A 144,179-nucleotide genomic window follows, 5' to 3' on the forward strand; every position below is an offset into this window, starting at 1 on the left:
TCCCACCCTATCTCCCTGACTGTAAAGCAGCACACGGCTCTCCTTCTTCCAATGCCCCCCCTTCATTGATCTATCTTCAGCTTTCCTGATAGGCGCTCCACCCTGCAGGTCAATTCTTCCTGTTTAACCATTGCTTGGTTTTCTTAAAAGAGCTGCCATCATAAGTTTTTTTTTTTCTTCAGATAGAGAGCCCGATGTAGAGATGTGAAAAAGGCACTTCCCTTTTCCCTCTTTCCCCTTGTTCTGTCCGGCGGGACAGGAGGAATGTAATATGTGCGTGTTAAAGAGCACAGAGTGTATGTGGCCTGGTTGAAGGGGTGACACTGTTCAGTAGGGCTGTTTACAGAAATATATCCAACATAGCCCGTATTATAACGCTTCCTAACCTTCCCTCGCTGAGACAGGTTCAGGTTAATAAAATAACGCATGTTTTACGCAAACAGAGAGTGCATGTTTTAAATCAGTATTTTACAAAGTAGATTGCTTCAAAAATTTTTGAAAATTTGTGTTTTAGTTAGTTTTTTTGTGTAGACTGCAATTCATCAACGTGTTTTTAACACTACAAGATGATCAGAGGATCCTTTAGTTATGTGAGTTAATAGTCGTTTTGTAGACTTTTTGTGTTGTAAATTTTGTCAAACTGGTTTCAATGCTAAGAGATCAGAGCGATCTGCTTACCAGAATGCAAATAAACAAAGTAGGAAAACTTTCCAACCATAAATGAATCCGACACAGTCGGTTTGCCTCGTATGACTATATTTACGACAATATAGTTTAAAAAAAAGTGAAAAAATGTTTTATGGTAAGTGTATATTTACTACTCTAGAATGCTGTCCTTAAAATTTGCCTCACTATTTTGACAAAAAAAAAATTGCGCAAAATCGCATTTGTGATCGTATTGCATGATCATGCCTTTCGGTTTTCATACATAGCGGAGAGTGATTGAGAACTTTACAAAAACTTCGCAAAATTGAGCGAAAATCTTTGTTCACGAGAGCACAAATATCAGGATTTGTGTCAGTAAGTGTAGACTGGATGCCCAGAAGATGATTAGTACTGTAGTAAAATGGCTGACTCAGTGAAGATGGAGGCTCTTATCGTACGGAGTGGCCCAGACGGTGGCCTTCCCACACTAACGTTTTTCATATTTGCTTCATGTTTAAACATTTAGTTGGTCTCTATCGCAAGGTGTGGCGCACAAACACCTGCTGTTTTTCTCTCAGGACTTGTGACGTGAAGTCGAAACCCACACCTAACTGCAGTGCAACACTGTCTAAAGACTTTCTATGGCGGTGCCATTTTTGGATACGAAATTTTAACAGTGATATTAGATTTTGTGAAAGGATTATCAGTTTAAGAATGAGGTTTAAGAACGACATGTGCAGGTGCAGAAGCACAGAGTGAATAATTTCCAGAAGGTTCACAAATCTGTCGGGTGGGTGTTGCCCTACGCTGCCTCCAACAATTGGCTCGCTGCACCTAAGACGACACGAACATCTTTGAATGGCTTTAAAACCCCAAAAAAATTGGTAAAAAGCCTACACAGAACATTTGGCGTAAAACAAATGGCATAAGCCTGAAAATAAAACAAGATATTTCAAGGAATATTTGTAACAATATTTGTTAGGTCTGCACATGGTGGTATGAGAGGCTTGTTTAGAGGGAAAGAGGCTTGCTCATAATATGAGGAAGAGGATGGTGTGAGGGGCGTATTGATTAGGTGTCGTTGGAGTCACGCTATGAGTGACCTTGGCCCTATCAGGGTTAAACTTATTACTCTTTGACTTCTTATGACCCTCCCTGACCTTTGGTGTGAAAGCAAATAACGCTGAAAGATGACCATCGGTCAGGCCTCAATGGCCTTTTATTTGCCAAATACACACACACACAAATACAGCGAGGGGGCCAAAAAGGGCTTACGTCCAGAGAGGCACACTCCACAAATAATGCCATTAACCAATCAATACAAGAGACAGAAGAGGGGGTGGACACACTGGTTTTAGAAATGTGCAGCCTGGAAATGCGTTCTCCATTTGAGAGGCCATGCATAAGTGTGCCATGCTGCTCTAAACAGATATCTGGCTATTAAAATCTGAACTTTGTTTGATAGAGGTAGTAAAAAAAATGCTCTGTTGAATCGTTTACGCTCTGTTGAAAGATAAATGCAGAAAATACATCTACATAACGCTCTTCCACTTATTTCATGCACGTTTCTACAGCTTTTTTTTTCTTGAAAACATAACAGGCAGAATAGTCCAAATAAATCAAACGATGAAAAAGTGTGATGAGAGAGAATATTTTGCACCACAGCACATGCTATTCACAGGGGGTTCAAAACATAAATGATTGTTTACTACTTTCCAACCCAGAGAGCAATGCGGTGCATAAATTATGCAAGGCAGAACTTAACCGATGAGAGCAACATAATGAATTTAGGATAATTAGTTCCACTGAAAGTTGCAATTTTCGCAATTAAATATTTCGTTATTTCCAACATTTACAGGTCCTGTTTCATTAGTAGGACAAAACAGAGTACGATGACAGCATCGGATTCACCAAAAAGTTATTTTGAACAATCTACGATAGCAACAAGCCAAAGAGAATGTACGTGAGATAGAGCCAAAGGAAGGGAGAAAGAAAAGCAGAAAGAGAGCGAGAGAGTACCTCGTGGATGCATTGCAGTGGTCAGCCAGGGTGGAGGAGAGAGGCGTGACGCCCAGGAGATGGAGGAAGAGTACTCCATGCCTAGAGTGTTAGGAAAAGAGAAGGCAAAAGAGGAGAGGAGAAGAGAGGACCACTAGCTTTAGCCCTGCTACTGTTTTTGCCCTGCTGCCACTGGCTGAGAGAGAAGGGAGCGTTTGATTGGAGGTTGTGGGCTGAGGCGCCTCCTTCTCGTCCTCCTCCTCTCTGCAGTCTGCGTTCCCGCCTGTCAGGGTGAGTTAGCTGAGGGAAAGAGAGATGCAGCTCCCCACTCTACTCTTCTTTCACCCCCTCCATCATGAACGGATGGCAGGTGGGACAAGAGCTGCTGGAATGACCACAGCCACAAATCTCATCCCGACGCCCTTCTTCTCTATCTTCTTTCCCTTCCCAGACTCTTTTAACTTGTTGAGAAAGTAATAAATAGTAACTATAACAATATGATACGATGAGGATTTGAGACAGAAATATGGATGTGAAACCGAAAAATAACGACTGTGGGAGAGGCAAAAAGAATTTCAGGGAGTTGGTGGGTCAGTGTCAGCAGGTTGTCAGGCAATAACAAAGCGAACTGAGGAACACGTTACAGTTCACAAGAAAAGAAAAAGGGAAAAACAAAGGGAAGAGGAAGGAGAGAGTGGGGGCCCGACTCTTTTCCCAACTCATTCCCTGTATTTTTTATTCTTGATTCATTCTTCTCTCTCTCTCTCTCTCTCTCTCTCTCTCTCTCTCTCTCTCTCTCTCTCTCTCTCTCTCTCTCTCTCTCTCTCTCTCTCTCTCTCTCTCTCTCTCTCTCTCTCTCTCTCTCTCTCTCTCCCCACACTGGCCAACTGATCTTCTTCTGTTGCCGCATTCGTCATCCGTATATGCCACTGGACACGCTAAATATTGATTTTTTTCCCCTGTCCACCTTCTGTTTGGCTCCTTGCTCTGTTGCCTACAATGTAAGGACCAAACCATTAAAAAAAGCCTGAAACTGAAGGAAAAGGGGCAGGGGCAAGGATGGAGCCAAAAAAGTTAAAGTTCAAGAATCATACACTATTCTTAATATTGAGCCATACGTGTCCTCCTCAAAGTCGAGGGTGGTTATGGCCTCGGAGAGGGGCATCTGTTCGAAAACCAGTGGCAGGCCGTATCTCGAATCTCTGCTAAAATCTCAGGGGGCAGCAGAATGCAACATAAGCAAAGATTCACCTACTTGGCACGAGATGTAGATCACAGATTTATTCAAGAAAGAAACTAAAGGGTGAAACAGGATTGTGAGTTAGCGGTCTATCAGATTAAATTTGGCGTGTGCCATCCGCTCCAAGGGTCATCATGGGTTTGACGGCCAAAAAGGACTTCTTTGACCGCAACTAATGCTATGGAGATGCAAGGCAGTTTCTGAGGCGACCTCGGCCCGTGTCACCGTAACCCTTTTCCAATTCGCTTTCAGTGTCCGTAGTGTCCAGTGACCTTTAACCCACACGTGTCCCCACCCCCAGGCCCCAGGGGTCTTGGCCTGCAGAAGGGTCGCGTGTGCCAAAGGCCCCAAGAGACTTGAACCCTGTTGTCATGGAGATGACCTCAGGGAAACAGAAGCCCCTTAGCAGTTACATAACACTCATGACCAAGCAGAATTTTGCTTGTATTTGCCTTTTTTTTTTTCAAGTGTTTGGTTGCAAAAAGGGCTTTATAAGAACAAACCCTGGCAAATAAATGACACTGGACGAAGCCTGAAATAAAGCACTAGAGAGTATAATTTTTTAACTTGTGACTTTGATCAAGGTTTTTCCATCTCAATGCTCTTGATCAAGCAGAATATTTACCTTCTGAACTGGGTATATACATTGGGTACAATGTACATTGGCTGCACCTTCATTGGGTATTTAGTTGGTTGCAGCGAAGAACTACGAAGGAACCAAACCAAAAAAGCTTGAATTGATGCACTGGCAAGTAGAAGACGGTAACTTATCAATTTGTGCAACCATATGCTCAACACTTAAGCAAACAAGTCAGTACTAAGTTATTGAAAACATTCGGTTCTGCGACAAACTGCAACAGGCCTTTAGAATATTCTTGAGATTCTCCCGATGGTTCAGGATCAAACCCGGTCAATTGTGTCAGGAAAGTACTACGAACTCCATTGGCCCTAACGCGCCACCGCTGGGATTAAAACGATTTTTTGGGCTCTGACAACCCTGTTAGGGCACCTGATCGCAGCGCCATGCATGAAGCCAGAACGCCATTTACAATAGGGCCAGGGCGGGAGGAAGCAGTGGGGAGGGCTGTTGTTGTCGCAGCCCCCTAACACTGCACGCACAGGGGCACAAAAGCTGCTGAGGGTGGGGGTGGAATGGAGGTTCAGAGGGAGGGTGAACTACGCCATCTGCCATAAAGCTGGTGCATGTGGGTAGGGGTTGTAAGGGAGGGGCCGTGCTGGTAGGGGTGTGTTAGCCCTAGATGTGTTCGTGCAAGAGATGGACCGGGTCTTCCCTCAAATTAGACACGACCCCCTGAAGTGTAAGCCGCAGGAGACAGCCAATTCCTGCCTGCTTGCCTCTGTTTGCTTAGCAGCTTGATAATTAGAGAAATTAGGGACTGTCTGGAGATTAAACAGCCGAAGAAGCACACTCCTATTATTTTTCGCTTCCCTTCCTCTGTCCTTGTCCTTTACTGTCGTTTCCCTGTGGCAACAGACAAAACATGCATCAGGAAACATATATGATGTCATGCATTCAAGTCATTCATTCACATCATTGACTTGGACATTTTTCATGCGCACATCATGAAATATAATGATTTTTTTCAAATTTATTAAAAAAAAAACACTCCCTCCCTCACCCCCCTACACACACAAACACAATAGGCAGTGGTTCACGCTCTGTGGAAATTGGGGTGACACTTTTTCTTTAGAACGTATAACTCTGCTTTGCACCCCTGATAAAACTGGTTATAAAATAAATGCATTTACGTCTACAGATTTCGTAGAAATTATGAAACATGTAAATGATGAAGTAGATATGCCTACTGTGTTTTAAAGCATGTACGTACCACAGTAGTGTACTAAGATCCTTGGTCTTCACATACTCAAGCAATTATGACAAGCAGCCTCAAACATAGTAAATACAAATTTGTGTGGAAGATAATGGCGCATTACAGTTTCATAGTAGCAGTGAGTTACTGCACATGGCATGCAAACCATGGCCACAGGTTCACTGAGTCTGCATCATATGAATAGAAGCGCTGTCCCGTTCTATTCCACGGTTTTAAATGCTTCTTCGTAGCGCCATCTAGTGAAAAAAAATGTACATTACAACATCTTGATCTAATCAACCACAATAACGTTTGTACTTAAATAATAGTTGAACAGTTAAACACCTCAAAGAATACACTTCAATGTAGTGGACTGTAATATAGTAATTTCCTCAGTTTTATCTACACCTAAAGAAAAGATTAGTTACATATTTGTCAATATTATGTTAGTATATTATATGCATATATGCAAAATACTGAAAATGATATAGTATAACAAAACCTACCTGAAGTAGCCACACTTTGTCTGGATTACACCTTTGCAAGCTTGATGCTTTAGAACAGTATTAAAGAGAACGCTGCTACATTTTTCATTAAAAACCATTTTAATTAAAATGCATTTATATACAAATATTTAGTTTCATTTAGTCATTTTAATTTATTATAATAAATCATTGATTTTCATACTACCTTAAGTTGATAAATTTTGCATGTCTACAAAACTAATGTTGACCAGTTGAGCATCAAGTAATTACTGCATAAATACATGTTGATCCTTTGTAAACTATAAAAAAATGTGAAACAAACTGATTGAGTAATGATACTGACATAATATGCAATATTTAAAATGACTTATAAATGGCTCTTAGAGGTCATTTGACTGTTTTTTTGGGACATTCAGAGACGAGTGTCATCTGGCAGTAGTCAACAACATCCCTCCACCTGCCTCAGCCCACCCCAGACCAGACCATCCGTCACAACATACACCGCCCTGTCTGAAACTCAATAAGGTCTGATGTCATGCCCCCTGGTGGCTGTGAATCTATAACAGCAGTTTTTGGCTGAGTTTTATATTTTAAGGTAAAGAAACAAAAGACAGGTCCAACCTAATCCTAGATCAGCAATATTTGTCTGAGATGTGTTGTCTGTGAACATTGACTAACAGGATGGGACCTTTCTTTGGGGAGTAGTTAGACATCTGTCATAACTGCTCTTGTCCAGTAGAGGACAGAATGAACACAAAAAAGAATAGGGGAAAAAATAAGAAAATCAGCTGTATATTGAAAAGAAACAGATTCAGTATGTCCTATATCCTAAACAACCTTTTGACAGCTTTTACTTTGAAAATTGCACTAAAATCTATGATGTCCATACAACAGAGGCAGTTTTACAGCCAAATACCAGTAAATCTGAGCCAAACATCATTAATCTAGAACGTCCAGAACCTGTCATAACATTGTCCCCAACCCATCAATCACGGGTGCTCCGCAAGGTCAAGAAAGACAGAGAGAGGAAGAGAGATACGAAAGGACAAGAGAAACAGGAAGCAAAGAGAAAAAGTAGAGACACTGCATTAAGCACTAAAATTGGAAAATATGAAATGACCCATTGAACTTAAAAGTATTTATGACATCTCTCCTTAGAACCTTTTTGGCATAAAGTGTTCTTTAAAATCGAGTCAAGAACCCTACAGTATATGGTAGATATAGAACCGCATTGAACCTTTTTTTCAAAGTGTGACTTTAGCTTATCTGCATATAGGTTTTACATTTTCCAAAGGGTGCTTCACCACTCAGAAGCTGCATCCGCGTTGCTAGGGTGTTCTGGGAGGTTGTAGGGCATTGAAAAATGGTTGCTAGGGGGTTTTTAGGCGGTATCTTGGTGGATTCTTATGATATATATGATCAAGACTCCTTTAAGACAAGTGATTTTTCATTAGCCAGATCAAAATCTTGATCACATTGCTAAGAAACTTCATAGTTCTTCTCAACAAGTTGCAAACTTTGTGTTTAATTCATGTTTTTAGCAAAAATTAGCTCTTGTTCAAATCCCCAAGGTTTGGATACAACTGTAGTTACATAAGTACTATTTTGTTCCTTTGACTGTTACAAGACATGACTGTGTGATTGTATTTGTTATTAATTCGTTGTCTTCTTAGCTTTATGCATTGTATGCCCAAACTTCCCTCAGCAGGACAAATGAGGTATCACCATCATCTAAGTGCTTGGAAAAGTGTCAAATTGGATCAGACAGTATTAAAGTACATTTGATTATTTCTGTTCTCCAAACGCAGTTCTTCCCTGTAGATTTTCTCCCGATTTCATGATTTCTCTCTCATGAGAGTTAAACCGTGATTATAGCAGCTTTTCCTCAAGAGGTTTCTTGTCTTTATGGTAATGGTTTGCACCACATACTGTAACACCATTTAACTGCATTCTCAGACCATGCTTTCATGCAAACCACCACCTGGCTCTCATCTCAAGCGCAGTGCTGAAAAGACATTTGACTTATAGTTAAGATAACAGTCAGAGGTATTTCCATACTTGAGTTATCTCCTCCAGTCCTGCCATTACAGACTTCCCAGACAGCAAACTGACATTGAATCAACGTCGAAACGACGTTTCTCATGACATTGAAACAACGTTGATTTAATCGAATTAACGTTGAACCAACGTCAGACGTGGCATTCTTCAAAGCTAAATGAAATCGAAAATTGGTTTGCTTTCATAACGTTGAAACAACGCATTGATTTCAAGTTGATTTTCGGTTAGTTTTGAAAGAATGACGCATCTGATGTTGGTTCAACGCTAATTCGATGAGCAAAACAATGTCAGATCAACGTTGTTTCGATGTCATATTTCCACGTTGATTCAATGTCAGTTTGCTATCTGGGTTCCCACTGGTGTACTACCACAAAAGCCCTTACACGAGTATATCAAGGCTGTTTTCAAAAGCATCATAGCTTAAGCCATAAGTTTAAGACATTTTGGCAAGTGAGCCATAAAATGACATACCCAAACTTATTAGTTCAAGATGCTTTTGAGAAACACAGCCCAGGTCAATGGACTCAATATATTCTTGTCAAATATCTGATATAAATGCTTATGTGCATTTATTTTTGTATAATTGCTTGGCCCTGATCAAACCTGTAGTGGCAATAAACTTGGTGTCATAGGCCTATTTTGACATGCATGTCAATGACTGAATGATTGTCATCTTCATGCATATAATGTCCAATGAACATGTTATTTCAGGAAATGGAAACCATAACATAACCATAACACATTTCCATAACTTCAACTTCTTGGTTGGTCAGGTCATTTGGTGAGTGTTTGGTGACCTTTTTTTTTTGTGTCATTTCTAATCTAATAGGCTACCTATTTATGAGTATTTCTTCACGTTTTCATTGCATTGTATAAGTATTTATTATATAGCTAGTGTAGAATTGTAGCCTAGGCTACTGTATAATGAAACTTGATGAAATGTTTTGTAACGGCAGCAATGGTATTGACTCCTATATACCATACGTTTGTTTCTTCAACATTACTAAAAGGTCATTCACATTTTTATTCGAAAAGGCGTCTATAGTGTGGGGCACATTAGACAAATAAAATCCACAAACCGTGTCTTAGTTGGCGCCGAACGGCTCCTGAGGAGATGATTATGATGAAGTGGGCGGGAAGCGCGCGGGTGGCGCGAGGCGGAGTTTGTCATGCACGCGCCGGGGATATTCGGAATCTCGCGCAGCGTCATCTTGGGTTGGGTTGCGTTTGTTGATCCAGCGAAAAAACTCGCTCGCCCGGATATAATGTGGACCTGCAATCAGCTTAGCGGACAGTAGATGATAGCTACAAGACGTTCGCGGAATACCGTTATGTTTTATATCGCTTAAATCGTACAGCGGCAGTGAATCGCTGCGTACACAAATGGTTCGGTGTGATCAGCGGTCTGCGATTCCCTAAGTCTGAGCGATTCGTGCAAGAAACTTTACTGTATTTACCGAGTTCATCTCGGGTTCATTCTGCAACAGGTTTCTATAATAAATCAGCACTGCAATATTGTCGGACAACATCCGAGGAGACTATCTAAAAGAATGATACGTAAAAGAAGAGGATAATACGTGCTCACTCCACATATAAAACAGCAACAATAAGAACACTTATTTGGAGACTAATTTACACAATATAAGGATATACAATATCTGGAGGTCATTTTCAATATGATGCCGGTAAGTCGAGATCAAGCTATGTAATGTAATGATTTTCATCTCCATGCATCAACATCACTTCTTTGTCATTGAGCAACTCAATTTCATTAGGTAAATGTATGTTTTTTCATCCAAGTTGCATTGATCAGATTCAGATAGATGATAACAAATAAACATTCCCAGGCAGCAGTGGTATAATGGTGATAAATTGGATTCTATTAAATAAATAGGAAGCAGAGGTTGAATTGTCTGTTTGTCTTGGTTAGATTTCATATCCTGTTTGTTATCTGATAATAAACACAGACTGACCCACAATATGTGTATATTTTATTTAATTTCAGTAGTTAAGTGTTGAAACAGTTAAAAAAAAAACTGGTCATCAACAAATATAAGGAAGGGTAAATTGCAAACATTTTTGCATGTAGACCTCTTTCTTCTAGAATAGCATCTCTTTGGAATGTTCATATGCAAATATATTATATAAACAAATAATAATCAAGATCGTTCAGAGAAGGTAATTTTTATGATGTGTGGCACAATTTCATTTACCTGACAGACCCTTTAGGTTAGACAATGTATTTGTTAATGCTAATGTAGTGTTTATATGTTTTGAGATTATAATATATAGCATGCTAAAACAACTGCCATATCTTTGCTGTCACTACTGTAATGGATGAGTCACTAATGGTGTGTGTTGGTGAGTCACACATTCATACAGCAACCATCCACAGTAAAAACATATGATCGTGTCACCTCTGTCCACAACGATCACACGGGCTATTTGTCATTTTGATCTTTCCATTACAGTACATTTCTAATGAAGATGCAGTTCTGGGTAAAAGATTGCTCTATGGGTTAATTTTCAAGAAAGTCCTTAATCTCCACTGGCTTTGTCACCGGATGTTTGCCTTCAATCTGGATGAACCGTCAATATCCATGGATTTATACCGTCAATGTGAATTATAATCCCTGTGCGCAATGAAATGGGACATTATGAGTTTTAATTTCATGGATTTTCAAATGCAAATAATGAAATTAATGACCTGCGGACACAACCTCTTTAGGCGTTTAGATTTTTTTGGAATTGTTTCAATGGAAATCCACTGTTCTGGGACATAGGTTTTAAGCTACAACAATACATTAAGTACTATTTCTACACTTTTACTGATCAGTAGCATTGTTGTGTGTTTGAGGTGGATACAACAGCATGGTATATTTATAGCTTGTAAAGATCATTTCAGTTTGAGTCATGGTCAGTTTTATATCCTAGATAATCTGACCTTAAGTAAAGCAGCTATTTTGAAGTCGTACACTGTGTTTGAGATAACCGCAGTGTATTTGAGCTTGTTACAAAGCATATTCTTTCAGCAGTCTGAATTATCTGAATTGTGACTGTGTTCTTTGTTCACCCCATAAATCTTTCCGTACCTCAGACGCTGAGTTCATTGTTTTTGCTGTGAATTACTAGCTGCCTTAAGTCTCAAAGGAACAACAATTGTGATTTTAAAAAAAAGTAGAAGTGGGATATTCCTCTTATTGTGACATTTTACTGAAGTAACCTGCATTGTCCTCCTCAGTGCGTTTTGAACTAAAACTGCATTGAGAATATCAAGGCATTGTTTATACTTCCCCTAGAGGAAGTTGATTTGGGTTGCATAGCTTCCCTCTGTTGAAAGGCATTGAAGGGTCCTTGTGTGGTCATGCATTTTGTGTCGATTAGAAAAGTACCCAGAGCAGCTATTTTCAAGACTCTAAATTGATTTGACAGGTGAATTATGTTTCGGGCCGGGAGCACTTGTGGAATAAGATTAGCTTGTAGTAATTTAATTCCGTATCCCACTTCAGTTCAAAGGCTGTGCATTAGGAGTTATAAATATTGCTGATTGTTGTCGGGCCCTTTCAGCCACCTGAGGCCTCGGTGGGAAACAATGACCAGAATTGCGGCGGCCGGTTGCCACGGCAACTGTTGCCAAGATCACATTCCACACAACAACATTGCTGCTATGCAGAGAAGTGTGTTTGGGAAAACTCGGCTCCCAAGGACTAACCGGTAATCAGGCACTCAAAATGTTTTAACTTTGACCTTTAAGATGTTTCTAGCTACAATAAATAGGGTCTGTACTGCTGAACAGAGCATGTATGAAGTCAGCTCACCTGTACTTTAGACTAGCAGAGGTTAAATTAAACCAGGTCCTCGAGCGAGTTGACTATATTTTTGAAGCTTCAGCATTTTTATTAAATCACCTTTATTCTCCTGGTGGCCAAAGGGTTTTGGAGGGTTAGTGTGTGTGGGTTGGAGTTGTAGTGTATGAACTCAAGTCAAGACTAATCCTCATATTAGTCGTGCTTTGTGTCAATCCACTGCAGGGGCCATATGGCTGATTCTGGGCCTGTATTCTCACACACACTGCGGGCTGACAGCCTGCTGAATCTGCGGGTTCTGTCCTGTGACTTACAGAAGCAAAGAGAAGCTACTTCCTAACAAAGCACGAGAGCCTAAATTAAAGGCACAGTATCGTGTAAACCGTGTCCGATCAGAGTATTGATGGATGTTCTTGTAGTGATCAGACTGAATCATTGATGCTCTCTGCGTTAGTTGGATTACCTCTTTGTGTTGGCATATTGGCTTTTCTTCAACTTTGTGGCTGACCGCTTTTCATTCATCCTGTCCAATGTGATTACTGCCCACCTTTGCACAAGCTCCAATAGTCAAGGCAATGAACCTTTACGGTTAATGAAAACCATGCAATACGGGCTGGGAATGTACATTGCATGTTGTGGAACAGACAATCTCATTTATCCAGTTGAACAATGCATCTACTGTTTTCAGCATTTGACAACTGGAAAAATAACGAAGAATGGTTCCTATTATGGATATATGTTGTAAATGCCATTTAATTCATGAGGCTTTGTGGGTTGGTTGGTTAGTTTTAAGATACTTTAGGGTTAATGAGTACAGGCGTTAACCCGAATGTCATTGCGTCAAAGCTACGCACTCAATTGCAAATGCACTGTTGACAAAGATATGGTTCTGTCATCAAAACCTTTTGTTTAATGTTTATTCTTTTGCTGCACAAAATGTAATGTTGCCCAGGGCTACGCCTTTGACTTTGAATTGCAAGAGAATGACGTCCTTTTTCTTGTCCACTTAAAATGGCCCAATGAACTGGCCTACATACTGTTTGCCTTTTGAAATGTGTAGGGAACACATAAAAGGCGATGCATAAATAAAATCAGGTCAGTTAGAGAAGTTATGTCAGTTTTAACTGGAGATAAGAAAGTATAGAGTGAAAAATCTGCTCAGAAAACTGATAATTGGGTAACTAGCTTAATTAGCTCAACCAACATCCAGCTTAACCTGGCTTAGACCAGCTATACCAAAACTAACCAGCATAAAAATCCCTATTGAAACCCTATTGAGTTGTTTTCGACCACATTCACAAACGCTCTTCAAAAAGTCTTTTTTGTGGGTTTTTGTATTGAAAAAAGTAAAAAAAAATAGAGAAATATCATTTTAGGTTTAACTTTTGAGTTAGACCTTTAATTTAAATTAAGTTTATTCCTTAAATGAATCTGTATGGAAAGTCTCCAGGACATTTGCTGAATATTCAATGGGAGTTTAATGCTTGTCAGCTGATGGTAAATGCCAGTATATTTGATTATTCAAATCCATTACATCACCTGTGGTTACCTCTGGCAACATAAACAGTGTCTTATTGCATAATACTGTATTCCTAAATCTCTGTACCATGCCCTAGGACAGCACCATGTCATTTAAGATTTCTCAGAAATATTACTCTAGGGATCAAGTTTGGGATCATCGCCTCGGGCTGGCCTTAGGAACAAGGGCTTTTCTCTAACAGCATTGATCTCTCTAGAATTTAATGCCCAGTGGAAGCAAACGCTGATTCAAAAGTAGTTTTCGTAATACAGCCAGACATTTAGACAGATGTCCTACTTTGACAGGAGGACGCAAAGACGGATCACTAGCTGCGTCTCCATTACCCTTCAAATTGTACAAATTTAAAAATACGCCCAAAGGAAACGCGCCAATTTCGCAGAAATGCGATCTGTGGGAGTTTTTGCGCTCGCATGAGGTGGTTATTCAGGCTATTCGAAAAAGGAATATTTCGCCAAACTGGTTTTTCACAGGTCACCTGGCGTATGTTTTTTAAAGATGACACGGTGTGTTTGGATGGAAGACGACTCAGACGACACGAGTTCTTTATTAAAAAAAGGACAAAAGAACTACGGGAATACTGGATTCTAAACGACAAATTAATGGCACAATTTATCAAGACCTTGAAGCAGACATGGGGGAGAAACACCTAAACACCTCATATGTGGTTGCTCACAAGTATAAGGGATTTTCCTAGCCATTAATGCTTGGATAACAGACCTACGTCTCTGTCGATTAAAAATAATGGCTAGTGCGTTGGCAACGATACGTAAGCCTACAAACATTCCTTGCCATGATTTTTGTAATGACTTATCGCGAGAGGAAAAATATGTTTTAGTCGCTTAACATCGGTTAATGGAAACGCCATAATTTCGCAATAGTTTTTTATCGACATTTAGAAAATATCGTAAAAGTTTTGTGCAAATCTGTAAATGAAACCAGGGTGTCTTTGAAATTTGGAAAATAGTCACGTCAACTATTGGTTTGTCTTGGAAATGGATAAATGTGTTTAATTGATTCTAACATAATTTTACCATTTTTAGCTATGGCTTCCAGGACTAAATTTACACCACCATTCGATAAAGAATTTCCCTCAGAAAAGGGAAATAAAATGTTAGAGGTCTCAGTTTGCAAGTCCGTATGCAATATGCTCCTTTCATAATTCAATTAGGGTCTTTTAAGAGCTCGTCTTATAAACCATAACCCAGAGACAAATTAGGTTAGTGTTTAGCGTGACTTAGACGTATGCAATTTACAACATAAGTGCATTAGAGGAAGATATACATTAAAGATTTAATGAAATTCCATTCCCAGCAAGCGTTCATCTAATAAAAGCTTTCATTGGTCATCCCAAGAGAAAATACAGAATGGTCTGACAGAAATATACTCATTCATCTAACTTAACAGTGGGACTACGACCTACACTCTTAAAAATAAGGGGTTACAAGAGGAGGTTTTTGATGCCATACAAAAAAACACCTTCCTTTTTTGCTCCAGATTTTCAGTTTGATCCGAATTTAAAATTACAGGTGTGAAACCTTCGCGGGACCACGGTAATTTAGTCCGACGAAAAGAAGTTGTCTTTGTCTGGATCAAACTGAACAAAGGTTTGGTTCGTTTCTAGTGTGAAAGCATTTTCTGTATTGGTCGGACTTTCGGACTATTTACAGGAAGTTCCGGTGGTTCTCGTGGGATTGCTTGCAGTCTTCTCCTCCTTTCCTACCGGCATCGATAAAATGTTCGCACAACGAGGACATTCATTTGGTGAATTTGAACTAGCCTTAAGTATAGTTAGTGCTACAGTTAGTAATCCCATAGTAATAACAATATAGTATTAGTGGCAACAATATGCGTCTGTTCATTCATTTCAAGTTTTTTTTTTTAAAAATTAATTTTTGTCAAAATTACCTGCCGAATTAACAACACGCTGACGTACTGTACGTCTGTTTACGAATCAATCAATGTCAAGATGCAGCCCACACAGATAATGACGACAGGACGCAAGTATGTCACGTAAAGTTCTTTAGTGCGCTTGCATAATATCAATTTGAAACCAAACCAAAACTTACTGAATGTGTAAAATGTATCAAAACATGAACTTTGGTTTAGACCTTGGTGCGGACTTTCAGGTGTAAAACGCCCTTTAACTTCTCTGGAGCCTGTACATTGCACAGAAGATTCTCTTTACATTATTAAAATATTCTTTACATCTGTAGAGAAATTAGTTCTTTTAAGAACTGTTCACTGAAAAATTCTTTATGGAACCAAAAAATGGTTCTTCCATCTACTGTATGGCATCGCTGTGAAAAAGAAAGGAAAAAAAAAATAAACGGCATTTTTTTTCAAGTGCATCCATTTTAAATTCTCCAAATAACCTTAAAGTACTTTTTTTTTAAATAATCTAAAGAACCTTTATTCAATGTAAAGAACCTTTTGTTTAATGGAAAGTTTCCATGAATGTTAAAGGTTTTTCACGGATGCCAATGAAAAACCTTTATTTCTAAGAGTAGCAACCGTTTCTTAATCTTTATCTGTAATTTAGTTGCCAAATTCCATATTTGCTTTATATAGACTGTAATCTTAATTCCGGCACTAAGATAATCTTATTTCACTTATTTCACTACTAATCTTATTTCACTACTTTTTGAAGCCATTATTGTAATTCGTGGCCATTTCTGTGGAGGTCCACAGCCTTTAACAGGCCTCATTTTTACTGGCTCTTTTTGATCAACTGGGCAGTTTTTAAAAGACTACTGGATTACAAGACTAACCACAGATATTCCTTACTGAATCTTGTCAAACATTTATTTATACATGCTTGCAGCATGACAACAGGCACAGATACAAGTGCTTTAGCAGTCGTGTGCGCATCCAAAGCCAGATTAGACTTGATGTGTGGGAGTGTGTGTGCATTGAAGGAGAGAAAGCCTCTTAAATCCTATTCACACACAGTGTGTGACGGCAGATGAATGTCACAATGCTGATGTTGCACTGATCAGGAATACTGATAACTGTTATACTGATATACTGATAACAAGTCTGGCTATTTTAAAAACTTTCTTAGTGCCTGCTGTTTGCGCTGGTCTGCGACTCGCAATCGAGAATTGCGTTCAGGAAATTACTAGTGGGGAATTGCAGTGCTGTTTTTATTATCTTAACTAAAACTACTTTCTGTTAAGTGCAATAAAGCTGAAATCAAATACAAATACGAAAAACTTAAGTATAAATACAAATGTGAAAATAATATCAGCATTCATTAAAATTTTTGTTTCATTTTATTTTGTCATTTGTATTATAGTTAAGTTTAGCTTTAATTCGTTTGTATTTCAGTTTGTTAAAGTAATTTTAGTACTTCAATTTAAAGGGGTGGTAAAATCCCATTTTCGCAAGATGTAAAACAAATCTCTGATGTCCCCAGAGTGTGTGAAGTTTTAGCACAAAACACCCCACAGATATTTTTATATAGCATGTTAAAGTCGTCACTTTTTCAGGGTTTGCAAAAACGCACCGTTTTGTGCCTGACCCTTTAAATGCAAATGAGCTGCTGCAGAGGGCGGAGCTTCAAGAGCAAGATTACCTCACACAGACTCCGAAATGACAGAAACTGTTTTCCCTTTAATGTTAAAATGGAGTCAGTCAAAGATGGAGAGGCTCAAGAAGAAGTTACAACATGTAGAATGCAATAGGACGTCTCTGAATGGTTGGTTGATGAATTTATGTTGCTGATGTGGAGTTATATCTTCAATTAGGATATTCTGTCATGTAATCTATAAATCGCTCGTTGTGAGATGCACATGGAGTGACTTCTATTGCATGTGAAAAGATGGATGCTAAAGTATTAATAATTTATAATAATTTTATTATGGAAGTAAGAGACATGTAAAGTGATATAAATTACATAAATCTAGCACATTGGAAGAAATTGGTTGCGGTAAAAAAGGTTGTGGCCATTATACTACAACACTTGACTGCAGAAAGCCGCAATTGACCAATCAGAATCAAGTATCCCAGAGAAGCGTGTAATAACATATGTGTGTTCAGGAATTCTCATGCAGGACCGTTTCCTTTCCCGGTGTTAAGGTTGAAAGAGACGCTTCTACCCATCTGGTGTGACAGTAGTACCTCAGCTTCGCTTGCCAAATCATGTAGACACACACACACACACACACATAGTAACAGAGAACTGCTGAGTGTTTTTGCAGTGATAATAACTCTGCTACCGATAGTCTGAAAATAAACACACACTAGCAGAATTGTCCTTCAAAAATATGCTTAATCTTTATTGGTAAAGATGTTGAGTTTGCCTTCGTTATTCATTCGGTATTTTACGTTTTAATTTAATAATAAATCACATTAATTTTGTCATGAATTTATATTAAGATATAGTATTTTTTTTTATTAATGCTGTTACCCACATTGGCTATCCTTGTCTTTTTTCTTTGGAATTACAAATCAATTACCTCCTTGCTTTCTGACTAATTATGACCCCACGCTTGTGTTTTATTTCTGGATAAGAACCCTCTTGATGTGACAGCCATCTGTGCTGGCTGCAATTAAAGTGCCAAGACAGAAATACAGCATTTCTTTTGCTGTCAACCATCCATCTTGGCATTTTCACCCACACGCATGCTGCATTATAACATTACGTGAGCATCTGGCATTCAGTGCAACACGTTCTCACTCCTAATATGACGCCAAGGGTTTCTCAAGCAATGGAGTCCCCTGCACGTCGAAAGATGAAGCTAAAGGGCTACCCTTTAAAAGTGACGTCGAGGGGTCCTGGCCAAGCGTCCATATTAAACGAGTTGTGAGAGTGTGTTGCATAGTCACATATCTATAATAGGTCTGGGTGGTTGAGAGCATTCATATTAAAGCGTTCGCCGTTCATGTATGTAAGTGATGAACCTCTTCAAGAAACTTTATTCTGCTATTTATGGATTTTGAGTCTGTCTGTATGGATAAGAAAGTCACAAAGTTTGTTACATTCAGTTTTTTAGATTATTATTAAATAAAACTAACACTAAAACGATTTATATATATATATAGAAATGTTGCCTTGGTACCTAACTGAAATAAAACAATTTACATATATATATATATATATATATATATATATATATTCATATTTCATATCATATATATATATATATATATATATATATATTATAGAAACAAAATTACTAAAACTTAAGCTGAACTAAATATAAATATTAAATAAAACACTTAAAAAACTTAAATGAAAATTAGAAATGTAGCTTTGGGAGCTAACTGAAATAAAATAAGTTTGAGTTGAAATACTAAAATAACTGAAATTAAAATAAATTAAAGGCTAAATTTAATTAAACAAATCAAATTAACTTAAACAAAAACTAATTTAAAATTACAATAAACAATGAAAATATAAAATTAAAGTCTAATTTAAAATATAGATGAATTCTTTAATAGTATGTAAATAATATTAAAAACTCTGGTGCGCCTCCTTTTTGCTTCAATGAAATGAATGTAGTGTATATTAGTTCGATAATGTTTTTTTATTTAATATATTTAGTATTTTTATGGAATTCTGTGGTACTAAATGATATTTATGCAATATTTCTAATCCATTTATTCACTTTTTGAGTTTGTCCTAACACTGTCCTAAATCTTTTTTGAGTTTGTCTTTTTAAAGAAACACTTGGCAGATTATTGCTGAAGTGAGTAAAAAAAGTGAACTTAATAAGTTATAGAAAAAGTACTATTTTCCACTTTTAAATGAAACGTATACTTTTCAAAACACGTTTTACTCTGAAACTGCAGGAAAATCAAAACCATAAATCTAAACAGGTTGTGTTCCAAATTTGAGGTTGATATCTCAAAAAAAATGAGCTTTCAGTAAGATTTAGTTTTGGGCGAATAGATGAAATTCATTTCCAATGTGGCCAATTTTGAGTCTGCTCTTTTTTCAGGACCATCTAACCCTTTGTTAGAACCGTGTACATGATTTTTTTTTTTTCTTGCGTTCACACAGCAAATAGCAAAAACCATTCTGATGAAGTAAAAAAAGAAGAAAATGAGGTCAAAAATGAGCAAAGAGCGCCAGAGGGTTAAAAAAACACTGCTTCAGTTGAGAGTATTGAAATCTGTTCAGGGATCTTTAAAACTCAAGCTACACAAGTGTGTACACAGATGGCTTTATAAAGAACTAGAGAATTGAAGAATCGAATTCTGTAGAATGTTTTTCTGTCCTCTGTTGTAACGTCCCATGTTGTGTCTTTTTTTTTACCGACTCAGATGTTCCTAACGGTGTACCTCAGCAACAGCGACAAGCACTTCACGGAGCTCCCCATCACGCCGGAGACGCTGTGTCGAGATGTGGTGGACATGTGTAAAGAGCCGGGGGAGGTGGACTGCTATCTGGCCGAGATGTGGAGAGGATCTGGTGTGTGCTGACTTGCATTTAATCTTATTGAGCAACTTCATTCCAATAAATGTTATTATGTCATTATCTATCAAGTTTGAAACTTACAGTTAATAGAGCAGCGTGAACATTTATCAAAATATCTCCTTATGTGTTTCACGGAAGTAGGAACGTCATGCAGGATTGAAATGACTTAGATAAATGGCAGAATGTTAATTTCAGTCATTTCAGTCAAAGTCATTACGGAAATAAAAGCGATAGAAATCCTCTTTCTGCGCCTGTCCATGTGACTGTGGTTTAAATGTGCAGTGATGCATCACTCTAGAACCTAATTTGCATCACTTCTCACCTATTGGTCGGTTGCTCTCTCAGAGCGTGTGATTGGTGACAGCGAGCGAATGATCGAAGTGCTGCAGCGCTGGGGTCAGCAGAGGGCGGAGGTGCGATTCTTCCTGCGCCATGACCGAGCACCTGGCCACGATACAGGTGAGAAAGAGAAAGGTCAATGCTTTCAAAAGACACCCAAAATCTTTCGGAAAAGTCATTTTACAAAACTGGTGCTACTTTTGTTCCTCATTTGTATACGTGAAATGTACACATTTTTACTTTTGCCTTTTATATAATGAGCATGCATTTTTGGCGCCTGTGTATTTCCTAGTGTATATGATTATTAATTTTTTTTACGTATTGTTGCATTTTTGTATATATTGTTACACCCCTAAAAAGCAGCGCTCATCACTGTCACTCTTTACCCAGCCGCCCAATCACAGTGGAGGAGGGGCGGGACTAATACCACACCGACCAACCGACACATTCTACTTGTACAACGTCAACAGATAAAAACAAGCATAATAGCAGAACAAAATAATTTAAAGCAAGAGCCAGAGAAAATACGTTACATTGTATCGACATTTTAATATAGAATCAACACAGAAACTAAATTCGTGTGAAAGTGGACACCCGGCCTGTCAACCCTGTAACCATAATTTCTGTTACCTTTCTGTAAGCATGCCTTACATTTAAAAATGGAAAAATTGTTAATTTAGCATGAAAAAGTGCAGTGCATTTTATACACATTATTATTAGAATTTAGAAATCTAATTTAAAATTACAATAAACAATGAAAATATAAAATTAAAGTCTAATTTAAAATATAGATGAATTCTTTAATAGTATGTAAATAATATTAAAAACTCTGGTGCGCCTCCTTTTTGCTTCAATGAAATGAATGTAGTGTATATTAGTTCGATAATGTTTTTTTATTTAATATATTTAGTATTTTTATGGAATTCTGTGGTACTAAATGATATTTATGCAATATTTCTAACTTTTGAAAATCTGGATTACCCAATTACCTACTTTTAGTTTCTATGTCTGATTTTGAATACTGAAGACATAGCGATGTAAAAGAGGTGGAGAATGTTTGATAGTGTGTATTATTTACTGTATGGTTGGATTATTATCTGTTGGATGGCCATTTGAATATAGACCGGCTCTTTTTCCATACCAAATCACGGGCATGTTCGATTACATCCTCTCCCGGTCGGCGGGCGGTCTGCTGTCAGTGTGGACATGCTGTTGTTGCAGATAGGCGTGAATGTCATTTCCTTTTATAGGAGTCTGTGAATAGAGGGGTTGTAAATTTGACATGGTTATGGCTGTGTTGGGGCATGAATAATTTACTGCAGAACAGCTTGTTTTGTGGGCACTGCCTAAGGGTGGGGGCTTTGGAATAGATCAGAATGGATCTTTTTCTTCTGTCCTTTAAACATGCACACACAATGGACGACATGTTCTGAAACACCAGAGGAGGCATATGTGAGAAAACAAACAAACCAAAAAACAACCTCTCAGAATCTGATTTATCCATTTAATCACAGAAATAATTCAGATAATATTAACATAGCTCATACTGCAGAGTGCAGTTGGTGAAGGAACTCCTGTGTGAAAGTAATCAACCGGTGTAGTTCAAACACTAAAATTCATTGTGTGTGTGTGTGTGTGTGTGTGTGAGTCATCACTTTCCATCCAAATGCATCCAAGACTTTAGTCACTAACACATATGCCCACACGCATTCACACATGCACACATCCAATACACATGTCCTGCACACACACAATTTCAATTTTGCCACTCCCACATTATTGAACACATAAATAGCACATAATTAATGTGACAAGTGCCACAAACTATTAATAAATTGTTTTTATTTGGTATTTTTATGTAAGTTAAGTTCCCTATTTGTCATCTATTTATTTATTATATTTTTTAATTATATATTAATATTTTTTTATAATTTTTATTTGGTATTTATATTTAAGTTTTGGGACCACTACATTTTTCTTGTTATTATTATATTATATTAAATTTTTGTTATTAGAAGTATGTATTTATAATATATAAAATCTCTCTATTTTTTCAGTTATTTTGCATGTTTGTTTTTTTTTTTACTCAAAACACCCTTCATCTATATATATATATATATATATATATATATATATATATATATATATATATATATATATATACTATACACACACATATAAAACACATTTTTTGGTCAGTTGTTTTGCATGTTATTTTTAACTCATAAATTCCTTTTAGCGCAATTTCTAGTAGTTTGTTTACACGGCGTGTTTGAAGTGAATCCTCCCTGTTCCCCTGAGAAGTTTAAGCATCCCAGTCATGTGAAACCATGTGTGAGGTTTCAGATTTCTCTGAGTGACTTTGGCCTTCTTCGCCGGACAAAGACCGGCTGTTACACAACAGTGCGAGTGATATGGGCTCTGTACGCCTGGCTTTACCTCACAAAGAGTTCCTTATTTTTCTGTCGAGAACAATTATGTCAATTACACACAGTTTGACTCGTATCTGTGATGTTTGTGGTTTGTTTTCACACAGAATTGAGGTAAAACCCTATGCTTGTGTAATCAGTGAGCCCTGATTAGGACCCCTGTGGTGTCAGACTGTGACCAAGAGCATTATTTGGGCTTTGTTTCACTCCTAGACGGGTTTATCCAGTAACCCACATAAGCGGTGCTAGCAGTGCCAGTGTTGATGTTATGTAAGTGGGACCCTGGCACAGGCAGTCATATGCAGGATAATTGAGCTCTAGTTGTTTTCCTCTGTTAAACAGTCATTATGTAATGAGGTTCACCCAAGCACAGCCACTCTTTCAGGCTAAATCCATTATTCCTGACCTTTATTGTTAGTGTGTTCAAATGCTAGTTTGCTAAATGCTAACTGTTGGGCTTTGTGTCAAAGTCTTAATATACTATTCTCCTCAACAAGCTGCATGATTTGAGGTGTTGTTCATGTTTGTTCGAAAACGGTTCTTGACTATTTATCCATTAAAGCTTAATATACATCCTTAACCCTAAGTATGAGCAGTAACTGCTAACACTGCTAACTCTCTCTGACTACAGGAGGTCACCGAGCTCAAGAGTCTCTTGCCAAGAGAAACGCAGTGAAGGGGACAATGGACAGACACATGGAAAATGGAGTGAGTATGAGTTCCCTTAAAGATTTACTAATCTGCTAAGCTCCGCCCCCTTGGGTTATGGTTGCAGAAACTTTCAGTAATACATATACTTGTAAAGATAGATATTATTCTTACATGGGCTGGAATGAATTATGACATTGCAAAGCATTTTTATAATTTAGAGAATTCGTTTAATTAAGCCTTAAATGTGAATGTAAATCAGACTTTGGGAATGAGGGACCACTCATAGTTTAATCCACCGCACTCAAGATGTATTAAAGATTTTTAAAAGCAAACCACATATAACATGTCTAATTGCATATACCATGTATAAATGCGTATACTGTATATGTGACCTGACAACAAAGATTTACCATGTTAAAAACCTTTAAATTTGGGATGCACCATATATTGGCCACCATATCGGTATCAAGAGATATATGTTCATTTTTTATGTTATCGTTATCAACCCAATAGGAACATTTGGCCGGTATATTAAAACGATAAATAATCAATTTCCTTCAGCTGAGGCACTTAAAAAAATAAATACAGTAAAATCTTGCACAGCGCAAGTCTGTCATATAGGCTGCATAAAACATAAAATATTATTATAATTGTGTGCTTAGGACATGGATTTTAATGGTGAGGCTTTTGTTTTTGTAATCAGGCTCTCAGAAATTATTAAAAAAAAAATTGGATTCAGATTTATTGGCCAATGTCGGCTTTCAAGATTTGTCGTATCGGCCAAAATTTTCATGTTGGTGCATCCCTATTGAAAATGTTTCAAATATAGCTGTCCTACATAAAATAGCAAAATCTGATATTGTTTTAGATGGCGGCCCCTCATATGGACATCACCCTCAGCGAGTTGCAAGAGATGGCGTCACGACAACAACAACAGATCAACGCACAACAACAGCTCCTGGCCACAAAGGTAGCCCACTGCGCCATTGCCAAAAATTACTAGTCAGTGTTTAGCTTTTTACAACTTAAAGGGACACTTTGTGGAAAAACGTAAGTAATTTACTAATTCCAAACATGTATGACATTCTATCTTCCATCAAACACAAAAGGAGATATTTAGCAGAATGTCCAAGCTGCCCTTTTCTATACATTGTAAATGAATGGAGACCAAGATTGTATGGAAATGAACACCATCTCCTGACCAAGTCTGACAAGTTGAGCATTTGAATAAAGCGACTGCATAGCATGATACAGTGAACGCAGTTATCATCATATTTGTCATGTTCTCTATATCAGAACTGTTTTGTCCATTATCAGCATGATTGAAAACAGTAGGCACATAGTTCTGAAACTTAATGATGTCTGAAAATGAGTTTCGCTGCGATTGTGACCTGACGCCTCCTCACAGGAACAGCGGCTGCGATTCCTGAAGCTGCAGGACCAGCGGCAGCAGCAACAGCAGGCGTCCGAGCAGGAGAAACTGCGGATGCTGCGGGAGAACGCAGAGAACCAGGAGGCCAAACTGCGCAGGGTTCGAGCTCTGAAAGGACAAGTGGAACAGAAACGCATCAGCAATAGTAAACTAGGTCAGAAGCAGTAAACCCGTTAGAGAAAGTAGGTTAGAAACTGCATGTACTGTAACATTGACCTTCTTTGAAAGATATTGGTTCAAGGTGAAATTAGAGCAAGAGTGTTTGGGATCGCAGTTTAAAATTAGTCTTTATTTATTTTATTTTTTTTTGACTGTTTTCTTTTTTTCTTTTCTAAAACAAAGCAATTCATTTTACTAAAATGATTATCACTAAAGAAGATTATAGATTTTTACTAGTGCTGTCAAATCGATTAATCACTTCTAACATAAGTCTGCATAAGCGTGTGTATATGTATCGTGATTTGGAGAATAATTTCATACTGTGATTTTGAATCAATGCTTTCTGAAAAAGATCAATACAGATTTATTTTTACAGCCATCTTTGATCATATTTACCAGGGGTTTCAATAATTCTGGCCACACTGTGTCTGTGTGTGTATTATATATATATATATATATATATATATATATATATATATACAGTGTGTGTATATATATAAATATATATAATACACACAGAGACACAATCACATTATATATTTACAAACTTTTATGTATTAAATTTTTTGAAATAAATTATTCAAAGTAGTCAAATCCAAGCCAATTGGTTTGATTAGGTTTTCTTGTGAATAATTCAGATTTACTTTAATTATAATCTACATTGAGGTGTCTAATTTGAAAGCTAGACAAATTTTATCCATATTTATCATTTAAAAAGTTTTTTTTTTAAACTTTTTCCAAAACCATTTCACGAAGATGTAATTTGTTGTGGATCATTTGCCCACTAATGGAAAAGTTAATTTAGCTGTTTCTGTTATATAAAACTGCCATTGGCGGCTAAATTAATCAACAGAGATAACAACAAATGTTCTTACGTATGGGAATGAGAAGTTAATTAAAGCTGCACTTTTTTGGGTTACAAATTATCCATTACAAATGATAAATTATTAAAAATAATTTATTTAGCAAGTACATTCAGAACCAGCCAGTGTACAATGCTATCTGCTTGCCTAAGCTGGATTTAAAGCGGTAAGCTTGTAATAATATTTTTAATTCCAGTGGTACTGGAGGATTTCCGCAGGAGATTCGAGCATATCTTTGCGTCATTGAGTCACATCTGCACACACACATCTGTACACATAAAGGAGGAGTCTTGGCTAGTAGGCTATATTGCGTGTGAGGATGCTGGAGTTGATTTATAGCCTTTTTTAACAGCACTTGATTTAATTTTATTTATCAATTTGATGGCGGATCCAGGAAGGTTCAAACGACAACCACCAGCGACAACAGATTCACCCGCTGTAAAATGCAAAAGACTTCGGAGTGGCTTCAGAAAAAAATGAGACTGCAACCGGGCCCATGCAAAAACAAAGGATGAATATCTGAAGGGCATTAAATGTAGACACCCAATGCTAATGTTGTTAACATTAACAATTTGAGAACTTAGTATAATTTGCACGGTTTTACGTGATATGATAAGCAATCGTTAGATTTAATCAGTGCGATTTACTGCAATACTTTTTTTCCTTAGTTGGTCCAAACAAAAGTGGATGCTACTTCCTTGTTCAGATGACATTTTCCGGTGTAAATTCTTAAATTTTCCAAAAAGTAGAAACTGTGATTATGAATGCGGTGACTGACAGCCGCACACTCTCCTAAAAGCATTGTGTTCATCCACGCTGTGCCATGGCGAGGCACAACCCACGTAAAGTTGATAATTCCGCGAATAACCGCAGTTGCACATTTCGAACAGAGATGGCGACAAAGAGGAAAAACTACAGACTGCAGCTTTAACACGTGAATTATAAACCTCCTTTTTCTCCCTCTGCAGTGGAGGAAATTGAGCAGATGAACGGCCTGTTCCAGCAGAAGCAGCGGGAGCTGGTGGTGGCCGTCAGCAGGGTGGAGGAGTTGAGTCGACAACTGGACATGCTACGTGGCGGCAAAATGGACGTCCCACACGAGGCTGGATCGAGCTCCAGTGGGGAACTAGAGCGACTGTACAAAGAACTTCAGGTAGCGTTTTTTTCCTCTTGGCCTACAGCTTGCTATAACACAATCTTGCTATTCACACATGCAGTGACATTTGGACACACTTAAAATATAACTTTTTAACAATATATCAAACCAAGTGGTTTTCATTTGAAAGAAATATAGCAGGGATACACTTTTCAGGCTTTAAATTTGGTTTTTAAATTAAAAAAAAGTGCTCGCACACAAAATTCAACAGTCCCTCTTTTGTTCTGGGATTTTCTCCTTTCAACAGCTGAGGAATAAATTGAATCAGGAGCAAAGTGCCAAACTCCAGCAGCAGAGAGAGAATCTAAACAAGAAGAACGGAGAAATGGCCACCATGGACAAAAGAGTGGCTGAACTGAGAGAGAGGCTCTGGAAGAAAAAGGCTGCTCTCCAACAGAAAGAGAACTTGCCTGTGAGCACCTCCATAACTTTCACATCTCTTCTTCTTTTTGGACAGAGATTTAGTTTGTGACGCAGAGAAATACTTCCCCTCATTCTCTGTCTCTTCCTCTTCCAGCAGCCACCTGAAGGGCAGAGCTCTCAGCCCATCGGCCCGGCCAGGGTTGCTGCAGTTGGGCCGTACATCCAGACCTCTCCAGCTCCTCCAGTTCCTCCCAGGCAGGAGATTTTGGTGAAGCCTGCTTATCCCGACGGCACAGCTACTCTTCCCAAACCCCTCCCCAAACCGACCACAGGTACGTGTATATATCTGTATATACCATCATACCTCTCCCTATTGGACTAATAACCCCTGATTCATCTTTTCCTAATTTTATTTCCAGGTATTGGTTTCTTGACGAGTAAGATCTCCAAGGTGTCAGATTTGTTTTCCAACACAGAAACCAACAGCAGCACCCATGGCCATTCCTCCACCCTTCCCCGTATGACAAGCCACGGATCCCAGGAAAAAGGTGCAGTAGACCTCTCTCTCCAACCTTTCAAAACTTGCATTCAGACTCAAGCCATTGGTTGAGCCAGAAGTTGACATGTCAGACCAATGTTTTGATAGCGCCACAGTGTTTACACACTTCCGAAAGTCAACCACTAATGGCTTACTTGAAGTTGTCTCTCCATTAAATTGGGATAAGCAAAAGTATTTAACATCCACTACACACCTTATATAGTACAAACCCACAGGCAATGTGTTACTCCAGTGAGAAATCCTAATGTTTATATTTCAAGAGATGATTAAGCTTTCTTAAATGTCTGTTCGTAGATCCTGAGGCAGATTTGAGACCGCCGTCATTGCCCTTACGCAAGAACCAGAGTAGTGAGGACCTCTTGAGGGATGCCCAGGTATTGCATGAATTTAACAGGTTTCAGATATTTCCAATAAATGAATGCCAATGTACGTATAGCCATTATGTAGTAAATAAACACTAATGCCTATTCAATCCTAGTCTGCAGGCAGAATGTTTGGGAAGGTTCCACCTCCTGTTCCCAGCAAGCCCAAACCTGCTCTACCAGGCCAGTCCACCTTCAGTAAACCTCCTTACAGCACGGGCACCTTCCCTGGCAAAGCCAGATCAGCCAATCAGAAACCCCCGATGCCCCTTCCATCCCACAACAACACCTTACCTCTACCTCTGCCCCCTAAACCGGACACCTTACCTGCTGCCACAGTACGTCCTTTCACAACAGATACTTCAGCTGGGAAAGAGACGTCCACCCCCACCACACTCCACAAGCCCCAGACGGTGGCAGCAAGCTCCATCTACTCCATGTACACCCAGCAGAACACTCTTGGGAAGGGTTACCAAGGGCAAAGTACACTGACCCGTTCACAGCCTCGATGTGAGTACCGTCACCACACAAGACATCCAAACGAATTTAGAGGTATCTTATGATTGAATTTGATTAGTATCTATTTCAGAAGATGTTACACTGAATTACACTGAATGTCACACAGAATTAACTTTGAAGAAGACATTGAGTAACTTAATCTAGTATTAAAGGAGTGATTCTGCCATAATTTACTCATCATCATAAACAGTCGTTTAGTTGTCAAACTGTTGTCTGAGATTTGAGATCATGTAGTTGTGTAAATGACTGAAAGTCTAAGAACATAATTTTTGAGCTTAAAATAAGCATATTTATTAGTCGTTATGCAAACATTGCGTCTGAGCATTTTGGTCTTCATTCATTCATTCTTTATTTACCAGGTTAAAAACTCATTGAAATTAAAGTCTCTTTTACAAGAGTGACCTGGCCAAGCAATAACATAGACATACAAATACACATCAAAACACAATCAAAGATCACAACAGCAATTTACCAAAAGATAAAACCCATAATAATCAGTTAAAAGTAACTTAAACTCATTTAGTTATGGAAGCATAGTCAGCTTTAAGATGTTTAGTATATTATTACAAGCAGATAAAGCATTATATTTAAAGCCTTTTTTCCCTAGCTCTGTTCGAACCTGAGGAACTTTAAGATATAACAAATAATTTGAACAAAGATTGTTGCAAATATTTGATTTATGAACGCAGAGAGACAAATAAGATGGAATTAGACCACAAATAGAATTATAAATAAAACAATACCAGTTGCATGAAAAGCTTTCTTTAGTTAAGTTTAAAGTTCTTCAAGGCAGACACAAATGAAGAAAAGATGGATTTATTACAGCCTCTTAGATTTAAACCAAGCTGCTTAATTATTACAACAGGAAGTCAGCTGGACTTGTTTTTGACCAAATTTCACTTAGTTTTCACTTTTCACTTCATTTTGTGCCCTTAAATGACACTGTAGCAAGTTGACACTACATTGTTCTGCTACACTTTATTCCTTATATATTTATATATGTATAAGTGTTGATGTTTATTCACTTTTTAGCAGACACCAGATGGAGAGACAGTACGCAAGTTGGAATAAATTTGAATTAAAGACACTGCTTAAACATTAGCAAGGTTATGTGTGTACAGTGATGTGTGCTTTTAGGGTGTACCAAAATTGTACATATGGGAATGTAAGTAAGTCTGTATCCTGAGTAAGTAGGGCTCATAGTTATGCTCACTTTTCACAAAGAGATGGAAAGTACTCATTCCTTTTGTTGCATAACTTTGTAGTCATTTGGTTCCAACGTTGGTTTGCATATCTTTAAAAACTAGGCAAATTGCTCTGTATGCAAAGGTACACTTTGTGGCTCAGGCACGGAAACAAATGTTAAATGAGGATATAGTCTGAAAATATAATGCATTATCCTTAGTATTTACTAAACATATACTAAATATACAGTACTCAGTACCCTTTGATTGGTTAGATTCAAGCTAAGTAATGTACCTCATGTTCTTATTTTAGTGGTCGCTCAGGAATCTAAATGGCAATTAGTACCTGACCCTCACTTCTTTCCTCTCCCAGTATACGGTAAACCAGTCATCCCATCCAGTGGGGGGCAGCAGTCCCTTATTCAGGACAGCAATCATCTTGAGAAAACTGGAGGTCTAGATGGTGACCAAGTGGACCAGGGCAACAACATGGTCCCTGTATCCTCCTCTGGGGACGGCCAGGAGGTAGAACGTGCTCCCCGGCCTCTCAGCCCAACCAAACTTCTCCCGTTCCTATCAAATTCCCATCGGCTCCAGAGCGACGTTGACTTGGAGGCCCTAAGGAAGAGACTGCACCATGCGCCCAGGCCTCTTAAAAAGCGTGGCTCTATAACAGAATCTGAGGGGCCCGGCGGACCCAACATCCAGAAGCTCCTCTACCAGAAGACCACGTTGGCAGCCATGGAAACCATGATCACCCCAGCTGGCTTCTTTCAGGCTGAAGGCGAGGATGGATGCAGGTCGGTAGCTGACGAGGGCACTAGACCCAAGGAGGGACACCATGATACTACGATACCTGAGTGTGAAAGAGAGGAGGAGGAGCTGACGCCTCCACCGCTTCCATCTCGATCGCCTATCCTGGACGACAGCACCATTTCTAGTACTGGACCGAAGGAACCCCAGCTGAAGGAAGAACAGGAAGTCTATGGCCCGGCTGCCCCAGAGCCTTATGTTGAGGAGTATCCACCTTACCCTCCACCTCCATATCCCAGCATGACAGAGCAGGAGGGGCCGGGGGAGGACAGTGTTAATATGAAGGCTCCAGAGGTCACAGGACAGGTCACGCTACCACCGGTAGGTACTACTATATTGCCAAAAGGCACAACCTTGTCTTTTGAGGATTGAAGGGATGTTCACACTGACAGCGAATTGGAGTGACCTAAGTATCACTGTTTTTTTTTTTTGGGGGGGGGGGGGGGGGGGGGTTGCTGTCAGTGTGAACCTTAACAGGCATGGTTTTACCAATCAGGAAGCTTAATTGCTTCAGACGTTATAACAAAGTCCCATTAAGACAAGTCATTTCACTCGGCGGCCATCTTTGAAACGCCTCTTGGGCATTCAAGTGCAGCGCCTATCTCTTTGAATGGGAAAACATGAAAAAATTCTTCAAAACTGTTTGTCAAGCTTTCGATTTAATTTCAGATTTGAAATCACCAATGAAATCTGACAATGACTGTCTCATAAATTTTGTTTTTAAACGCTCGAATCATTACAGAAAGCGACGTTTTTCAGGCTGGATCACGCTCATGCACAGTGGAAGCTCATGTCCGACTGTTTCTACAGGAACCAGATCTTCTAATGGCAGCTGCTTTACCAATCGTTTGATGATTGGCTCTTATTTAGAAGGCTGGACTTATTCCGCCATATTGAGCAATGCACTTTTCCCCAATTGAAAAAATACGAGTGACGATTAAGACATCAATGTCTTGAACAGTGTTTTCCAGCTCTGATCCTGGAGTTTGCCCAACACTGCACATTTTGTTTGTCTTTATAATCAAACGCACTTAATTCAACTCATCATTTCAATAGTAAAGACTCCAAGACCTCAAATGGGTGTGTCAGAGAAGGTAGACATCTAAAATGTGTACTGTTGGGACTACCCCAGCAGCAGGGTTGGTCTTGATGGATGGCTCAAAATTGAATATCTTTTTTTGCTGTGCTAAGGTGTGAAAGCATTTTAGCATAGTCAGGTACTGACTCAACACTGAGCAGCCCATTACAGTCGAATGCAAAAGAGCCCAGAGCGTGTAGGTAGTCTTAGATGACAAAAAGCTCCTTAGGTGTATCATGGCTACAAAATGGGACGTGTGCTGTTTCATAATATTACAATTAGGACATCCTATGGTCTCTTGGCCTTTATTTATATGTGTCCATGAAGTGCACAAGACCATAAGGTGCCCAATTTGTCAGTTTATGAATCAATAAGCTGTTACGTCTCCAAAGTGTAGACTCGGGCGGGAGAAAAAAAACCTTAAAGGATGCGGACGATATTTGGGATGGGTTCCTCGTCTTTATCAAAAAACTCTCTAGCCGTTTAGCCTACAGATTTGAGTATGGCCACAGATAGGAAAAGGGGGAGAGACAGAAAGTGTGAAGACAAGTCAGGTCATTAGATTCCATTCAAACCATCCATTCTGTGCTGTTGCTTAGCAACTAGCCACACTAAGATTCTGAGCACTCCACCGCAGATCTCATTAAACATTTAAATGGAGCAGAAGTGGCAACCAGTGACCCTCAATTGGCTTTTAATATGCGGAATGAAAGAGTGGTTCATGTCTGGGTAACACCTTGTAGTATTACTTCATGTCCAAGAACTTGACCATTTAATTTATGTAGAAATGCATAAATTATACAATATATACAGAATTTCCTTTTAGGATAGACTTTATGCATCGGAAAAACAAGGGCGTAGCCATCTTTTGAATATTGTCTTTCAACTTCGTTATTGCGGTAGCTCAGTATTTTTCTATGGCATCACTGTCGAAAAGTAATTAGCTGGGCATAAAGTTGATATAGGCTACCTAATGCTCTTGATAACTTCACGTTTACTCTACAAAAGTGGAACAATGTCAAAAGACTGGAACGAGCGGTTCATTCTTAAATCCGTAAGATCTTACCTTCATGCTGTGGAATTACAAACCGGAAGACAACATAAGCGCATCGCTGAAAGGGGCGGGTCTAAAGAAGGTCTATGTAACCAAATATCTATCCATCCATCCATCCATCCCCTCTTGTGTTTCTCAGGGCAAAAGAACAAATCTGCGCAAGACCGGCTCGGAGCGCATCAACCACGGGATGCGTGTACGCTTTAACCCCTTGGCCCTCCTGCTGGACTCCTCTTTAGAGGGCGAGTACGACCTCGTCCAGAGGATCATATATGAGGTGAGGAATAGGTCATGATCAATTGCATACTTGGTCCACTAGCAAGTAATATAAAAACTAGATATGTATTGCAGGTTAGCATTTCAAGGTTATGTCTGTATGTCATATCCAGGTGGACGACCCCAGTTTGCCCAATGACGAGGGCATCACTGCTCTGCACAATTCGGTGTGCGCTGGACACACAGAAATCGTAAAGTTCCTGGTGCAGTTTGGCGTGAACGCGAATGCCGCGGACAGCGATGGATGGTGAGTGGAAAACATTTATAAGCACAGGATAATTCTGCCCAGGCTTTAAATGCAACTGATCGAAACATTTTTCTTTCCGTTAGGACTCCGCTGCACTGCGCTGCTTCTTGCAATAACGTGCAAGTGTGTAAGTTCCTGGTGGAATCGGGAGCTGCCGTATACGCCACGACCTACAGCGACATGCAGACAGCGGCGGACAAGTGCGAGGAGATGGAAGAAGGATATGCCCAATGCTCTCAGTTTCTCTATGGTGAGAAGCCAGTCCTCCCATTATGAAACAGAACTTAAAATAGGACTTTTTGTAGCTTAGCTGGTGGAGTATCGCAATAATCTGTAGCATTGAGGTGTTTACCACAGGTGTGCAGGAGAAGATGGGCATCATGAACAGGGGTGTAGTTTATGCCCTGTGGGACTATGATGCTGAGGGCCCAGATGAGTTGTCCTTTAAGGAAGGAGACTGCCTGACTGTCCTACGAAGAGAGGACAGTGAAGAAACAGAGTGGTGGTGGGCAAGATGTGCCGACAATGAGGGCTACATACCTCGCAATCTTCTCGGGGTAAGGAAATGCCGGTTGCACTTAATTTTTTGCAGTAGGTGCACTTGCGTGTACTTACCTAAGAAAGTACTGGGTAATATAAGAGAACTCCAGGGGTTAAGGCTAGGTTTAAACGTCTCCCTATGGTGAAAATCAAGCTTTTAATGTTGTTTATATGTCTATGTGGTGTGTGTTTTAAGACAAACCATGTAAACATTTTTTCTTATATAGCTGTACCCCAGAATCAAGCCCAGACAGAGGAGCCTTGCGTGAAAATGTCCAAACCAGCACTGACGTGCCTGACGTTTCCAGAGGAGCATCATTTCAACAATCGCTTAGTTCTGCAGAGCAAGTTTCGAAGATGAACGCATCACATTTACATTGTGAAAAGATATGAATAGTGTCATGTTGGTATGTTATACATGTTTGTAAGGTTAAAAGCTTTGGTAGAACAGGTAGACTTAGATGCACATTACAAGCATGTGTAGTTAAGTGAAGGAAGAGTATCAAGTGAAGGACGAATGTATGAATGGTACAGATGCATTAATAAGTTATCTGAGTATTATATCACATATGAAGGATGTCAGATTTAGTGGTAATTTTCCATCTGAAATTTTCTGTATTCACAAATGCTGATTTGTTTCACAAAGTGCAAAACAAAAAGCATTCATCTTTTGAAGGTAAAACAAATATTTTATATAATATTTCTTTTTTATTTTGTTCATAACGCCATGTTACACATAAACCTCTTTTGGTGCTTGCTGCTACGCTACAACAGTGTGTTCTGTGAACAATTAACAAAATATTGCGCAAAGACAGCTCTCATTTATCATAATAAAACTTGTCAAAACTTTTGACTTGCTGTTTTTTTTTCTTGGTTTCTATGGGAATGTTTTGTTCACAATTCACAATTGATTCAAATTCCTCTATATTGGTATGCTGATAAGAGCTTTACTAGTTTTGAAGCTGTAATTTCCATGACAAACTATTCCATTTATTTAGTCAAATTAAATAAAAACAAACAATAAAGGGTTTCCACAATAAAACATGAATTCTTTATTACATAGAAACTAATAGCAAAGCATTAGATATCGGGTTTGAAGGCTTTTTTTATTCAGAAGTACGTGAAATGAAGATACATCCCAAACATAATAAAGCCAACCAGCTGCACATCAGACAATATTAATTATTATTTGTGTAAGCACAACATGCACTGTTGACCAAGCTGAATTTGTGAAAGAAATTGGGCCTCATTTATGAAACACAAGCAGAAGAAATTTCTTTGTAAATTGTCTGTAAATTATTAATATCATTTGTGTGAAAATCTATGCAAGAATGTTTTTTACGGGTAAATTACATTTGCATTCTGCTTTTGTCATGAATGTTGCCTAATATCCACTATTGTTCAATGAAATGTGCTTTTATTTTAGTTTAGTAACTTTAAATGGTCACTCATATCTATGATAAATACATTCAATGTTTTAATAATTGCACTGTATATCAAACAGGACTGCACAGGTGAACGAGACGCAAAACACAATTGTTATCTGGGTTCCTGTACATGCTCATGACGAATGCGATCACACAAGATTTCAGTTAACTGGTTCAGATTACACGATTTTTGTGTGTACACAAAAATGTGTATGTACACACAAAAATACACACGTGTCTGTTACGATATTCACTGTGTCAGATTACGCGATTTTGGCTCCTAAAATCTTGTCGTGTTGTGGACAAGACTACACGTTATTTCCTGACCAGTCATCGCATGCCGGGTTTCACGGCGCGCGTGATGTCATCGAGAAGGCGAAACTCGTAGCGAGTGACTTCCTGGATTGATCGGCGCGCCTTTTCAGCGTGAGAAATACACGGTGTGGCGAGTGTGAACTGGTTGCGTGTGTTTCACGGTAATTGCGTGAGACTTGAGAACCCTGCTTGAAGAGGACAGTATGGGCTGTCAATCCTCCAAAGAGAACTTGAGGTAAAATATTGTTTCCTTATTTTTTACTTTTAGTTTTAAGCTAGCACCATCGTCTCTCTTTCGTTTTGTCTTTTTTGAAAGTTGTATTGAGAATGAGGAGTTGACGTCATTTTACAGTGCCCCTCCCCTTTCCGCCATGTTGGTAGGATTCCCACGGCAAAACAGTATTGATTACGTGTGTTTTTCTCGGTAGTAGAGGAGTTTCTCGCAATACCGCACTGGAAGTAACTGCTGCGTTAAAAACTCCTCCAGTAACTCACACGATACATTTGGAAAATATAGAAACAATGGAATTAAGTTTTTGGGGTTACCGAAATGGACACAGCAGGGAGAGTCTAACCTGACGAGAAGACGCTGGATTGCTGGGTTTGCTGATGCCTTTAGTATACGATTGTCACTGTTTGCTGTGCCTTAACGAACATGCAAAAGTGTTGTTTGAGTGCCTTGTTCATTACTTTTTTATTTCATTGAAATAAATGTTTGAAACAACTTGATATGGCTTAACAATATTTGAGAACTTTTGAGAATATTTGAGAATTGAGAATTGAAATACATAGGCTATTTGGACAACATAAGTTTCATGGACAACATAAGTCATAATAATAAAATAATAATACTGTTATTAGTGCAAAAGAATAAATATATTGATGCTGCTTCTCCAAATACAGCTGTTTTGCACTTTGTGTGAGTTTGTTCCTGTAAGGTCCCTTTTCTTTCGCCTTATCTTTTAGCATTGCTTTACTTTCTTCCTTTTTTCTCGTATTCTTAGATCCGTCTCTATCCTGCCAAAATAATAAATGCGCGAAAAGAGCTCTGGAACGTTTAGTCGTGTCTATGTGTTCTAAAGGCATCGCCCCTGGTAACCGATAGCGTCTCCTACCATCATGGACGACCGGCTCAGACCCCGCCCAAATAGGCACGTGACTCCTCATTCTCAATACGGAAAAGCTTGTGCTCCTATTGGTCAACCTCATACATGTGATGGAACCGTCGTGGACGACCTTTAAAAAAATTAAACATGCTAGTCTTTTTGTCGTGACTTCGTGAAGCATCGCAGACGCGACGTAGGTTGTTGCCCACAATGACACATTATGAGATGATAAGATCGAATCTTGCGTCCCGACGCCCGTTGTCGTTTACGAATCCCCATGACACCCTACGTCAAACGGATCATGCCAAAATCGGGCTAAAATCGTGTAATCTGAACCAGGACCGTCCCAAGCATGGTTGCGCTGGATGGCCCTGCCTATAAGCCATCTGAAATTACCTAAACCTCGCTTATATGCAATATGCACAAATTAGTTTTTGGAGTCATATCAGTGAAGATAAATATATAATTAGGCACAATGTCCTCAGGATTATAAAATCATAGTCATGGCTCACTGGTCTTACAACACTAGAGCTCCAAAAATTCCCTTTCAGTTAACTCTTCTGTCCTGAATGGCGAAATCCCATCGCACCAACAAACACACTGAAAAGAAACTGAATGACGTGAACAGTAACTGTGGTCATTTATTTATGAAACGCAAACAAAATCGATGTGAATGAAACCGTAAATTGTTGGATTCATTAAATTGGCTTTTTTTTTAATCAGTCCATTTTATTTCGTTATCACATTAAGTTTGTTTCAACACATCAAATGGACTGTACTTTTGTCCTGTTACAACCTTGTTTTCATTGCGACTACTTCTGGTCCGACAAGCTACGCTGCTTGTTCTCATGCAGTGAAAAATACAACACGCTGACTGACGCAGGTTACTTTTCGGTTACTTTTGATATTAAACATATTAAACAATGTCTCACCTTTCAAATTTGGTATCTTTTAAAAGAAATTTAAACAATAAATACCGTTTTGTGGCTCTTTAATGTGTCGTGACAGATCAACTTTAATGTGTCGTGACAGCTGCTCATGATCCGATCATCTCTTCCTTTTAGTTCATTTATAGCATCAAATAAACATTAGAATGAATGTTGCTTTAACCGCAGAAAGGCATCAGTACATTCCATTTTTCAAGTTTAAATCCCATGTTAATCTACTAATGGTGCGTTCTATTTTTTATCCGTCTCAGGGATCCGAATTGGACGACAGACGTTGCCTAACAACACTCCCCCTTTCTTCGGATTTCTCCTCTAGGACATCGGACAACCGTGAGAACACACCGAGCAAGAATTCCGTTTCGGAATTCAAGATGGCTGCGCCCTGTGTGACTTGTAAGTATGAATTGTTTTTATTGTTTTTTAATCGCTTTGGTATTTTAAATGACGTATTACTGCGTCCCCTGTAGGTATGGGAATTGGTTGTGAGTGCAATTACTAACGTTGTAAGCGTTGCTAACAGAAGATTAACATGAAAAAGAAAGAAAGTGAACATTTTCAAGTTCGAAGGGCTGCGTTTTGATAAGGTGTAGTCATAATTTTTTTTTTTAATGTAAGTGCTAAATCACATTTTCGTCCATTTGGCGTCCATTTTTTTCTCCGACTCGGACGAACAAAACATAATAGAATGCTTTAAGTGTGGACGTGACGTCATATCCGAGGTCCGAGTCGGTTCGTTGGCTATAATAGAAACGCACCATGACTCTCCTGACTGCTTTGTCGGACAAAATGGCGGATGGCAAAGTATGATTGGTCAGATCACCTGTCACTCAAGCTGCCTGTAAAGGGTCAATTCAAGACAATTTTGGGGAATCATTCCTAGCTGCCTCCGACAAAGTTCTGGCACATCATCACAACTGCTCCTACTAGCAGGAAACAGGACAACCAAACTCATTGCTACAGAATTGTACAGTTTGACAAGCAACAACCATAAAGGACCATAAAGATCATACAGTGAGAGCTCAAAATCGCTCTGGCCACTCTGAAGGACTTGTATCTGTCATCCCTAAGACCAATCGATGCTCTGTTTGCCCCCAAAAGCAGGGCCAACACCATACCAATAAATGATTGTGGTCTAAAACCGGGTGTTTCAGTTTCAATGTCCAACTGTAACAACAAATCAATAGACACCTGTGCTGATGAGCACTTGTGTGAAGGGGTTAAGAGATACCTGACAACTTTTTTTATTGGTCAAAACGTCTGAAGAGAAATAGCATACACACTGCCCGTGGTTTCACGTCAAAACTGAAGTATACTTTGGGCTTAAGGCCTACACTAAAGGGGCTTTCGCACGTTTGCTGCGGTCGTGTTCCCGATGCCTCCCACAGCGCTGGTCTGGTTTCACACTCGACTCGATTCTATCGAACACTGGTGCATTTGCGTTCACCTTACATCATTACAAACATGCACACCGCATGATAGAAAATATATTGTTTTTTATTAATTTGATGCTATTATGCGCAGCAGAGTAAACGACAATTGGGTTTACTGTATGTAAGTCGCATGAAAGTTGTCTTTCTGCTGCTTGCAAACTGAATCAATCTAGGAGACAGTGCTTTTCCATTTATTTGCCGCTTGCTATGCACGATTACACTGTAGGCTTACTTGTATCCAAGTTATATCTTCAACACTAACATCCTTACATGTGTTTTATTGAACTAAATATATCGTCGAAAGTGCTGACTCGTAGGAAGGCTGCGAGTGTTAGGTGCCATTTGGGACGGGGCCTTGGGTTTGGTACCCTGTTGTGGACCCAGGTTTGGTTTGCACAACAGTTATCTCATTAGCAATTAGCACATTAGCATTAGCAACTGCCAGTGTGAACGCACCCTTATAATCTTGCTTTCAGCCTTCCTGTGTGAATCTTTGTAAAAAGAAAAGGTCCAAGGTGTGTGCGCCAAATTTACTGTACATGTTTAATACTAAGGATCGGGAGAAGTATTACTACTGCTGACAAAAAATACAAATTTCTAAATCTACTATGATCGTTTTCTTATCTATAATGCAGTCTGCAGTCAGGAGTTTTTCCTGCAGAAATCTGCTCCAACTTAGCGACTGGAAATCCTACATGCTTTCCTTAAGGTCAGCCAGCTTTTAAGCTAAGATGTGGAACGCATGAGATGTTTCCAAACACCATTAGACATAAAACCTAATCGTTAAATCGCTGTCCCACAACCCTCCAAATGTCACAGGAATGAAGAGCATTTACACACAGGCAAATCTGCTTGAAAATGAAAGGTGTGTGATAAAACTAGGGGAAGCGAACTCAAGGCAAGTACAGAAAGTGTCCTGTTTTGACATATGGTCTCACTCCCGCCATGTCTAACTGTGGTTCTGGTTGCGGTTTTGATCAGGCAAGTGGTTCTGGGTGGAAGGAAGGAGGTGCGTCACGTGTCCTATGCCTTTGGTCACCCCCTCTCTGAAGAGCAGTTTGGCTCCCACGCGCAAGTACTCGGGGTGCTTCAAGAATCTGAAACACACTACGGCTCTCTCGCCTGTCCGCAGCTCCTCCTAGAAGACAAACACATATAACGATAAGCAAACAGAGCAACACTCTTCTAAACACGGTTTGTGTTCCACAGAAGAACCGAATGAGAATTTGTGTGGAAGGAAAGCATTTTTTATGTGGATTAATGCAGACAGCCTTTAACGCAAAAATGGGCAATATTGGTCCTGGAGTGGCGATGTCTTGCAGAGATTGGCTCCAACCCTAATCAAACACACCGGAACAAGCTAATTAATGTTTCAGGATTACTATGCCTGCAAGGTTTGCACAAAAAAAGCCTACTAACGCTGCAATACACAGGGAAGGTGTCCAGAGGCAGCATTTTTTTTAATGGAGGCTTCACTACTCTGAATAAGTTGCTTTTGTGGGAAAACAGCTTATAAATGAATGAATCAACAACCCATCTGCTAATCTTCAACATGTTCGTTCTTAAACATTTGTTATGGATTTATTTATTTGTAGACTAAAAAAAAAATTCTGTTTTATAAGAGAAGTCACGGAAAATTGTGTGGTATAGGTAATAGGTATGATTCAGTTTAAGGCACTTCTCCGTCATTTTAAAAGATAATTGCCAGTTTTAAGTCATAATTGTGAGATATAAATTCGCAATTGTGAGAAATAAACTTGCAATTCTGCATGTTTTACAGAAAATTTCTCACAATTGCGTGTTATAGTCAGAATTGCGAGAAATACACTCGCAATTCAAACTTTTTTATAGCTTACATATCTCTCGCGTACTTTATACCACGCAGTTGGGAGATACAAAGTTAGAATTGCGTGATATAAAGTTGCAACGGCGTGTTCCGAATGCAATTCTGAATCGTGAGTTTATTTCTCGCAATTGCGACTTTATGTCACGCAATTCTAAGTTGTGAGATAAAGTCGCAATAACCTTTTTTATTTTTTATTCTGTGGCGGAAACAAGCTTCCATGGCAAACAGTGATTGACTGTCGCTCAACTCTCAACGAAATTCAATGACGTCAAGGCTGTAATGTGATTAGGCACACGTGTTACAAGTTAGCCATTCCGCTTTCTCCAATGGCAGAGCCAAGGACCCTCCTATCTCTCGATAATAAGACCATCTCTGGTAAGGCTACATCCAGGTAGTTTTATTTTAATCAGGGTTGGCGCTAAACTCTGTAGGACAGCGGCACTCCAGGACGGACGTTACCCATCACTGCTTTAATGTCAAGAAGCAAACAATCCACACCTTCCCAAGGAGGCACTCCACCGTGGCGGTCTGCCTCACGTTCCCCACATGCACTGTGACCTGGAAACCACGGCGGAAAGTCTTGGCGTGGAACAGGAGGACAATGGCGGCCTCAAACTGCCAGCAAATTGTAGGGTTCATTTTAGGACTCACCATAACCATGCCCTAAAAACATAAACACTCTTTAAAAGAGATCATCGTAGTAAAAGACATCATAAAGATATGACTATGTAACCTCTTTTTGAGATCAGACCTTTCGTAGTAAAGAGCGATCGAAGTTGCCAAGCGCAAGCGTGGCAGCCTGTCCGGCTCTCAGCACGCGGCAGCCGGAGCGATTCCTGTGAATACTGCACACCTTCAACCTCAGGAACCTCCCATCATCCGTGGGACCAACAACCAGCCGGTCTCCTTCACGACACACACCACTGTGTGTGAATGGAAAGTCAATTAACTAGAAGAGGAAGTTTGTCAAGACAAATTGAATATTGATTGGCTTGAAAAAGCCTTGAAGTGTGAAGGTTATATAGGCCGTAAGTTGCGGTCAAATTGTCAGATTTTTGCTAATTTGCATTTCAATAGGAATCCATGAGATCTGAGATTTTGCATGAGGGAGAAAGATTTCCTCATGTAACAGGTTCAAGTTGGCCACAAGGATTTGCTGTGTCAACCAACAGAAAGCTACTTGGTTTGAAAGTGACTTATCTGTGTTTAGCTGTGCTTCACACTTCGCTACACTATTGACAATAGACAACGGACCTTTTTTGCTGGAAAATTTAGTTTAAATAATATTGGAAGAGATATTTTATGTGTACAGATTCCGTTTTGTGGTTCAGAGTGGTTGCTAAGGTGTTGCTAAGCAGTTTGAGTTTTCTGGGTGGTAGTGAGAAAGTTATAAGACTGTTGCTAGGGTGTTGCAAATGTGTTGTAGTGATAGGGCAATGAAATGTAGGTGCAAAGCACATGCTAAAATGGTAAAACATTGTTAGGCAGTAGAAAGTTGTTCTGAGTGGTTGCTAGGGCGTCCTTAAGCAGCTGTTAAGAGGGTTCTGGGTAGTGTTTTGACCTTGCTAAGCTGTTGCTGGGGCATTGCCAATGTGTTTTGGTGCTTGGGCATTGAAATGAAGGTACAAAGCAGTTGCTACAATGCTAAAACATTGTTAGCCAGTAGATGAGGTTATTAATGGCTGCTAGGGTGTTGCTAAGCAGTTGCGATGGTGTTCTGGGTGGTTGTGAGAGAGTTAAATGACAGTTACAAGAGTGTTATGAGTCGTTTCAAATGTGATTAGAGTAATGTGTTGTTCTAAAGTAGTTGCAAATATGTTACTATGTGGAGAGTGTTCTAATGGGTTGCAAAGATGTTGCTAGGGTGCTAGGGGATTACTATAGTGTCCAGAATGGCTACTAGGTCATTGATATGTGGGTATTTCTACAATGCTAAAACAATGCTAGTCAGCAGATAACCTGTCCTTAGTGGTTCCAATGGTGTTGCCATGTGGTTGCTAGGGTTTAAGAAGTCATTCAGAGTTGTTGCTAGAGCATCGTTAATTAATTACTAGGGTGTTCTGGGTGATTGTAAGACCGGTATAAGATGGTTGCAAGAGTGTTCTGGGTCGTTGCTAAGGTGTTGCTAAGGCTAAACTGTTGCTACAGATCTAAGGCGTTGCTAAAGTGTTATGAGAGTTTGAAAGGACATTGATAAGTGGTTGCAAGTGTGTTCTAGATGGTTGCTAAGGCATTGATATGTGGGTGCCAACTAAGCAGTTGCTACAATGCTAAAACATTGCTATTTTGTACATATGTTGTTATAAGTGGTTGCTAGGGTGTTCTTAAGTGGTTGCTAAGGTGTTGCTATGGTTTCCTAAAGTGAACACTTGCTAGTGCATTGCTAGGTGGTTATTACACAGTAATTAAAACATCAGATAGACAAGTTTGATGTGGACTGACCTGTACAGTGTTCCACCAACCACTGTCCCTACGTCAGGAACACTGTAAATCTCATCCACCTGTAAGAACACATCAATTTGACATGAAAGTGCATCTAGAGTTCAGACAACATGTGTGTGTTGGTTAGAGCGTGAGTGTACCTGGAACTCCGTGAGCTGCTGCATGAGCTCCTCTTGATCTTTGCTGTTGCTCAGAGGAGGAAGTATATTGAAAAAGACCTTCAAAAGGTCCAGATTCTCACCAGATACACTGGAGAGGGTGAAGATGGGTGTCACACTGTGGAGAGAGAGATACGTCATTACACACACAGATACACAAACTAGTGTTGAACAACTGTGGTAGGGTAGACCTACTCATTTTTACATATTTAAATCTTAAAGGTACAGTACTAAAAACAGCCTTACAATGGTATGGCTCAGAGAGAAGGTGGAAAGTGGTCAGGAATATATTTATAAGTGGACTTCAGCAATAAACATATAACATATTATACGAGAACCTCAGTCTTCTCACACACGCATGTACCTGGAGGATTGTGCGAACTGCTGTGCCGCAGTGACGGCATCGTCAGGGTTGGCCACCACCATGGGGACCTTGTTGCAGCCGGGCTGTTTGAGCACTCGCTCCAGCTGACGGACCGTTTTCTCCACTGTGCTTTTCCCACAGAGGTCCACTTTACTCACCACAATAAATATGGGCACCTTCAGCGCCATCGCCAAACCCAGGTGCTCCCTAGTTGTGCCAGCTGAGAGAATTTTACAGCGTGAGAATAATAAATAACTATATTTTATCGAATTTGTTGTAATAGTTTGGTTCTACGTATTATTACTTATTCATCAAACATATCCTTAAACCTCTTTCAAAACTTCTAAATCAATATAAATATATGCATAAATACTAACCAATGCCAGTATTGGCTCCCACCACCAGCATGGCAAAATCTGGACAGTAGCTTGTCAAGCCAAATATGGTGGTCTTCAAGTACTTATAATGACCAGCCAGATCAATAAACGTGATCATCTTAGAAGAGCTCTCACAGATCTCCTCCGCTGTACGGGAGTCACTGTAGTTTACAACCTAAAAAGATTAAAGTTATTTCACAAAACAACATGCATATGCCGGCAGGTAGGAAGTAGTTGAAGAAATGAAAGTGAACTTGTGGGTTTTAAAAAATTTGTCTCACCTCTCCTTTGCTGTTGAAGCCAAGGATCTCAAAACTGATGCTGGACGTGCGTCCAGTCTGGATCTCGTGCAAGTGTCTAAATAGGTTGAGTCTCGCCCTGCCGCGTCCATTATCCAGCTCGCCTTGAGTCAACACTCCCAGCAGAGTAGACTTCCCTGAGTCCACGTTACCCAGAACCGCCACACGAAGATCCAGGAACTACACACACCGATTTGACAATGCATAATACATTAGGGAACACCATTTTCAACTAAAAGCTGAAAAATTTTGGAAAAAGGCGTTGGCCACTCTAAAATTCAATATGGCGGCCATCTTGAAAATTGCCAACTATTACTATTCCATTTTTTAGTCTGTCAAAAGTTTGTCGATTGTATTGTAATTACTATAATAAGTACATAGTATGTACATGGGTAACAGGACTGTAAAAGGAAGCGTTACCGTGTTTCTTTACAAAGTGACATCGCCATCTACTGGCCTGGCATGAATAATACAGCGTTTTAGTCGTCTTTACAGATACATGTGAACGGGGATAGTTTTGACAATGCTGTCTCATAAACGTGAAAAATGCAAAATGGAAAACTTTTCTTGTTTTAGTAAATGACAAAAAATGTATTTATTAAAAAAATGTTTATTATAACACGGGTGTATTCGGGAAATCAAGATCATCGTATGTGCGAGCTACATTTTTGATATGTGTGACTAAAATTACACCAACCACAATTCACAATGAAAATTAAATGAGGAGCATCACAAGCTAACCTGCTGGTCATCTGGAACTTTCCTCACAAGAACTTCTGCGATTTTCCGTCGAGCTCTGTCGCAGTCCACCTCCCTTTCTCTCAGAAGTGTGATATCAGCTCCAACCCTGCGCAGAGTCACAGAGTCTTACCAAGACATCACAACACACTTTTTGTGTAAGCCATTTCTAACACGTTGACAATAATATATTAAAGAGGCCATGTTATGCCCTTTTTCAAAGTCTTGGTTTTGTTTTTGGGCTCTACTAGAATGATTGAATGATAAAAAACAAATTTTTTGCATATTTAACATTGTTGCGGCACCTCTCTTCCCAGTCTGTCAGTAACACTCTGTTTAGTTCCTGTCTTTATGAAGCCCCTCCTTCAGAAAGTGCAGTGTGCTCTCATTGGTCGGCTGGCCCAGTGTGTTGTGATTGGTCAAGTGCTTCAAGCGTGTTTGGGAAATGTCACGCATCTTACCATAACTACGAGTTTCAACAAACTACTTATAAATTCAACCAGGCAACCATTTTATTTTCCGTATGACTTGGGCGGGGATTATTTAAATGACGAATATTGTGACATGTTTGCAAGTGCTGGGTAGATTACTTAAATTGTAGTTGGTTACTCACTCCAAATTACATGACAAAATTGTAGTTAGTAATGTAATCCATTACATTACACATTTAAGGTAATATAATCGGACTACTTTAGGATTACTTTTAGATTACTTTTGACCTAACTCATTTACCACATTGATTTGAATAGGATAATATCGTACCATATTGATATAAAAATACAAAGAGTAAGAAAATATGTTACATTCTTTGTTTTCAACAACATGACATTCATTAATTATTACATTACATCAGGGTTTCCCAGACTGAAGTTTGTGATTAAATAGCAGGGGGTTCGTGAGTAATTAAATCATAAAAAAAAAATTCAAATAAAAAATAAATATTCTTAAAATAAAACATACTTTTCGGCCATTCTGCGAAGAGTCTTAAGTGATGCTTTCATATCTTCTTCTGTAAGTCCAACCAGCAGACCATTATCCTCCACCCCAATCTGATACACCGCCTCCCCCCGGCCCTCCTGCAGTCGCCATTTCAACTGCGTGGCCAAGTGCTCAAAGCGATACTGCGTGGGGTTTACCAGCTTCAACTGGGTGAAAGATTACATGATTGGATGGACTGAGATGATAAAAATCAGAATGAACTTTAATTTCACTTAATCAGATTGTGATTGATTGTAGGCTTTGCATACCTTATATTCAATGTTCCCCTCTTCAGCCTAAAAACATGAAGATATTTTGGGGGGAAACAATCAATTAAATAAATCAGTGCTTGCACATACTGCCTTAAAAAATACCACAAAATAAATAATAACCGCATAAAATGTATTTATTTGAAACTGCATTAACATAAACAAAGCTTTTTATTGTTTACAAACTATTATTAGTTTGATAAAATAGATTTGATAAACTATTATCTAACATTATTATTAATATATCTGTTTTTGCCTAAAAACATTTTGGCCAGTTAATTCTGTTAGATGCCTTAGGCCTGTGGTAAACTACTACTCACTAGCAAACCTGTCATCACATAGCAAACAAAACGTAACAAAACAAAACTTTTTACACTTTAAATTTCTATAAGAATAATGTATTATAATTGTACAGTAGCAATAACGTAACTGTACGATATTTCACCGAGAGTTACAAATTTTGTGCATTTAAAATATCAATACTTCTCCAGCATCTGCACATTTGCAGTTATAAATATATGCCGATTCCCTATAATGTAGAGCAGGCCTGTGTTATACACCAGTAATTGTGTAATGCACGTACAGTAGGATCATCTCCGCTGGCTAATGTTAGCATGATCCGACATCTAACGTTACATTACCTCCGGTGGGAGAAACGGCGGAGGCTCGTTGGCCTTCTTGCCCCTCCGTCTCTTCCCTCTTCTGCCTCTTCTCGTCCGAGATTTCTTCTTTGGAGCGTTTTCTATCCCGCATTCAGCTGCACTCTGCGGTTTCGCCGCAGACTTGGCGCTGCAGTGGTTTGCAACCTGCACATCCATAGCTCGCTCGCATATAAGGGAGATTAAAAAAGCTACGGTGTTAAACTAAAAAAATTAATATTTTTAAAAATGCACTTCTCTGCTATAAACAGAGTCAATGATTTTCCTTTCATTGAAGTTATTTAGTATTGCATTGGGATACGCGGTCTGGGAGCCATGAGCGCAGCAACATCCTCCTCTAGAAGCCCCGCCTCCAACACTCGTCATCATAATATTGAACATTCGTCATCCAACCTGTCAAGCACAAACTCTCTGTGTGTCCATTTGTTGGCACTAATTTTAGCTAGATTGAAAACTGTTTTTGGATTGTGTAATTGATAAATCAGAACCTGGATTCATGAAAAGTTGGCATAAGAAAATAATATAGTTGTGGATGTTCTGGACTACTGTGATAAAGGTTTTATATTATTCTTAGATTTGTATTGCATTTGACTCGGTAGAGCATAAATTCAGTTTCGACACGCTAGAAATTTGAAAAATAAAAATGAGAAATAAAAAAATAACCCAATAAGCTGATGATGACACTCTCCATTCTAAACGAAAACCAAATTTCTCTGGCTACTGAATTAATTTGCGAAGTTTTTGGCACATTATAAGATTCCTGTAACACCAGGGGACTAGATGCAAAAGTTTTTGATGAAATATCTCCTGAAATCTGTATTCTGTTTAGACATCAGGAAATACTTAAAGGTGCTATATGTATTTTTTTAGAGACCTCTATCGGTGATGTTTCAGATTGCAACCTATTTTTACAAGAGCGCTCGTGGTCTTACGCGTGCTCAAACACAAGAGTGAGCACTCACGGTACGCGGCCACACTGATACTTTCAACACACCGGAGAAAGCATCACACAACATGCTGGAAACTCATGTAAACTCCCACTGCAATGTTAAAGTAATAGGCTACTTTTGTCAGCTTGACGTTGAACTAATGCTCCATGCTCATACCATGATAACGTTACATTTGTGGTGTTATCTAGCATAAGGCATTTCACTAACTATTTGTCTATCTTTCACAATCCGCGATGTCAACATAGGTGAATGTATAATATGATAACGAAAACGGTCAGTGAACTAGACTGAACAACTTCAGTGTGACAGTAAGATCATTGGAAGTAACATTACTGTACTGAACGTGTCTGGAAATGTGTATTATAAACAGTATGATAGTAGTGGGATGAGTGGCGTTAGACAGATCTAGTAGCTACATAAAATAAAAGTTACATCCTAAAGCACCTACTTTTTGTTATCCTGGAACAGTCTTTTGTTTTCATTTAATGTCTCATATACTTATAATTAATACTGGCCTTCAGAGGTAATAGCAAAACCATTACATCATTGTAATGTGTGATTACAACCCCTTCACACACAGGCAATAAAAAAAGGTTTATTTTAGAAGAAAAGTTACATATAGCACCTTATTCAACAACTTCTCATGAAACAGATCCTTAAGAGTGTTATTTCAAAGAAGCAATGTGTCTTTGCATTATCATACTGGAATCAAATGACAGAGGATATTGTGTGGAAAAAGGTTTGGCTTACCTAGTCAATATTTACTTACAAAGTTAAGAAGGTATCATTTAAAATTATACATACAATTTACCCAGCTAAACATTATTTTGTGAAATTTAAAAGCGATATTGATTTTAATTGCACTTTTTGTGACAGTTGCCCTGAAACTCTGGTTCATTTATTTTGCCACTGCCCATTTAAGACCATTTTGGCAAAATGTTTATGATTTTATCACAAGGAACATTGATGACCAATTTGTGTTGATTTTGGAGAATTATAGAGACAACCACAGTCAGGTTTATATTATTGTATTCTTTTATGGGCAAAAATCCATGTTCACAATGTTTTCAATAATTTAAGGGAAAAAAAATGGAGCTTTACATTTAAGTCGTTTTTCTATTAAGCAAAAGGCAGTTAAAAGCATAAATGTTTCATTGTCTTCATATAGATCTGTATTGATGTGCAACTCTGTTACTTCTAGTGTAGCCTTTTTTTTTAAATACGGTACCATTTGTAACACGCTCTTCTTTTTGATAATAATAATAAAAAATATGTCTGTCTGTTTATAGTATCTGGGATGATGACTGACTGATTCTATCGATCTATAGACATTCTATATTGTTATGTCTGTCTATCTATAGGCATATATATATATATAGGCTTTATACAGTTTATTTCGTTATCTAGGCCTATATTGTTTATAACATTACTATGCATCTATTACGGCATATATAGACAGCTTATATATTTATGTCTGTCTATCAAATACATACACAGTTTATATCGTTCATATCTATGTATAGTAGTTATATATCCAGGTCCTGCAGGAGGCGCAAGGATGTCGTTTTTCATGCCTCTCTAAAATGATGATTAATTTTAGAGTTTCAGTAGACATTCAGAAATCGAAATGTATGCTCCCATTAAGAATCATATGATTATGGCATTTATACAGCCAGAAATAAAAGCAAAGTCCAGAAACTTCTCAGCTATAGCATGTGGTTCTTCTGAGTGAAACCCACAAGAGGGCAGACATAGACTTTATAGACTTCATAGACTTTAGCTTTGTGATGAAGAACAAAACAATTCCTAACTGAGACCCACTTAATTGTGAATTGTTTTGTTTAAAGAGTGTCTCAAGCAGAGTGTCTTTAAAGTAAATTTATTAAAAGCCTCTTTCAAGAAACACACAAAGCAACAACAACAGTATGACATTTAAATGACCTGTACAATTAGGGTTCTCAAATCATGCATCCGTTACATTACAATGTCATAACAACAAGTTCATTATCATAATCAGCTTCATCAATGGCATTAGCCTTACACATTACCAAAGAGATGACTCATATAAATCACACTTAATTCTGTTTTTGGGTTCTATACTCTCTTCAAACCCAAATTAGACTAGTAAAATTGAACAATGGCTATAAAATAAAGGCAGCACATATCATCCACTTCTACGGCACGGAAAAAAATTATAATTAATAATAAGAAAAAATCTTAAAACAAACAAAAAAACACACCAGACACTGATATTTGAGGATGTAACCTCCAGTATACCTTCATCCTTACCTTTTTAAACATAATCTCTTGTCTGTGCCGTGATGGTCCCTGGTGGCTACATCCCAGAAAACACAAGCCCTATTGCATGAAATGTAGGCCACATATTATCATAGTGCTACGCTACCTCTTTAGGAGAAACCATCTTGCATTGTTTCACACCATAGCAACATCTATTTTCTAACATTAAGGATATAAAGGTAAACAAAGACTTGGCTGTTCGTGGATCACCTTGTAGGTAAAGGGAACAACATGATGGAGTCGAACAGAGCAGCTAAATGCAACACATGCTTCGATATTAGATATATTACTGTACATATGAACCAAACGTGGCGCCCATCGTGGGGTAGCACCAGGGATAAGTTAACAACATGAATTATTTCAGACCTGGGATAAATGTTTGATGACTCCGATAAACAAAAAACAAAGAGTAAAATTAGAGTTGTTTGGAAGCCGGTAAACCAAAGCACTTTAAAGTTTTTTTTTTAAAAAAGTTCATATATAAACACACTCGCATTCTAAAAATAATAAAAATTGTCAATATTTGTAAATCATTTTGGGAAAAACTATTAAAAAAAAGCCATACGGTTCATTTCTCCCTAAAGGCACAGTGATGGAGTAAAAGTGCTCCATTAGAGAATGGCTATATGACTACAAGTGGAACTTAATTGTGTTCTATAATTAAAGCGTGTAATGAGGTTTGCCTTTGTCCTCCAGAAGAGTGGCAATTTATCATCCTTCAGTACAACCAAGTTAGCTGCCATTAACTGTGTGTTAACCTGTTTCTTTAGGCCTGATCCTAATATTGCTTGCTGGATTGCCCCCCACCCCCAAAAAAGCCTGTGAAAAGCTTCTCACAATTTTAAAATTAATTCTAAAATAAAGTTATAACGCAACTAAACCATTTAGCTTTCATTAAAGTTTCAAATACTAAATTAATTCTTCGGAAAACTGTTCATCATGTATTTTCAAACCTTTCTCCAGTGAAACAGAAAAGAAGCAGCATTATGTTATTTTTGAAATTGTGCTCTTGGGGTCCCCCTACAGTTGGCAAACAGTATTGTCTTCTACTACTGTCGTAAAATCTGTAATGGTTACACCAGCGAATACACGCGTGCATTTGTTGACAAGCAATACCCCCGAACTCTGCAGAAGGAAGGAGTTCTCACATCGTGGGCAGACTCCAGTGTTGCGTGTGAAATGTCTTCATCGCATATATTTCAGCATGTCTTATGAATATAGTGTCATGGGCTTTATTTATTCTAAACGTCAAAAGATCGCGTAGCTAACGTTTACAAGCCAGTGTCTTTATAGTAACATTGTCCTGTTTTACATAATGGATATGCTAATTCAATTCAATGTTTGTTGGTAGATAATAGCCATATCGTCAATATTATAATATCAAGCTACCATAGACGAACCTGCAAATTTGACAAATCGATTTGCGTTATAGCCTGAGGCTATAACGTTCACCAGAAAAATAAGTAACAAACATGACTATCAGCCTGCAGACATGGGATAGTTATCCTAACCAATTATTTAGTCCATCTAATCATGTTTTATTTACTTGCATGAATGTAGCCCCTACCAAACTCAGTAATCAGTATACCTTCACGTCTTGAGCTGGCGCGAGCTGCCCACCCCGGCTCTACGGGGATGCTTGAGTGTGTTAAGCACCCTCAAAAGAAAGCAATGCAGGATGCAGCGAGGGGCGAAGCTACACAACACATTGCCAACAGTAAACTGATCGCGCGCGCTCTGTTTCTGACGCACTTCACATTTGCTTCAGCCATGACAACATACAGAGGTAAAAAAAACAAAAAAAAACACTCGTTGGGCTCTTGCGTCGGAATTTGAGGAAGTGATGTATGCCGCAAAGCACCCGAATTTTGTAGTTTTTTTTTTTTTTGTGCTCGGGTTCCTACCCGCTCCCGGAAGTTACAGAGTGCAAGTGAAAGCGATACAGACATCGTCAGGCTATGGCAGACCTGTCATTCAACCTATTGTAAGTTCATGTACCATCTCAAGGGTTTTGGAAAAATATTATAAAGTTTGAAAAAAAAAACTACATAGTGCTGCTTTAAGCAAAACCATCGGCTTGCAGTTAACATGCTCTCAAATGTTCACGGACCGGCTTTGACCGTTTCAATATGGCGGATGGCTTAAGTATAGCGACCCATAGAAACAGCCTCTAATGGGGAGCCTATGTATATATATATATATATATATATATATATATATATGTGTGTGTGTGTATCTGCTACCGATGCACAGACAAGATCGATATCTAGATTGATATGATTGGACCAATACCAATATCGACACATCACAAGCACCAACTAACTAAACAAGCTAGCTTTATCCCAGGTCTGTATTGGCAATTCTAGCACCTGGTCGGACCTGCAGTCAAGCTCGCCAGCATAACACTCGCCATAAACATGGTCCCGGACTTTATCGTTCGAGAGTGCGAAAGAGGGTTTCATCAACCAAGGCAATCTGTTATATTTGGTAGGTTTGAGACCCTCTTACTCAAAGTCTCTAAAATGGTATTTGAACTCCTTCAATCAAGCTCTGAGAGAAGTTACCTCTGGTTACCAACCCCCCAAAAATACAGCAACTATTACATGAAACACAAACTATTGTAGTCAGAAGGCAAATATGAGAAGGAACTTCTCCAATAAGGAAAGCGGGTTGTTGAGTGTGTGGAAGATTTAACGTACAGTACCACACATTATATGCAGTCCTCAGCATTCACACTTGAGTCAGTTTAGAGTCTCGGCAGACATCTGGACCAAAGCGTTTAAATGGAAGGAAATAACTTAACTGTCCTCAGGATTTTGCAGCTTGGTGCATATAAATACAGTCACGTCTACGCCCAGGAGATCTAGAGAGCGCAATGATGACACGGGTTCTTCATGAGAAATGGTTCTTCGTTAGCAAAGGAGACAGTTGATGAGATCAAAATGTATGGGTTGGATGCCTAAATGGGCATATTGCCACAATAAGTGTTATCTAACAAGTGCGTGTGCGGATACACGATCTTCACCCACTCTGGCTGAACTTCCAAAGCATGAGTGAAGCATCTTTTGGTTGGTATCCTAATAACAATGCACCTCAAAAGATTAAAAAAAAACGTCACGAGTCCAAGAAAGCTGTTGAGATCAACATTTCTTGGGTGGATTCTGAACTTTAGGTCTGGAGATATGGGAATGGCGGTCTCTACAGCACTGGTGGTGACAAGACAAGGTGCAATTACTGGGCAAAAAGGCTGTGGAAAGACAGGATCACTGGGGAAAAAAAGAGGGGGAAGAAAGGCATGAAGCACTACAAAACCATCATAACATGCTGTTTAAAAAGTATAGGTCAAGGGAAGCAACCCTGCCTTTAAGTATTACTTCAATAATTCTTAATTTCACCAAAAATACATTTTAATTTCAATTCCGGCAACTATTTTAGGGTGCGTTAATATCATTATGGCAAGTTCTCATGGGGTTAAGTGGGCAGATATTTTGGCTGGGGGCATTTAGGGGGGACTTTCAAGAGGCAGCTGTGGTGGGAGTGGGTGGGTTGTCAGCCTGGCAAGGGGAGGAGGGTTCAGAACCCGCTCCAGAATGGCAGAATTCCTTGATGGTGACAGTGAGAAGGTTTGTGGTGACGTCAGTCACCACTACATTGGCACAGCTGGGTGCCATTTCAGGGTGCCAATCGGGGTCCCCCTCTTTTGGCACCCTGTTTTCCTCGTGAAGTGTAGCAATATTGCGGTCACTAACCTGGCTGACCGAGGCTTGACCCGGCTGGGTTCGATGTCGAAATTTCCGTTTTCGGCCCCGAGAAGTGGTGAGATTCGGAGAGCCCTGGTCTTCATCTTCAGGAGAGGATGATGGGGAGGACGAATAAGAGGGTGAGGAAGGGAGGAATTGCGTCAGGCTGGACTTTGGGTGAGGTTTGGAGGCATCTCGGGAATGTGATGAGGCTGGGGAGCCCAATTTAGTTGAAGTAGGAGCTTCAGGTTGGGTCAGTTGTTTCTGAGATGAAGGGGAGCTGCCGTTTGACCCACTGGAGCTGGATGGAGAAGGTGGAGGTTGGTACTGAAACTTCTGCGCAGTTGCAGAGGAATGGCAACCACAGGAGCTTCCACCTCTTTGATTGGCTCCAGTATTGGACCCTTCATTGGGCATGGAGGACATTGGCCCACAGGGGTGAAGCCCGAATGGCTGGCCATACATTGGGAAGCCCAACATCTTCATAGGATGCTGGAATGGCCTATAAGGCATGTCCCCATGCTTTTTCCCAATGATGCGATTCCTGGATGGGACTTTCGCCCGCCCCGTATACGACTGCACTGACCTTCTATTGGCTACTCCACCATTTTCCGCTTTGTCAATGCCCTTCAGGTTCAAGATTATGCGTCCCCGCTTAACCTCCCGAGGTTTGACCCTACGGTTGAGTATGCGGACAGTTTCAGAGAATGGAGAGATGGGAGGACGGGGTGAAGATGTGGATCCTGTTGGATCGGCCAGAGGGTCGGGTCGCGGCAAAGGTCGTCGAGACATTCTATGACAACGATGGATGTCTTTCTTCAGTTTATGAGCAGCAGCGAGAGAGTGCACTCTGGGGGTTGGAGCGGTAGAGTAGGAAGAGGATGGTGAAGACTGAGGAGCAGCTGAACTTGTAGAAGAGGAAGAGGTGGGAGGCTTTGCAGTGGTGCAAGGTGGAGTGCGTCTGGGATTTGAGCTTCGAGGTCTATCACCCGCCTGTGCCCGTGCCTAGACAGGCAAAAAGCAAATATGACCGAGAAGTACGAAAGTATCAAACAGGAAGTTGTACGTTTTGAAACACCAAAGGCATAAATTTGTATTAAAAATTTAAAATGAAAAAGCATATATTTCTATGAACATTTTTTAAAAAACTCAAACCTTTAGTACAAAGTTTTTTGGTTTAGGTCCACGTTTCTTTGGGCCGTGAAGTTCCAGCTCCCGCTCCCTATGAAATGTGGGACAGCACCATTTAAGCCAAGGAAAATATGACATCACTTTAGTGTCAAGCCTAAACCATAACGATCTAAATGAAAGCCTTTGAAGTGTATTACAAATCTTCTTTGTTTAAAAATTCATCATAGAGGCTAGTTTCCAGACTTACTGGCAGCAAAAAAAACGGCAAAAATAAAGCAAGAAAAGATAAAGAATGAATGTAAACAATCTTTACATGGCTCTTACATTGAAAATAAGAACTGATGAGACATATACGTACACACTTTATATAGAATTAATATTTTAGTTCTTTACATTTTTATAACTTAATTTTAGAATTTAGGTTTTAAGAGGTAAAGACAAGTCTTTAAGTGACACTCACTTTTGCTCAAAGGCTGCGATGAGACGATCATCCAGGATGTTCTCCTCTGGTTCCCATGTGCTGTGTCTATATTGCAAAACATTTGAATCTTTAAAATGGCAATGGTTACAAGGTTTCTCCATCAAGATTTCAGAAAATAAAAAATACAAAAACGTATGTATTTATTAGAGATGCACAATTCTACATTTCTCTGTCGAAACCAATAGCCGATTATTCAGAATGGTCTCTACCGATAGTTTGATTTTCCTAAGGAAAAAGGAAAAATCTCTCCAAAATAATGCTGCAAAATATAAATGGAAGCCTCTCATTTGGTACATTACTATACTATTAGAGGTGAAAATTAACAACAGAGCTTTTATATTTAACCGGTATTTATTTCCATATATAATAATCACACTCAAAATAAAAACTGAAATGTTTTTATGCCTCTCGGTTGCACATACAAGCCTATGAACAGTGTAGGAAAACTAATACTAGCTTTTGGGTGATAGATAAATATTATTTGATTATGAATCGACTCAATTTTGAAAAATGATTAATCGAAAATTCTATTTTTTTTTTGTCCAGCTCTACTAAGTGTAGCCCTGTGATAATTCTCATGTTAACTTTCTTTAAATTAAAATCGAGATTTTCTTCCCACACACGGTATGGGTTGCAGTCTGAACACGTATTTTTTTCACCCCCTTTTGATTGACATGACATAATCCTGATTGGCCTGTATTGTACAGATTATTGGCCGATACATTGTTGCATCTCCTATATTTATAGTTTTTTTTCTTGCTACAGATTCTTTAAATAGTGCTGTAGTAACAAATTACAAATTATTTTTTTTTATAAATACATTTGTATAGCTCTTAATTTATATCAGTTCATTAATAATGCATGCATTATAATAAGCATGCATTATAATCTAAAACTTAAAAATAGTTTTACATGTAGTACATAATGTCAAAACACTACTTGACCTTTTTAAGCTACCCAAATGACATGCATGCAAAAGTGTCATGTAGTAACAGGCACACAAACCCTTTCTTTTCATTACATCAGAATTAATTCACAAACTGTTTGCAGATTGGGTCAATTTGTTGTACTTTACTTACCATTAAAATGTAACTGTAATGTTCCTCATTGTAAATTAGATTTGGCACTTACGTTTAAAATGATTACCATAACCATTTATTATATTTATTATATTATATTATACCAGTTGTTAAATACATTATAACACAATAATCCCTTTATTTTCTTTATAGAGCTGCAGCTGTTACACAGTACTTGTGCAGAAAATGCAAAAAAGCCTCATAGCCTCATAGTGAAACCAAAAAAAAGAAAGTCCCTTTCCATCCAATACAACAGAAAAGGTTAAAATACAGTTTGCATTGCAACTATGTGAAAGTATAAGCCTATCCATTTAAATATTTATATATTTTACACACTTACTTTAGAGCCCAACCTTTCCATTTCACCAGGTACTCGATTCGACCCTGCAAAGAGCAAGACAACAGAAAATCCTCTTTATTTAACTATAACTAAAGAATGCATGAGCAATGCATGCCCTATTTCAACCTCATGCCCATGTATTTGATTTTTGGGGGTCAGTAAAGTATTTTTATCTAAATATAACCTAATACAAGCACAACCAACACTTTAAACCATGTGGCATGACACTGTGCAGTATTTAAACTACTCGATCCTGCTGCATTGTTGAGATCTTTGAATCTTGGGTCAGCCAGCATGCATTGATTTTGTCATGGACTTATGCCAGACACTTTGTCCCTTTTTAGCCTCCCCCTGCTGCTCTTTAGCGGGCTGTTCTCAGTTCCCAGCACAGCACAACCCAATTTTACAACATAAACTCAATTTGTATATCCAAATGACCCACATTTGACTTGTTATTTCCAACCTGACAATGTAAATAAACGCACTGGGTCGGTAAACGGGGAAACATCTGCAAGTAGGCCTGCCCCCTCTTGTCATTGCAGGCGCCTTGAAGCTCCGCATCGCGGAACAAACGAAAGATGACTCCCCCCTCTGTGTACTTTACGTTGTAAAAAACACCCCCAGTCACCCTAAACCTATTTTTTTCTTACTTACTTTCCTAACGCGGCTTTTTAGGATGGATTCCGCGGCGAAAACCCGATCTCCAGTCGCCGACAGCTCCTGCTCCATCTTTTAGTGCGCGCGCTCCAGACGGCTCTGTCTCGCGGCTCTTCACTTTACAAATCTGTGACAGCAACAAAACCCCGCGCTGTCACGTGATCCGGGTCAACTAGCCATGGTAGTCCTGGAAACGGCCAGAAACGGCCCGAAAATATTATGACATTTCCTCATAATATATTTCTTGATAATATATAGGATGAAATATTAAACTCACAATTTTTAAAGATGTAAATCACAATCGTTGGTTTCCTATCACAATAACAGAGTGTTGAATCATCAAAGTCACCATAAATTAAAAATAAACAATTCTTGTTTTGAATGAAATATGATAGTATTTTATATCTTTAATTATCTTCAATTCACCTCCAACTTGCACGTACGTCCCTTTTCTTCGAGAAGCCGTTTCACTCGGATTATACACATCACAATAGGGAAGACTATCGCAAATTCTGTTCAATGCCTTGCTGCAAAATAAATAAATAAATAAATAAATTGTATTTGTGAAATATTAGCCCAGGCTCAGACCCCATCATAGCGCAGAAACTGTGGTTGTTAAAATTACAGATTCAAGACATACTTCTAGCTGTTCAGGCCATGGATGTATCTACTAGTTTTACTTGAGCTCAGTGCTGCGATCGACACAGATCATGAGTTCATGACTTTGATCTACAACAAAATTACACTGGTTTTCAGGGACAGGCATTAAGGTGGTTTAGATCATATCTTTCATACCATTATTTTGTTAATCTAAATTATCCAAGTTAAAGTCCATAAATTATGGAGTGCCACAAGGGTCTGTGTTAGGTCCTCATCTATTTTCAATATGCTGCCACTTGGTAATATTTTTGACCATGGAAACATGGAATTAGTTTCCACTGTTATAACGATGATATGACCAGAAGAAGAGTGAGTAGACTGAGGTGAGGACAAAAAACCTGTACACAGAATCTCTTAAAATACAATTTGCATTTTGAAGGATACAGTTACTTCATCTTAGTTCCAGACCTGGGAGTTATAGACAACTACTTGTCTTTCGAAAATCATATTTCATATGTTACAAAAACAGCCTTTTTCCAGCTCAGAAACATCGCTAGATTCGCTAAGCTCCGGAACATGCTTTCTGTTTCTGATCCAGAAAAGTTAGTTCATGCATTCATGACCAGGTAGCTATGCACAGCAATTTTATCATATCTACACTGGCTACAAGTTCTATCAATTATAAAGTATTACTACTGACCTATAAGGCCCTAATTGATTTAGCTCCTGTGTATTTAACTGATCTTTATAATGACTTAGGCTACAATCCATCATGCTCTTCAAGGTCACAAAACTAGGGTATCACTTTCCCAGTTTAAATCTATAGATTAAAGACACATCTCTTTAGACAAGGGTTCATATAATGCATCTCCTTATACAGTTGGCCTATATCAGATCAAATGCACATGATTATCTTTTGCTGGAAATGTTATGAAATGTCATTTTCCATTTGCCTTTCTGTTTTATTTTGGGATGCCCATTCTGAGGTAACTGTATGTCAGCTTCAGTTTGGATCCAGCCTCTTATGAAGACTTCTAGATGCTGTAAAGAGATGGTGCCAACTCTGACTCAACATACACAACTGCCACATTTTCTATAATCATTATTGTCACAACTCACTGCTTTAATGAATCTTTCTAAATTAATACATGTTAGCTAACTGCATGATTATCTTAAAACTGTACATTTCTGCTAAATGGACATTAGCCTACTTGGACATAAAAACAATAATGATAATAAACAAATTACTCTAAATTGTAATGTAGAAACATGCATTTTCTGTAACGCTGCTTTTAAACTATGTATTGTTTAAAGAGCTACACAAGTAAATGTTAACGTTAATTGAATTTAATCATTTTGCTACTTTGGTTTGAGCAGACAAAAAACTAACCTCTCCAAAACTTGCAGGGAGTTTTTTTTGTGACAACTTTCAACCTCTCCAGAACCTTCCCTACAGGTTATTTTTTAGGTCTTATTTTTCCAACAATGATATGTGTTACTCCAAATACAGCATAGCACAATTAAATAAAGGGCTGTTTGATTATTTAAAAAGTCTTGCTCGTATATCCCTTTTAAAATATTTAATATGTGCGAATCCTAAAGGGAGTGCTTTTTGTCGGAAAAAAAAGCCCCCTCGCCCTCATTGGCTGGAATCACGGTTGCGCGCTGGAAACTCGGATGCTTATTGGCTCTTGCTTCTGTCAGACAATCTTACACAAGGTTGGTTGTCATGTAGTGATTGTTGATGTCCTATCAAAAGTCAACTATCTGCTGCGTCTCAGTACATCAATAACCGTACGGAATAATGAAATAACGCAAAGGTAAGGCGTTAAGCGTGGGTAACGATTTAGGAAATGACTAAGAGCTTTTATATTTGAGTGAGGATTAATGCACACTTGTGGCGTTTAGGATAAAATAGTGCTGACTGTTGGTGTGGCTCCTGATGATCAAAGTCTCGTGCACGGATGACAGTCATCTACATTGTTACGTTTGACTGTTAAACTGGTTTGTGGCATATAGTTTTGACAAGCAAGTTTTGAGGGTTTTTTTTTTTTTTTTGTCAGTTGCTACTTGCTAGTGATTGTGAAAAGCCAATGATTAAACTGCGAGCGCCAAATGCTAACAGTTGAGAGTAATAGTTTCGGTTGCGAAATGAATGAATTGACTGCACGCACATAAACCATGAACGTAATTTTGTGTTCTCTTTATCAAACAAGTCAATCGATGTTTTAGGTGTGGCTGTGTTTGCATTTTTACTCATAACTAATGTTTCATCTTGCTTTAGCCACAACACACATACATACATACGTGTGTTTATATGTAGCTATCTATGTACGTGTGTGTGTGTGCATTATGTATGCATATGTATTTTTTTTTTTCAAAAACTACATAAACCAGATAAATATAAAAAAGGATATGAAGAGTTCAGATGCAAAAGCCTCTAAGTGCCATTTGAAAATTTCTTCTAGAATGATCGTTTTTATCAAGCTTGTATATTTAAGTTCAGTAATTTCAGTTAAATTGCAATGAGGATTACCTATTAATTGTCATTTAAGTGAAATTACTGAACTTGAATATATAAGCTTGATAAAAATGATCATTTTAAAAGAAAATTTCAAATGGCATTTAGAGGCTTTTGCATCTAAACTCTTCATATATATATAATGTATATAAATGAGGGAAATATAAAATGAAAAAAGCCCAATAATTTAAAAATTAAAAAAAAAAAAAATATATATATATATATATATATATATATATAAACAAGTTATAAACAAGAAAAATATGAAAAAGAGTCTGAAATATATATAAAAACAAGAAAAAATATGAAAAAGGGAAAAAAATCCTATAATATAATTACCTTTATATATTCAAATATAAAGTAAACATAATAATGTAATATATATATATAATATGTTTGTGTCCAAATGTGTGTATCCTCTGAATCTAAATTGTGCAAATTCTGTTCATAAACCAGAGAAATATAAAAAAGTAAAATTACATTTATTTATTTATAAATTCTATGATATAATTACCTTTCTATCTTCAAGTAAACATAATATTGTAAACACACACACACACACACACACACACACACACACACACACACACACACACACACACACACACACACACACACAGGTTCAGGTAGTCCTTAAACAGTAATCTCAAATTATCAGTGAAAAGCATGTGAAAAAATGCACAATATTTTCAGATATATGAAGGTTATAGATTTCACAATATATTCAGCATTACCACGACATGCACAAGATAAAAACCTGAGCATTTTTAAACCAACCTCCTGTAAGAAATCGAATCTATTATAAGAGCTAGATAAGATATAGCCTATCTAATATAATATAGTCTGTCTGATAATAAACATTAAAGGTGCCATATAACATCATAAATCAAATCCTACTCCATATTCCATAACAGATGGGGGCAGTATACCTCCAAAAAATGACTTGTGCCTCCTACCATCGCGCATGTTACTCAAATCATTTGACGTGATAGTAAAAGGTTGGAAGACCGCAGTTTCACGTGGAACATTTGGAGATTTTTAGAGATCAGAGACTCAATGAACTAAACACTAGAGTGAACTAAACTAAACACTATGAATCTCAACACTAAATGATGAAGACCGCCTCATAGATCTCAAAAACAAGCTGGTGCATTTCGACGGCATGGGAAAATAAAATTTTGGGCAATTATTTGAAGTTTATGGTATTCGTTTTGTTCATATTACACTTTTATTGTTAGTGAATTAATTTGACAGACAGCATTCGCTGATGTTGATCAAGCTAGCGCCGTGAATTCACCGTGAGACACACGCAATTGACACTTAGCAAGCAGGTTAGTTAAGCTCTCAGATTCTGTCAATTATATTACGCAATTCAAAGAATAAATACCGTTTTGGCGCTTGTACATGTTACACTACAGATCCCTAGCGCACGTGAACCGATCATCTCTAGCTAATGGAAAAGAACACGAACACTGTTGAAAGATACAGTATGCTACAACTTACCAAAATGTATTCCTCATGCATAATGTCGACCAATCATTTTTTGAACTCTTCCCTGAACTGAAATGTAGTAGTGGGCTGTATTTCCACACGACTGACATCAGGTTCAAGTACACACAAGCCGGCCGGCGCGAGCGCGACTCACTCGCGTATTGCAGTTTGGCTGGTGCTAACGTTGCCCGTCCGCATACCGCCTCCCATGGCCGGAACTGGTATTACGATACCTGCCGGGCCGGGGCTAGTAATTTAGCATGCTAATTCAGGTTAATATCTCGGCAGCACTATAACTTGTCAGTTTTTTAATGACATCTTTGCACTTATTTCTTCTCATTCTTTTGATGCGTGTAGCTCATTTTTCGTATATTGTTACCTCAATTATTACATATGCCACCTTTAAATCAACCCATGAAAATTCGTTGGTCAGATAAAATGAGAACACTTGTCAGAGCATCCTCAACCTACTTCCCTCTCTTCCCCCTCTTCCCCCAGCTCACCATGCAGTTCCTGGGCCGTATATTGGACACGGTGAGCTCCGTGTCGAACCTGTTCTCCAACCCGTACCGTGTGAGGGATGTGCAGCTGGCGGAATATAATGGGAAAGTGCTATTGAGACAGGAGGGGCGGCTGGTCCTGTACAGGAACCAACAGAGCCAGTCGTGGGACTGCCTGCTTCTCTGCCCTGAGTCTTCCTCTGTGGCCCTCAGGTGAGACCCTTTACTCAAGATATTCACAATCGCATGACACCTCTTGAGTCAATAAATTGATTTCCTATAAAAGTCTTGTGGTTTCATAGTGATCTTGCAACAACTCCTGTATTGCTTCAGACTCCCTGATTTGCATTCCCATCAGCACATGACAGTAACCAGCGGTGGGAAGCCTTAGCCACAAAGAACCATTGTGGATCCAGGCTCTTGTTAAATAACGGCACCCCCTGAATCTAGCGTTTCATTGTCATCAACCACAATTTCATTAGCTCGTCATATGTGGGTTTCAAGAACGAAAGCAATTGGGATTTTGTTGTCTTTGTGCTCAGGTTGTTCCAGGTGTCTTCTGAGGCAGATGCCATGAATTGGTTTCCTCAGTACAGCCTCAAACTCCGCCCGTTTTATGAGATGCTCCGCCCACCTTTGAAACCCGAGATGCTCCAGCCAATCGTGGACTGTGTGCGGAATCACCCCGACTACAGCTCAGCTCACGTCGCTGTGGATATCGGACTGAGAGAGTGTCTCAAGCACAATTACATTTTGAGGTATCATACTTCCTGTATGTGACAAACATAAGTGTGTTCGAATTCATGTTACTCATAAAACAGCGGATGACCTACTGTTGTTATCACAACACGCACAAGTGAGATAAAACCTTAAACCAACCTCATGTTAAGAAAATCGCATCGCTTTTCAGTCCGATAATAAACATTAAATCCAGAGGTTCTGAAATGTAGATTGCTGTGTTCCCTCACAGCCAGATGAACGCCCGTGACGCTCAGGGTCAGACGCCGCTTCACCTGGCCTGCGAGAGAGGAGACGTGGGCTGCGTGCGCGAGCTCCTGGAGGAGTGTCAGGCTCGCACGGACATCAAGGACAAGAACGGGGAGACGCCCATGCACTGCGCCGCTAAACAAGACTCCGCCCTTATTATAGAGGTGAGAGGTCAACTAAGGGCTCGCTTGCTGAATGACTGACTCCTATATTCGATGATTGTGTCATTCTGTTTCCGCTAGGTGTTGTGTGCACAACTGTGCGCGGGTGTGAACGAGCTGAACGCCTCCGGGGAAACGCCGATGCACATCGCGTGCCGCCTCGGGAGGGTGGAGGTGGTCAAGGGTCTGCTTGGGGGCGGAGCCCGCTGTGACATCATGGGAAGTAGTGGCTATCCAATCCACGCTGCCATGAAGTTTAGCGAGAAGAGGTGCGGACCAGGAATCTTTATTGTTTCGTTGATATTTCAGTTTCAATGAATCGATCTTATTCTTCTCGTTTCCTCTTCTTTAGTTGTGCCGAAGCAATTTTATCGTCTAATCCCAATCAACTTCTAGCAGAGGATCCGGTTTATGGTGGAACGCCTCTCCACTGGGTGAAGACTGCCGAGGTCAGGAATACTTACTTTGCTTTTTTAGGGTGTGTTCAGGCTTGATTGGATAAAAACTAACGTTAGTGGAGTTCATTTGAATAAGTGTGAACGCTGCCATCTGAACCACGGTGCCACCAAACAACCGGACCGAGACACTGAAAAGATGGGTCTCGCTCCGCTTCCTAACAAACGCTGGTTCGATTTGACTGAAATATAAGCGCATCACGGACCAAAGACATGTGAACGAACCAAAAACAGGAAGATGAGAGCCTAAAAAGGACAGAATGATCAAGCGTATCGTTTTTCTCTTCATAGTCGTGATGTTGCCCATCACAGATCGGTACAAGCATCATAACCGTGTTTCCTCACAGCAGATCTGTGTGTGTGTGTGTGTGTGTGACGGAGGGATTATATGTTGCTACGCACATAGCGAACGCATTTATCCCAGAACACAAAAAATAAAAGCCGTTTTTTGTTGTTGTTTTGTATCTTTAGACTCCGTTTTAAAAATGACTGTGAACGCTAAGCGAACCAAGATTAAATTGATCATTTTCTGTATTGTTCTGGACCAAAAGAACCAAGAGAACCGAACTACAAGTGTGAATGCACCCATACTTGAGGAATTATCTGCGTTCTAGGCTTGCTTACGACCGCAGAAGGTCTGGACACCGTCGCAGCTTTCATTGGCCAAAGACGTCCGAGAGGTCTGTTTTGTTCTCTGTTTAAAGGCGTGAAACTTGTAAAGCCAACGTCCCTACAATAACAGACAAGCGCCGCGACCTTCACATACTTTTGTAAACCCAGTGTTAAGTTGATCCTGATAAGCGCTCATTGTCAGTTGTAATCACAATTCTTCTTCCATGAGGGGGTTTGGCATCACGATGGCCTTTTTTCCGGGTGGCCCGTTAAAGAACACGACACGCACGTCTCCCGGATGACGGATCAGATGACGGCTTCGAAACTCCCGAAGTGTTTCCCATTTTGTGTGCCTTATGCATCAGATGTTCAGCCGACGGTCTGAGGCCGATACTATCGTCTTCTCTCTCTCTAGATGAGCCGTGTACTGCTGGACCGAGGATGTAACGTCAACTACCTGAGTAAGACCGGAGAGAGTCCGTTACACATCCTGACCAAGAGGGGGCGCTTTGAGGCCGCAATGACTCTGCTGACACATGGAGCCGACCCCAACATTAAGGGCCAGGACGGAAACACAGCACTGCACCTCGCCATGAAGGTATGAGAGAGAACTCATTAGGCCTGTCAAGAACATGGCTGGCTCATATTTCACACCAATATGTGTAATAAAATAAAATACATTAAAATAAATGAATTCAAAAATTTCGATTAAATATTTATGCATAATAATAGTACTTGTTTTACTGCCTTAAACTTGTACAGTTTTTAATAAAAGAGTTATTATAAGTATTGATAACTAATAAATAATATTTATTTATTATTAAATTATAACAATTAAAAATGTAATTGATTTCTTGAAAATACCAAAATGAGTTTGTCATAAAAAATATTTTGTAAAATAATCTCGTAAAAACAGCGTTATTTTAAGACTATTTATTTACTATCATGATATTTATTCATATTTTGAATGAGCTTTTTTTATATATTCAGTCTTTGTTATGCTCTTTATTTTTTAGTTTTAACTCCAGTAAATTTAGTACTTCAGTTACTAATGTTCATTTAAGTTACAATCTTACATTTGTCATCTAAAATTTCTATTTTATTTTAGCTTTTTCAATTAACGGAAATTATTATTTTTTTTTACATTTTGTTAACAAAAACAACTGTTCAAGAATAAGCAAAATAAGTGTTTAGCAAAATATGCATTTCATGCAAACAATTTCAAAGCTCACATTTCAAATAATTAATAATTTTCCTTCTGAAACAATTTTACAGAAAATGTGGGTACAGGTTTCCTACGCAGTCTGATAAAGTATGAAATTTGATTGAAGTAATTTTCAATTTTGGAAAAGTATGGAAAATATCAGTGTTTACAGATTTCAGACTATTGCCTGTGATCATTTTTCTAAAATATAATAACATTAAGATTTTCTAATATGAAATGTATCCTACAGCAAATATTGTTTGATTGTTGAACATTTTGAACTTCAGACTGTACTTTGTGGCTGTTGCACAATTATAAATTCCAGTGTCAAACTGATTTTTGAGCGTGAATATATAGTGAATATATGCAGGTTATAAAGCCTTTTAGGTTTTTCTCATCATGCAAGAGCCTGATCACTTTAAGAAAACCAAAAATATATATTTACAGATAACTACTATATAACAAATATAGTGCTGTATGAGACATTCATGTTAAATATGCTCTGAATAATAGTTTGGAAGGAGGTCTAGATATTTGAGTCTGGATTTTGAAATGGAAAATGTGTAGGAACCCTGTAGGTAAAGCGGACACCTTCTCTATTTTTTTTTTCCTTACATGCTGTGTCCTCTGGACCTACAGTTGGACCACATGGACTTGATCAAAGCTCTCATGGTGTTTGGAGCAGATGTGGAGGTTCACAATGACGTGGGAGAGACGCCAGGACTCATCGCAGCGCGTACCAGCAAGGGTGAGAGAGAGATGCTGTCAGAGATGTGAGATTGAAGGCTAGAAGAACAGTCTCCAATGTGTTCAAGCTCTTTTAATTTCTTGTTGCACAGTTTTCCAGGGTCTTTTGCATAACATCATTTGGGGCGTTTGCATGCAAGCATAATATTATCTAACTGTTATATGATCTAACTGCTATATAAATACAACTGTGCAACATGTCACAATTCAAGTTTATGTAAAGTCCATTTGTTGACGCACTAATGATTTGCGTTTGTTTTTGCCTTAAAGGTGCATTGTTCAACATTTCATGTTAAAAATACCTGTTTTTGTAACCCATACATGCTTAAACAATTGCCTGATGGGCTGAATGAGCCCTTCTCTGATCACTGCGATTGCCTGTACAGTAAAATAAATAAGAGGGATTCGGGACGGAATTTGAGACTGGGTGAGACGTCATGCGCGTTCATGCTCACCTGGCTATGTCTGGCAGGTTTGTGTAATCACCACCGTTCTCCATATCAGTGAAGACAACTCGAGCGATAAAACTTTAGTCAACTTTCGACAAAAGTAGAAGATGGAGATTGAGAGAGATTGGCTTGTAACGCAAACTCCACATAAGACAAAGAAAATAAAGCTTGTCTAGTGCCAGGCGTCGGAATAAGACGAGAGTCAACATCTTGAAGGCTTTAAACAAATGGAGAGATCTCCGGTCTGCTCTAGGGCTCCTATAGAAAGTATTAACTTATATTGTTCATGAATGTGTTTCCAGAATAATATAATCATAAGTGGATACAGTAAAACAGTTCAACATGGAGATAGATGGAAACAAAAACTGAAGTTTTCTACCACCCCTGTTTTTCCCTTACACAAGTGTGTGATTCACTCAAATGCCTATCCTTTAATATATTTTAAATGACTTGCATATTTGTAACTTTATTACCTCTGAAGACATTATGACTAGTCTGTAACAAAAGATTTGTGCGGCTGATGCTCCTTTGGTTATGAACAGCTCGTGCAAGCCTGCGTGTGGTCCATGAGCGTGCGCACCTCTGGTTGCAGTTTCGCTTGTCGCCAGAGAGGGCATAGTTCTGCAAAAACTCAGAGACTTGCGCAATGCACCTTTAAAAGGTGATCCGTTTTGTTTTCTCAGCCAATCGTTCCACGTTTCATGTTGCTAAAGCCGCAAGGACTGTATTTGTTTTGAGTTATTTATTTATTTTAAATTTAAAAAGTAGGGGTGTAACTATATATCGTGTCACAATATATCACAATACAAAATACAACAGTGTGTATTATGGATATTGACATTATATATTGTGTATAGTATTAAAATGTGTTCATCATCATAAGTCAACAGTAGCTATTCTCTGGAAAAACCGGCAGAAGCTGTCCGATGGGTCCTGATGTTTTGATTGGCTATTGTAATTGTTGTGAGATTATCGCCGCAAACCATGTGACGCTTGCGTGTCATGATGTTTTGTGTTTAACTACAGGAATGACTCATGCTCTTGTTTTCTCATTCATGCATTCAGTCAATATGTACTCTTTCTTTCGTGTGCATGGTGTGGGTGTGGACGTGTGCATGTGTCTAATCCTGCGCTTGTACTAAAGGGCCCAACCGTAAGGTGCTCTTGAACATGCTGTGTAGTGTAGGGGCCGAACGGTGTCACCCCCCATCCCTCGACAGCCCTATCCCCAGCATCAACAAAGCTCCGCCTCCTGGCATAGGTAAAGCCCCGCCTCCAAACTTCAGATATCCTGGGAGACATCTCTCTCCCTCAGCCTTCTTCTGTAGTTTTTATGTTTTTCCTTAAATGGAACCTGATAAGTGGCCCATTTTTGAACATAGGTAAATTGTAACTGTGTTCCTTATATAAAGAGCAGTGAAGACTCGATTTACAATTGATTTCAATAGTTTGGCCATGGCATGTTGCTAAGCTAACAATGTGATAGTTTAATAAGTTCTAACACTAATTTTCTGTAAAATAATCAGTAAATAAATATAATTTTTTTTAAGTAAATCGACATTTCTCTTGATTTCATCCACCATCTTGGATGCGTATCTTCTAGTCATATAAACTAGAATATCTAAATGCACCTTTTCATTAATCCGTATTTGTGCAGCAGTCGTCATCTTGGAAAGGTCAACATTTTGGATTGAACTCAAGCAATCACTTAACAACCTAATATAATTACACCAACAAAATTGTGCAGCCTACTGTACAAACCTGTGAGACAAAAGAGTCTAGTCTTTTACAGTTGAGAATGCCGGCGAAGCATGATCTTGTTGCATCATCACTTTAATTTGTTTGCTGGTAGAACTTGACCTTTCCAAAGTGACAGACATGCTTGCATATCACACTTATCAACAGCGGCATTTAGGTATTGCATATCTATAATAGAGTCAACCTGCCTATAATTTGGTTCGCTGCTCTCACATCTGCCTCTTAATTGGTCCACAGGGTTTGATGACATCATGTATGTGGCCACAGCTGTCACGGCCATGACTCGTGGATTTGTAGAGGTTGATGGGCTCAAAACAGGAGGCAAGAAGTATGTTACATTAAATTAACATTAATAAAAAAACAAGCCTACAAAGAGTTAATCACTCATTTATTCTTATTTTTCGCAAGAATGGACAGATTGTTGTGTCTTGATGGTGGAGGAATTAAAGGCCTGGTTCTGATCCAGATGTTAATCTCTCTGGAGAAAGAGGCAGGACGTCCCATTAGGGAACTCTTTGACTGGGTGTCTGGGACTAGCACCGGTGGCATACTGGCTCTAGCTATTGTACACGGTATTTGATTTATTATATTATATTTAAGTAGATTTATAAAACTGTATTGACCTTTCAGCATCTAGGAACAGAATGATCCATTTTATAATTGTAAAAATATATTCTTGGTTAGTGTAAGCGTGTACATGCATTAGCATAATTATGTTTATTGTGTACTTGAGCAGGTAAATCGATGGAGTATCTTCGCTGTCTGTACTTCAGGATGAAGGAACAGGTGTTTAAAGGTTCTCGACCGTATGAGTCTGGTCCTCTGGAGGAATTTCTGAAGAACGAGTTTGGAGAAAATACCAAGATGACGGACGTCACACACCCCAGGTACTTACTTATACTTAAGGTTTGGGATTTTAATTAAACCAAACAACAACTTCCCCAATAGAACACCATAGCAACTATTCAGAAATTGTAAGCTATTGTCTAGCAAAAACCCAGAACATCCTGTCCACTGCCCATATGCCCTATCAACCACCAGAACACCCAAGCAATGGCCTATAAGCCACCAGAACAACCAAGCAATGAAAACCCAAGCAATGCCCTATCGGCCACCCGAACACCCAGCAATGCCCTATCGGCCACCCGAACACCCAGCAATGCCCTATCGGCCACCAGAACACCCAAGCAATGCCCTATCGGCCACCAGGACACCCAAGCAATGCCCTATCGGCCTCCAGAACACCCAAGCAATGCCATATCGGCCACCAGAACAACCAACCAGAACACCCAAGCAATGCCATATCAGCCACCAGAACACCCAAGCAATGCCATATCGGCCACCAGAACAACCAACCAGAACACCCAAGCAATGCCATATCAGCCACCAGAACACCCAAGCAATGTCATATCAGCCACCAGAACACCCAAACAATGCCCTATCAACCACCCGAACACCCAAGCAATGCCCTATCGGCCACCAAGCAATGCCCTATTGGTCACCAGAACACCCAAGCAATGCCCCATCAGCCAGAAGAACACCCAAGCAATGCCCCATCAGCCACCAGAACACCCAATCAATGCCCTATCAGCCTCCAGAAACACCCAAGCAATGCACTATCGGCCACCAGGACACCCAAGCAATGCCCTATCGGCCACCAGGACACCCAAGCAATGCCCTATCGGCCACCAGAACACCCAAGCAATGCCATATCAGCCACCAGAACACCCAACCAGAACACCCAAGCAATGCCATATCGGCCACCAGAACAACCAACCAGAACACCCAAGCAATGCCATATCAGCCACCAGAACACCCAACCAGAACACCCAAGCAATGCCATATCGGCCACCAGAACACCCAACCAGAACACCCAAGCAATGCCATATCAGCCACCAGAACACCCAAGCAATGCCATATCAGCCACCAGAACACCCAAGCAATGCCCTATCGGCCACCAGAACACCCAAGCAATGCCCTATCAACCACCAGAACACCCAAGCAATGCCCTATCAACCACCAGAACACCCAAGCAATGTCATATCAGCCACCAGAACACCCAAACAATGCCCTATCAACCACCAGAACACCCAAGCAATGCCCTATCGGCCACCAGAACACCCAAGCAATGCCATATCAGCCACCAGAACACCCAACCAGAACACCCAAGCAATGCCATATCGGCCACCAGAACACCCAACCAGAACACCCAAGCAATGCCATATCAGCCACCAGAACACCCAAGCAATGCCATATCAGCCACCAGAACACCCAAGCAATGCCCTATCGGCCACCAGAACACCCAAGCAATGCCCTATCAACCACCAGAACACCCAAGCAATGCCCTATCAACCACCAGAACACCCAAGCAATGTCATATCAGCCACCAGAACACCCAAACAATGCCCTATCAACCACCAGAACACCCAAGCAATGCCCTATCGGCCACCAGAACACCCAAGCAATGCCCTATCAACCACCAGAACACCCAAGCATTGTCATATCAGCCACCAGAACACCCAAACAATGCCCTATCAACCACCCGAACCCCCAAGCAATGCCCTATCGGCCACCAAGCAATGCCCTATCGGCCACCAAGCAATGCCCTATTGGTCACCAGAACACCCAAGCAAGGCCCCATCAGCCACCAGAACACCCAATCAATGCCCTATCAGCCTCCAGAAACACCAAGAAATGCCCTATCGGCCACCAGAACACCCAAGCAATGCCCTATCAGCCTCCAGAAACACCCAAGCAATGCCCTATCAGCCACCAGAACACACAAGCAATGCCTTATTGACTATCAGAACACCCAAGCAATACCATATCGGCCACCAGAACACCCAAGCAATGCCCTATAAACCACCAGAACACCCAAGCAATGCCATATCAGCCACCAGAACACCCAAGCAATGCCATATCGGCCACCAGAACACCCAACCAGAACACCCAAGCAATGCCCCATCGGTCACCAGAACACCCAAGCAATGCCCCATCGGTCACCAGAACACCCAAGCAATGCCCTATCAACCACCAGAACACCCAAGCAATACCCTATCGGCCACCACAACACCCTAGCAATGCCCTATCGGCCACCAGAACACCCGAGCAGTGCCCTATCGGCCACCACAACACCCAAGCAATGCCCCATCAACCACCCTGGCAATGCCCTACTGTAGCAACCACCCACAACACCTTAAAAGTCTTATTGAAGACCCTGAACATCCCAACAACCGCCTAGCAACAACCAAGTACCCCCTTGTAGTGCTCTACCAACCATCAAGAACTTCTTCATAATTCCTTAGCAACGACTCTGAACACCCCAGCAACTGCATAGCAAGACCTGACTATTCTTTTTTAATACACTGGCAAACATCCAAAATAGATTAGCAATACCTCAAACTCCCCGCTTTGCAACACCGCTGAACACAAAATGAGCTCACATATTTCTCAGAAAATGCTTGTTTTTAATCCATCTCCTGTCTGTTTCTCTCAGAGTAATGGTAACTAGCGTTCTTGCAGACAGACACCCTGGAGAACTGCATCTGTTTCGTAATTACGACCCACCGGTCCTTCAAAGAGACCCTCCGTACACATCTACTGCCACATTTCAACCCCTCACTGTGCCACAGGGTAAATCTCTTCTGTTCTTTCATTTTAGGGATGCCGTTACGCTAATTATCTTTGTGCCGGTGAAAACACTCATGTTCTCCTCGTGCTCTTTATGAGCATGTTGACAGGCTCTGGGTTTTTCAGTTATCCTCAATATCAAATGATGCGTGAAGCTTCACTGTCGATGTTTCAGGGTGGGAGAACGAAGATCTTTTGGTTGTAGGATATACTCGACCTCCTAGAAAGCGTAGGAAGGTGACGGATGAAGGTGTGTGTGAGAAAGAGTGCGAGTGGAATGGAAAGGTCACCGTATGCAAGGTTTTTGGTGTTTATATTGCGCAATCGTACCTCACGTTGGAAGTAATCGGTCATTAGTTTGTTTGTGGGAGGCTAATCATCTTTTGCACGCTTGGTTCTCTATTACGCTCTCTCGCTCATTCACATTCTCTTTCTCTCAGAGCAATTAGTTTGGCGCGCTGCCCGCTCCAGTGGAGCAGCTCCCACTTATTTTCGACCAATGGGGCGTTTTCTGGATGGAGGGCTGCTGGCCAACAACCCAACGCTAGATGCCATGACAGAAATACACCAATACAACAAAGCCCTGAAGGCACAGGTCTGATACTCAAACATTGCCTTAAAGGAATAGTTCATCCAAAACTGAAAATTATTCTATAATGTACTCCCCCCTCAAACCATCCTAGGTCTATATGACTTTCTTTTCTCACCCCAACACAATAAAAATTATATTAAATAAAATCCCGGCCCTTTCCACCTTTGAAATGGCATTGAATAGTGCTTTTGAAGCTCCAAAAAAGTGCATCCATCCATCATAAAAGTAATACATATGACTCCAGTGGGTTAAAGGGATAGTTAACTTTGAAATTAATTTTTGGTATGTTTAGCTTACCTCAAGGGCATCCAAGATGTAGGTGTCTTTGTTTCCACAGTTTTTTCAATTTTGATATTTTTAGGTCAAACCGTGATGGAGGTCTATGGTCACCACCTCAAAGAGCATGTACAAAGAAGTCCAAATTAAACTTGATTTAATGACTCGTAAATGTAAGTACACAGTGATGGCCTAAGACACGAAACGAGCAGTTTGTGTGAGAAAACGAACAGTATTTATATCGTTTTTACCTCTTGTAACCACAGCCAAGTGATCTGAGGCCACGGGCACTTCGGTCTATGCAAGCGCCGGAAGTGATCTGTCGCGTGTTTGCGGAAAAAAAATAAATAAATTCAACGTTGTCTGTTGATATATCGAAATCGTCTTCCATTGCAATTTCCTGAATATCTAAATATGTTTAGATCTTCACAGTGAAAAGTAACACTTCCGAACTCTCTGTGTAAACAATGAGTGACGTACACCTTGCGTAGACCGAAGCGCCCTTGCCTTCAGATCACTTGGATGTGGCTGTGGTTACAAGAGGTAAAAACGATATAAATACTGCTCGTTTTCTCACACAAACCGCTCGTTTCGTGTCTTAGGCCATCAATGTGTACTTACATTTACGAGTCATTAAATCATGTTTAATTTGGACTTCTCTGTGGATGCTCTTTGAGGTGGTGACCATAGACCTCCATTATATGACTGACAGACAAGAACGGTTTGACCTAAAAATATCAAAATTGAAACTACTGCGTAAACAAAGACGCCTACATCTTGGATACCCTTGAGGTAAGCTATAACATATTTAACCCTTTATGAACTGTAATCACTGGCGACTCTACTTTCGATTGTGTTTGGCTGAAAGAAGAAAGTCATGTACACCTAGGATGGCTTGAGGGTGAGTACATCATGGGATAATTTTCTTTTGTTTGAACTATCCCTTAAAGACTCACTTTTAGCTAAAAATGTAATTGACTGCAATATAATTGTTTGTAATACCAACACCATTTCCTACAACGGGTGCACATTATGGTTGGAGCAGTATGCTGTACTTCCTGACTAAGATCCATTGGACATTGGTGAAATGTTGTAAGAGTGTTAAGCAGCCGTCTGTGTGTCTCTGTCAGGGGTGCGAGGAAGACGTGAGCAGGTTAGGGGTGGTCCTGTCGTTGGGGACGGGTAAACCTCCTCAGGTGGCGGTCAACTCTGTGGACGTGTTTAGGCCTTCAAACCCGCTGGAACTGGCCAAGACCTTCGTTGGCGCCAAAGAACTGGGCAAGATGCTCGTGGACTGCGTGAGTTCACACACACACATCTTCGTTGTAGACTCTTGTTGTGATGTTGGAATGACTAGTGGTGTTATGTTTGTGTTTGTACGTCAGTGTACGGACTCAGACGGCTGTGCAGTGGACCGAGCTCGAGCGTGGTGTGAGATGGCCGATATTAACTACCACAGGTCAGCTGACTCGCACTCATGTCTGCTCTCTTCCTGTTCTGTTCTTTTCCTTCTGTCTCTGCTTTCACTCTCTTCTTTTCTACATTGTTTTGTCCTATCATTTCTTTCTTTGTGTGACTCAACTCCACTGTCCCACCAGTTCTTGATTTTTGGGTGTTCTGGTGGTTTCCTTTCTTCCACCCCTTTCTTCACTTAATTTCTTCCCCTTTTCTTTAATTTCCTTCAATCCTTAATGTAATGAATTTTCTTCCTTTCTTTCTTCCATTCAATTCCTTGCTTTCTTCCTTTCTTCCTACCTTTCATTTAAGTCTTACCTTCCCTCCTTCTATAATGTCTGAATCTTCTTATGTAATTGTATTTCCTTCCTTTCATTTCCTTCCATTTCCCCCCTAAATGTTCCTTATTTCGTTTCTTTCTTTCATTTAATTTTTCATTTACTCTAATTTCTATTTCCTCTTTTATTTTTCTCACCCTCCTTTAATTTCTCTTCATTTATCATTTAATTTCCTTCTAATACCTTTTTATTTCCTTCCTCCCTGCCTGTCTTCTTTCCATTTATTTCTCCTTCATTCGTTCCTTCGCATTTAATTTAATTTCCTTTCCACCTTTAATTTACCTACATGTTCCCCCTTTATCATTTAATTTCATTCTTAATCACTTTTAATACTTCCTTCCTTCCATTTTTTTTTCTTTAAATCATTTCATTGTTCTTTCTTTCCTTTTTCAATTTCCTTTTCTCATTTTATTTCCTTCCTTCCTTCCTTCCTTCCTTCCTTCCTTCCTTCCTTCCTTCCTTCCTTCCTTCCTTCCTTCCTTCCTTCCTTCCTTCCTTCCTTCCTTCCTTCCTTCCTTCCTTCCTTCCTTCCTTCCATGAATTTATCTTTTTTTCATTTATTTCTCTTCGTTAATTATTTTATTTCCTTCCTTTCTTCCTCCCTTCTCATTTAATTTAATTCCTTTCCTCCTTTAATTTACTTAAATTGTCCCATCTTTTATCATTTGATTTCCTTCTTAATATCTTTTTTTAATTTTTCCTTCCCTCCTTCTTTCCTTCCTTTCATTTTATTTTTCCCTTCAAATAGTTGAATTGTTCCTTTTTCCCTTTTCTCTAATTGTATTTTCTTATTTCATTTTCCTTTCTCCCCTATTAAAATTTTTATTCTCGAATTGAATTTCTAATTTCTATTTCTTTTTTCTTTCTTACTTTTATTAATTTACCCATTTTTCATTTCACTTAATTTTTTGCTTCCTATCATTACTTCCTTCCTGTATGTTCTTTCTGTCCTATATGCGTTTAATTTCTCTTCATTTATTCTGTCACCATTTCGTTTTCTTCTCATTTGTACCTTTCGTTCAATTTCTTCTCTCCCTCTTTCATCTGCTAACCTGCATCTGTCGTTCCCCTGGTGTGTGCCTCAGGCTGAGTCCTCAGCTGTCTCAGGAGGTGATGCTGGACGAGGTCAGTGACGCTGTGTTGGTCGACATGCTGTGGGAGACTCAGATGTACCTGTATGAGCACAGAGAGGTCATACGAACACTCTGCCAGCAACTCCTGCAGCTCTGACACTCATTCTTCCTATACGGAGAAGGATTCTGCTTCCATTAGCGTGTGTATGTTGTTGTGACATGTTCAATTAACTTAAAGGAAGAATATTTATAAAGATAAATAATTATAACATACTTTCCCCATATGTTTTGTATGTGTCATAAATACCAAATTGGACCAAGGTTAATATAACAAAATACATGAAGGTTACCACTTCAGTCCAATATTTGAACTATAGATATTTATGAACGAGATATTTTTATATTGCATTATATTTTATGTATGCTAAATCTACATGTGACATTTGCATTGATCAAAATGACCTATACAGGAAGTGAGTAGTTGCTTCTTTTAAAACTATAATTAGGGCCCGAGCACTAATAGTGCGAGGACCCTCTTGAAACTGTGAAGGTTTTCATTTTTCATTTTTCTGCAAAGTAAGCGCCATTTTCGGGGCCTCAACATGCTCAAAAACTTACCAAATTTGGCACGCATGTCAGGACTGGTGAAAAATTTCGTATTTTGTGGGTTTCGCGGATGGGCGTGGCAAAATGGCTCCCTAGCGCCACCTAGAAAATTGGAAAAAATTAGCCCCTCGTCCACGTTCAACCTACAAACACGAAATTTGGTGGGGACGTGTATCATATCAAGACGCACAAAAAAGCCTCAAGAACCCATACCCTAAACTCAACAGGAAGTCGGCCATTTTGAATTTGGCGCCCATTTTGGGACGATTTACACACTCAGGACTTTAACGAACTCCTCCAAGGGATTTAGTCGGATCGACTTCAAATTTCTGCTGTGCCTTCTAAAGGCATTGACAATGTAAAGTTGTGCCATCTGCGCATTTTTGTCGATGGGCGTGTCCGTGGCGTCGATGATTCGCCATGAAACAGGAAGTTGTAGTAACTTGGCTGTAACTGCCCAGATCTGCACGAAATTTTACACATTTGACAAGAGTCCCGCCCTGAACAAATCTACATGCTGACATTCACCCACAGTAATAGCGCCACCTGCTGGCAACAGGAAGTGACCTTTAACGAAGCAGCCCCCGTCGTATGTTTGACCGACATACACGAAATTTCTGTGGCACATCTACCATGTCCAGACGCACTGAAAAGTCTCTTGGAGCGATGCCCTAAACTCAACAGGAAGTCGACCATTTCGAATTTTACCGCCATTTTTGGATGATTTACTCATTACGTACTTTAACTAACTCCTCCTAGTAGGGATGGGGAAATGAAGCTTCATGAAGCAATGAGGCTTTCCCCTGACTGTTCCGGGAAAAGATTCAAAGCTTCGAGAGTGTCGAGAACAGCGCCATCTGGTGCTTATTTAAAATAAAGCAGCCAGAAGCTCTGGCAGATGAAGCAACCACAACACACTACAGAGTTTCAATGTTATGTCTACAAATAAAAACCTTACATGTTTGTGTTTGATTTGTTCATTTGATAAATTCATTTTCCCATTAAAGTGTATATAATATAAGCTTAAGTGCAAAGATATAAGCTTAAGTGCAAAGATTTTACAAAAACAAAAAGAAGACTAAGTAGTGAAAAATAAATGTTGGTTATTTAATGAATTATTTTTATTAACTTTCAAAGTACAGCACTCTCCTCAAACACCCATCAACCAGACTGAGGCAACATTGACTCGTTAAAGACTCGCTGACATTCACCCACAGTAATAGCGCCACCTGCTGGCAACAGGAAGTGACCTTTAACGAAGCAGCCCCCGTCGCATGTTTGACCGACATGTACGAAATTTCTGTGGTACATCTACCATGTCCAGACACACAGAAAAGTCTCTTGGAGCGTTGCCCTAAACTCAACAGGAAGTCAGCCATTTCTAATTTTACTGCCATTTTGGGATGATTTACTCATTACGTACTTTAACAAACTCCACCTAGGGATTTAGTTGGATCGACTTCAAATTTCTGCTGTGCCTTCTAAAGGCATTGACGATGTAAAGTTGTGCTATCTGCGCGTTTTCGTCGATGGGCATGTCCGTGGCGTCGAAGATTCGCCATGAAACAGGAAGTTGTAGTAACTTGGCTGTAAATGCCCAGATCTGCACAAAATTTTACACATTTGACAAGAGTCCCGCCCTGAACAAATCTACATGCCGACATTCACCCACAGTCATAGCGCCACCTGCTGGCAATAGGAAGTGACCTTTAATGAAGCAGCGTAGCAAATTCACAGCCGCACCGGCTGAGCTGCAAAATATGCAACGCGGCCGCCTCACACCCCACCGCGCTACAGGTGCGAGGGCCCGCCCATCGCTGCTTGCAGCTTTAATTTGACTTATTATTTGTCATTCTATACATCCTTTGTGTGCATTTTTATTTTTACATTTTTGTTTGTTTCCCTGGAAATGTCTTGCACTTGTGATGTGACCAATAGTGAAGGGTCAAACTGTAACCACTGCATTTCCTTGCATTTACCATTTATTATGCATTTATCCATTCATTTGGAGCTGATCTTAATTGAGTTTCTGTATGTTTTCTGTCTTGTGTCATTTGCAGTTTTAAGGAAAAGCCTTTTTTTGGAATCTGTCATGTGTAGCCTTGCATACTTGAATATTATAAAGCTGCAACTGGTAATATCTCATTCTGTGAAGTATAGAAATTATGATCAAACATGTTGTAGAATATACTGATGTTTACTAACAACAAGTATGGATCAAAAATAACTTCAATACCTCCTGCATTAGCCTTGTGTTTTTGTTTGGTTTATTGATAACTTGTATTAATGATGTGTTTGTCTTATCATGATGTGGTCATGGCTTATACTTGACACTCTGTTGTTCAGAGACCAAAGTAAGCAATAATTCACTTTATAATTAAAACCTGCTGCTGTGGCACTGATTTGAAACCCTTTACTGACATGATATAAACCATGAAATAAAAAAGCACAGATAATTATCTAAACTGGGATTAGTTCTGGCGTGTGATTTGTGAAATAAACTTTTGTATAAAATGTGATTTGACTTGTATAAATGAAAGTACTAATGTAACCTCATATAAAAGTAATAAGCTGTGTTATAATAATAATAAAACTTACAAATAAAGATGTCTTTGTTATGACACCTTGACATAAACCAATACATGATAACCTGTCAGTGTCATTGGGCTCGTTCTTCGTACGTTGCTTAAAACATCTGAGATCAATCATGATCCGGCTATTTGGGTTCTTCGAACACTCCTGCCGGTTATAATTAGTATAGCTGGGTTGAGTTATCTGAGATAACTGCGCGTTCTCGCATTGGTTTATAAGGGGACATGTATCGATAGCAGAAACAGTAATCAGCAACGCTGCTATTGGCTGTTCAGCATGGCCAAAGAAAACGCCCATTTTTTCTCCAAAGCAGAGCAAGAGCATTTAATGGAAGGTTATGCCGAAATCCAGGAGAGATCCAGCAAACATGCCAGTGCGGGCCCACTGTGGGTGAGTGTGGGTTTTCTGTGGAACAGTATGGGCAAGGGCAAACCCTTTGGGGCCCGATGTGGGCTTGCTGAGGGCAAGCCCACAGCGGGCTTTCCCACAGAAAACTCTCAAGGGCCCCTAGTGGGTTAGCACATGTGGCTTCCAGAGCTGAGATATTGAGATATTTATAATGGCATAAACGCCCCGAAAAAAAACGACAGGGGTACCCCTGTCGTTTTTGTTTTGGGGGAGTCGAAATTTTGAGTTTCTCTGATCTTCTTGAAACTCTGGATTCTGATAGAGGGTCATGAGACTTAGACCTGAGTTCAAAAATGGAGGCTCTAGACCCTTCCAGAGCTGAGATATTGAGATATTTATAATGGAATAAATGCCCCGAAAAAAAAGACAGGGGTACCTGTACCTGAAAACGTTTTTTTCGGGCCGAGTTTTTGAGTTTCGATATCTCAGCTCTGGAAGGGGCTAGAGCCTCCATTTTTGCACTCAGGTCTAAGTCTCATGGCCCTCTATCAGAATCCAGAGTTTTGGGAAGATTGGAGAAACTTAATTTTTCACCCGAAAAAAAAAATAAATAAGGGGTACCACTGTCGTTTTTTTTTTCGGGCCGAATTTTTGAGTTTCGATATCTCAGCTCTGGAAGGGGCTAGAGCCTCCATTTTTGCACTCAGGTCTAAGTCTCATGGCCCTCTATCAGAATCCAGAGTTTTGGGAAGATTGGAGAAACTTAATTTTTCACCCGAAAATAAAAAAAACGTAAGGGGTACCACTGTCGTTTTTTTTTTCGGGCCGAATTTTTGAGTTTCGATATCTCAGCTCTGGAAGGGGCTAGAGCCTCCATTTTTGCACTCATGTCTAAGTCTCATGGCCCTCTATCAGAATTTGGGAAGATTGGAGAAACTTAATTTTTCGCCCAAAAAAAAAAAACGTAAGGGGTACCACTGTCGTTTTTTTTTTCGGGCCGAATTTTTGAGTTTCGATATCTCAGCTCTGGAAGGGGCTAGAGCCTCCATTTTTGCACTCATGTCTAAGTCTCATGGCCCTCTATCAGAATTTGGGAAGATTGGAGAAACTTAATTTTTCGCCCAACAAAAAAACGTAAGGGGTACCACTGTCGTTTTTTTTTCGGGCCGAATTTTTGAGTTTCGATATCTCAGCTCTGGAAGGGGCTAGAGCCTCCATTTTTGCACTCAGGTCTAAGTCTCATGGCCCTCTATCAGAATTTGGGAAGATTGGAGAAACTTAATTTTTCGCCCCAAAAAAAAAACGTAAGGGGTACCACTGTCGTTTTTTTTTTTCGGGCCGAATTTTTGAGTTTCGATATCTCAGCTCTGGAAGGGGCTAGAGCCTCCATTTTTGCACTCAGGTCTAAGTCTCATGGCCCTCTATCAGAATTTGGGAAGATTGGAGAAACTTAATTTTTCGCCCAAAAAAAAAACGTAAGGGGTAGCTACCACTGTCGTTTTTTTTTTCGGGCCGAATATTTGAGTTTCGATATCTCAGGTCTGGAAGGGGCTAGAGCCTCCATTTTTGCACTCTAACCCTAACCCTAAATGGAGGCTCTAGACCCTTCCAGAGCTGAAATATTGAGATATTTATAATGGCATAAATGCTACGTGGTATCTCAATATCTCAGCTCTGGAAGGGTCTAGAGCCTCCATTTTTGCACTCAGGTTAAAGTCTCATGGTCCTCTATCAGAATCCAGAGTTTTGAGAAGATTGGAGAAACTTAATTTTTCGCCCGAAAAAAAAACAAAAAAAACGAAATAGGTACCACTGTCGTTTTTTTTTTCGGGTCGAATTTTTGAGTTTCGATATCTCAGCTCTGGAAGGGTCTAGAGCCTCCATTTTTGCACTCAGGTTAAAGTCTCATGGCCCTCTATCAGAATCCAGAGTTTTGAAAAGATTGGAGAAACTTAATTTTTCGCCCGAAAAAAAAAAACGAAAGGGGTACAACTGTCGTTTTTTTTTTTTCGGGTCTAATTTTTGAGTTTCGATATCTCAGCTCTGGAAGGGTCTAGAGCCTCCATTTTTGCACTCAGGTCTAAGTCTCATTGCTCTCTATCAGAATCCAGAGTTTTGAGAATATTGGAGAAAATTAATTTTTCGCCCGAAAAAAAAAACGAAAGGGGTACCACTGTCGTTTTTTTTTTCGGGTCGAATTTTTGAGTTTCGATATCTCAGCTCTGGAAGGGTCTACCCAGCTAACACAGTTACGTTGTGAAGACGTAACCGGACCAGACCATATTCGTCGCAGCGACGTACCACATGATGATTACGTCTCAATGACCAAACTGGTATGTTGTGAGGACATAACATCAAGGGACCGTATTAGTCGCAGCGACGTACCACATAACGTTCCAGCGACGTAATTTTGTGATTCCCATAATCGTCGTGGCGACGTTATAGAGGTACGTCGCAAGAACGTGATGATTACGTCTCAGTAACCAAACTGGTATGTTGTGAGGACTGAACATCAAAGAACCGTGTTAGTCGCAGCAACGACCGAAATAGGCTACCAAAAACAAAAACTCTGCGGCTACATTTAATCAGCATTTAAAATAATAACATTCAGTGTGTTACCTGTGTGTACCGCATGCATCAATGTGTCACACGTGCCTCAAGAATCAATCAACTAGAAAACATTTATATAATTTATTAATCAGCAGTTAGTTAGTTAGTTAGTTAATTACATTTTCCACAGTAAGATAATAAATAAACATATAATTTTTAACACACACACGCACACACACGTTTTAAGTTATTTTACAAAATTATTGAGAAATGAAAATTTGGCATATACATTCATTTTAATAATCTGATTTTACTTTAAGGGTAAAATAATGAAAACCAATCATAATGAATAATAAAAAAAGTCTTATTCGTCTTCAAAAAGGAGGAGTGTTTCATCATTGTCTTCACGTTGCACACCTTTTCTCTGTTCCTGCTGCTGCAAAATGAAAAGTATATTTCTGTGTCATACAATTAATTGCACATAATTTTTCCATTGATTTTTCATTTGTTGAAATTAAATGTTAGATTCAGTTGGTCAATTCTTTCTTTAAAATTATGGTTTCTAACTAAATATAGCCTACTATAAATCTAGTAATTGTATTTACTCAAATGCAGTAAACAAATATGCAATAGTGATTTTGAGGATTATTTATTAGGATTAGTGGATTAAAAAATCATTTTACGTGAGAAAACTAGTTCTCTTCACACTTTATCACTGTAAATATGTTCGCTTGCAACCCGCCATTAATTCACTTTCGCTCCGACATTAGTAAGATAACATTAGTTAGGCCTATGTATAACCAAAAAGTGTGTTTAAATATGATTCGGGTGTGTGAAGGAACGTATAACGTTCATTTAGACTGTTAGAGTTTCTGCTCATATGATTTTCTTTTCAAGATGTTTTAAACTCTAACTTTGAACCAATTCTAAATGGCACCTATTTGATCAGGATTTGTTTCCAGGTGACTAAAAATGTTTTTTGACTTTCATTTAAACTTTGATTTAATACATACATGTATAGCCTAGATGAAGAGTTCAGATGCAAAAGCCTATAAGTGCCATTTGAAATTTTCTTCTAGAATGATCATTTTTGGAATGATAATTTTTATCAAGCTTGTAGCCTATAATTAACCACCTGGGGACCAATAACGCGTCCCTGCGTTTTGATCGTTTTTTTTTTTTTTTTTTTTTTTTCACATAGCTGCAACATAGACTTAAAATAGGCTACTCCGTCATTAATGGTCATATAAATATATCAATACATGATTATAAACTATAAAGGGTCTTCTTTTTTTGCGTACACTCTTAGCTAATATCAAAACCTTGTGTTTTTGTAAAATAAATAAATTAAACAGGGTGCGCTTTCAGCTCACTCTGTCTCCGCAAAAATCTTTCTGAAACGCGTCCGAAAAATAGCTGTAACTCATTAAATACTTCCCAGCAAACATTGGTCCCTGGCCAAAAATAGTTGCGGCCAGGACGTCATAAATCGTTAATGTGACCCCGCCCACTGAGAGCGCGTGCTATTCAAACTCTAATGTTGAGGCAAACCATGAAAACGCCCACATCAATAAAAGCATACAGTTTATTACGGATCTAACCTCGTCCTAACCTTTCATCTTGCTGCGCCTTGAGGAACAAAATTAGTTTCATTTTGAGGAGCAAAGCTGATGCAGTAAGTCTTTGTGCTTTGTTCTAATCGCGTTATTAACTAATGTCTGTAAACTCCACAAAGACTGTTTAAATATTAAATGCGCGTCTTATAGGAAGGAATAGGTGAATTCACCGCGCGCGCCGTGCGTCAAACCAAATGAAGAAGAACTGACGGTTGTTCGGCAGTTATTGAAGGATAAGAAAAAACTCCAGCTGCACTCATGTGAGTAACCATTAATCATATCTTTCATTTTAATATTTTATTGTTATGAATGTTGTTTTGTTGTTATGAATGTTTTTTTTTTTTTTTTTTTATTGAATATGTATCAAATAACAAGCAAGTACAGAGCAAAAAAACACATAGAATTCCGACATGTTATATATATAAAACTTCACACAAGGAAAGATAAAAAATTGAAGAAAATAAAAAAAAAAATAAAAAAAAGAAATAAAAGAAATAAAAAAAATAATAAAATAAAAAATAATAAAATAAAAGACATACACAGAGGAAACCTTATGCATCAGTGAAAATATCATCATAATATTTCAAGAATCTGTCACTTTTCTTGTTTTTAATCAATCTTATAGACTTCAGAAATGTATCAATTTCAATTAAGAAATGTGGAAAAGTAGGCGATTTAGAGAATTTTTGCTTGTGAATAAAATTTTTCCCAAACAAAAAAAAAAAATTAACAATGTAACTAAGTTGTTATGAATGTTAGATGTCAACTATATGTAAATTATGACGAGGTGAGATGCGCTATAATCACGTTGTTAGCTTTTAGCACGAGATCCAAACTTTTGTATACGTCAGTTACATTTGAATGAGTGAAATTGGAATAGTTATCAAACCTAAGCCGTACTGACCTAACGACAGACTGTGAAATGTTCCACTCACATGTGCAATCAGATGTTCTTTAAGTAAATCAAACCAGTGATTAAATGGTCAACTTAACATTTTTTCTACTTTTACTAAGTTAACTGAACATGGTATCTCCGTTTTTTAAACGATATAATTAGAATATAATGTGATAATATCTGTTTTACAGAAAACAGCACCAAAGGAGCTTACATTCTTACACCTTGCTGGAGCATGCTTAAGTGTGTCTGCCACAATGTCCTCCACTGTTGCTTGCTGGATTCTAGGATTGGACATCATCACTGCCTCTGTAATATTAAGTTCCGTGATAATGCAGTGGTTCAAGTACTGGTAAACAGTACTGTATCGTTGGTAATACAGGTTTTTTGAGTCACTAACATATTGTACTTACTTTTTATGACCTTCATAATGTTCATGTTTTGCAGTGGTCTCTTCCCTTTCTTCCCCTTGAGACTGAACTCCTTCCAGACACTGTAGGAGGCCAGTGCCCGCATCACCCGCCGGGTGTTTTCCCCAGGGTTTGGACCTCCAACAAGACTTAAATGGTGTATCTACAAGATGGAATACATTTTCAAAATGGTAATAACTTTTGTTATTTAACTTAATTCTAACACTTTCTTTTGCATTTCACGGAGAGTTCACAATTAACATACCACTCTATTCCGAAATGACTCCTCTTTCATTTTTTCATCGAGAGAGAGGAGTTCCTCCATAGTGCCACACACATCAAGACTCATCTCCTCCACTCGCTGACTAGTCCCATCACCCAGGGCACGAGCATAGAGTTCATACAGGGCTGCTGTTGAGCTCCTCATCGCCTTCATCTCACTCTCTATGCTGATGATTCTCTGAGTGGTTTCTCAGGAGGTGATCTGGGAGAATCGATATTGATTCATTCAAATAAAGGTAAAAACTAAGTTTCAAATTATGTTTTGCATTTACCATTCTTGTTTTGGATGTCTCTAGGAGGCGCTGGTCTTAATGATTCATCAAGAATGTAATGCCCATCAGGTCTTGATAGCGTTGTGGTTAGTTTGGTTGCTTTAAATGCTGGGGGAAATGGCAGCTGAGGTTCCACTGTAAATTAGAATTTAATTACTAAAAAATAGGAACAAAAGAAAAACAATGGAATGTACTGGTATTGGTATCAATCAACTGATGATATTTTGGTATTCTGGAAACCCCCAAACACTTTTTTTTTAATATAAAAATGTGCACAAGTGGTAAAGTAAAAGAATTAAAACTAAGAAAGGCGTACCAGCTGTTGTACTGTTCACCCGGCTTTTCTTTTTAGGGTGAGGTATTGAAGAAGTTTCTTTAAAAAGAAAAAGAATAAGAATTATTTTTAGAATTACTTTAATTGTTTATTTGTAAACTTATTTCACATGCTCAGGTTCATACCTTCATCAGAGCTGCTGAGACACACTGGTCTTTTTTTTCTCTTGGGAACGTCATCAGAGCTCTCCACAGAAGACTGCACAGCTGCTCTTTTGGACCACTTTTTAGCAGTTTCATAGTCACCTGAAGTAAAATATACAGTGAGTATAATTAAGCATTCCTTAACAGTAATTGCACTAACATTTTGTTTGAACATTCCTTTAAAGTAAAATGAAATACCTGTTTTTGCAAACACTCTGACCCTGTGCCTGGTCCAATTTTTTTTATCAGGTTGTTCAAGCCTTTTAATTTTTTTGGTCACATTATTTGGTGGCCAGTAACAGTATTGTACCTGCATTAAAATAGTACAATTACATTGTTGGATAAATATTGTAGAATTAGAAAATTAATTCAAACTGTAATATGAAAGCATGAGTAACTGAAAATCTAACTCAAGTAAAAAGTTAGATGTAAATGTTAATAATTGAGAATTGTACTCAAAACATGCTAAATGGAACCAACATTTGTTCAGAGAACAATGTGGTAAATTTGAAAAGGAAAATTTTGAAGAAAAAAAAAGAGAAGAGTTGTCTTTACAAGGAGGGCATGTAAATAATTTTGTAATAAAAAGATTAAAAGGGCTTTACAAAAAAAGTGCATGGATAATTTTAACGATTATATACTGTTATGTTCCATAAAAAGAAAGAATTGTCCATTTTGTTTTTCATGGTGACTGTGAATATATTAATTAATACCTCATCTTCTTCAAAAAGCCAGGTCTGTAGTACCAAATCACAAGTCCCCTCCTCCAAAAATTCAACTATTGCATACATTCTGCAAGAAGCAAGAAAAATCATTATAAATGAAAAAGAAGCTGACTATATTTACCAATCGCTTCATATCACATCATATGACAACCTATACCTTTGATTATAACTTGTGGAGCAATGACAGAAAAATCACATTCCTGTCTTCTGCATTAATCTTTATCGCATGTTTTGTGAGTTCTGATGTTGGAATCCATTTGATAGTGTTGTTTTTTTGGTTGTACTTGTAGGCACCAATCAAAAATGACGTACATGGGCTATGGAACAGAGGGTACGGTTTACTGTGCACACGGCAAAGCACTCTTTCTTCCTTGTCTGGCTCTTGAAGAATCTCACAGCATTGGCCCCCACTGAGGATGTATGCACAATCTCTGGCTTTTGTAGAGATTTTCTGTTCATTTGTATTGTTTGGAATTTGTTTCTGTTTGCTCATCTCTTCCAGTCTCTTAGAAACCTGAACCAGTGGGTGTCTGCCAGAACGCACCATCTTCTTCAGTGACTGCAGGTAGTTTTCAAACATGAAGCCACTACAATTTTCCAGACAACCAAAGTTTTCTGCATCACTTGCAATGTGCAGCATGGTATGGGTGTTGTACACGAGGAACTCCTGTCCATAGAGTGCCCTACCTTTTCCCACAAAGTATTGCAGCAGGTCATTGGCATATTTGGAATGTTCCTGCACAAGACTTGGGCATACTAGGATTGCCATGGCCACATTGAAAGAAAGGAAGTGTAAGTACACGTCATCTGGCAGTATTCCCTTTAACACAATCTTCCCTGTGTATAAAAGGAACTGACGAAACTCGGTTGCTTTCCATCTGTCCAGCTCCTCAAGACCCCTAGGCTTTCGCACAAATGCAGAGGGTATGCAGTTTCGAAGAGACAGCAGTCTTGCACTAATCTCTTTATTTTGGCTGGCCGAAACCCTTACAGCTCTGTCTCCTCTTGTCCAGATGAGCAGGAGCCTTTTCATTACACCGAGACAAGCCTGGTGCATGTAATCAATGGGAAAGCACCTCACCATGTCTATGGGGAGGTGAGACACAGGTGTGTTCCCATGGTGATGCTGAAATTGGGTTTGATTTCTGAATGCTTCATCTGTCCGTAGGATGAGGTCAGCAGTCTCTTGGTATGTGACTCTGTTTAACCACACACCTTTTTGCTCATATCGGTCACAGCCAAAGTACCCAGAATACAGTTTGATGTTTTTCACTAATGCACGAGCTGGAGCATCACACACAAAGCACCTCAGATTGACTTTTATTTTTCTACCCATGAAGTTAATCCCGTCATTCATCAGATGACCCAGGTCCCTTACTGTGTCTTCTAAAAAGCCAAGATCTGTTGGTCGACTTGCACCACATGTCAGAGCTGTGGGGAAAATGGTAACAGGATGTAGCATGACTGCGCAAAGGACTGGCCACATACATGTTTTGGAGCTTTTGTACAGTGGTAATCCATCAACGTTCAGGGATAAATCAACACAGTCGAGTTTGACTACTTCATCAAGTGGGTAACTTTCTAATGTTTCTTGTAATTTCTGCTTTAGTGGAAAGTAAACGTATTCCATTCCAGATGATTGCTGTGAGTCAAGTTGCCGGGGAGTGTGCAAAAGGGTCCGGGCAGTTGAGGGTAATTCATTGTGTCCATGCCTTTTTAACAATTTAAGAAGGTTGTCAAGTGCATTGTGTTTTATCTGGTATTCGATGGCCCAAGCGGACAGCCCTTCTGCCAGTGACATGTGCTCACTGTCGTCGTCTTCAAGGTAAAAGGCCATGGATTCATTCAAGCTGTTAATTACCTCCCATGTTGTTGCTATTGCCTGTTCTCTTGCATTTTCAGAGTGCAAATGGTGTTCAGTGTCTGATGGATATTCCCCACAATTCTGCTCCATATCAACTGACATTATGACTCCGTCAGCGCATTCTGGTTGTTCTTCAAGTGGAAGATCAAGTGATTGTACTTCAACGGCTGGATTAGTCTCCAGGTGAGATGGCAATCTGGACAATGCCTGCCTTGTGGTTCTCCAAGCATGCACATATTTCCTTTGTATCTCTCTCTTTTCAGAGCTCATTCTAGGAGAGTAACATAATTTATTTTTAATTTGTACACCCTTTCAAGTCTGTGAAATTAATGTCAAGCTTATTTTTCTAAAATATTTAGGGACCACTGATTAACAGATTTTAATTTTAAGTATTGTATTTTTTTATTTTTTAAATGTTTGGTCCTTTTGTAATCTTTCAGCACTAAAAACAAATCCTACTAGAAAGAACATGTTAATTTCATTTGTAAATGTCTTAACACTCATTGTAGTGTTGAAGGCAAAATTATAGAACTTGTCACATCGGGTCAGGAACAAGACAGAAAGCGTATCCAATCGCAAGCATTTATTAATCCCACTAACAGATAATCCATGGACCTCAGAACAGGACAGATGAACAGGCAGGTACCGAGTGACATTTAAACAACAACCGACCACCAACAACTGAAACACAGGGGTATAAATACACAGACAAACAAGCTAATCAAGCTAACAAGGGGGTGTGGTAAATAAGAAACACCTGTGGACACTGAGCAACATCATAACAAAAGACAAGACACATGGTAGGATCACATGACAAACAAGGAAACACGTGATACACAAAGCAAAACAAAACCCACAACGTGACATAGCCTCCCCCCTATGGGCGGCTCCCGACGCCCCTAGTGTAACACCCAAAACAAAACCCAAAACACAAGTTCAGGAGGGTGGTGACGCGGAGGTGGTCCTGGGGGAGGGAAGGAGGGCCAAGTCTGTGCAGGGGAACAGGACCAGACTTGGAGCAGACGACCAGGCGAAGGCCAGGGCGGAGCAGGACCAGGCGAAGGCCAGGGCGGAGCAGGACCAGGCGAAGGCCAGGGCGGAGCAGGACCAGGCGAAGGCCAGGGCGGAGCAGGACCAGGCGAAGGCCAGGGCGGAGCAGGACCAGGCGACGGCCAGGGCGGAGCAGGACCAGGCGACGGCCAGGGCGGAGCAGGACCAGGCGACGGCCAGGGCGGAGCAGGACCAGGCGAAGGCCAGGGCGGAGCAGGACCAGGCGAAGGCCAGGGCGGAGCAGGACCAGGCGAAGGCCAGGGCGGAGCAGGACCAGGCGAAGGCCAGGGCGGAGCAGGACCAGGCGAAGGCCAGGGCGGAGCAGGACCAGGCGAAGGCCAGGGCGGAGCAGGACCAGGCGAAGGCCAGGGCGGAGCAGGACCAGGCGAAGGCCACGGCGGTGAAGACCCCTCGGGCGGCCACGGCGGTGAAGACCCCTCGGGCGGCCACGGCGGTGAAGACCCCTCGGGCGGCCACGGCGGTGAAGTCCCCTCGGGCGGCCACGGCGGTGAAGTCCCCTCGGGCGGCCACGGCGGTGAAGTCCCCTCGGGCGGCCACGGCGGTGAGAGCCCTTCGGGCGGCCACGGCGGTGAGAGCCCTTCAGGCGGCCGTGGCTGGGACACTGGGCCCCCCCCCAAAAAATATTTGGGTTGAGTCCCCGGGTGAAGGGCAGATGGGGAGTGGATGGTCTCGGGCTGGACGGTGTGGACGGTCTCGGGCTGGAGGGTCTGGACGGTCTCGGGCCGGACGGTCTGGACGGTCTCTGGCCGGACGGTCTGGCCGGTCTCTGGCCGGACGGGCTGGACGGTCTCTGGCCGGACGGGCTGGACGGTCTCTGGCTGGACGGGCTGGACGGTCTCTGGCTGGACGGGCTGGACGGTCTCTGGAGGGCTGGACGGAACCAGCAGTGAAGAGCATACAGTCTCTGGAGGACTGGACGGAACCAGCGGTGAAGAGCATACAGTCTCTGGAGAGCTGGACGGAACCAGCGGTGAAGTGCATTCAGACTCTGGCGAGCTGGACGGAACCAGCGGTGAAGAGCATTCAATCTCTGGAGAGCTGGACGGAACCAGCGGTGAAGAGCATTCAGTCTCTGGAGAGCTGGACGGAACCAGCGGTGAAGAGCATTCAATCTCTGGAGAGCTGGACGGAACCAGCGGTGAAGAGCATTCAATCTCTGGAGAGCTGGACGGAACCAGCGGTGAAGAGCATTCAATCTCTGGAGAGCTGGACGGGACCAGCGGCGAAGAGCATTCAGACTCTTGAGAGCTGGACGGAACCAGCGGCGAAGAGCATTCAATCTCTGGAGAGCTGGACGGAACCAGCGGTGAAGAGCATTCAATCTCTGGAGAGCTGGACGGAACCAGCGTTGAAAGCTCGGGCTCGGCAGGGATGACGGTGAGCGCAGGCTCGGCAGGGCTGACGGTGAGCGCAGGCTCGGCAGGGCTGACGGTGAGCGCAGGCTCGACAGGGCTGACGGTGAGCGCAGGCTCGGCAGGGCTGACGGTGAGCTTTGGAATGAAACTCTCTTCACAAACGAAGATCGCCTCTCTCCAGTTCAGACCCGAGAGATTGGGGAGCTCCCTCGGGTTGACCTCCTTAGCCCCTAGCTGGTAACACAGCTTAATAGCCTCATCACCGAGAGAGCAGGAGGCAGCAAGAGGAACAAACCCCCAGGTATACTGGAACAAATCACAACTATTCAGGGCCAAGGCCGGGATCTGACCAGCAAACTCCCGGATTTGTGCTGCTGGATTCATTTGCGGTCGGTTGTTCTGTCACATCGGGTCAGGAACAAGACAGAAAGCGAATCCAATCGCAAGCATTTATTAATCCCACTAACAGATAATCCATGGACCTCAGAACAGGACAGATGAACAGGCAGGTACCGAGTGACATTTAAACAACAACCGACCACCAACAACTGAAACACAGGGGTATAAATACACAGACAAACAAGCTAATCAAGCTAACAAGGGGGTGTGGTAAATAAGAAACACCTGTGGACACTGAGCAACATCATAACAAAAGACAAGACACATGGTAGGATCACATGACAAACAAGGAAACACGTAATACACAAAGCAAAACAAAACCCACAACGTGACAGAACTAGTGAACAATAACTGTAACACGTCAATGTGAATGGCTTGTTATTTTTAGGCACGTGCAATGGTAAAATGTTGGTAAAATGCTATATATTGAACAATTGACATGAAATTAAACATGAAATTTGATATTTATCAAGTTGGAAGTTTTGTTTAAATTGTTACGGAGAACACTAAGGAAACTAAGGAAATTACTTGCCTTAAAAAAAAAACTTTTGACAGATAAACACGCATTTGACACACGCATTTCGACCGGTTCACACGCTCACACGCCACACTATGTATTTCTCACGCTGAAAAGGCAATGTTGTCCTGGCTGAAAGCTTTCTAACGTTGTATACGAGGCGCAGGCAAACAAAGTAAAGTTTCCTGCCGCCAGCGCGTATATCCGCCAGATTGCGTTCGTTACTAGGCAACATATACGCGCGCTGCGTGCACCACTGAACGTATGGTGGCCGAGGATGTTCCGGAAATGGACGGAACATCATTCAGTAGCGCGAACACACGGAAATGGACGGAACATCCTCGGCCACCGTACGTTCGTTACTAGGTAACCAACAACATCGCGCGAAAACATGTGTCGTGATGGAGAAGAAGGTAAATTGGAAGAAGCTCGTCTAACATTTTTAGGCTAGAACATTTAATATATAGCCCATCGTAGCCTACATTATTATTGATGCAGTCAAAAACTCTACAACTACTTTGCAACCAGGCTCAGTTTGGCTATCTTACGTTATCTGAAACTAAGAGAAATGTTAGTGGGTATGGAAAGGAATGAAGATTTACTGATTTTATTTTAAATTATATTATACTGTAATATTAATAGTCTTTCTAGTTACATTAAGGATGTATTACAGCAGATTGCTCTGGGTAATATTTAATCATTGTCATAATGAGTTTGAATTGATGGACTTGCTGGAAAACTGTTAAATGCCATTAAATAGAAGAATTTAACAAATATGTCTGATTGTTAGTCAAACATACTTACAAGTCCAAAGACAATGCTTGAGCCCTTAAGAGAGCCTTAGTTAGCTGCTGTTGACAAAGAAAAGGGGAGAAAAAATTTAAACATGAATATGATTGAGATATATCTATGTTTTAAAATGCATTGTTTTATCAATGATTTATTTAAACGAGATGACTGCTTGATAGCCTACTGCTTGCTCACTTACAATAATCAGATGACAGTTAATAATGGAAAAGAGAATTAATTGTATGGTTTACATTCCTAAAATTAATAAAGGCTTTTCATCTAATACAATGCTAAGCAATCTACAATATATGTTACATAATAATAGAACGTAAAAATATCCCAACTAAACGGTCATTGGATAAATGGTGTGATTTTGTCCCACCCATGGATGCTCAGCGTCTCGGGGTGAATGAGGAGGGGGCTGGCCCGGACTCCGGTCTTCCCCATAATAATTGGAGGGTCTTTTGATTGACAGCAATCGCGGATTTTTCAAGTGTTGTCGAAAAGACAAACTATAGACGCACGCAGTGTCTCCGGCCAGCGCGCGCGGCGCTGCATCCGAGTATGAACGACTTTAAGCCGAATCGGCAACACAGTCTCATGAAGATGCGTATCTATACCACGAGTGTCATTTCTCGTGGCATTTATACGCCAAAAGTGTTTTTTTCGTTTATATGGTACGCACTAAAAAACCCTGGGTTAGGTTTAGGGGGGAGGGGGGTGGGGAGTTTGTGCGTATTATACGCAAAAAAGTGCGTATGTACGCGAAAATCGCGTGCCAAAAACTGTTTTTGGCGTATAAATGCCACGAGAAATGACATTCGTGCCATAGACACGAACTTTCATGAGATCGGGCTGGAATCGGTCCGAGCTTGTAGCCTACGTCTCACACAATCAGAGCACAATATTTTACGGGAAAATACTAAAACAGGAAGACAGCGGGAACAGAGATAAAATACGTAAGAAACCCGGAAAAAACGGGAGGGTTGACAACTATAGCTCAGCACCTTGATTCAAATAATCATATGTAACGGTATTTAACAGTCCTGACAAGTGGACGGTAGAAAAGAAGACGGAAAATGTTATGTGAACAGTAACGTTAGTGGTAAATTTACTGAAAAAGACACAATTTTATAAGAGGTTTACATGTTCATCAGGTGAAAGCAGCATTTATTTACAAGTGGACGGTAAAAAAAAACGGCAAATCATTATGTGAACAGTAACGTTAGTGGTACATTTTCTGAAAAAGACACAATATAAGAGGTTTATATAGTAGCTTACATCTTATTTTACTTTCTTCTTCTTTTCTTTCTTCTAAATACCATTTACCCAATGGGCTCATACGTTTTAAAAGTAATATACCTTAAAAGAAGTATTACCTCTGAAAAAGTAGCTGTATGCTGGATACAGGTTTCCACAACAAACGAGCGCTGCGCGCGGTAGTCAATTGGTTGATTAATTAAAAAAAAATGATTAAGATACAATTTATACAAAATTAAATTCACTTTAAAGAAAGCTTTATACAAAACAGGCTAATAATGAGTCCAAATCAACCCACTTCATGTCTTTAGATATAATTGCTTATCCTATCTCATGCTCAATTTTCATAATCAACATGGGGGGAAAGCATTATAATATTTCAACAAATATGAAACTAAATGTGCTTATTTAATGGCTACATGTAGGCCTACAGACTTGATTTGTACAATTTGCTGTATATTAATTTAATTCTGAATTTTGCACGTTGAAAGACATTTTTTATGCATAGTAAAACATACCTGGACCATTTATCAAATTCACCAATAATGCATTTATGCATTTATTAATTTTGCATTTATGCATTTATGCATTTATTAATTTATTAATCATTATGATACTAAAATCATTATAAAGTAGATTATACTACACAAAATCAGATGAGCCCAGAATATAAACGCAACATGTTTTTTATTTAGTTTATTTTTTATTATTTAAAGCATTAACAGAAATCATTAACAAAACAGATACACTTAAAGTTAAAGCTTACCCCCATAATAACCCGTTCCATCAAAATAATACATTACAGAGCCTACAAGTGAAAATAATTGTTATAATAATCAAAAAAAAAAAAAAAGAAAAAAAGAAATATACATACATAGCCAATAATGAAATTTTATTTGTGGTCCATAATTATAAAACATAACCCCAAGTGACAATCTTATGATCATATGATTGACAATGTGTAATCATGGGTTGCCAAGTTATATTTATTAAATCTAGGCAATTTCTTAACGAAACATCATTTAAAATTAATTTAGCTACAATTAGAAATAGCAAATCAGTGTTTGTTTGTTTTTTAGAGCACAGGTTAACGAAAATTTAGGCTAAGTTAACTTTAACAGTCATGTAAGGATGCTATTCAATGAAGAGTCGTGAATTAAAACTTACCAGAAAAAAGTGTATATCTTCAGACTGGAGAAGCGCGTGTATTTTGCGCATGATTATTATTATTATTATCATTATTGATTATTGTCATTATTAATTCAATCTCCAATCATTATTTTACAGGGCATATGTTTAAGATGTCCTCGTTTGGCTGGTTTGGAAGGACCAATTGTACACGAGTGACAGATTTGGAAGATGAATGATACACGAGTGTCATTCATACACTCGTGTATCGGAGGACACCCCCCCCCCTTCCCTTCCTCTTTTATTGTTCATGCTTTTAATGCTATTTGCGCAGTTATTCATTTTTATAATGCTGTAAAAATATTTGTTCTGTTTTTCCTATTTTAAAGATGAACTGAACTGAAATTTGAAAAAAGGTGACATAACAGATGTATTTTATTAATTATCATTGGTACAATTTTTAAAATGGCATAATTTGTTAAAAGGGATAAAATGGTACATTGAAAGTGTTGTTTTTGTTACACGGGCGCCGCCATGTTGGATTTCAACGTTCGACCACGTCACTGGCATGGTAAGCCACTCCGCTGCCTACCCGCACCAGCAGAACAGCCGTAGCTTGTAAACAGTCTGAGGCGCGCTGACATGGCTGAAGAAACAGAATTTTTAGCGACACACTATCTAGAGATATGTACTTTCGTCAATGAGTACATGAAACGTCTGACAATGTCTGCATTAAATGTTTTATTTACACAAGTTACAAGTTCAACATATCACGTTAACGTTACACGAATCCTTGATATTCGGCTGAGGGGAAAAGATCCCTGATGTATAGTTCACGGTAAAGGATGGGATTCTCCTTTTTTAAATGCACCCTCGCCCATAGAGTGAACTGCCAGTACGCTGTTAATCTAAACAGTCTGAGAAAAGTATAACAAGTTAGCCCAGCCTAGTCGCCTATTCGTAAAATATCCTGCTACTGATGGGGCGCTCGCGTCTCAGCTCGGACATCCATAGACAGCGTAGCCTCCTCCAACACGTTTCTCTCACCGAACAGCATCCGAAATGAACGGTGCATGGTGATGCATTTTTCGCCGATCAATAAATGTTCCAGGATGACCTCTCTGCAACAGATCGACTCCTGTGCAGTATGCATACTCCACAGCGCTCGCGCCCACAATCACTTCTCCCCAAACGATCCTGTACTGTAAGTGAAGCCTAAAACTGATCGTCCTCCATGTGGTGGTAGTCAGACACCACCGGCATGTCCCTCGCGGGCTCAAATGCGTAATCCATGCCGTTAAAAGTGCTCATTTTCGTCCGTGTATATAGGACCTGCAGCTGTTGTTTATGGTGCTCCGCGGGTCCTACCATGCCAGTGACGTCATCGAAATTGCCAGCGCTAACAAGCGCAATTTTGCGTTGCTTATAAAAAGCTATATTAATATTTTTTATTAAAATGTTTAGTGTAATTTACTTTTAATTGTCATAAACAACACGTTTTCATCGTCGATTTTTTTCAGTTCAGTTCATCTTTAATAAAACTTTTAAAGCCTGTTTGTGCAGTTGCATTGTTTTATTTAGTCATTAGGACAGGACAGGTTGTGAGGACGTCGTGGTAAAGTTCCATTTTTTAAGATCTTTGCTAACGTTCCAGAAACGTTGTGGGCACGTCCTCAAAAGATGTCGCTACTTTATCCTATGGAGAACGTTGTAGAGACGTGGTCAACTGGTCTCCAGATAACTTTCCAGAAAATCGCGTTACAAGTCCTAGTAATACTAAATGCCATTTGGATACTATATGAGAAATGTAATTTTAATTCATCAAAGATTTGATAAAATTATCTGGTGACCAGTTGACCACGTCTCTACAACGTTTTCCATGGGATAAACTAGCGACCTCTTTTGAGGACGTACCCACAACGTTTCTGGAACGTTAGCAAAGATCTTAAAAAATGGAACTTTACTACGACGTCCTCACAACGTTGCCATAAAGTAATGTCACACTGACCAAATGACGACTTACTGACGACGTCGTCACAACGTACTGTGTTAGCTGGGAGGATATTGTTTAATATAACTCTAATTGTTTTCATCTAAGAGAAGAATGTCATATTGCCCATTGTAATATATATCCCAGTAGTATTTTAAATGATATAGTTGATTCTATAAACAACTATATAAGAGATCATTTTCGTCTTTCTCCGGCGTGGTGAAGAGATGAGTCCTGTGGTAAGCGAAACCGGAAGTGTCCGACCGCACACACTCACGGATCAGAAATCCAAAATGGCGGCCACGTGCAACTAGCGGAGATGCTCCACTGATGATTGACTGTGTTGCTACTGTTATATCTTTTTTGCAGGTAAGATTACTTGTGTTTATTATAAGTCAAATGGGTCCACGAACAGTGATGTTTAGTATTTGAGTATTTAGGATTTATGTTAAAGCTATACGATTTCAAAGCAGGGTTCTCAAGTCTCACGCATTGACCGTGAGACACACGCATTTCGACCGGTTCACACGCTCACACGCCACACTATGTATTTCTCACGCTGAAAAGGCAATGTTGTCCTGGCTGAAAGCTTTCTAACGTTGTATACGAGGCGCAGGCAAACAAAGTAAAGTTTCCTGCCGCCAGCGCGTATATCCGCCAGATTGCGTTCGTTACTAGGCAACATATACGCGCGCTGCGTGCACCACTGAACGTATGGTGGCCGAGGATGTTCCGGAAATGGACGGAACATCATTCAGTAGCGCGAACACACGGAAATGGACGGAACATCCTCGGCCACCGTACGTTCGTTACTAGGTAACCAACAACATCGCGCGAAAACATGTGTCGTGATGGAGAAGAAGGTAAATTGGAAGAAGCTCGTCTAACATTTTTAGGCTAGAACATTTAATATATAGCCCATCGTAGCCTACATTATTATTGATGCAGTCAAAAACTCTACAACTACTTTGCAACCAGGCTCAGTTTGGCTATCTTACGTTATCTGAAACTAAGAGAAATGTTAGTGGGTATGGAAAGGAATGAAGATTTACTGATTTTATTTTAAATTATATTATACTGTAATATTAATAGTCTTTCTAGTTACATTAAGGATGTATTACAGCAGATTGCTCTGGGTAATATTTAATCATTGTCATAATGTTGCATTTGTATTTTTCAAAGATGTCAGGAAAAAAGCAGAAAGATATTTTGTCATTTTGGGCACCAAAGGGTAAGCCCCCTAAAAAGGTTGCCAGATTAGAGGAGGAGACAGTGGAAGAGGTGGTGCACTCTAATCTGTCAATTTCTTCTCAATGTCCCACCACACAATAAATCATTCGTCTAGAAGACGCATTCAAAATGCAATTTTTAAAGATTTGTTTGAAACTGTTTGGAGCAATTTGTTATATTTTTGGTTAGCTATATTTGTAATACTGCATTAAAGAGTATATTTGATGTGACGAATTGCTCTGTCATTTATCAGATTTACTAATTGTTATAATTTCAATTTGTTCTGGTTAATTATGAACAATGGGTAAAATTGGGGGCGGGGATGGGTGGGCGGGGCTTCATTATGGCTCCTCCCCTAACCGCATGTGATCTCACTCCAAGCTTTTGCTCCAACTTGAGAACCCTGTTCAAAGATTGTTCATTATTAATATCCTCGTTTAGATGCTGTTTATGGTTATATAGTATAATCCTAACAATATAAATAGAAAAAAGAACGAAAAAAATCCATTCACTCTATTGGCTGTAAAGCCACATAAAAGATGACCAATGGAAGCTTTGCGAGCGCAAAGCTACATTGGTCAACTGCTCTCATCCAATCACCAGCTACATTTGAAACTCCGGGAGCTCGCGTCTCCACCCCGACCGCGCCCAACCACGCCCGACCGCGCCCCCCTTCTGCGTCATGAGAATCGCGCACGTTAGCAGGTGACCGCACATGGTAGCTAGCTAAGTAGCACATCAGACAGCAATGGATAACAACGAAAAATACATCAGCAAGCGTCCCCTGCTTGCCCCTACAAGAAAGTTAGGACGGAAGAGAAAGTCGTTTGAGGAAAAAGCAGAGACGAAAAGAAAATGTGAAGAACGCCGAAAGTTGAGTAGGATAAATATAGGGTTCACCATTGACCGATGGAGGAAACTTCAGCGAGATCTGGGACTGAATACCGATGCTGACACTGCTGACTTTTTGTTGAGCAGGTAAACATTTATTTGTACTCTTATATGGTGTGACGTGTTACATAAATAGCTTTTTATCAGTCTGAAAACTTGCTAATGCTGCCGGTCGGCATTGGAATGTTAGCTGTTTAGCATCACCTGTATCACGGTTCAAAGTAAATATATTTCTTGAAGTGCTTGAATATATTGCAGTATGCCTAGCGGGTTTCTGTTCGAGCCGATCGGAATTTCAAAAAGATGCGCTGTATGCTGCTATAACAATTACTCAAAACCTTAAACAATGCGGCAATGAAACTTCGTATGTGAAACGATAATTGGTATTATGCAATGGAGATAGAAAGACAGTATGCACAGTACTGTTATTTAGAGGTTGTGTGATATTGATGGGTAAAATAATAGTTTAAGTGACGCGAGTTCAGTAACACACGTGGAGTTCGCGGGTGTCCGCCATTTTGCGCAAGCATGCAGCGGGGACATTAGAGTTAAAGGGCAACTCCACCCATTTGCATTAATCTTTCCATTTTTTTTTTCCCGAGAGATCTTTTTTTTTATTAATGCTGAGAACAGGATACATAATAAAACACAATACAAAGGAGAAAGCATACATCACATAATATCAATCAAAACAATAAAGGACAATAACAAAAATAAATAAAATAAAATAATAAAAAAAGAGTAGGGCAATAAAATCACTAAAAGGTTTCACATGAAGAGATTAAAGGCAGTGCAGATTCTAATAGTCCTTATGGCTTTCGTATTAGTAGATGTTGAAATCACACTTAAATAATTTTCTATCTCTTTTAAGAAGACAGAGAAAAAAGGTTTACAGTTTGAAAATTTGCATTTGTGAATGTAAAATTTGCTTAAGAAAAGAATTAAATTAATAACAAAACAGATATTTGCATGTTTGGGTTCTGAGTCAAAATATCCAAATAAAATGTTTCTCATCTGTATTGAAAAGCCTGGCCAAATCTTACACTTGATAAATATATCAATATCCTTCCAAAACTTCTGAGTGTAGTGACATGACCAAAATAAGTGAACCACTGTTTCATCAGACTTCAAGCAAAAAGAGCATGTTAGCTCAATGTCTGATTTAAATCTTTGTATAAAAGTCTTAACAGGGTAGAACCTGTGTATGAGCTTGAAGGAAATTTCTTTCACTTTATTTGTGAGAAAGAATTTCTGCTGTAAAGACCAGATTTTTTTCCAATTAAGGTTAACAAACAAATTATTCCAAAAGGAAATAACTGGTGGGACAGAAATCAAATCCTTGACAAATAAAGATCTTATTTTATAGTTTTTTGCTTTCGACTCGAAGAAACAGATTTGACCAATAGGAGTATCACAGGGTTAAGGAAAGGGTGCAGTAGATACTGCGGAGGAGTGATTACAGTTTTTAAAAAGCATACATAAACCAGAGGGAATAGCGCCCATTACTGTAGCAAATTCTTTTGGGGTTATTGGTATTTGATATTCGGAGAGAAATTCTGCATATCTGAACAAAAGACCTTGCTTATCAAACAACTGCTCTACTAAAAATAAACCATTATTGAACCAACTGTCAAAAAACAGGGATTTATTCTTGAACAAGATGTTCTTATTGTTCCAAATATAACATCTTTGTGGCGAAAAGTTATGTTTATAAATAAGAGCCCAAGCTAAAAGAGCCTGACGATGAAAATTGGATAGTTTGATAGGGAGTTTGGAGATATCATAATTACACATTAACAGAAAATTAATGCCACCAAGTTGTGAGAAAACAAGTTGAGGAAAAACATTCCAAATCGAAGAAGGATTGGTTAGGTACTGATTCAGCCAATTAATTTTAAAGGTATTGTTGAGGGAGTCAAAGTCAATAAAATTCAGACCACCATTATTATAAGAGTTTAGAATGACTGATTTTCTCACATAATGTGGCTTATTTTTCCATAAGAATTTTCTTAAAACCTCATTAATTAATTTAGAAGTGGGCTTATCCACAAAGAGAGACTGAGCTGCATAGACCAAACGGGACAGACCCTCTGCCTTAGTGAGCAGTGTTCTGCCCTTTAAGGACAGATCCCTCTGTAGCCAGCTATTGCATCTTTTTTGAGTCTTAGAAATAATAGGTTTGAAGTTTGCTGGACATCTACATTCATCTTTAGTAATTTGTATACCTAGATATGTTACACTATTTTTAACAGAAATATTCTCAATGGAGGTAAGAGAGCAGTTTTTAATGGGAAGCAATTCACATTTATTAAAATTTAAATTTAATCCAGAAGCTTTAGAGAAGGACTGAAGAATACTCAGAGCCATTGGAACCTGTGAAGAATCATTCAAGAATAAAGCTGTATCATCTGCTAACTGACTCATTTTTATTGTAGTGTTACCAATTGTGATACCCTTTAAAGAACTACTATTGACATGTACACTAAGGAATTGTGTTGCAATTAGGAAAAGGTAAGGGGAAACTGGACATCCTTGCCTAACCCCTCGTTTTAAAAAAAATCTAGGTGAAGTACCATAACTTAACTTAATTGAGCTGTTTCCGTTAACGTAAAGCATTCGGATCATTCTGCAAAAGGAGTCACCAAAGCCAATTTCTCGAAGAGCCTGAAATAAAAATGCGTGTTCTAATGTGTCAAAGGCTTTATAATAATCTAAAAAGAAAACGAAGCCATCATTGTCAATTAATTCTGAGTAGTCTATCATATCTAGTACTAGCCGTATATTATTAGAAATGTGCCTTTTTTGCATAAATCCTGATTGCGTTTCGTCAATTATAGAGTTCAAAACACATTTGAGTCTTTTTGCTAGGACTGCAGCAATTATTTTATAATCATTATTTAATAGTGTAATTGGACGCCAGTTGTCTATTAGGAGGGGATCTTTGTTTGATTATGGTATAAGCGTTATTAATCCTTGACATAATGTGGCTGGAAGTAATACATTTTCTATACTTTCCTTATACATCTTCAATAAAAAAGGTGCTATACTATGATTAAATAGCTTGTAAAATTCTGAGCTGAGTCCGTCTGTTCCGGGAGATTTGTTGCCTTTTAAACAGTTAATAGCTTCCTCTATTTCCTTCAATGTGAGAGGGGCGTCACAAAAGTGTTTGTCTAACTCACTTAACTGGTTTATATTAGGTAATGATTTAAAGAAATCATCCATATTTTGTTGGGAAAATTTAGAAGTATACAAATCACTGTAAAATTTGGCACAGAAATTTGCGATATTTTTAGGGTCATCACTAATATTACCATTGATCATTAGTTTTTGAATTTGGTTGTTTTTAGCTTGCTGTCTTTCCAATCTGAAAAAATATGCAGAGTTTTGCTCACCCTCTTCAATCCATTTTCTGCGCGATCTGATAAATGCCCCTTCAGCTTTATGTTTATATATGTTGTCTAATTTGCACTGTAATTCAACCAATTCTGCTTTTTCACAGTCAAGTAAATCCTCCACATTTTTAGAGAGGAGATTGGTGATTTTGCATATAACTGAGTCTTCATCAATTTTTTTCTTTTTTGCCAAATTAGTACAAAATTTCCTAAGATATATGCCAATTTCATATTTAGCAAATTCCCAGTTGTTGCTGTAACTGTTTTCCTCTCTTGCTTTATTCCAATTTTTGTGAATTATCTTATTAATTACTATTCTAGTTCTATTATTAGAACTATTATTCATTTTCTACTTCACTATAAGATAAAATGGAGTTGTTAAGTTTCCAGTAAGAAGAGAATCTGGGCACATTATCAGATGCAAGAAAATGGGTACGAATGAAGATACTTTTGTGGTCAGAAAATGGCGATGGCAAAATGTCAGAAGAGGTATTGCATAATTCTTTAGAGATAAGCCACATGTCAATTCGGGACTGGGAAGACTGAGAGTTATTACTCCATGTGAACATCTTTTGAGAGGGATGTAACACTCTCCAACTATCGATCAAGGAAAATCTTTGCATAAACGTTTTCAAGTATAAACTAGTATTGTCAGGGAGTTTTGGAGGCCATCTGTCTAAGCTGCCATCTATGGCAACATTAAAATCTCCGCCAAAAATAAGCATGGAATTTGGATATTTAGTTAATAATGTTAACACAAGTTCCTCTAAACGACTAATAAAGTTTTCGTTTTCTTTCTGCTGGTTATAGCCATAAACACAAACTAGAATACATGTCAAGTTTGAAATTTCAGTGACGAGACGGATATAACGCCCATCTATATCACTCACATTAAGTAACACCTTCCCTTTAAACTGATTTTTTAAGATGCACACACCGGCTGAATGTGTCGTACCATGAGCCATCCATATGTCTAGACCCCATTGAGACCTCCAAAAATTACAATCCTCTACAGTTGAGTGACATTCTTGGAGGAAACAAAAATCTGATTTGAATTGTTTGAGATATAAGAAAACAGCCTTACGCTTAATAGGATTTCTTAGCCCTCTAGCATTTAAAGAAACAACAGATAAAGACATGAAATAAAAGAAAGAAAATAGAAGAGAAAAAAAAACGAACAAAACTGAATATACCTAAGCGAAACAAGTAACTTGTAAAGAACTTTAAACGGTCAAAGAGATGAGCATTATGATGAGAACCGCAACTCAAATAATATGAAGATATTGAAATACAGTATGGAATTCCAACTAGGTAATATTTTAAATTACGTTTAGAAAATACATGCATAGTACCAGATCGATTATGTCATTATGAGACTAAACTGTATTATACAGGCCAGACAACACAAATGTCTGAAACAGAATATATAGATATACATGTGTATAAACATATACATATACAAAACTGTAACGCGTCCTAAAATAGAACTATTTAACTCACGTGAGAAGGCAGCATTTTAAATGTCTTACAAATAGTGTTAATTTTACCAGCCATTTTTAAATTTAGTTTCAGTTTTAGTCCAGTTTCAGCATCGCTTGTTAGTTTTTATCACATTTAGTCGACATCATCCCATTTTTATTTAGTCTAGTTTTAGTCGACTATAAGTCGAGCATTTTAGTCTTTATTTTAGTCCAAGAAAACATAATTTTATTCGTTTAGTTTTAGTCAAAAAAAAAAACTGTCAACATTTTAGTCTAGTTTTAGTCAGGACATCATTTTAACCTTTTACTTTTTTGTCAGCAGATAATATTTAACATTTCCTAAAATTAATTTCACATTTCAACATTTTCTCTCATCTTTTTGATAAAAAAACACAATTTTAAGGAACACATGCAGACATGGAAGATGTTCTGACAATATTTGCATATTTATTTTGAACATTGTTAAGGTTCAAAGACACAAACACAAATGCTTGCATTAAAACAAATAAAATACACCTGACAAAGGAAACAAATAAATAAAATAAAGTGTATTATGAACTTAACACAAGTGCTGGCTGTTTAAAGCTAGTTCACATAGAATAATAAAATAAATAGATTTGAGGTCAATGTTGTGAAAAAAAAAAAAAACTCCAACTGATACAACAAAAGTGCTTTCCTGCCAGCTAGTTCACATGGTATATAAAGGTACAGTATTTAAGGTGAAACAAGGCATAGCTTGCTAGAACGTATAAAATCTTTTTAACTAATCTTTTTAAAGCGTCTGTCTGCTTTAATCAAATGTAACTGAAACTATAGTTGCCCGGCCAGTATAACTAAGTTAGCATAAATTTAACTTCACATACAATTCTATCAACAAGTGGCTACGGTCGCTACGTGCTAAGAAGCTAACGCAACATAGCCAGCCTGGATACTAAATGCTATGAAAGTTAGCCATCATTAGTTAGTTTATCATTGTAACAAAATGTGTCCATATATCACGTCTCTTCTTTCTCCCGAGCCCCGTGCAAAGCATGTTTTACTTTTAACCTGTCGCCGCCGCCTCACCATGAATCCAGCTCCTGTCTGCTCCATGTGTTGTGTAGGCTACTCTGACTGTGCCCGCCCGCTCCAGGTTTGAACGTGGGTGTGTGTGGCGGAAGAACTGACGAGGAGGAGGCGGAGGAGGAGACAGGATTTGATAAAACCATATCATATAATAATATGTAATTTTCGTCTCGTCTTTGTTCGTGAACTAAAATGTCCATAGATTTTAGCCCAGTCTTTATTTACCGAACTGCATTTTCGTCTCGTCTTTATTAGTCTACGAAAATTATTTCTGATTTAGTCCCAGTTATTGTTTATTAGTGGGGATTTTAGTCTCGTCTCGTCTAGTTTTCGTTCGGTGAAAAATGTGCGTTGACGAAAATATTTTCGTTTAGTTTTCATTAACGAAATTAACACTACTTACAAAAATAAAGTTGTAGTACCGCCAGATGAATCTATCCTGGAAGAGCTGCAGACAGGTGATGGTTCAGAACATCGAAGTCAACCAGTCAAGAGGATGGAGGCAATATTAAAGTCAAAAGACAACAAGGATAAACGAGAGACCCATTAGTCTGGAGGGAATATTTCAGATCCCTCTACAAAAGCTCTTCCGCCGACAAAGTGAGCTCGCTTGTTCTCTTTTCTCGCCTTTTCCACAACGGGCCATAGCTTGTTTCTTCGCTCTCTATCCGCTGGAGACAAATCCTCGGAAATTTTCAGGTTGTTGTTTTTTAGAAAAGTTGAATCTTTAGCGGCACGCCAGATCGCATCGCGTTGAAACCGGGAGGCAAACTGGACGATGATTCCTCTGGGCTTGCTGTCGTTCGACCGTTTGTGACCCAGGCGATGAACGGTGTCCACGGCATCCGGGAGTTTGTCTTTCGCATCTGGCAGAAGGTGCTGGCAAACGTCGATGATCTTATTACGGACATCTTCTCGTTCACTTTCAGGAACCCCATGAACTCTGAGACTCCATCGACGTGAGTAAGCCTCAAGATGCAGAAGCCGTTTCTCCTGTTCCTGTGAGTTAGACTCGACTCTTTTGGCTAATGACTCAGTCGCACCGATTTTGATTTTCAAATCTTTTACTTCGGCACTCGTGAAATCAATAACATCTTTAATTCCAGAGATCTGCCTGGTATTTTCATTAATCGATTCTTTCATACTGGCGATAACGCGTGAGTTTTCCCCAACCATCTTTTCCAAAGCATCCGACCGATTGTTAATTAGCCTCGAAAGTTCTCCGAGTTGCGAAAGGATGGCAGTTGTGTCAGCACTCTCGGTCTTGCGTTGTTTTATGGCAGGGGATTTACATGGGGTTTCTGGAAAACAGGGAATTTCTTCACACAGCATGAATTCTGCGGAGACAGTGTCGTGATTCAAGTAGTCATGCATGTTGTCCATCAGAAGTTCTTGGCGGGCTTGAGTCTCATTAACCGTTTTGCTACCATTAGCAGCGGCTTGAGATCCATTCTTACTTTTTCTTTTCTCGGATTTCCCCATTTTGACAGCCAATGCAACAACTAACGTTAGTTAAATATGATCTGGTACAAATTATGAGTTCAAAGTCATTTCTTACTGTATTACATCCAGAATAACAGTCGAGTTTACGGAGCTCCTCAAAACGTGACTGCTCAGAGTGCCATCTTGGAACATTGACCCTTTTAGTCCATGTGTGTTCATTAATCTTTCCATTGTAGAAACCCAGTGGTTTCACGACGCGTCATCAAACCGGAAGTCGGCCATTTTGGAGGCACTCCGCATCACAATAAGCATTCTCAAGGTCGGACATCCGGGACTTTTACTCCTGTGCGCGCATAGCAACACGGCGAAGGGTAAAACAAACAAGCCCCCGCCATTAAGCTACACGAAAGCGGGAGATAAATACGCGTCTAAAATGAATCTAAATAGAAATGTAATCTCAAATGAATGGACAAATTGAGAGACAAATCAAAGAATAACAAATTAATACCACTGCAGGGATGGCCACTCAATTTTCTGCTATGTTATGACATTGCTATGCATAATGGTCGGCAGCTCTACACCGATAAGCAACAATGAAATGCACTAGTATTTTTGTGTTAGCCTTTTTTGGCTTTTTTTAATAAACTGTGTCCCTCACTGACATTGTAGCTACAAGTTGTGCCACTGACAGACTGAGCTCATTACAGCAACGCCACTTTGTAACACAGTGCTTTTGAATGAACAGTTTTTTTAATGAATAAAAAAATCGATAACATAGTTAATATGTAATCGATGCTTGATTGGTATTTAAACATGACTGCAAGTGTAGGACACATGGTATGTACACATGGTGTTCAGGGGATTTGATGAGGTGGGCCATGCTTTTGGGTTGTTGTAGGCCTACCAAGACTCAGCTGGATGCCGATAGGGACAAGATTGTAATGTTAAACCTACAAGCGACAGCTTTCTGTGGTACCTGGTCAATGCAGGCGCTAGGAGACTGTCTATATTGATACGACATTATGTAATAACAGATGAAGAAGATATAAATTCATATAGCTAGCTGCTAGCGCCTTTCACAGACATGTAACGTTAGCAAGTCACAAAGCCTTTTACATTAGTGTTTTATTATTCACTTCTCACCACCGACATACATCCGCATACACAGATATCATTCATTATTAATACAAAGTAGTCCGTTAGTATCCATAACTGACATAATCCACAGCAAAACTTCTGTGAATAGATACCTTTTTGATTTGCCTCGGGCATTGACTTCGGTTTGTTTTACCCTTCGTGGCCGGTTGCTATGCAGGTCACATGATTAGTGACGTAACGCCGACCGCAAGAATAGGCACTGAGCTATATCTCGAACGTCGTCAAGGAAAATGTTTAATTATTGCCGTGTTTCAGGTTGTACCAATAGGAAAAACCGAGAAAAACATTTGGAATATTATCGACTTCCAAAATTTATTAAAAACCAAGGAGAGGAATGCCAGAAGTTATCAGAGGAAAGGATGCGCTTGTGGTTGGCAAAGCACAACAGAACACAGATTTATTAAAGAAAAAAGACTTTTATCAGGACACTTATACACTTTACACTACTATAAATTATACAGTGTAATATAGTGCAATACACTAACTGTAAACACAATTTTGTATGTAACTTGAGTATAACTTTTATTTGTCAAAATAGCTTTACAAAAATATCACCAACTAAAAAACAAATGCCAAAAATATTTAAAGAACATTTCACAATTACAGAAAAGGTGCACAATTCAATATATCAGGATATGCAACTGAAGGAAGAATCACCGGGTTGTCATGGATCTAAGAAGAGGGAGCTAACTCGTAGGGATCTGCACCGCCAAGAAATCGTAATTTCTCAAAATATCGCGCCTTTTCTTGTGGCCCAAGTCCTTCCCTATATGCCTTTGCATCTTGGACGCGTTTTGGTGATCTTTTCAGTTGTTTAGACATGGCTATAATTCACTTAAAGTATCCAAAGCGCACAATACTCCATTGTGCTCCATTCAGTTGTTTACACCGAGTACCTCCAAAATGGCCGCACATCCGGGTTACCGCCCAGAACGTGACGTCGGTGAAACCCCTCTATACTATTGAATGGTCGTGCAACACTTTCTCATTTTCCCCTGAGACGAGAGAAATCTGCTATTGACCTTTTTCACTTCCTCCTACAAAGGCGCAAAATTCGTCATTTTATGTCATAGTAGGAGGAAGTATAAGAGAGGGGGATTTCTGGAAAAACTACAAGCACAAGATCTCACCCTTTCAAACCCACCCATAGGGGGTTGGACCTAATGTGCTAACAGACCTATCACAGATCAGTGCCAGTGCGTCTGATTTCACCGCAGAAATGTTTTGAAAATATGGACGAAGGTACTGAATACGCAGACGGATGCATTATGTAGGATTGGCATTACACATCTTTTTTGGAAGCTAAGCTAGCAGGCTGTTGTCCTGTGGAGAAAGCTGAGTTATAGCTTTAGGTGTTACCATCCTCTTTTTCCCGGATATGTCCGGCCATCGATGTCCGGGATTCAGCTTTTGCTTTCTGTAGTTACAGCTTTTGTTTTAATCTAACTGAATTCATTCTGATTGCTGAATCTGAATGTAGTGTTTACATGAACGCTAAACAAGTGATCGGTTGATGTGGGTTTTAACATTGCTAAGAAAATTCCCGCTCCTCCGTGAGCGATACAAGACCAGTAACTTACGTCTCAGTTGCCGCTCATCGGTAATCACGCCACCGGCCTCGCGTCGTTCTCCACACAGCTCTCACTTGTCCCGCTCGCCACAGTAAACATGGTGAATGACGACTGTACAACGCAAAAGCCGAATCCCGGGAATATTGGGCGATCTCGAAACGCATTTTCAGGCAGACGCATCACGGAGACTCACTAGCCTAGACTTGTTGTTTACCTACTCTGCGTTTACCGATAGGCGTGGCCTCCAGCGAAGCAAGTGCATTCTGGGAGTTGTTGTTTTTCATCCACATAAGGCAAAAATACATTTTCTGTCTTTTCTCAGTCTAGAAAGCTCTAAATTCAAAAATAATTCCACATTTCTTCTACATAAATTACCCATTTTAAATACACATGAATCTTTCCAGAGGTGGAATGACCCTTTAAGGGAAACTCAAACGAAGTGATTTGCTCGATAATGGTATAAAAGAGTCGTGAAATGTGACATAAGAGAACGTTAAAGTGTAATGTGTTATTTAGAGTTAACAAGTCATGCTGAGAAAGAGAATGTATGTACTTTGGAAAGTGTTTAACAGACAAAGGGAAATGTATAGGTTCAAATTAAGTTTAACAAGGGTTATTTGTTATTTTTGATATGGGGCGAGATATACTGTATGTTCACATGTTTGATTTGCAAACTGAAGTGAATGTTAATTTAGGTTAGTGAGCAACAGGGAATGTTATAATGAGCAATTATGAAATGTCATACTGAATGTGAGAATGCGCACAATATAGCAGTTAATGCAGAGACGAGCAGATAACACACCAAATTGAGATGCTCCACTGATGATTGTCTGTGTACTGTTAAATCTGTCTTGCAGGATTGCATGCAAAGCCCCAATATAAAATGTGTTGCACCAGAAACGACATCTGCTCCTTTCTAGATGTGTAACATAGTTGTAGAAAATGAACTATTGATATCGGCGAATTACAATGTTTGATAAAGATGGGTTTGATTATTCTTTATGTTCCTGCAATTTTACTGTATCATTTGAGAAATAATATTTTAACATTAGACCACTTTTATTCTTTCAGTATACAGTCTGTAACAATCTGTTTCTAGCAGCAAAATGTCAGTGCCATTGTTTGGTCTCAAGATGCACATTAGTAATGTTTTTTAAAGGACCACACTTGCGGTCTTTGCACTTGTGTACTTGCACGATGTAGGTATTTCCTGCATTTAGCCCAAGTGTTCAAGTAGGTGTGATGACTAGATTACCCAATGGGACACACTTATAGTGACACAAAAATGCAAGTGTTTACAGAGCTTTATTTTAATTTTCAATTCTTTGCATTTTAAAATCAACAATGTCTGGTTAGTAGTCCCAATGTAACAAAAGGCATAATTAAAAAATATGGTGCTTTTAATTAAGTGATGCAAATGTGCAAAATACACATACCATACTCATCTTTGCAACATTATAATGACACTTTAACAATGTGTTTTTCTACCAAATTACATGTAAAATGTAGTTCATTTAACTTACAGTGGAATGTTTTCCTCATCATCTTGTGATTTCAGTGCATGTGAGTTCCCGCACCTAATGCATGATGGGATACGCTCCAATGCGGTATTCAAGATAGTGTACATTTAGTGCGTGTTCAGGGCGTTGCGCGGATAGTAACAATCGGTTTTGAGTGTAGTTCACCCAAAATGAAAATTACTGTATGCAAAAAAATTCAAGTTTATAGAGTTTTAGTGTCGGTGGTACTACATTAAACTACTGTATTATGTTGAGTATAATAAAGCAATGAGGGGATATTTGTCAGTCCTGATAATGCCAAATGTCCTATGTTACCAATAAAATCTAAATCTAATTCTGTATTTTCAGCTTCAGAATCATGAATTCTTTTTATTCCGGTGTCTGTGGTCCTGTGCATTGGTTTCCCAGCACCAAGTCCAAACCTTTTCATTTCCACTCCCAATGTAATACCAAATTTAGCATTTTAATCAACAGTAATTTCTTTGTTTACCTTTTACCATATGTCTTGCAGTATCGCAATATCATTCGATATTCGGAGTTCACTATTATGATATATATCGAATCCTAACATGAGGGTATCGTTACACCCCTAGCCCAAAAGCTACTTAAATGCCCTAATTGAACAAAGGCCTATTCCTGGCTTAATCCAATCCCTGTCTGTGAAATCAGACCTTTGAGATTAATTAACTTAAAAGTTACTTTAGATAGAAAAGGTGGGCATAAACATTTAAAATGTGTAAATTAATATAAAAACAAACTCAGTATGTGTTTTCTTATTGATTTTGTCAGATCTCCTCCTTCAGTGATGCTCCTCCTCCTCCTCCAGTGAAGCTCCTCCTTCAGTGAAGCTCCTCCCACTGCAGTTCACCAATAAACGGAATATTCCCCTCAGCTACAAGTGAAGACGAGCATCAAACCATCAGGAAGAGCTAACACAAACACAGAGTTTATTGAAGGACACTGAGAACATGAGATCCAGAACACTGCAGAATGAAACATACTGAAGAACAAAGAGGTTGGTGTTAATTCTTGATTCTGTATTAAAGGCACAGTATGTAAGTTTCGCCACTAGAAGTCGCTTATTCTAAACAAAGGCATAGCTTGATGATGCTGTGAATGAGCGTGGAATAATTGGAGGTCTCCAACCGACCACCGCTTCGTCAGGGCGACTGGCCCCCCACCCACTGACCGGTCCCCACGAACCCACTATTTGTCCAATAACCCACTATATTTCCCAAACGTCCCGTTACCACTCCCGGGCCATGCCCCCGTCCCACAAACCCACTATTTGTCCAATAACCCACTGTATTTAAAAAAAATTTTCCGCAGTTCATTCAATATGCTGCAATTGGACGCGATCCCACCGGCAAGCTATTGAATGGGGATTTGGGGGAGTATTTTTGATAGACATTTTAATTAAAGTTTCTGTCGTGATAACTATTTTCCCGCACTCAGGAGACCACCCCGGGGTCCGTACCACCAAGCGCCATCCCAGAATCCACTGTCCGCGAACCCACTATTTGTCCAATAACCCACTATTCTTAAATGTACTAACCCCGGCCTTCATGCAATAAGCTGCAATTGGACAGAATCCCGCCTGCAATCTATTGAATGGGGATTTCGGTAGTGTTTTTTTTTTTTTTGGACATTTTAATTAAAGTTCCTGTCATGATAACTATTTTACTGCACTCAGCTAGGGCCCCTGAGTCCGTAGCACCAAGCGCCATCCCATAATTCCACCGTCCACGAACCCAATGGCATAACTGCTACGTGGGATCTCAATATCCCAGCTCTGGAAGGGTCTAGAGCCTCCATTTTTGCACTCAGGTCTAAGTCCCATGGCCCTCTATCAGAATCCAGAGTTTCAAGAAGATTGGAGAAACTTATTTTTTCGCACCGAAAAAAAAAACGACAGGGGTACCACTGTCGTTTTTTTTTTTTTTTTTGAGTCGAAATTTTGAGTTTCTCTGATCTTCTTGAAACTCTGGATTCTGATAGAGGGCCATGGGACTTAGACCTGAGTGCAAAAATGGAGGCTCTAGACCCTTCCAGAGCTGAAATATTGAGATATTTATAATGGCATAAATGCTAAGTGGGATCTCAATATCTCAGCTCTGGAAGGGTCTATAGCCTTCATTTTTGCACTCAGGTCTAAGTCCCATGGCCCTCTATCAGAATCAAGAGTTTCAAGAAGATTGGAGAAACTTAGTTTTTTCGCACCGGAAAAAAAAAAAACGACAGGGGTACCACTGTCGTTTTTTTTTTGGGTCGAAATTTTGAGTTGCTCTGATATAGGCAAGGTCTGCTCTCTCCCACGCATGTTTACCGCTTTACCATTAACCGTTTTATACCTCGACGGTTTATTTGCCAGGAGTTATTGTTCGGCTTAAGCAAAATGTGGGTTTCTATTATACTCCAGCGGCAAAGCACAGCTAAAGCCTTTAATATCCATTTATGAAGATATTCATTTCATATTCAGCGAAATTCATGAGGTAGAAAATGTTATTATAGAGCCCATGAAAGCCAAAATGAGCCAATTGAGAAAGAAAGTTTGCATGTGCCTTCTGTGAGCACCGTCTCTCCAACCAAATGCCAAAAGTATTTTTTTCCAAAAGGAAGTCCACTGTTTTCATGACCATTGTCTTTTCACACAAAATGACTTGATTATCAGAAAACCTGATTAGCAAAGCCCAACTCATGCCATAGGTTGCAGTGTAGGGCTGCATTTTCATACCTGTAGGTCATTTTCTTTGTTCTGAAGCACGGATTTAATTTTTTACTCGTTCGGTTTGCTTTCACAAGGCAACATTTCAAAGCGTACCAAAATGTGTTTATGCAAGCCACGTGTATAAAACGATCCTCTTATTGGTCAGAGTTCAACCAAAGAGTTTAGAAGAACAAGAAACAAAACTCTAGGTGGCGCTTCAGGAGCGCGGCCGCCATTTTGGGGTGAAAATTCCAACTGGAGTTACTGGACAACAGCATAGATAACAGTTTTTTGAGGTAGTTTTTTCTTCTAATGTTTCCCAAGCGGCAAAATTCTAATCTGAAAAATGAAGCCTACCCGGAAGTGGGAAAAACTGCAATACATCGAAAATCCGCTAGAGGCCGGTCCCAAAAGGGGGTGAATATCCATAGACCTCACATTAAAATGTCCGTTTTCACAGCATCAATTCATATGTTTACAGTTTGACTTTTATTGTATTTTTCGATAGGTTCTGAGTGCCTGACAACTGTGAGGTAAGTGAATTTTTTTCTGACTCGTTAGTTTAGATCGTATTTGGATATAAAATGTATGAAAAATAAGGGCGGTTAACTTTGATTGACAGCTGATAACGGGCTGCGCCGAGTGGAATTGGACGTCTTGGCCATGATCTGACACGACGCATCTCTGTATCCTTTCTGAAACATTTGTATTTCTGAACATTTGTATTTTGTATTTCTCAAGATTTTCTAATATGGCGCCGCCCATACCCCCCATAAACAGCCTCAAACCTGTTCTTCAGAAAGTCTATGAGTGACGTCACAGACGCTTTGTCCATTTTTTTTACAGTCTATGGTATTTCCATTGTATGCAACTTTACACATTTACTACTTATATTAGTTACCAACTCCATTAGGCCTGAAATATATTTTGTACGTTTTAATCCCCTGGATCATGCTACAAACATGATGATCATTGATGCGCTGTGTCCGTTATCCTATAACTTTAATTGCCACTTTGAACAGTGGCTGTGTTTTTTTTTTTGTTTACATAGTTTTGTTTTAACGGTCATTAATATAAGATAATACTGCAAAATACTTGTGTTGCAATGGAGCGTTCACTTCTTGTCAATATACGTTCTTTGGTTCAACCGTTTTCATTCCTCAAGATGGACAGAGATAATCGCTCCGCTGGCTTTGTTTATTCAAATGTAGCCTTGATTCCTGCTCTGACTGATAAATTAAATATTAAAAAATATATTACATTTATGAAGCAAGTTAGGCTTCGTCAAGACAGCATTCTTGCAACACGGAATCCTGCACACGTTTCTCTTATGAACTGTCTCAGAGTCATTCTTTGGTAACACTTTACTTGAAGGGGTATGCATAAGACTAACATGATGTATTATGAATATGAAGGAAGGTTTATGCATGTTTGTGACAACTGTCATTAAGTGTCTTTTGCTCAGTTATGAAAGTTTTAATGCAAATATGACATTGTTTGAGATGTCTTTGTTATGACACCTTGACATTTACCAAGCAGGGATGGAAATCAACTCTTTTGTCCACCGGCGGCCACTGTGGATTTCAAAATCGACCAGCCACTCGACGTTTTTACTAGCCACTTTCTTGTTTTTAACCGACAATGTGTAACTGGTAACACTTTACAATAAGGTTCATTAGTTAATGTATTTACTAACGTGCACTAACCATGACCAATACATTTGTTACTGCATTTGTTCATCTTTGTTAATGTTAGTTCATGAAAACACAGCTGTTCATTGTTAGTTCATGTTAGTTAACGGTGAATTAACTAATGTTAACAAGATTTTAATCAAGTATTAGTAAATGTTGAAAATAACATTAACAAAGATTAACAAATGCTGTATATGTGCTATTCATTATTAGTTCATATTAACTAATGTAGTTAACTAATGTTAACTAACGAACCTTATTGTAAAGTGTTACCGTGTAACTGCATGTGAAAGTTAATGTGTATCTACATGTGAGTTAATGTGTAACTGCATGTGAGAGTTAATGTGTAACTGCATGTGAGAGTTAATGAGTAACTGTATGTGAGAGTTAATGTGTAACTGCATGTGAAAGTTAATGAGTAACTGCATGTGAAAGTTAATGTGTAACTGCATGTGAAAGTTATTTAGTAACTGCTGTGGAAGTTGATGTGTAACTGCAGTGAAAGTCTATGTGTAACTACAGGTGAAAGTCGGTGAGTAAAGTGCATGTTACTGTGATGAGTATCTGCAGATGAAGTTTATGAGTAGCTGCAAGTGGAAGTTAATGTGTAACTGCTGGTGAAAGTTGTTGAGTAAATGCTTGCGAAAGTCATATGTGTAACTGCGTGTGATAATTAATGTGTAACTGCAGGTGAAAGTACGAGTAACTTGAGGTGAAAGTATGAGTAACTTGCAAGCGAAGTTAACGTGTAACTGCAGTGAAATGGTGAGTAGCTGTACGTGAAGTTAATGAGTAACTTGCAAGCGAAGTTAATGAGTAGCTGCATGCGAAAGGCAACGAGTAACTGCAGTGAAAGTTAATGTGTAACTGCATGCGAAAGCTAATGTGTAACTGCAGTGAAAATCGATATGTAACTGCATCGGAAAATGTCCAGTAGCTGCATGCGAAAGGTAACGAGTAGCTGCATGTGAAAGATATGAGTACTTGCATGTGAAAGATGAGTAGCAAGCATGTGAAAGATAATGAGTAACTGCAAGCGAAGTTAACCGGTAACTGCATGTGAAAGTCTATGTGTAACTGCAGAGAAAGTTTATGTGGAACTGCATCTGAAAGTTGATGAGTAATTTGTAAGCGAAGTTTATGAGTAGCTGCATGTGAAATGATAAGTAACTGCACTGAAGTTAATGAGTAACTTGCAAGCGAAGTTAATGAGTAACGGGCATGCGAAAGGCGACGAGTAACTGCTTGTGAAAGTTGATGTGTAACTGCATGTGAAAGCTAATGTGTAACTGCAGTGAAAATCGATATGTAACTGCGTGAGAAAGCTGTTGAGTAATTGCAAGCGAAAGTTTACGAGTAGCTTCATGTGAAAGTTTACGAGTACCTGCCTGTGAAAAATGATGAGTACCTGCATGTGAAATGACGAGTAACAGCATGCGAACGATAATGAGTAACTGTATGTGAAAGTTAATGTGTAACTGCATGTGAAAGTTAATGAGTAACTTTATGGGAAAGTTAATGTGTAACTGTATGTGAAAGTTAATACTGGTAGGTAGGTTAATGTGTAACTATGTGAAAGTTAATACTGATAGGTTGGTTTGTGTAACTATGTGAAAGTTAATACTGATAGGTAGGTCAATGTGTAACTGCATGTGAAAGTTAATACTTGTAGGTAGGTATGTAGGTTAATGTGTAACTGCATGTGAAAGTTAATACTTGTAGGTAGGTAGGTAGGTAGGTTATTGTGTAACTGTATGTGAAAGTTAATACTTGTAGGTAGGTAGGTAGGTAGGTAGGTTAATGTGTAACTGCATGTGAAAGTTAATACTTGTAGGTAGGTAGGTAGGTAGGTAGGTTAATGTGTAACTGCATGTGAAAGTTAATACTTGTAGGTAGGTATGTAGGTTAATGTGTAACTGCATGTGAAAGTTAATACTTGTAGGTAGGTAGGTAGGTAGGTAGGTTAATGTGTAACTGTATGTGAAAATGAATACTGGTAGGTTGGTTAATGTGTAACTGCATGTGAAAGTTAATACTGGTAGGTAGGTTAATGTGTAACTGCATGTGAACCTATACTGGTAGGTAGGTTAATGTGTAACTGTATGTGAAAGTTAATACTGGTAGGTAGGTAGGTTAATGTGTAACTGTATGTGAAAGTTAATACTGGTAGGTAGGTAGGTTAATGTGTAACTGCATGTGAAAGTTAATACTTGTAGGTAGGTAAATGTGTAACTGTATGTGAAAGTTAATACTGGTAGGTAGGTAAATGTGTAACTGTATGTGAAAGTTAATACTGGTAGGTAGGTTAATGTGTAACTGCATGTGAAAGTTAATACTTGTAGGTAGGTAGGTAGGTTAATGTGTAACTGTATGTGAAAGTTAATACTGGTAGGTAGGTAGGTTGGTTAATGTGTAACTGTATGTGAAAGTTAATACTTGTAGGTAGGTAGGTAGGTAGGTTAATGTGTAACTGTATGTGAAAGTTAATACTGGTAGGTAGGTAGGTTGGTTAATGTGTAACTGTATGTGAAAGTTAATACTGGTAGGTAGGTAGGTTGGTTAATGTGTAACTGCATGTGAAAGTTAATACTGGTAGGTTGGTTAATGTGTAACTGTATGTGAAAGTTAATACTGGTAGGTAGGTTAATGTGTAACTGTATGTGAAAGTTAATACTGGTAGGTAGCTAGGTTGGTTAATGTGTAACTGCATGTGAAAGTTAATACTGGTAGGTTGGTTAATGTGTAACTGCATGTGAAAGTTAATACTGGTAGGTTGGTTAATGTGTAACTGTATGTGAAAGTTAATACTGGTTGCTAGGTATGTTTGTTAATGTGTAACGTGGGATCACATTATAAAATAAATGTTTTTCTCCAAAACACGTTGGCCACAATTGCTCATACCCTTTTATTAAATATGCAATATTTAATGCAATCTCTTTTTGCCAAGATAACTGCTCTGAGTTTTCTGTTATAATGCCTGATGTGTTTGCACAACACCTGACCTGAGATCAGAGACCATTCCTCCATACAGACTCTCCAGATCCTTCAGATTCCCAGATCCATGTTTGTGCTTCTCTTCAGTTCGGACCACTCATTTTCTATAGGGTTCTGGGACGGTCATGGCAGAAGCTTCATTTTGTGCTCCCTAACAAATTTTTGTGTTGATTTTGATGTTTGTCTTGGATCGTTGTCCAGATGGCAGATCCAACCATGGCCCATAATAAGATTTCTAGCAGAAGGTGTTAGGTTTTGATTTTTTTATCTGTTGATGTTTAATAGAATCCACAATGCCATGTATCTGAATAAGAAGTCCAGGACCTCCTGCAGAAAAATAGGTCCCCAACATTAAAGATCCAATGGTTTATTAAATTGTACACATGGGGTACTTTTTATCCTCATGTCCACCAAACTATCTAGTGTGCTTACTGCCAAAAAGCTCTTTTTTTAGTCTCATCTGACCACAGAACCCTGTGCCGTTTGAAGATCCAGTCGTGTCTGACACCTGAATATGCTGGAGTTTGTTTTTGGAGGAGTGAGGAGGATCTTTCTTGAAACCCTCTCAAACAACATGTGGGGTTGTTTGATATTTTTTTTAATTTAATACTGGTAGGTAGGTAGGTAGGTTAATGTGTAACTGCATGTGAAAGTTAATACTGGTAGGTAGGTAAGGCAAGTTTATTTATATAGCATATTTCATACACAATGGCAATTCAAAGTGCTTTACATAGAAAAAATTAAATAATCAAAAGTAATCAGAATAATTAGAACAGTTTAGAATAAAACATGAAAAATAAAAATTATTATAAAAACAAAATACAGTAAATAATTAAAACAATTTAGAATCAAAAATAAAACGTAGTAACAGTCGGACGAACAGTGGCAAAATGCACAGCTAAACAGATGTGTTTTGAGCCTGGATTTAAATGTGACTACTGTAAGAGCTCACCTGATCTCTTCTGGAAGCTGGTTCCAGTGGCGGCTGTTGGCATAATAGCTAAACGCAGACTCTCCATGCTTAAAGTGAACCCTTGGTGTTTCTAGCTGATGTGAGTGATCTAGGTAGGTAGGTTTGAATAAGCATCAAAAAATGATTTGTGCACTATCAACATTTCCATTAGTTTTTTTTAAAGTGCCTACTAGGCTGTTTTTATTTTGCAGCTCTCCTACAACAGGTTTACATTAACCCAATGTCAAAAGCACTATTTTACTCATGCTGCACATCACTTCATTTCTCAAAGCAGACTGATCTCATGAAGTAGCGTGTGTATGACACGCCAATTCGTATTTCCATTTTTTGGCGTGCTATCAGTAAGGTTTAATGCCCGACGAGGTGTCTATTGTCCGGTTTTAATGGACGACGGCGAGGCGTGAACCGGCCGACGTGCAGCGGAGGACGAAGTCCATTAAAACCTAACAATGGACACCTCGGAGGGCATTATAACCCGCTTATACCATGGTCACTTGCCAAATAAAACATTTTTAAAACATTAGTTTATATTTTAATTAGGCTAAATCTAGTTTTTACAAATAATAACTTGCCTGACGGTTTATTTAGCAACCGGAGATATTTATAGTCCGCTCAGCTTGTAGAACCCTTAGGTTCAAAAATGCATTTTTTTTTCATGAAACACAGGTAGGCATAGTTATTTTTTATTACACATAAAACAATTAATCAAACAAAAATCAGAAAAACACACACACAAAAAAAAAAAACAATTAGTTCTGAGCACCAGCGATTTGCGCTTATATATGGCAATAAATTAATCAGATCAAAGAGAGGGTCATTTGCCTAGCTACATTCTAGCTTTTTTATTTACAATTAATTTCAACGTTTCCATTTATAGTGCAATTTGAAAAAGTCGGCCAGTCAGAAGGATCCACAAAAGCTGGGTAACGTACTGCTGCCCATGATGGGCACTTGATGCAGACAGTAGTGCTACGTTGCTCCAGCTTCGTCTCTCACGGACAGACGGAGCCGCCCGCAGACTGCTCTCGCATCGATGGACTGTCACCGACATTATTTGACGGCTCTCCAGTCCAGCATCGGAGAGTCCACCTACAGCATACCAGTCGTCAAAGTTGCCATATTCTCCATAAATGTTAAAAGAAATAACGAAGTCGCTCATTGTTGTATTAGGCTATAGAATCTAACGTTAGATGTTTGTTTTGATAGAGCGTTTGACTGCCTGTTGCTATGGTTACTCACAGCTGTTGTAGGCAGCGCATTTATTTATTCATTTCGAATAGTAAACAGGCAGTTTCACCAGAACTACTTTACTAGGTGTCCTCTATCACCTTTTAACGGACACCCTGCAGCCAATCAGAATCGAGTATTCACCCAGACCATGGTATAAGTAAGGGTTAATGCCCGACGAGGTGTCCATTGTCAGGTTTTAATGGACGACGGCGAGGCGTAAACCGGCCGACGCGCAGCGGAGGACGGTTGCCTCCGCCGAAGTCCATTAAAACCTGACAATGGACACCTCGGAGGGCATTAACCCGCTTATACCATGGTCACTTGCCAAATAAAGCATTTTTAAAACATTAGTTTATATTTTAATTAGGCTAAATCTAGTTTTTACAAATAATAACTTGACTGACTGTTTATCTAGCAACCGGAGATATAGTCCGCTTAGCTCGTATCCCTTCAGGTTCACAAATGCATTTTTTTTTTCATGAAACACAAAGGTAGGCATAGTTTTTTTTATTACACCTAAAACAATTAATCAAACAACAATAAAAAAAACAATTAGCTCTGAGCTCCAGCGATTTGCGCTTAACGTTATAGAGGGCAATAAATTAATCAGATCAAAGAGAGGGTAATTTGCCTCAGGCTCCTTAGGCTTGAAACGCTGTAACGTTCAGCCTTCTCCTGCCTTGGTTGTCTGGACAGCTGCGTAAAACTCCCGCAGGGTCTCATTCAGGGGTGCGTTTCCCGAAAGCATCGTTATCCCACTATGGTCGCAAGTTACGTCGTTACCAATAGAGTTCAATGGAGCAGAGCAGCAGCGGTGTAATTTTCTCCGTTTTATTTACATTTTTTCTTTCTTCAGCAGCATACCAGTCGTCAAAGTTGCCATATTCTCCATAAATGTTAAAAGAAATAGCACGAAGTCGCTCATTGTTGTATTAGGCTATAATATCTAACGTTAGATGATAGAGCATGTGACTGCCTGTTGCTATGGTTACTCACAGCCGTTGTAGGCAGCGCATTTATTTATTCATTTCGAATGGTAAACAGGCAGTTTCACCAGAACTACTTTACTAGGTGTCCTCTATCACTTTTTAACGGACACCCTGCAGCCAATCAGAATCGAGTATTCACCCAGACCATGGTATAAAGACGCATAATCGCCTTTCAGCGTGTTTATAAACGCCGTTGACTTAACGTTATATAAATATATGACTTACATCAACCCCGTCCCTAAACCTAACTGTCACTGGGGTTAATGGCATTTATGACTGTTCCCTTACCATCCTCCTAGGTAAAAAAAAGATGTGACTTACCTCAACCCCATCCCTAAACTTAACCGTCACTGGGGTTAATGGCATTTATGACTGGAGATTTGACTGCGTGTACAGACACGCGGAATGACGCGGACGTTAATGGCGTAGGCATACACGCAGATAGCTCAAAATGCGTAGAGCTGACACGCCACCTGACTCGAAAGTGGCGTGTATGTTTACGCAAAAGTCATGATGTCATGTTGCTCAAAGAATCTGAAAACATTTGGACCCTCCCAAAAGGGATGAAAATTATAGTTTGGGGGGTTAGTAAAAATAATAATTAGTAATTGAGTTGGCTACACAGATTTGTGTTCACTTCAGTCATGATAATTCAGTGCGTTCATCTGAGTCTCACTGATCTGTCACTGCTCATCAATGTCAGAATATTTGCGATGACCAATCCAAGTAGGCTGCTTTATGTTTTCAAAAGCATGCAAATTGTTGAGTTGCCAGCATGTTTTGTGATGCTTTCTCCGGTGTGTGTAAAGTCTCAGTGTGGCCGTGTACCATGAGTGATCGCTCTTGTATTCGACCTCGAGCGCTCTTGGAAAAATTGGTTGCAATCTGAAATGTCAACAATAGAGGCTGCTAAAAAATATATAAAGCACCTTTAAATGTATTTTTTTTTAAGTGCCTTTTCTTTTATGCAACTTAATAAAGCTGCTACAATACGAGTAACTAAAGTCTGAACGTAAGGAAAACTCAAGAAGAAAACATATTTGCTGTGATTCCTCTTCTGTGGAGCTGATCGGTCCTGAATAAATAAATCCTGCCCATTGTCAGACTGCATTTGTGAACTTACAAACCCACATGGCTGGTTTAGAGGGCAAAACGGCAACCTTTCTGAGAAACACAGCCGCTTATCGGCCTGTCATCAGACTATTGTGTGATCCATGCGAATAAATCAAAGTCTTGCTCTGGGTGAAAGTGAAAGTTAACGAATCAGGTTTGTACGGTGGTTTTCATTTCACAGCTCTGTCTCCTTTATTTAACAAACCTGATTCAGATCATCAACTAATAAGACAACAACGAGTTACTGTTGTGGATCTGCACAATTAACCGTTAAAAGATAGCGACTCCCACACGATCTTATTCCTAAACGACAACAATTTGGTTATGTCTATAGTATTGGAATAAAAGTTTGTAAAAAGGGGCCGCGAAGTCGTTCCAAATGGCGGATTTCGATTCGTGGTGAAGGTTTCAAGCGTGTTCCGTCTCTTCCATGGCAAAGTGAATTTCAATTAAATGTAAACCTTTAATCTTATAAATTAACTCGTTTCATCTGACTCCATAAAATGAAAAGGTTTATCAATGATATCTGTGCATCATCTAATACGTTAAACATTACTTTACTTTACGTAATCAAAATGTTCTATCTGAATGTAAATTAATTTACCTTAATTGTTTTTAGCAATGCTCTTGCTTTTGGTTGTATTTTTAGCTCTGTCCTAAATGACAATCTTCTCAATCTATGGTTTCACTGAGACAGTTTAAAAACAGTGCAGTGGTTTACAGTATGTGTGTATTTGAGACTTTATTTGCATTTGAGATTTGAGACAGTGCTCAAAATGGGCCGGTCCGCACCGTACCTTTACTTTTATCGCGTTTCGCCACTTCTGACATTTTGTTGGTGATGCCCCGAATTCTGTGACCCTAGGCGCTGTATTGAACTAGTCCAACCTGATCCCAATCCTACGGTCACCAATTAGTGTCACAATTTTAAATTAGTGTCAAATTTATGGAAGCTTGTTTTTTCTGTGAAAAAACTATTCTGGCTTTATATCTAAACTTGGAACTGCGATAAAATAAAGTCACAGCAAGTTATGAACCCGAAAAATTAAGTTTCCCAAATCTTCCCAAAACTCTGGATTCTGATAGAGGGCCGTGAGACATTTTTTTTTTGTTATTTTTTAATCCAGAGTTTTGGGAAGATTGGAGAAACTTAATTTTTCGCCCCCCCCAAAAAAACGTAAGGGGTACCACTGTCGTTTTTTTTTTTCGGGCCGAATTTTTGAGTTTCGATATCTCAGCTCTGGAAGGGGCTAGAGCCTCCATTTTTGCACTCAGGTCTAAGTCTCACGGCCCTCTATCAGAATCTAGAGTTTTGGGAAGATTGGAGAAACTTAAGTTTTCGCCCAAAAAAAAAAACGTAAGGGGTACCACTGTCGTGTTTTTTTTTTCGGGCCAAATTTTTGAGTTTCGATATCTCAGCTCTGGAAGGGGCTAGAGCCTCCATTTTTGCACTCAGGTTTAAGTCTCATGGCCCTCTATCAGAATACAGAGTTTTGGGAAGATTGGAGAAACTTAATTTCTCGCCCAAAAAAAAAAAAACCGTAAGGGGTACCACTGTCGTTTTTTTTTTCGGGCCGAATTTTTGAGTTTCGATATTTCAGCTCTGGAAGGGGCTAGAGCCTCCATTTTTGCACTCAGGTCTAAGTCCCATGGCCCTTTATCAGAATCCAGAGTTTTGGGAAGATTGGAGAAACGTAATTTTTCGCCCGAAAAAAAAAACGTAAGGGGTACCACTGTCGTTTTTTTTTGGGGCTGAATTTTTGAGTTTCGATATCTCAGCTCTGGAAGGGGCTAGAGCCTCCATTTTTGCACTCAGGTCTAAGTCTCATGGCCCTCTATCATAATCCAGAGTTTTGGGAAGATTGGAGAAACTTAATTTTTCGCCCGAAAAAAAAAAAAACGTAAGGGGTACCAATATTGTTTTTTTTTTTCAGGCCGAATTTTTGAGTTTCGATATCTCAGCTCTGGAAGGGGCTAGAGCCTCCATTTTTGCACTCAGGTCTAAGTCTCATGGCCCTCTATCAGAATCCAGAGTTTTGGGAAGATTGGAGAAACTTAATTTTTCGCCCGAAAAAAAAAAACGTAAGGGGTACCACTGTCGTGTTGTTTTTTTCGGGCCAAATTTTTGAGTTTCGATATCTCAGCTCTGGAAGGGGCTAGAGCCTCCATTTTTGCACTCAGGTCTAAGTCTCATGGCCCTCTATCAGAATCCAGAGTTTTGGGAAGATTGGAGAAACTTAATTTTTCACCCAAAAAAAAAAAACGTAAGGGGTACCACTGTCGTTTATTTTTCGGGCCGAATTTTTGAGTTTCGATATCTCAGCTCTGGAAGAGGCTAGAGCCTCCATTTTTGCACTCAGGTCTAAATCTCATGGCCCTCTATCAGAATCCAGAGTTTTGGGAAGATTGGAGAAACTTAATTTTTCGCCCCCCAAAAAAAAAACGTAAGGGGTACCACTGTCGTTTTTTTTTTTCGGGCCGAATTTTTGAGTTTCGATATCTCAGCTCTGGAAGGGGCTAGAGCCTCCATTTTTGCACTCAGGTCTAAGTCTCACGGCCCTCTATCAGAATCCAGAGTTTTGGGAAGATTGGAGAAACTTAATTTTTCGCCCAAAAAAAAAAAACGTAAGGGGTACCACTGTCGTGTTTTTTTTTTCGGGCCAAATTTTTGAGTTTCGATATCTTAGCTCTGGAAGGGGCTAGAGCCTCCATTTTTGCACTCAGGTCTAAGTCTCATGGCCCTCTATCAGAATCCAGGGTTTTGGGAAGATTGGAGAAACTTAATTTTTCGCCCAAAAAAAAAAAAAAAAAACGTAAGGGGTACCACTGTCGTTTTTTTTTTCGGGCCGAATTTTTGAGTTTCGATATTTCAGCTCTGGAAGGGGCTAGAGCCTCCATTTTTGCACTCAGGTCTAAGTCCCATGGCCCTCTATCAGAATCCAGAGTTTTGGGAAGATTGGAGAAACTTAATTTTTCGCCCGAAAAAAAAACGTAAGGGGTACCACTGTCGTTTTTTTTTCGGGCCGAATTTTTGAGTTTCGATATCTCAGCTCTGGAAGGGGCTAGAGCCTCCATTTTTGCACTCAGGTTTAAGTCTCATGGCCCTCTATCAGAATCCAGAGTTTTGGGAAGATTGGAGAAACTTAATTTTTCGCCTGAAAAAAAAAAACGTAAGGGGTACCACTGTCGTTTTTTTTTTTCGGGCCGAATTTTTGACTTTCGATATCTCAGCTCTGGAAGGGGCTAGAGCCTCCATTTTTGCACTCAGGTCTAAGTCTCATGACCCTCTATCAGAATCCAGAGTTTTGGGAAGATTGGAGAAACTTAATTTTTCGCCCGAAAAAAAAAACGTAAGGGGTACCACTGTCGTGTTTTTTTTTTCGGGCCAAATTTTTGAGTTTCGATATCTCAGCTCTGGAAGGGGCTAGAGCCTCCATTTTTGCACTCAGGTCTAAGTCTAATGGCCCTCTATCAGAATCCAGGGTTTTGGGAAGATTGGAGAAACTTAATTTTTCGCCCAAAAAAAAAACAAAAAACGTAAGGGGTACCACTGTCGTTTTTTTTTCGGGCCGAATTTTTGAGTTTCGATATCTCAGCTCTGGAAGGGGCTAGAGCCTCCATTTTTGCACTCAGGTCTAAGTGTCACGGCCCTCTATCAGAATCCAGAGTTTTGGGAAGATTGGAGAAACTTAATTTTTCGCCCAAAAAAAAAAAACGTAAGGGGTACCACTGTCGTTTTTTTTTTTCGGGCCGAATTTTTGAGTTTCGATATCTCAGCTCTGGAAGGGGCTAGAGCCTCCATTTTTGCACTCAGGTCTAAGTCTCACGGCCCTCTATCAGAATCCAGAGTTTTGGGAAGATTGGAGAAACTTAATTTTTCGCCCAAAAAAAAAAAACGTAAGGGGTACCACTGTCGTGTTTTTTTTTTCGGGCCAAATTTTTGAGTTTCGATATCTCAGCTCTGGAAGGGGCTAGAGCCTCCATTTTTGCACTCAGGTCTAAGTCTCATGGCCCTCTATCAGAATCCAGGGTTTTGAGAAGATTGGAGAAACTTAATTTTTCGCCCAAAAAAAAAAAAAAAAACGTAAGGGGTACCACTGTCGTTTTTTTTTTCGGGCCGAATTTTTGAGTTTCGATATTTCAGCTCTGGAAGGGGCTAGAGCCTCCATTTTTGCACTCAGGTCTAAGTCCCATGGCCCTCTATCAGAATCCAGAGTTTTGGGAAGATTGGAGAAACTTAATTTTTCGCCCGAAAAAAAAACGTAAGGGGTACCACTGTCGTTTTTTTTTCGGGCCGAATTTTTGAGTTTCGATATCTCAGCTCTGGAAGGGGCTAGAGCCTCCATTTTTGCACTCAGGTTTAAGTCTCATGGCCCTCTATCAGAATCCAGAGTTTTGGGAAGATTGGAGAAACTTAATTTTTCGCCTGAAAAAAAAAAACGTAAGGGGTACCACTGTCGTTTTTTTTTTTCGGGCCGAATTTTTGACTTTCGATATCTCAGCTCTGGAAGGGGCTAGAGCCTCCATTTTTGCACTCAGGTCTAAGTCTCATGACCCTCTATCAGAATCCAGAGTTTTGGGAAGATTGGAGAAACTTAATTTTTCGCCCGAAAAAAAAAAACGTAAGGGGTACCACTGTCGTGTTTTTTTTTTTCGGGCCAAATTTTTGAGTTTCGATATCTCAGCTCTGGAAGGGGCTAGAGCCTCCATTTTTGCACTCAGGTCTAAGTCTAATGGCCCTCTATCAGAATCCAGGGTTTTGGGAAGATTGGAGAAACTTAATTTTTCGCCCAAAAAAAAAACAAAAAACGTAAGGGGTACCACTGTCGTTTTTTTTTCGGGCCGAATTTTTGAGTTTCGATATCTCAGCTCTGGAAGGGGCTAGAGCCTCCATTTTTGCACTCAGGTCTAAGTGTCACGGCCCTCTATCAGAATCCAGAGTTTTGGGAAGATTGGAGAAACTTAATTTTTCGCCCAAAAAAAAAAAACGTAAGGGGTACCACTGTCGTTTTTTTTTTTCGGGCCGAATTTTTGAGTTTCGATATCTCAGCTCTGGAAGGGGCTAGAGCCTCCATTTTTGCACTCAGGTCTAAGTCTCACGGCCCTCTATCAGAATCCAGAGTTTTGGGAAGATTGGAGAAACTTAATTTTTCGCCCAAAAAAAAAAAACGTAAGGGGTACCACTGTCGTGTTTTTTTTTTCGGGCCAAATTTTTGAGTTTCGATATCTCAGCTCTGGAAGGGGCTAGAGCCTCCATTTTTGCACTCAGGTCTAAGTCTCATGGCCCTCTATCAGAATCCAGGGTTTTGAGAAGATTGGAGAAACTTAATTTTTCGCCCAAAAAAAAAAAAAAAACGTAAGGGGTACCACTGTCGTTTTTTTTTTCGGGCCGAATTTTTGAGTTTCGATATCTCAGCTCTGGAAGGGGCTAGAGCCTCCATTTTTGCACTCAGGTTTAAGTCTCATGGCCCTCTATCAGAATCCAGAGTTTTGGGAAGATTGGAGAAACTTAATTTTTCGCCTGAAAAAAAAAAACGTAAGGGGTACCACTGTCGTTTTTTTTTTTCGGGCCGAATTTTTGACTTTCGATATCTCAGCTCTGGAAGGGGCTAGAGCCTCCATTTTTGCACTCAGGTCTAAGTCTCATGACCCTCTATCAGAATCCAGAGTTTTGGGAAGATTGGAGAAACTTAATTTTTGGCCCGAAAAAAAAAACGTAAGGGGTACCACTGTCGTTTTTTTTTTCGGGCCGAATTTTTGAGTTTCGATATCTCAGCTCTGGAAGGGACTAGAGCCTCCATTTTTGCACTCAGGTCTAAGTCTCACGGCCCTCTATCAGAATCCAGAGTTTTGGGAAGATTGGAGAAACTTAATTTTTCGCCCAAAAAAAAAAAACGTAAGGGGTACCACTGTCGTTTTTTTTTTTTCGGGCCGAATTTTTGAGTTTCGATATCTCAGCTCTGGAAGGGGCTAGAGCCTCCATTTTTGCACTCAGGTCTAAGTCTCACGGCCCTCTATCAGAATCCAGAGTTTTGGGAAGATTGGAGAAACTTAATTTTTCGCCCAAAAAAAAAAAACGTAAGGGGTACCACTGTCGTGTTTTTTTTTTCGGGCCAAATTTTTGAGTTTCGATATCTCAGCTCTGGAAGGGGCTAGAGCCTCCATTTTTGCACTCAGGTCTAAGTCTCATGGCCCTCTATCAGAATCCAGGGTTTTGGGAAGATTGGAGAAACTTAATTTTTCGCCCAAAAAAAAAACAAAAAACGTAAGGGGTACCACTGTCGTTTTTTTTTTCGGGCCGAATTTTTGAGTTTCGATATCTCAGCTCTGGAAGGGGCTAGAGCCTCCATTTTTGCACTCAGGTCTAAGTCTCATGGCCCTCTATCAGAATCCAGAGTTTTGGGAAGATTGGAGAAACTTAATTTTTCGCCTGAAAAAAAAAAACGTAAGGGGTACCACTGTCGTTTTTTTTTTTCGGGCCGAATTTTTGACTTTCGATATCTCAGCTCTGGAAGGGGCTAGAGCCTCCATTTTTGCACTCAGGTCTAAGTCTCATGACCCTCTATCAGAATCCAGAGTTTTGGGAAGATTGGAGAAACTTAATTTTTCGCCCGAAAAAAAAAACGTAAGGGGTACCACTGTCGTTTTTTTTTTCGGGCCGAATTTTTGAGTTTCGATATCTCAGCTCTGGAAGGGACTAGAGCCTCCATTTTTGCACTCAGGTCTAAGTCTCATGGCCCTCTATCAGAATCCAGAGTTTTGGGAATATTGGAGAAACTTAATTTTTCGCCCGAAAAAAAAAAAACGTAAGGGGTACCACTGTCGTTTTTTTTTTGGGGCCGAATTTTTGAGTTTCGATATCTCAGCTCTGGAAGGGGCTAGAGCCTCTATTTTTGCACTCAGGTCTAAGTCTCATGGCCCTCTATCAGAATCCAGAGTTTTGGGAAGATTGGAGAAACTTAATTTTTCGCCCGAAAAAAAAAAACGTAAGGGGTACCACTGTCGTTTTTTTTTTCGGGCCGAATTTTTCAGTTTCGATATCTCAGCTCTGGAAGGGGCTAGAGCCTCCATTTTTGCACTCAGGTCTAAGTCTCATGGCCCTCTATCATAATCCAGAGTTTTGGGAAGATTGGAGAAACTTAATTTTTCGCCCGAAAAAAAAAAAACGTAAGGGGTACCACTATCGTTTTTTTTTTTCAGGCCGAATTTTTGAGTTTCGATATCTCAGCTCTGGAAGGGGCTAGAGCCTCCATTTTTGCACTCAGGTCTAAGTCTCATGGCCCTCTATCAGAATCCAGGGTTTTGGGAAGATTGGAGAAACTTAATTTTTCGCCCAAAAAAAAAAAAAAACCGTAAGGGGTACCACTGTCGTTTTTTTTTTCGGGCCGAATTTTTGAGTTTCGATATTTCAGCTCTGGAAGGGGCTAGAGCCTCCATTTTTGCACTCAGGTCTAAGTCCCATGGCCCTCTATCAGAATCCAGAGTTTTGGGAAGATTGGAGAAACTTAATTTTTCGCCCGAAAAAAAAACGTAAGGGGTACCACTGTCGTTTTTTTTTCGGGCCGAATTTTTGAGTTTCGATATCTCAGCTCTGGAAGGGGCTAGAGCCTCCATTTTTGCACTCAGGTTTAAGTCTCATGGCCCTCTATCAGAATCCAGAGTTTTGGGAAGATTGGAGAAACTTAATTTTTCGCCTGAAAAAAAAAAACGTAAGGGGTACCACTGTCGTTTTTTTTTTCGGGCCGAATTTTTGACTTTCGATATCTCAGCTCTGGAAGGGGCTAGAGCCTCCATTTTTGCACTCAGGTCTAAGTCTCATGACCCTCTATCAGAATCCAGAGTTTTGGGAAGATTGGAGAAACTTAATTTTTCGCCCGAAAAAAAAAACGTAAGGGGTACCACTGTCGTTTTTTTTTTCGGGCCGAATTTTTGAGTTTCGATATCTCAGCTCTGGAAGGGACTAGAGCCTCCATTTTTGCACTCAGGTCTAAGTCTCATGGCCCTCTATCAGAATCCAGAGTTTTGGGAATATTGGAGAAACTTAATTTTTCGCCCGAAAAAAAAAAACGTAAGGGGTACCACTGTCGTTTTTTTTTTGGGGCCGAATTTTTGAGTTTCGATATCTCAGCTCTGGAAGGGGCTAGAGCCTCTATTTTTGCACTCAGGTCTAAGTCTCATGGCCCTCTATCAGAATCCAGAGTTTTGGGAAGATTGGAGAAACTTAATTTTTCGCCCGAAAAAAAAAAACGTAAGGGGTACCACTGTCGTTTTTTTTTTCGGGCCGAATTTTTCAGTTTCGATATCTCAGCTCTGGAAGGGGCTAGAGCCTCCATTTTTGCACTCAGGTCTAAGTCTCATGGCCCTCTATCATAATCCAGAGTTTTGGGAAGATTGGAGAAACTTAATTTTTCGCCCGAAAAAAAAAAAACCGTAAGGGGTACCACTATCGTTTTTTTTTTTTCAGGCCGAATTTTTGAGTTTCGATATCTCAGCTCTGGAAGGGGCTAGAGCCTCCATTTTTGCACTCAGGTCTAAGTCTCATGGCCCTCTATCAGAATCCAGAGTTTTGGGAAGATTGGAGAAACTTAATTTTTCGCCCGAAAAAAAAAACGTAAGGGGTACCACTGTCGTTTTTTTTTTCGGGCCGAATTTTTGACTTTCGATATCTCAGCTCTGGAAGAGGCTAGAGCCTCCATTTTTGCATTCAGGTCTAAGTCTCACGGCCCTCTATCAGAATCCAGAGTTTTGGGAAGATTGGAGAAACGTAATTTTTCGCCCCCCAAAAAAAACGTAAGGGGTACCACTGTCGTTTTTTTTTCGGGCCCAATTTTTGAGTTTCGATATCTCAGCTCTGGAAGGGGCTAGAGCCTCAATTTTTGCACTCAGGTCTAAGTCTCATGGCCCTCTATCAGAATCCAGAGTTTTGGGAAGATTGGAGAAACTTAATTTTTCGCCCAAAAAAAAAAAAAAAAGTAAGGGGTACCACTGTCGTTTTTTTTTTCGGGCCCAATTTTTGAGTTTCGATATCTCAGCTCTGGAAGGGGCTAGAGCCTCCATTTTTGCACTCAGGTCTAAGTCTCATGGCCCTCTATCAGAATCCAGAGTTTTGGGAAGATTGGAGAAACTTAATTTTTCGCCCAAAAAAAAAAAAACGTAAGGGGTACCACTGTCGTTTTTTTTTTCGGGCCCAATTTTTGAGTTTCGATATCTCAGCTCTGGAAGGGGCTAGAGCCTCCATTTTTGAAATCAGGTCTAAGTCTCATGGCCCTCTATCAGAATCCAGAGTTTTGGGAAGATTGGAGAAACTTAATTTTTTGCCCAAAAAAAAAAAACATAAGGGGTACCACTGTCGTTTTTTTTTTCGGGCCCAATTTTTGAGTTTCGATATCTCAGCTCTATCAGAATCCAGAGTTTTGGGAAGATTGGAGAAACTTAATTTTTCGCCCAAAAAAAAAAAAACGTAAGGGGTACCACTGTTGTTTTTTTTTCGGGCCCAATTTTTGAGTTTCGATATCTCAGCTCTGGAAGGGGCTAGAGCCTCCATTTTTGCACTCAGGTCTAAGTCTCATGGCCCTCTATCAGAATCCAGAGTTTTGGGAAGATTGGAGAAACTTAATTTTTCGCCCCAAAAAAAAAAACGTAAGGGGTACCACTGTCGTTTTTTTTCGGGCCCAATTTTTGAGTTTCGATATCTCAGCTCTGGAAGAGGCTAGAGCCTCCATTTTTGCATTCAGGTCTAAGTCTCACGGCCCTCTATCAGAATCCAGAGTTTTGGGAAGATTGGAGAAACGTAATTTTTCGCCCCCAAAAAAAAACGTAAGGGGTACCACTGTCGTTTTTTTTTCGGGCCCAATTTTTGAGTTTCGATATCTCAGCTCTGGAAGGGGCTAGAGCCTCAATTTTTGCACTCAGGTCTAAGTCTCATGGCCCTCTATCAGAATCCAGAGTTTTGGGAAGATTGGAGAAACTTAATTTTTCGCCCAAAAAAAAAAAAAAAGTAAGGGGTACCACTGTCGTTTTTTTTTTCGGGCCCAATTTTTGAGTTTCGATATCTCAGCTCTGGAAGGGGCTAGAGCCTCCATTTTTGCACTCAGGTCTAAGTCTCATGGCCCTCTATCAGAATCCAGAGTTTTGGGAAGATTGGAGAAACTTAATTTTTCGCCCAAAAAAAAAAAACGTAAGGGGTACCACTGTCGTTTTTTTTTTCGGGCCCAATTTTTAAGTTTCGATATCTCAGCTCTGGAAGGGGCTAGAGCCTCCATTTTTGAAATCAGGTCTAAGTCTCATGGCCCTCTATCAGAATCCAGAGTTTTGGGAAGATTGGAGAAACTTAATTTTTTGCCCAAAAAAAAAAAACATAAGGGGTACCACTGTCGTTTTTTTTTCGGGCCCAATTTTTGAGTTTCGATATCTCAGCTCTGGAAGGGGCTAGAGCCTCCATTTTTGCACTCAGGTCTAAGTCTCATGGCCCTCTATCAGAATCCAGAGTTTTGGGAAGATTGGAGAAACTTAATTTTTCGCCCCAAAAAAAAAACGTAAGGGGTACCACTGTCGTTTTTTTTTCGGGCCCAATTTTTGAGTTTCGATATCTCAGCTCTGGAAGGGGCTAGAGCCTCCATTTTTGCACTCAGGTCTAAGTCTCATGGCCCTCTATCAGAATCCAGAGTTTTGGGAAGATTGGAGAAACTTAATTTTTCGCCCAAAAAAAAAAAACGTAAGGGGTACCACTGTCGTTTTTTTTTCGGGCCCAATTTTTGAGTTTCGATATATCAGCTCTGGAAGGGGCTAGAGCCTCCATTTTTGCACTCAGGTCTAAGTCTCATGGCCCTCTATCAGAATCGAGAGTTTTGGGAAGATTGGAGAAACTTAATTTTTCGCCCAAAAAAAAAAACGTAAGGGGTACCACTGTCGTTTTTTTTTTCGGGCCCAATTTTTGAGTTTCGATATCTCAGCTCTGGAAGGGGCTAGAGCCTCCATTTTTGCACTCAGGTCTAAGTCTCATGGCCCTCTATCAGAATCCAGAGTTTTGGGAAGATTGGAGAAACTTAATTTTTCGTCCCAAAAAAAAAAAACGTAAGGGGTACCACTGTCGTTTTTTTTTCGGGCCCAATTTTTGAGTTTCGATATCTCAGCTCTAGAAGGGGCTAGAGCCTCCATTTTTGCACTCAGGTCTAAGTCTCATGGCCCTCTATCAGAATCCAGAGTTTTGGGAAGATTGGAGAAACTTAATTTTTCGCCCAAAAAAAAAAAAACGTAAGGGGTACCACTGTCGTTTTTTTTTCGGGCCCAATTTTTGAGTTTCGATATCTCAGCTCTGGAAGGGGCTAGAGCCTCCATTTTTGCACTCAGGTCTAAGTCTCATGGCCCTCTATCAGAATCCAGAGTTTTGGGAAGATTGGAGAAACTTAATTTTTCGCCCAAAAAAAAAAAACGTAAGGGGTACCACTGTCGTTTTTTTTTCGGGCCCAATTTTTGAGTTTCGATATCTCAGCTCTGGAAGGGGCTAGAGCCTCAATTTTTGCACTCAGGTCTAAGTCTCATGGCCCTCTATCAGAATCCAGAGTTTTGGAAAGATTGGAGAAACTTAATTTTTCGCCCCCCAAAAAAAAACGTAAGGGGTACCACTGTCGTTTTTTTTTTCGGGCTCAATTTTTGAGTTTCGATATCTCAGCTCTGGAAGGGGCTAGAGCCTCCATTTTTGCACTCAGGTCTAAGTCTCATGGCCCTCTATCAGAATCCAGAGTTTTGGGAAGATTGGAGAAACTTAATTTTTCGCCCAAAAAAAAAAACGTAAGGGGTACCACTGTCCTTTTTTTTCGGGCCCAATTTTTGAGTTTCGATATCTCAGCTCTGGAAGGGGCTAGAGCCTCCATTTTTGCACTCAGGTCTAAGTCTCATGGCCCTCTATCAGAATCCAGAGTTTTGGGAAGATTGGAGAAACTTAATTTTTCGCCCAAAAAAAAAAAAACGTAAGGGGTACCACTGTCGTTTTTTTTTCGGGCCCAATTTTTGAGTTTCGATATCTCAGCTCTAAAAGGGGCTAGAGCCTCCATTTTTGCACTCAGGTCTAAGTCTCATGACCCTCTATCAGAATCCAGAGTTTTGGGAAGATTGGAGAAACTTAATTTTTCGCCCCAAAAAAAAAAAACGTAAGGGGTACCACTGTCGTTTTTTTTTCGGGCCCAATTTTTGAGTTTCGATATCTCAGCTCTGGAAGGGGCTAGAGCCTCCATTTTTGCACTCAGGTCTAAGTCTCATGGCCCTCTATCAGAATCCAGAGTTTTGGGAAGATTGGAGAAACTTAATTTTTCGCCCCAAAAAAAAAAACGTAAGGGGTACCACTGTCGTTTTTTTTTCGGGCCCAATTTTTGAGTTTCGATATCTCAGCTCTGGAAGGGGCTAGAGCCTCCATTTTTGCACTTAGGTCTAAGTCTCATGGCCCTCTATCAGAATCCAGAGTTTTGGGAAGATTGGAGAAACTTAATTTTTCACCCAAAAAAAAAAAACGTAAGGGGTACCACTGTCGTTTTTTTTTCGGGCCCAATTTTTGAGTTTCGATATATCAGCTCTGGAAGGGGCTAGAGCCTCCATTTTTGCACTCAGGTCTAAGTCTCATGGCCCTCTATCAGAATCCAGAGTTTTGGGAAGATTGGAGAAACTTAATTTTTCGCCCCAAAAAAAAAACGTAAGGGGTACCACTGTCGTTTTTTTTTTCGGGCCCAATTTTTGAGTTTCGATATCTCAGCTCTAGAAGGGGCTAGAGCCTCCATTTTTGCACTCAGGTCTAAGTCTCATGGCCCTCTATCAGAATCCAGAGTTTTGGGAAGATTGGAGAAACTTAATTTTTCGCCCAAAAAAAAAAACGTAAGGGGTACCACTGTCGTTTTTTTTTTCGGGCCCAATTTTTGAGTTTCGATATCTCAGCTCTGGAAGGGGCTAGAGCCTCCATTTTTGCACTCAGGTCTAAGTCTCATGGCCCTCTATCAAAATCCAGAGTTTTGGGAAGATTGGAGAAACTTAATTTTTCGCCCCAAAAAAAAAAACGTAAGGGGTACCACTGTCGTTTTTTTTTCGGGCCCAATATTTGAGTTTCGATATCTCAGCTCTGGAAGGGGCTAGAGCCTCCATTTTTGCACTCAGGTCTAAGTCTCATGGCCCTCTATCAGAATCCAGAGTTTTGGGAAGATTGGAGAAACTTAATTTTTCGCCCAAAAAAAAAAAACGTAAGGGGTACCACTGTCGTTTTTTTTTTCGGGCCCAATTTTTGAGTTTCGATATCTCAGCTCTGGAAGGGGCTAGAGCCTCCATTTTTGCACTCAGGTCTAAGTCTCATGGCCCTCTATCAGAATCCAGAGTTTTGGGAAGATTGGAGAAACTTAATTTTTCGCCCAAAAAAAAAAAACGTAAGGGGTACCACTGTCGTTTTTTTTTTCGGGCCCAATTTTTGAGTTTCGATATCTAAGCTCTGGAAGGGGCTAGAGCCTCCATTTTTGCACTCAGGTCTAAGTCTCATGGCCCTCTATCAGGATCCAGAGTTTTGGGAAGATTGGAGAAACTTAATTTTTCGCCCCAAAAAAAAAAAGAACGTAAGGGGTACCACTGTCGTTTTTTTTTTCGGGCCCAATTTTTGAGTTTCGATATCTCAGCTCTGGAAGGGGCTAGAGCCTCCATTTTTGCACTCAGGTCTAAGTCTCATGGCCCTCTATCAGAATCCAGAGTATTGGGAAGATTGGAGAAACTTAATTTTTCGCCCAAAAAAAAAAACGTAAGGGGTACCACTGTCGTTTTTTTTTCGGGCCCAATTTTTGAGTTTCGATATCTCAGCTCTGGAAGGGGCTAGAGCCTCCATTTTTGCACTCAGGTCTAAGTCTCATGGCCCTCTATCAGAATCCAGAGTTTTGGGAAGATTGGAGAAACTTAATTTTTCGCCCCAAAAAAAAAAACGTAAGGGGTACCACTGTCGTTTTTTTTTCGGGCCCACTTTTTGAGTTTCGATATCTCAGCTCTGGAAGGGGCTAGAGCCTCCATTTTTGCACTCAGGTCTAAGTCTCATGGCCCTCTATCAGAATCCAGAGTTTTGGGAAGATTGGAGAAACTTAATTTTTCGCCCCCCCCAAAAAAAACGTAAGGGGTACCACTGTCGTTTTTTTTTCGGGCCCAATTTTTGAGTTTCGATATCTCAGCTCTGGAAGGGGCTAGAGCCTCCATTTTTGCACTCAGGTCTAAGTCTCATGGCCCTCTATCAGAATCCAGAGTTTTGGGAAGATTGGAGAAACTTAATTTTTCGCCCCAAAAAAAAAAACGTAAGGGGTACCACTGTCGTTTTTTTTTCGGGCCCAATTTTTGAGTTTCGATATATCAGCTCTGGAAGGGGCTAGAGCCTCCATTTTTGCACTCAGGTCTAAGTCTCATGGCCCTCTATCAGAATCCAGAGTTTTGGGAAGATTGGAGAAACTTAATTTTTCGCCCCAAAAAAAAAAACGTAAGGGGTACCACTGTCGTTTTTTTTTCGGGCCCAATTTTTGAGTTTCGATATATCAGCTCTGGAAGGGGCTAGAGCCTCCATTTTTGCACTCAGGTCTAAGTCTCATGGCCCTCTATCAGAATCCAGAGTTTTGGGAAGATTGGAGAAACTTAATTTTTCGCCCCAAAAAAAAAACGTAAGGGGTACCACTGTCGTTTTTTTTTTCGGGCCCAATTTTTGAGTTTCGATATCTCAGCTCTGGAAGGGGCTAGAGCCTCCATTTTTGCACTCAGGTCTAAGTCTCATGGCCCTCTATCAGAATCCAGAGTTTTGGGAAGATTGGAGAAACTTAATTTTTCGCCCCCAAAAAAAAAAACGTAAGGGGTACCACTGTCGTTTTTTTTTCGGGCCCAATTTTTGAGTTTCGATATCTCAGCTCTAGAAGGGGCTAGAACCTCCATTTTTGCACTCAGGTCTAAGTCTCATGGCCCTCTATCAGAATCCAGAGTTTTGGGAAGATTGGAGAAACTTAATTTTTCGCCCAAAAAAAAAAACGTAAGGGGTACCACTGTCGTTTTTTTTTTCGGGCCCAATTTTTGAGTTTCGATATCTCAGCTCTGGAAGGGGCTAGAGCCTCCATTTTTGCACTCAGGTCTAAGTCTAATGGCCCTCTATCAGAATCCAGAGTTTTGGGAAGATTGGAGAATCTTAATTTTTCGCCCCCCCCAAAAAAAACGTAAGGGGTACCACTGTCGTTTTTTTTTTCGGGCCCAATTTTTGAGTTTCGATATCTCAGCTCTGGAAGGGGCTAGAGCCTCCATTTTTGCACTCAGGTCTAAGTCTCATGGCCCTCTATCAGAATCCAGAGTTTTGGGAAAATTGGAGAAACTTAATTTTTCGCCCAAAAAAAAAAAAACGTAAGGGGTACCACTGTCGTTTTTTTTTTTCGGGCCCAATTTTTGAGTTTCGATATCTCAGCTCTGGAAGGGGCTAGAGCCTCCATTTTTGCACTCAGGTCTAAGTCTCATGGCCCTCTATCAGAATCCAGAGTTTTGGGAAGATTGGAGAAACTTAATTTTTCGCCCAAAAAAAAAACCGTAAGGGGTACCACTGTCGTTTTTTTTTCGGGCCCAATTTTTGAGTTTTGATATCTCAGCTCTGGAAGGGGCTAGAGCCTCCATTTTTGCACTCAGGTCTAAGTCTCATGGCCCTCTATCAGAATCCAGAGTTTTGGGAAAATTGGAGAAACTTAATTTTTCGCCCAAAAAAAAAAAACGTAAGGGGTACCACTGTCGTTTTTTTTTTTCGGGCCCAATTTTTGAGTTTCGATATCTCAGCTCTGGAAGGGGCTAGAGCCTCCATTTTTGCACTCAGGTCTAAGTCTCATGGCCCTCTATCAGAATCCAGAGTTTTGGGAAGATTGGAGAAACTTAATTTTTCGCCCAAAAAAAAAAAACGTAAGGGGTACCACTGTCGTTTTTTTTTCGGGCCCAATTTTTGAGTTTTGATATCTCAGCTCTGGAAGGGGCTAGAGCCTCCATTTTTGCACTCAGGTCTAAGTCTCATGGCCCTCTATCAGAATCCAGAGTTTTGGGAAGATTGGAGAAACTTAATTTTTCGCCCAAAAAAAAAAAACGTAAGGGGTACCACTGTCGTTTTTTTTTCGGGCCCAATTTTTGAGTTTCGATATCTCAGCTCTGGAAGGGGCTAAAGCCTCCATTTTTGCACTCAGGTCTAAGTCTCATGGCCCTCTATCAGAATCCAGAGTTTTGGGAAGATTGGAGAAACTTAATTTTTCGCCCCCCCAAAAAAAACGTAAGGGGTACCACTGTCGTTTTTTTTTCGGGCCCAATTTTTGAGTTTCGATATCTCAGCTCTGGAAGGGGCTAGAGCCTCCATTTTTGCACTCAGGTCTAAGTCTCATGGCCCTCTATCAGAATCCAGAGTTTTGGGAAGATTGGAGAAACTTAATTTTTCGCCCCCCCAAAAAAAACGTAAGGGGTACCACTGTCGTTTTTTTTTCGGGCCCAATTTTTGAGTTTCGATATCTCAGCTCTGGAAGGGGCTAGAGCCTCCATTTTTGCACTCAGGTCTAAGTCTCATGGCCCTCTATCAGAATCCAGAGTTTTGGGAAGATTGGAGAAACTTAATTTTTCGCCCCCCCAAAAAAAACGTAAGGGGTACCACTGTCGTTTTTTTTTCGGGCCCAATTTTTGAGTTTCGATATCTCAGCTCTGGAAGGGGCTAGAGCCTCCATTTTTGCACTCAGGTCTAAGTCTCATGGCCCTCTATCAGAATCCAGAGTTTTGGGAAGATTGGAGAAACTTAATTTTTCGCCCCCCCAAAAAAAACGTAAGGGGTACCACTGTCGTTTTTTTTTCGGGCCCAATTTTTGAGTTTCGATATCTCAGCTCTGGAAGGGGCTAGAGCCTCCATTTTTGCACTCAGGTCTAAGTCTCATGGCCCTCTATCAGAATCCAGAGTTTTGGGAAGATTAGAGAAACTTAATTTTTCGCCCAAAAAAAAAAAACGTAAGGGGTACCACTGTCGTTTTTTTTTTCGGGCCCAATTTTTGAGTTTCGATATCTCAGCTCTGGAAGAGGCTAGAGCCTCCATTTTTGCATTCAGGTCTAAGTCTCACGGCCCTCTATCAGAATCCAGAGTTTTGGGAAGATTGGAGAAACTTAATTTTTCGCCCCCAAAAAAAAACGTAAGGGGTACCACTGTCGTTTTTTTTTCGGGCCCAATTTTTGAGTTTCGATATCTCAGCTCTGGAAGGGGCTAGAGCCTCAATTTTTGCACTCAGGTCTAAGTCTCATGGCCCTCTATCAGAATCCAGAGTTTTGGGAAGATTGGAGAAACTTAATTTTTCGCCCAAAAAAAAAAAAAAAAGTAAGGGGTACCACTGTCGTTTTTTTTTTCGGGCCCAATTTTTGAGTTTCGATATCTCAGCTCTGGAAGGGGCTAGAGCCTCCATTTTTGCACTCAGGTCTAAGTCTCATGGCCCTCTATCAGAATCCAGAGTTTTGGGAAGATTGGAGAAACTTAATTTTTCGCCCAAAAAAAAAAAAAACGTAAGGGGTACCACTGTCGTTTTTTTTTTCGGGCCCAATTTTTGAGTTTCGATATCTCAGCTCTGGAAGGGGCTAGAGCCTCCATTTTTGAAATCAGGTCTAAGTCTCATGGCCCTCTATCAGAATCCAGAGTTTTGGGAAGATTGGAGAAACTTAATTTTTTGCCCAAAAAAAAAAAACATAAGGGGTACCACTGTCGTTTTTTTTTTCGGGCCCAATTTTTGAGTTTCGATATCTCAGCTCTATCAGAATCCAGAGTTTTGGGAAGATTGGAGAAACTTAATTTTTCGCCCAAAAAAAAAAAAACGTAAGGGGTACCACTGTTGTTTTTTTTTCGGGCCCAATTTTTGAGTTTCGATATCTCAGCTCTGGAAGGGGCTAGAGCCTCCATTTTTGCACTCAGGTCTAAGTCTCATGGCCCTCTATCAGAATCCAGAGTTTTGGGAAGATTGGAGAAACTTAATTTTTCGCCCCAAAAAAAAAACGTAAGGGGTACCACTGTCGTTTTTTTTCGGGCCCAATTTTTGAGTTTCGATATCTCAGCTCTGGAAGGGGCTAGAGCCTCCATTTTTGCACTCAGGTCTAAGTCTCATGGCCCTCTATCAGAATCCAGAGTTTTGGGAAGATTGGAGAAACTTAATTTTTCGCCCAAAAAAAAAAAACGTAAGGGGTACCACTGTCGTTTTTTTTTCGGGCCCAATTTTTGAGTTTCGATATATCAGCTCTGGAAGGGGCTAGAGCCTCCATTTTTGCACTCAGGTCTAAGTCTCATGGCCCTCTATCAGAATCGAGAGTTTTGGGAAGATTGGAGAAACTTAATTTTTCGCCCAAAAAAAAAAACGTAAGGGGTACCACTGTCGTTTTTTTTTTCGGTCCCAATTTTTGAGTTTCGATATCTCAGCTCTGGAAGGGGCTAGAGCCTCCATTTTTGCACTCAGGTCTAAGTCTCATGGCCCTCTATCAGAATCCAGAGTTTTGGGAAGATTGGAGAAACTTAATTTTTCGTCCCAAAAAAAAAAAACGTAAGGGGTACCACTGTCGTTTTTTTTTCGGGCTCAATTTTTGAGTTTCGATATCTCAGCTCTGGAAGGGGCTAGAGCCTCCATTTTTGCACTCAGGTCTAAGTCTCATGGCCCTCTATCAGAATCCAGAGTTTTGGGAAGATTGGAGAAACTTAATTTTTCGCCCAAAAAAAAAAACGTAAGGGGTACCACTGTCGTTTTTTTTTCGGGCCCAATTTTTGAGTTTCGATATATCAGCTCTGGAAGGGGCTAGAGCCTCCATTTTTGCACTCAGGTCTAAGTCTCATGGCCCTCTATCAGAATCCAGAGTTTTGGGAAGATTGGAGAAACTTAATTTTTCGCCCAAAAAAAAAACCGTAAGGGGTACCACTGTCGTTTTTTTTTTTCGGGCCCAATTTTTGAGTTTCGATATCTCAGCTCTGGAAGGGGCTAGAGCCTCCATTTTTGCACTCAGGTCTAAGTCTCATGGCCCTCTATCAGAATCCAGAGTTTTGGGAAGATTGGAGAAACTTAATTTTTCGCCCAAAAAAAAAAAAAACGTAAGGGGTACCACTGTCGTTTTTTTTTCGGGCCCAATTTTTGAGTTTCGATATCTCAGCTCTAAAAGGGGCTAGAGCCTCCATTTTTGCACTCAGGTCTAAGTCTCATGACCCTCTATCAGAATCCAGAGTTTTGGGAAGATTGGAGAAACTTAATTTTTCGCCCCAAAAAAAAAAAACGTAAGGGGTACCACTGTCGTTTTTTTTTCGGGCCCAATTTTTGAGTTTCGATATCTCAGCTCTGGAAGGGGCTAGAGCCTCCATTTTTGCACTCAGGTCTAAGTCTCATGGCCCTCTATCAGAATCCAGAGTTTTGGGAAGATTGGAGAAACTTAATTTTTCGCCCCAAAAAAAAAAACGTAAGGGGTACCACTGTCGTTTTTTTTTCGGGCCCAATTTTTGAGTTTCGATATCTCAGCTCTGGAAGGGGCTAGAGCCTCCATTTTTGCACTTAGGTCTAAGTCTCATGGCCCTCTATCAGAATCCAGAGTTTTGGGAAGATTGGAGAAACTTAATTTTTCACCCAAAAAAAAAAAAACGTAAGGGGTACCACTGTCGTTTTTTTTTCGGGCCCAATTTTTGAGTTTCGATATATCAGCTCTGGAAGGGGCTAGAGCCTCCATTTTTGCACTCAGGTCTAAGTCTCATGGCCCTCTATCAGAATCCAGAGTTTTGGGAAGATTGGAGAAACTTAATTTTTCGCCCAAAAAAAAAAAACGTAAGGGGTACCACTGTCGTTTTTTTTTTCGGGCCCAATTTTTGAGTTTCGATATCTCAGCTCTAGAAGGGGCTAGAGCCTCCATTTTTGCACTCAGGTCTAAGTCTCATGGCCCTCTATCAGAATCCAGAGTTTTGGGAAGATTGGAGAAACTTAATTTTTCGCCCAAAAAAAAAAACGTAAGGGGTACCACTGTCGTTTTTTTTTTCGGGCCCAATTTTTGAGTTTCGATATCTCAGCTCTGGAAGGGGCTAGAGCCTCCATTTTTGCACTCAGGTCTAAGTCTCATGGCCCTCTATCAGAATCCAGAGTTTTGGGAAGATTGGAGAAACTTAATTTTTCGCCCCAAAAAAAAAAAACGTAAGGGGTACCACTGTCGTTTTTTTTTCGGGCCCAATATTTGAGTTTCGATATCTCAGCTCTGGAAGGGGCTAGAGCCTCCATTTTTGCACTCAGGTCTAAGTCTCATGGCCCTCTATCAGAATCCAGAGTTTTGGGAAGATTGGAGAAACTTAATTTTTCGCCCAAAAAAAAAAAACGTAAGGGGTACCACTGTCGTTTTTTTTTTCGGGCCCAATTTTTGAGTTTCGATATCTCAGCTCTGGAAGGGGCTAGAGCCTCCATTTTTGCACTCAGGTCTAAGTCTCATGGCCCTCTATCAGAATCCAGAGTTTTGGGAAGATTGGAGAAACTTAATTTTTCGCCCAAAAAAAAAAACGTAAGGGGTACCACTGTCGTTTTTTTTTTCGGGCCCAATTTTTGAGTTTCGATATCTAAGCTCTGGAAGGGGCTAGAGCCTCCATTTTTGCACTCAGGTCTAAGTCTCATGGCCCTCT

The 144,179-nt window shown here is 39.7% G+C and overlaps 5 protein-coding genes and 1 long non-coding RNA gene across 12 annotated transcripts; 3 read left to right on the top strand and 3 right to left on the bottom strand.

The window, feature by feature from the left end:
* The first annotated feature begins 9,425 nt into the window (after positions 1-9,425).
* On the top strand, positions 9,426-34,899 carry tp53bp2b (tumor protein p53 binding protein, 2b). 2 transcript variants are annotated; one of them, XM_039694835.2, is made up of 18 exons: positions 9,426-9,943; positions 19,872-20,019; positions 20,371-20,484; positions 23,425-23,501; positions 24,313-24,414; positions 24,853-25,030; positions 26,867-27,051; positions 27,302-27,466; positions 27,572-27,749; positions 27,837-27,965; positions 28,271-28,350; positions 28,455-28,848; positions 30,415-31,175; positions 33,126-33,263; positions 33,376-33,509; positions 33,593-33,759; positions 33,867-34,066; positions 34,277-34,899. In XM_039694835.2, the coding sequence occupies exons 1-18, from the start codon at positions 9,935-9,937 to the stop codon at positions 34,316-34,318; spliced, it is 3,201 nt and encodes a 1,066-aa protein (XP_039550769.2). In that variant the 5' UTR covers positions 9,426-9,934; the 3' UTR covers positions 34,319-34,899. The 2 variants fall into 2 exon arrangements, with proteins under 2 accessions (XP_039550769.2, XP_039550770.2); XM_039694836.2 differs by having other exon boundaries at positions 27,575-27,749.
* Positions 34,900-35,077: 178 nt separating this feature from the next.
* On the bottom strand, positions 35,078-47,759 carry gtpbp2b (GTP binding protein 2b). The gene is made up of 12 exons (XM_039694909.2): positions 47,387-47,759; positions 46,746-46,772; positions 46,459-46,643; positions 45,502-45,607; positions 44,743-44,940; positions 44,462-44,636; positions 44,085-44,304; positions 43,703-43,838; positions 43,563-43,621; positions 41,872-42,043; positions 41,619-41,783; positions 35,078-40,412 (listed from the first exon to the last, which is right to left on the bottom strand). Exons 1-12 carry the CDS (start codon positions 47,561-47,563, stop codon positions 40,224-40,226), a joined length of 1,809 nt encoding a protein of 602 aa, XP_039550843.2. The 5' UTR covers positions 47,564-47,759; the 3' UTR covers positions 35,078-40,223.
* Positions 47,760-50,217: 2,458 nt separating this feature from the next.
* On the bottom strand, positions 50,218-60,252 carry cbx6a (chromobox 6a). Of its 2 annotated transcripts, XM_089117339.1 has the most exons (9): positions 60,071-60,248; positions 58,507-58,607; positions 58,358-58,392; positions 58,078-58,267; positions 57,424-57,467; positions 55,984-56,049; positions 55,548-55,614; positions 54,402-55,397; positions 50,218-53,918 (listed from the first exon to the last, which is right to left on the bottom strand). In XM_089117339.1, the coding sequence occupies exons 4-9, from the start codon at positions 58,150-58,152 to the stop codon at positions 53,916-53,918; spliced, it is 1,251 nt and encodes a 416-aa protein (XP_088973465.1). In that variant the 5' UTR covers positions 58,153-58,267; positions 58,358-58,392; positions 58,507-58,607; positions 60,071-60,248; the 3' UTR covers positions 50,218-53,915. The 2 variants fall into 2 exon arrangements, with proteins under 2 accessions (XP_088973465.1, XP_088973462.1); XM_089117336.1 differs by having other exon boundaries at positions 50,218-55,397; positions 60,071-60,252.
* Positions 60,253-60,391: 139 nt separating this feature from the next.
* Positions 60,392-79,745, top strand: pla2g6 (phospholipase A2, group VI (cytosolic, calcium-independent)). Of its 3 annotated transcripts, none has more exons than XM_039694842.2 (18): positions 60,392-60,500; positions 63,191-63,405; positions 63,735-63,950; positions 64,163-64,343; positions 64,422-64,609; positions 64,693-64,789; positions 65,823-66,005; positions 67,251-67,359; positions 68,952-69,068; positions 69,803-69,893; positions 69,974-70,137; positions 70,302-70,452; positions 73,062-73,198; positions 73,371-73,445; positions 73,636-73,790; positions 75,194-75,361; positions 75,449-75,522; positions 76,942-79,745. In XM_039694842.2, the coding sequence occupies exons 2-18, from the start codon at positions 63,197-63,199 to the stop codon at positions 77,084-77,086; spliced, it is 2,460 nt and encodes an 819-aa protein (XP_039550776.2). In that variant the 5' UTR covers positions 60,392-60,500; positions 63,191-63,196; the 3' UTR covers positions 77,087-79,745. The 3 variants fall into 3 exon arrangements, with proteins under 3 accessions (XP_039550776.2, XP_039550777.1, XP_088973457.1); XM_089117331.1 differs by lacking the exon at positions 60,392-60,500 and adding an exon at positions 60,552-60,684; XM_039694843.2 differs by lacking the exon at positions 73,371-73,445.
* Positions 79,746-87,865: 8,120 nt separating this feature from the next.
* On the bottom strand, positions 87,866-89,836 carry LOC148995832 (uncharacterized). Its single transcript, XM_089117344.1, has one exon. It carries the CDS (start codon positions 89,834-89,836, stop codon positions 87,866-87,868), a length of 1,971 nt encoding a protein of 656 aa, XP_088973470.1.
* An 8,196-nt stretch (positions 89,837-98,032) lies between these two features.
* LOC120477104 (uncharacterized) lies at positions 98,033-118,923 on the top strand. 3 transcript variants are annotated; one of them, XR_016145621.1, is made up of 6 exons: positions 98,033-98,444; positions 112,619-112,844; positions 115,045-115,069; positions 115,159-115,222; positions 116,073-118,627; positions 118,670-118,923. It is a non-coding gene; the product is annotated as an uncharacterized LOC120477104 (long non-coding RNA). The 3 variants fall into 3 exon arrangements; XR_016145622.1 differs by lacking the exon at positions 118,670-118,923 and having other exon boundaries at positions 116,073-118,177; positions 118,398-118,412; XR_016145623.1 differs by lacking the exon at positions 118,670-118,923 and having other exon boundaries at positions 98,048-98,444; positions 116,076-117,059.
* The last annotated feature ends 25,256 nt before the right edge of the window (positions 118,924-144,179 follow it).

The sequence above is a fragment of the Pimephales promelas genome, chromosome 2 (genome assembly GCF_988280905.1).
Source record: "Pimephales promelas chromosome 2, fPimPro1.hap1.1, whole genome shotgun sequence".
Taxonomy (NCBI): Eukaryota; Metazoa; Chordata; class Actinopteri; order Cypriniformes; family Leuciscidae; genus Pimephales; species Pimephales promelas.

Coding starts and splice junctions, on each gene's coding strand:
- LOC148995832 (XM_089117344.1), bottom strand. CDS start 89,836: ATGAGCTCTGAAAAGAGAGAGATACAAAGGAAATATGTGCATGCTTGG.
- pla2g6 (XM_039694842.2), top strand. CDS start 63,197: ATGCAGTTCCTGGGCCGTATATTGGACACGGTGAGCTCCGTGTCGAAC. Junction 64,344..64,421: donor ACTCCGCCCTTATTATAGAG/GTGAGAGGTCAA, acceptor TGTTTCCGCTAG/GTGTTGTGTGCACAACTGTG. Junction 75,362..75,448: donor GCAAGATGCTCGTGGACTGC/GTGAGTTCACAC, acceptor TTTGTACGTCAG/TGTACGGACTCAGACGGCTG.
- tp53bp2b (XM_039694835.2), top strand. Junction 27,750..27,836: donor CCTCCCCAAACCGACCACAG/GTACGTGTATAT, acceptor TTTTATTTCCAG/GTATTGGTTTCTTGACGAGT. Junction 28,849..30,414: donor GACCCGTTCACAGCCTCGAT/GTGAGTACCGTC, acceptor TTCCTCTCCCAG/TATACGGTAAACCAGTCATC.
- cbx6a (XM_089117336.1), bottom strand. CDS start 58,152: ATGGAGCAGGAGCTGTCGGCGACTGGAGATCGGGTTTTCGCCGCGGAA. Junction 55,615..55,983: donor ATCGCAGCCTTTGAGCAAAA/GTGAGTGTCACT, acceptor CACATTTCATAG/GGAGCGGGAGCTGGAACTTC. Junction 55,398..55,547: donor CAAAAAACTTTGTACTAAAG/GTTTGAGTTTTT, acceptor TTGCCTGTCTAG/GCACGGGCACAGGCGGGTGA.
- gtpbp2b (XM_039694909.2), bottom strand. CDS start 47,563: ATGGATGTGCAGGTTGCAAACCACTGCAGCGCCAAGTCTGCGGCGAAA. Junction 44,941..45,501: donor AAGTTCCAGATGACCAGCAG/GTTAGCTTGTGA, acceptor CGGTGTGTGTAG/TTCCTGGATCTTCGTGTGGC. Junction 41,784..41,871: donor ATCGCTCTTTACTACGAAAG/GTCTGATCTCAA, acceptor TTATGTTTTTAG/GGCATGGTTATGGTGAGTCC.